The 144,179-nt window shown below is 40.4% G+C and overlaps 2 protein-coding genes across 5 annotated transcripts; one reads left to right on the forward strand and one right to left on the reverse strand.

The window, feature by feature from the left end:
- Positions 1 to 13,150: 13,150 nt before the first annotated feature.
- LOC122668876 (enhanced ethylene response protein 5) lies at positions 13,151 to 101,530 on the forward strand. 3 transcript variants are annotated; one of them, XM_043865441.1, is made up of 13 exons: positions 13,151 to 13,404; positions 13,499 to 13,635; positions 13,744 to 13,837; positions 13,921 to 14,010; positions 18,912 to 18,977; positions 19,151 to 19,240; positions 19,354 to 19,410; positions 22,121 to 22,182; positions 22,494 to 22,581; positions 100,435 to 100,511; positions 100,583 to 100,657; positions 100,785 to 100,890; positions 101,288 to 101,530. In XM_043865441.1, exons 1-13 carry the CDS (start codon positions 13,237 to 13,239, stop codon positions 101,513 to 101,515), a joined length of 1,338 nt encoding a protein of 445 aa, XP_043721376.1. In that variant the 5' UTR covers positions 13,151 to 13,236; the 3' UTR covers positions 101,516 to 101,530. The 3 variants fall into 3 exon arrangements, with proteins under 3 accessions (XP_043721376.1, XP_043721378.1, XP_043721377.1); XM_043865443.1 differs by lacking the exons at positions 100,435 to 100,511; positions 100,583 to 100,657; positions 100,785 to 100,890; positions 101,288 to 101,530 and adding exons at positions 29,418 to 29,494; positions 29,569 to 29,643; positions 29,776 to 29,881; positions 59,297 to 59,436; XM_043865442.1 differs by lacking the exons at positions 100,435 to 100,511; positions 100,583 to 100,657; positions 100,785 to 100,890; positions 101,288 to 101,530 and adding exons at positions 29,418 to 29,494; positions 29,569 to 29,643; positions 29,776 to 29,881; positions 30,287 to 30,426.
- On the reverse strand, positions 96,671 to 99,152 carry LOC122668878 (calcineurin B-like protein 9). 2 transcript variants are annotated; one of them, XR_006333928.1, is made up of 3 exons: positions 99,075 to 99,107; positions 98,874 to 98,976; positions 96,671 to 97,072 (listed from the first exon to the last, which is right to left on the reverse strand). XR_006333928.1 is itself a non-coding variant. In XM_043865444.1 (3 exons), exons 1-3 carry the CDS (start codon positions 99,144 to 99,146, stop codon positions 97,018 to 97,020), a joined length of 240 nt encoding a protein of 79 aa, XP_043721379.1. In that variant the 5' UTR covers positions 99,147 to 99,152; the 3' UTR covers positions 96,671 to 97,017. The 2 variants fall into 2 exon arrangements, 1 of the variants encoding a protein (XP_043721379.1); XM_043865444.1 differs by having other exon boundaries at positions 98,874 to 98,986; positions 99,075 to 99,152.
- Positions 101,531 to 144,179: the final 42,649 nt, after the last annotated feature.

The raw sequence follows: 144,179 nt of genomic DNA on the forward strand, positions 1-144,179 counted from the left end.
AACCTCTAAGTCGTGGGTTTTAAAATTTTAATTTTTGGGCCATGCGGTTTCACCCGTGGATTCAATTTTGTGAAATCGACTGAGAATCCATGAATTTCTGAGAACAAAATTTGATTCTGTAAAAGCTCGGATTTACCTGTGGTTGCAACTTACTGAAACCACACCTAAAACCGCCCAAGCCAGAAAGGATTTTCTTGCCCTGTCTTGATGAACCAACCTATGTTAGGCTTTTATTACCTCTATTTGATGTTTCCCTCGCCCCTCTTGTGGCATATCTTACCCCGGTAACTTAAGCTTTATCTTGGCAAATAAAAGTATAGAAGTGAAATGTCTACAAGATGTGAAAATTATATTGTGACAAGAGCATATAAGGGAAAATGAGACATGATAACCATAGGAAGATGTTTGGAGTGAAGAGAAATGAATAAGATCAATGCACATGTAAAATTCATGTGACATTCCTAATGTGTGGATGTGAATAATGAGATCAATGTGAACAACATGTACTTTTGGCTACTTTACATTCCAACCAATGCCAACCAAGCAAATTGCTGGATGAAAATACCTCAACAAGAGACAAGAATTATTTATTTGAGGAAAAGAGGAAAGATTTTAAGGATTTTATCAACAATCAAGTATACAAGAGAATATGCTTGAAGATAAGACAATGTGATAATTTTCTATGAGAATTTATGGCATGTAAAAGAATTAGATTTGAACTTGGAGAGTTTTCCCAAAATATTGTGAATTGAGGATTTTACCACAACCAAAACCTGGGCATAATCCAAGTAAAATTCAACTAGACATGACAACATAGTGATAATCTCTAAAATGCTTGCAAAGACTTGAAAGTTTATAAAAGATGCAATAATCAAACAAGGATCCAACAACTTAGTGTCATCGATCAAATAGGACTTGATTTACACCCAAAAACCCTAGTCTCAATCGATTTGGTATGGATTTGGTGTACATGGCTATGGGATTACAAGCAAAATCAAGACATGATCACAACTTGAGATGATTCATCCCAAATCTAAGAAAAGAGAAAGTAGAAATGGGAAGAAAGCCATATCTTGAACAAGTGAGAGTTAAACCTTGAGACTTAAGATTACAAGAAAACCACCCGAGGGAAGCTTGAACGGAAGTCCCTAGAGAGCTTTTTCCCTGCGGTTATGTTCCTTTCTTTGGAGCCAAAAGTGAGTTTTAAAACTCGCGGCTCGTTATGTTAAATTTCGCAAATGAGCGAACGAGCGAATCCACTTATCGTGAATCCGCTCCGCATAAAACTTGAAATTATCATTATAAATCTGTGCGGATCAACGAACGGATCCACACTCATGCATCCGTCCGTAAATCCGTTTGACTTAAACCCTCTCGGTCATTGAGACTTTTGAGATTGGACAAACGAACGGATTCGCATTCCACATCCGCCCGTTAGTCTGCTCTCCCTATTTTTGCGGAGGGGCCATGAATGCACCCGGAGTGCTGACGTCGCTCGTGAGTCCACCCGATTTCTTTTAGGATTTTTAGCTTGTTTTGGAGACCTTTGACTACACTTATATGTGATGATTATGTGCCTATACCCTAGATCGGACACCCCGTTGTGTGACCCATTTGTGGGAACCACCTAAGTCTAGTCAATACCTTGAATTGAAAGAGGTTAGGACTTGTACCCGATTGGGCCAGCTAATAAAAAGTAGCAGGCATTGGTAACCGCTGTGACTCCTCTCTTTCATAAAGGAAGAAGAGTTACCTTTGAGGATGAAGACCTTCGATCCTATGAATTTAAGGACCCAAACCTTATGGGTAGGTACTAAGAAAGGAAAGTAATAGACTGGTTTATTTGAGTAAGCCATGAAGGTCACGTGTATTTGGAAGTCATTCATAACACCTCAAGCTAGTGACGACTCTATTTGAACTTTACTTGGTCCATCCAAACCTTGTTTAGACTCATAGAGAAAGTCCTACACCGTGATTTGACTTTCCAAAAAAAAAAAAAAAAAAAAAAAAGACTTAGTGAACCGTACCTGAGAACTTCTTGTTCTGGTGGATTGACCTAGATGACAGATATATCCATAGGGATTTGAATGTAATTATTGAATCTATGCCTACATATTGGTGTGATAAATATATATAGATATCCCTTAGAACCCTGGACTTGTGTGACTAGAGTGATTCTCTGGTACTACAAGTATGACTTACCTCGACCTTGCTGTGAAACTAGTTGGAGCCCTGACCTTGGTTGACCAAACCTTAGGGTAATGAAGAATGAATTTAATGACCGGATAGGTTAAATTATGGAGACTGCTTAAAGAGTTGACTTGGACAAAAGCTAGTAAAGGTTGTTGGTTCTCGAAAGAGGACTGATGTGGACTCTTTCCTGTGGGATAATTGTGTTATAGGTTTAAAGGTTGTGAAAGCTAAAACTGAAGGATGTAACAAAACCTTCTCCAACGACAGATATGAATGGGGTAATGGATCACCAAATGCGTTCCCTCCGTACTGGGAGTGAACAATAGGAGATTCCATCAATATTCCAAATCATTCTAAAGTTGGGTTAGGTAATGAGACAACCAGATGTGAAAGCCTTCAGAATGTGAACCCTATGTTGGGACATGGACAGGTTAAGTCCTGTAACCCAAGAATGACCAGAGTAGTGAAGGCTAGAATGGTATCACCGATCTGGAAGATTTAGGGAACTCTGTTCCTTGAGACTTAACTTAGTAGTTGGAACCCTGTTTTTCTAGGGTTATTGTGAACCACACCCCCGTGGTAATGTGACCCTGTAAGGAAAAGAGAATTGTGGAACCTGACTTGCTGTGCCACGTAGGCACTGCCTCATCTTGACCCGACCTTTGACTTAGTTCAAGATGTGGGTGACTTGGGATGTTGTTATCCAACAGCCCTTCTCACTTAAGACCCTAGTTGCCTCAAATTTCGGGGACGAAATTTCTTGTAAGGTGGGGAGGATGTTACACCCGCACCCCGGATCATAATTAATTATTATTTCTTCCCCGTGACGTGTGGTTATCACTGCCACGTGCTGGTGAGCTGTTCTCACTGATGGTCAAACCCAGTTACAAATTATTGACCATGATACGGGCTTACCATTGACAAACCATGACAAGGAAATAGTAAGTTCTAGCCCTTAAGTTTATTTATTTACCCTTTCCTCGATGCCCTCGAAGTGCGGGTCAAGATTTGGACAGCCGGCTATTTTAGTTGAGTTGGGAATATTCCATTTGTGGGTCCCACTTATTTAAGGGAGCGTGTGATGGGCTTATAATCCCATGGTGGATGGACCCATCCCCAAGTGGGTTCTTTTCTATTTGAAACCTGTGGGCATGCCCATTTAGTTAAGAGGCCCATTTGACTCTATTTGACCCATCTAACTTAGAGTACCCATTTAACTTAAACTACCCATTTAGCCTAATGACCCATTTAACTTGGATCCACCCATTTAACTCTTGACCCATTTAACTTAAACTATCCATTTAGCTATTTGACCCATTTAACTTAGAGGATCCAAGGTCCATTTTCTTTAAATAAGACAAAGGGGGGGGGAGAAGCATTCATTTCATTTCTTCTCCCATCTAACCTAAATCGTTGGGGAGAGAAAGAGGAGAGAAAGGAGAAAGAAGAAAGAAGAAAGAAGGAAGAAGGAAGGAGAGAAGGAGGAAGAAGGGTGGAGAAAACTTGGTTGGAGGTTGGAAGAGCACTTCTTGGAGCCTCAACATGGAGCCTTCTATATTGGGGGTAGGTAAGTCATTCAAACCCACATCTCTTCATCTATTTTGATTTTTGAGGTTTGGGAAATGGGAGAAATTCAACCTAGGGTTCTCTTGGAACCCAAGGAATCGATGGAACCTCTAAACCTAGACTATGGTGGAGTTATTTCACTCCATTACAAGCCCTAAGCCTAAGTAATCTCTTTCCATTTAAGAAATTTAAGGTTTCTACCATATTATGTCCTAATTTAGGTTCTCTTTGTTTTCTCTTAAATCCATGGGATTACATGGACCTAATGAGGTCTTAGAACCCTAATGGACCTAGGAGGAAGCTTTCTTGAAGCCTCCCTACCTTTAAACCCCTTGGAAAATGAATCCCTAGTGAGAAACCCTTCAATTTTCGGTTCTGCAGGTATGTGGTTTTACACTCGGATTCAGTTTTCTGAAACCACACCTGCAACCGACCTTGACTAAAACTATCCTAAGCCCCTGGTTAGCTAGGATTTACATGTGGTTTCAGACCTGCAAGAAACCACCCTGAAATTACCTTCCCGAGAAGGATTCTGTGAAGGTCGGATTTACACTCGGATTCAGTTTTTCTGAAACCACATCTGCATCCGACCTTGACAAAAATTGTCCTGAGCCCCTGTGAAGCTCGGATTTACACTCGGATTCAGTTTTCTGAAACCACATCTGCATCCGACCTTGACTAAAACTGTCCCGAACCCCCGGTTTCCTAGGATTTACATGTGGTTGCAGAATTTGGGCATGAAACCACTCCTGCAACCACTTCGTCTCTGAAACCTTATACTTAAGTGTTTATGGGAGACCTTTTGGGGATCCGTTCCTTTCGCTCGTGTAACCTTATTCCACTCTTTGTGTAGGTTAATATATTCACTTTTGTGGCTTATTGCTTGATCGAGGCGACAACTGATAATCTTGGTGCTTGGCGTATACGTTGTGAGTGGGTTTGGTTGTTTGGGCTTGTTATTATTATTGCATTATATATTATGTAATCATTATAATTAATAAGCATGTTTGTGCATATTGCATACTCTTATATACAATTGTTATAATGTTGATTGGTAATGTGATACCTTGATGGGTCTCGGTGCGGTGGGTCGGTGCGGAACCCCGAACACTATATACATTTATGAAGAAATTTTGTTGAATGTCATGTTGAATCGTATGCGCGTGCGTGCGTGGTAACCGGGCACTAAACCGGATGAAAAGTTGATGCGCCCGGATTACCTCTCGGGACGATAGGACTTGCATGTAGTATATTGTGGCTAGGATTTCACACCCTTATGCTACGACCCTTACCAACAGGGGTTTAGGTGTTGGGTAATCAGTACACCGGATTCTGTGGAGGTGGGAGAGGCCAGTCATGGTAGTATTGGTTATCAGGGGTCTGCCACTGAGTGGTCTTGGAGGCTTCGATCGGCGTAGGTCCCACGTGACAATTGAGGTTTCATTGTGGCGATAAGTTAAGTGACCCACAGTGTCTCCCGAGTTGTCACAGTAGCATATGCCATTGACTTAGTTGTGATGTTAGGTGGAAAATTTACTTAACATATGCATGCATCATTGGACTATGTGAATTGTGTGTTTGTGCATCCCCATCCCCTCACTGGCTCAGTGGAGAGCTAACCCCCTCGTGTACACAATTTTTAGATTATGATGCAGTGCGGAGGAGCCGGAAGTCGTGTTAGAGGAACATGGCAACGGGTGTCCTTGTGACGATTGTGCCTACGGGCCGTGAGAATTCTAGGGACTTGTTCCCCTTTTGTTTATTTTAGGGCGTAGGCCCATGTAAAAACATTTACTGTTATACCCTTGTTAATCATTATTAGGTGGTAATGAAAAATGGATTAACTACAGTATTTATCATCTAGGCTTTGATCATCTTGTAACTATTGATTTTATACGCTTCCGCAAAACTACTGATCATTTGGAATGTAATATTTCCCTTTCCGCACTCTGATATTATATTGTTTTAATATTAGTTATGACTGTGCGTTGGGACACTGTGTCAGTGATCCTGGCAGCTTAGTAGGATGACAAGCGTCGTCCTAGTCACCCCTTATAATGTATTTTATCCCTTGTTGGGATGGGGGCGTGACATAAATGATGATGAGACTGTCATCCACACCTTCGAGCTCACCTGGCTATAATAGAACTTAATTATCAAGGCTTTGACATTGAGACGTCTTTGTCCTGAACTATGTTCGATCTGATCCTTATTTGGGGTACGTAAGCAACTTGATGAAGTAACAATCCAGTTCGGTCCTCCCACATGTACAATTTTTCATTCATCCATGTATAACTTTTTCATTTTTGCTCGCTGGAAGCATATCTACCATTTCTACTTTTCCCCTTTCCTACTGGTATCCCCCTCTCCTTGATGCGACCCGATGGTGTAAAGGAAAAGAAGCATGTCCGCCAAGATCGCAAAGACTTATGGCTTATGAAAAAGTGATTAGGGGACTAAATGCCAGCAGCTTTGTACTCACCCTCTCAACCAGTAAGATGGCCAAAAGAATCAACTTGTCGTTGGGGCAATCTCTATCCAAAGTAAGAAGGATAAAGGAGCATGAGGAAAAAGATTTGTTTCCTTAGAGCAATCCACCGGGCAAGAGCATGTTGTTTATGAGGATCGACTCCCGATCATTGAATAGGCTCAACTTAAAAGGCGAAATGACCGTATAAGCGGAGAAAGATGATATTGTCTAGGATAAAATGTCATGACTCTCCATGGAGGAAGGGAAGAGTGACCTATCCACCCATCTTGTTCATACACATTCCTCCAATTTACCCCTTTGACTCGCTTTGTCAAAAATTCACCCCACACCCATTTGATGTTGGCCAATTGGTGTTTGTCGAGCCTACGTGTGTAACAGGGTGTGAATAATATGCCTATGTGGAATTGTGCATTATTGACTCAGAATGTGAATAACCATAGGTTTTCAAAATAAATTTCTTTAACAAATAAAGTTTAAAAAAATAAATAAATAAAAATAAAAATAAAGATAAAGATAAAATTGTTTGAGTAAATCCCAGAATTCTCTAGCTAGGTTTTTTTTTTTTTGGTGATGTTGTAACATATAATTATTCACTAAGCTTTTGTGAAGGATAGGTGTTATGCAACACAAAAATGGAGAATATTGGTAAGTATCTATAGTTGTATGTGATTGCTTTATTTGTGTCATAAATATTTGCATAAAATTGATTACTTGCATGAGATTATGTTTTCCTTTTTCATGGTATAATTTGCATTAGGATTGTGATTCCCTTTGCATGCAAAAAAATAAAATAAAATAATAAAAAATTAAAAATAAAAAATATATATAAAAATATGAAAAATTGCTTGCATAAGACTGTTTTTTTGCATTCTTGGATCATAATGCAACTACCTGAATTAATGGTAGACTCCCTTTCCATTGTCATCGTGGATCCATGTGCATAGGATTGCATTTTTCTTTAAGCATTTCAGTACCCTGATTATGACAGCCCTCATGTACTATCTGATTTTCATCATCATAGTGCCCATGCACTACCTGGCATCTAATGGTATACATGTTGGATTGCTTTTCCATTTTAATCATGGCTACACATGCATAGGATTGCATTTTCCTAACCAATGCCTTGATCATACCATATGAATTCTTATTTCCGTTGTACGCATGTACAACCTACTCATCCGATAATGGCTGAATTCATATACAGCCTGGTCTCTGATCATTTGGTTCCATTGGACTTGTATACAGTTTAACCAAGTCCTTAATCGCTTCTGCACTCATGTGCATTTTTTTTTTTGGATCACTGTTGATTTGATCTTTTTATCATACCAGACTCATGTATGATTCGACCGTACCTTCTAAATGAATCAAATCATTGACTCTTCTGATCCTCATTACACTCGCGTGTAGTTCAAGGATCCCATGAATCTTTCGGTATCCACTGTACTCGCGTACAGATTGAGCTAAACCTATGAATAGTTTATCATCCAAATCATTGTTGTATCCAACTACTACCAGACTCATGTACAGTCTGATCCCCATGATCTCTTGATCACTTCTACATTCGCGTGTAATTTTGTCATCCAACCATTGCCAAAACTCGTGAATGGCTCATTCCCCAGTAAACCTTTCAGATGAGACCCATCCCTCACCAAAACTATATCTTTCCCTCGGAAAGACTAGAGTGTGTCAGTCCACAGATCAGCCAAATTGGCTATAAATACACTATGTCCATGTCTTGGGGTGTCTTTCCATGTACCATTGTCTTGGATTGACCAAAGAGTAAATTTTCACAGAAGAGTGTCATTTCAACAGTCGTCCAAATCGGAGGAAACCAGATCATTCTTCATGATCGGCCGAAGGGTGTCGTATCATTCCTAAGTTACTTAGTAATGAACCGAAGGTATAGGTGATCAGCCAAAAGGCATCGAGTAGCACCAAATTACCCTCATGCGTTTGATATCATTTTCATTCCCCCATGGGGCAGTCATTCATCCATATCTCAGTGAAATAATCCGTCGTGCTCCCCTAACACAAATAATTCTCGGTCGAGCGGTGTCATATCACCCTCAAAACTTTATTTTTGGCTGAGCGGTGCCACATCACCTTCAAAACTTGATTCTCGGTCGAGCGGTGTTGTATCACCCTCAAAACTTGATTTTCAGCTGAGCGGTGCCGCATCACCCTCAAAACTTGATTCTCGATCGAGCGGTGCCATAGCACCCTTAAAACTTGATTTTTGGCCGAGTGGTGCCGTATTACCCTCAAAACTTGATTCTCCGTCGAGTGGTGCCGTATTACCCTCAAAACTTGATTTTCAATCGAGCGGTGCCGTATCACCCTTAAAACTTGATTCTCGATCGAGCAGTGGGTGATACAAAACTTGATTCTCAGTTGAGCGGTGCCGCATTATCCTCAAAACTTGATTTTCGATCAAGCGGTGCCATATCACCATCATGCATTCTCTATCGGTTAAGTGGAGTCATTTCCTCATTAACTTCTAGCTCGTCTAAATCTTTTTTTAGATTTAGCGAATGATTCCAACCCATCTGAATCTTCTTCAAGATTTAACGGATGATTCTTCACAATTTAGCAAAAGATTCCTAACCATCTGAGTCTTTGATTCCTGACCATTCGGGTCAACTGTTACTCTCAGGTAAAAGATCGAAAGGGCACTTGCCAGAAGAGTATAGAATGAAGATCGTTACCCTTAGACGTGTGACCGAATGGGTCACCCGATAATAGAGTGCGGAATGATAGGATGAAGACCGTTACTCTTAGATGTGTGACCAGATGGGTCACCCGATAATAGAGTGCGGAATGACAGAATGAAGACCGTTACTCTTAGACGTGTGACCGGATGGGTCACCCGATAATAGAGTGCGAAATGACAGAATGAAGACCGTTACTCTTAGACGTGTGACTGGATGGGTCACCCGATAATAGAGTGCAGAATGACAGAATGAAGACCGTTACTCTTAGACGTGTGACCAGATGGGTCACCTGATAAAAGAGTACGGAATGAAATTACTTTGAGTTTTCGAATGATCGGTATTGTCATGAAGATTTGGTTATTCTCGAATTTTTTTCTATTATCAAAAGATTTCATCGCTATTAACCGCCTGTTTGGCAACTCCGGTTGAGTGGTACCATATTACCCTCATATAATAGATATTTAGTTTTTCTCGAGTTTTTCTTTTGAGGTTTATCAAAGGATTTCATCGTGATTAACCGTTTATTTTGGCAACTCTGCCGCCTTTGAGCAAAGCTTCAGTAGTACATGCTCTTGGTGACAAAATTAGTTCGTCTTTTGTCTTTACCCTTCGGCTGTTGGCAAAGGCCTCGGCCAAAGAGGGACAAACTATAGACATTGAATTTTGTCACCCCCTCGACGATGATGACAACAGGACACAGACAGACATCGGTATCTCTCTCAAGAAGGACTCTTATCCCTACATCTAAACCAAATCACCCTAACATTCCTAAAATGACTTATAAGACCCTTTTACCAAATGCTGAAGGAGGTACTGCTCACCTTGCCCAACCACGGCGATCTCGCTGAAAAGTCAAAAGGGAGAAAAGAAACCCAAAAAGACCAAGCCCATGGGCCCAGACACACACTGAACCCCTAAAATGGCCCATTTGGGCCCAAAGGATGAAATGAGGGGGACCACACTGTCCATGGCGCCGTGGACAGTGTCCCACGACACCGTGGAGGTCCCCCACGACAATGGTGTACGGAGCCATGCCGCCGTGGTGGTTTTTGACTTCAGCAGGATGACGTCATCCATGGTGCCGTGGAAAAGTCCCCCACGGCGCCGTGGAGGACCTATCCAGGGCTATAAATAGGAGGGTCCCCTTCCCCCCATTTCACGGATTTTTAGGGTAGGGAGACCCTCTAGAAGTGAGGATCACCCCTCTTTTGCCCGATTTTCTCTCTTGAAAGCGTCCGATAAAGTGAGGTTCTCAAGCAACGGGTAGATCCTTCGATTACCCATCCGACAAGAGAGTAATCTCCTTTTCATCAAGTTTATCATCCTGTCTGTGCACGGATAGCAAACGGAATCCCCTATTACAGCTGCCATTTTGTCTGATTTCGGACAACCAAGCCATCCAGAAGAGTCGTTATTCTGTCTGTATACAGATAACGAGAATCCCTTGTACAACCGTTACTCTGTCCGAAGTCTGAGTAACGAAAACCATCTCATATAGTCCTTACTCTGTCTAACAATAAAGAGGCAAGCCGATTGTCCGTCTCCACCTGAGCCGTAGGACATCACATATTTCATACTTGGTGCATTTTCATCATTTTCTTGTTTTTCTCGATAGGTATCTGTCTCTTTCCTTCTTATTATTTTTGGTATAATGTAGACAATTAAAGTAATTCGCTTTAGTGTACATAGTAAATGATTTTTCTTTCTTTATCATGATTAATGTATCATAACTTAGCTTTGCATGTTAGTATATGATATATTATTAAGGAAGAATATTCAAAAACACGCATCTAGTAGAAAGACCGGTTTGTCTGGGTGAGGTGGGTGCCTAACACCTTCCCACTTTCGTAACCTGACTACTTACTCTGAATCTCTGACTAGACCATATGGAATCACGTAGCCCTTTCCGTTAATCCCGGATGGGGCTACTACACCCATTGGGTCCTAGGCCCTAATCCTAGGTGGCGACTCCATTTCTTTATAAAGTATGATTCCAATCCCCATGATGATATGTCAGAACGATATGCTGTTATTCATCAAAGTCAAATCTTTGTTGCCATAAGGCTGAGGAACCCTCGTCCTGAGGACCACGGTACTTACAGACTCCAATGGCAGGCTTGACAAGTCCCTCTCGAAGACTTAAAAAACTCAAATAAGCTCACATCCATTTTTTTATAGAATAGGAAACAAACGTGATAAGATACACAACTAAATCACACCAAGAGTCTCCAAAACCTAAGAATTCAAAAACAGTCCTAACCAAACCTCATTATAGCCTATCGCATGCCTTAGACAGTTAGACATGTCTAATTTGAACCTAACATAGCCTAACTTACCATTTTTCTTCTTAAGATAATGAGATAATGAAAGATTTCCTAGACAAGTATAACATTGTACAAAATTTCACTGCCCGAAGTAAAGGCAGTCTAAAAGGGGGAAATGAAAGAATGAACTGAAGTAACCCTTTAACCTATTAGCAAAAAGCTTGGCAATACTTTTATAGGCCACATTACAAAGGCTAATAGGCTGGAAATCCTTCACCTTTGACGCATCTTCTTTCTTAGGAATAAGAACAAGCAGAGTATGATTAACTCCAAAGGAAAGAATGAAATTTTGAAAGAATTGATAAACAAAATGATAAACGTCCCTGCCAACCATATCCCAAAATTTGTAGTAAAAGTAAGCCAGAAAACTATCCATGCCAGAAGCTTTATAAGATCCCAAAGAAAACACAACAGATCAGACCTCCTAAAACCTTGGAACAACACACAAGAAATCAGATGTTTCAGGGGAACAACACCATCAAATAAACACTGCACAAAAGATGGGTCAAGAGGTTTGAGGTAGTATACATCTCCCTAAGGTGAGAAGCAAACTCCCTAACTATAGATATACTATCAACAATTCTAATTCATTCAGAATTTAGTCACGCACTCAATCCTTCTTCTCCTAAGATTATGTTTTGCCATGACATGATAAAATATGGTATTCCTCTCATCAGCAGTTATACAAAGATGTCAAGATTTTTGTAACCAAAATGATTCTTCCTCATAAAAATCCATTTAAGATGCTTATAAGTATTAAACAACTCATACTCATCCCAAGAAACCTGATTTGAAGGTTAAAAAAAAAAAAAAAAAGAAGAAGGTTATAAAACAATTAAAATATTGCATCTTCAAGACCTAGTACTTCTTGGTTGCATCTTTGCCTTCTAATTTTCTTTTTTCCCCTATTCCTTTGGGGTTTAAAATATTTATTTAATCACAAAAAAAAAAATACCTGCCACATTGCAATTAAAAAATTGGGTACAAAGACCTCAAGGTCCTCTACTCACCTATCAAATATCAATCCATTTGAATTTGCCAAGTGGCAAAATAAGGTATTGAAAATTTACTACTAAGGTACTAAAATGAGGTGCATGGACATACTCTAGGGGTATGCTTGCATATGATAGGATCCATTAAATCCCGATTTGAAATTTGATGTGGTAGACGCACATCATTTCCTAAACATCCAACAATTAAAATTTCTGAATCACCATTTCACATAGCGAAAGAAAAAAAAAAAAACAAAAACAAAAAACTAGGTATCTTTTTCAAAAAGATTTTTTTTTTTTTTCCTCAAAAGAACTAGAAGTATCTGACCTCTTGGGAGTCTATGCACTACTAACGAAGAACCACAGCCAACCCACTGAGCAAGCATTTGGTTTCTACAAGAAGAGATAAGAATACGAGATTGGACATTGTGGGACTGCAGCTTCACGAGTATCATTCCCAACTTTGTTTGGTTCAGCCAGTTATTTCGCTTAAATAGAACCAAATTAGTGTAATAATTACCAAATATTGCGGTTTTGATGGCACTGTTTTAGATTTGGGAGTCGGAGTTAATAACCTTTGAGCAGAATCGAATGAATTTACTACAAAATTACCTGGTGAGGATATTTCTCCATTCTAGATTATGGCGTTCTATTGGGACCAGGGTCTCAAAAATTGAAATCGGATTGGTCGAATTGGAATCGACCATGAACGATCCAAGGACGATTCGATTAGCGATTCCGAGATTTGAAACCCTGATTTTTTTCTGCGTTCGCCACTTCCGGCGCAGGAGATTTTATATCTCTATCTATCCACATCCACCTAGGGGTCTTGACTACACTGTAAACAAAATTTTTGGTCGTAAAGAGGATTTCCGAACTCAAATCCAACTGAACGAACTTGCAGGATAAGCCGAAGCAGTTCGAGAGGTGTTGTAGTTGAGCTAATTTTTCTCGCAGCCATGGCATATCTGAGCATGGGAGAAGCACACAGACGAATCTCCGACTACTTGAATCGCTTCTACGACTCTGTTTCTTCTCAGGATGGTTCCTCACTGAGGCAGCTACTCTCCGTCTCTTCCGATTCTCCTCATCTTTTATCACTCGCCGACGCTCTGAATGTCTTCCAGGTTATCTATCTAATTCACTCCAGTAACTGTTTCTTACGTTGCTTTCGAGGCATAGGGTTTCGAGACATAAACCCTTTCTGTTGTTTTGCTTCAGGACGCAAATAGATTGATAAAACAGGCTGATAGATATTCTCAGCTCGGTGAAATCATCGCTCCTCTCTTTAGGTGTTTGCAGAATTATCGCATTGGGCACTTGGTTGATGCCTATAACGCTTTCGAAAAATCTGCCAAGTACTTCCTTATTCTATATCTCAGTTCCTTTTCCAATCTGCCAACCATTTTCTTGTTAATTTTTTTCAAGAAAAAGAAAGTTAAAAGTTTTCTATGATGGAATTTCAGTGCGTTTCTTTTAGAGTTCCGGAATTGGGAATCTGCATGGGCCATGGAACCATTATATGTGATCGCCTACGAAATTAGAGTCCTCGCTGAGAAGGCAAGAGTTTCAAATTTCATTTATCCTTCCTTTTAATCTTATTCGCTCTAACTTGTAAGAAGATATTTCCAATGCGTTTGCAGGCTGACAGGGAACTAGCTTCGTATGGAAAGAACCCAGAGAAACTGAAGGGGGCTGGCTCATTCCTAATGAAAGTTTTTGGGGCTCTCGCTGTATGCTTCCCTATCCCAAATCCCCAATCCTCACATTCATTGTATTGTTGGGAAGTCACTTTCATTTGTTTAGAGCTAAACTTGGTTGGTTTTGAGAGTCTTAGCTAATAGTTGCTAATTTTTACAATTCGACTGATGGAGGGTCGAAGATATCCTTCCAGACCAGATCCCAAGACAAACCCAATTCAGATACAGAACCCAAAATTAACAGAAAACTCAACTATCTCGGATGATAGCCAAACTCTGGAAGCAATAACTAATATTAAGGATAAGAACTCTTCAAAAGATGGGGAAGATCCAATGTTTAGATTTAAAGAAATTTGAAAAATAAGGAAATCTGAACCCGAAAACCAGAACTCTATAGAACTTAAATCAACAAAGATCAGACCACTGATATGGACTGAAACTTGGATTGAACCTCTATTTCAGTAACCTAATCCAATTTTCAAAGTAGTAGTGTGGGTTTAAATCTAATTTTAAAAACTCTAATTCTGATATATGGGATTTGCAGCAAAAGAAAATTTTTAAGTGGCATAAGACTCAAAGTTCAGAATAGGTCCAAACCTGGATCGAGTTTAGGTCGTATGGCCCTCTTGAAATCCCTAAAGGTTCACCTCAATCTGATTACAGGACTGGGGTGCGGTTGTCTTTCCATGGTTGCTGAAACAGCACACAAAACAGGGGCATCGCAGGTATGATTAAGTAAGTGTTATAGCAGTTTAAACTATCATATTTTTATACCTAGCTCACACCTCAGATCCGAGACTATGGATGAATCAAACAGTGATAAAATCTAAAGAACAGAAGTGATAATCAAATCAGTACCTGATTCACAGAAAACAGAGTATAGAAACTAACACAGACCCAGGTTTCCCACCTCCCAAGGATCAGATTCCCTCTGTCCGATTGGGACCTTTATCTGCTGCTGTGCGCATCGTGCGGCGCAGCAGTGGCCATGTGTGCACAGTGGGGCCTGCTGTGTGCACATGGCCGCTGCTGTGCTGCACGATGCGCACAGCAGCGCTCCAGTTACAGCAGCGGATAAAAATTTGTCCCATTGGCTTCTCATCCATTGGTTCTCTCAGAGTTGCAGAGCAAATAGCTTCTTCAATTTATCAAAATATAATGAACTCTTGGCTCCACAATAGCTTAAATAGAAAATGAAAGAAGCAACTCATAATCAAAATAGGAAACATGAATCCTAATTGAACTATGACAAGTCTTAGTTGTTAACTACAACCATAATTGAAATAAATTCTATTTAAACTAGGAATCAAAACAGCTAAATTAATTAATTAACTAGCCCAGATGGGCTGGAGCAGGCCCACGATTGGGCTGGGAGCCTGTTGCTCCTTTTCTTCTTTGCGGACGTAAGTCCCTGCATCAGCAACCGTTCTACTGTTATAACTTCTTATTTACTTTCGTTTTGGGATGTCAATAACAGCCATTTGTGATGCAGATTTATCACCAAACGGGGCTTCTTTGTTTAGGAATAAGTCTAGGGTTGGGTTATATACATGTTGGGCCTTTGATCCCAAAGGTAATGTAGTCTTAGATGGAGGATAGATCCACTAGGAGCCAAATGTCCAGGACCTGCTAATTGGCTAACTTGATGGGGCAGACTTGATGTAAAGTAGGGCAATTCTAGGGTTATGGTTAGGGTCATGGGGTAGCTCTTATATGATAATAATAGGCAGGTTTCTAGGAGTCTAGTGAACTAGGTTTGCTTATGTTTAGATGAAGATTTGAAATTTCAGAAATTAGGGTTAGGGTTTCGGGTTTTGGGTTTCATTTTGGCTGAAACTAGGGTTTTAAATGGGATTTTAGGGCTGGGGTTCTGGTCGAGTATCACTGGCAGGGAGGAGAGGGAGATTCGACTGTAATTTGGGCTGAATTGGATGGCTAGTTAGGTCTGGACAGGTTTAGGGATTTTTTGGGATTTACAGAGACAAGGTAAATTAGGGTTGGAGTGGGAGAATGGGGCTGCAAGTTGGATCGAATGGAGGGGCTGTAGTATGGCGGCTGTGGTTTGAATTTGAAATAATTCTGATGGTCAAATATGGCTGGGCAGCAAGATCTAGGGTTTAATGGAATTCAAACAAAAATAAAGGGGATCCATTGGGTGGGGGATTGAAGGATTAGGAGAAGAATTTGGGTGTCAAACTTACTGGAGATTCCACTGGCAGCAAGCTTCGAAAGGGTTGAAGGATAGAACCACCTTCGGATAGGGATCCTCCCGGCCGTCACGGCGCAAGGAGTCATAGGAGATCCACCTGCCCTTCTTCCTTGATAGAACCACAAGGCAAACACTCTAATGAGCAGCAGCAGCAACAATGGCAGCACTATTCACACACGATTTTGGGAGACTTCAAAACTATCTCTTCTGTTTTTCTTTATTCATATATATAATAATATCCAGATTCAGCCTTGGAATATGATTCCTTGGCTGAATCAAATTACAATTCTGAAGCCCTTTAAAAATCGTGGAAGGGAAGAAATCCTAATTTAAAACAAAAACTTAAAAGATTCCTAAACTACCCTTCTAAAATCGTAGAAGGGAGAATTCTAAGTTAAAAAAGCTGATTTAAAAGAAGATTCCTTACTAGCCAATAGGATTTAAAAACCTATTAGCCAATAAGAGCACTTCACTTAAATTAGACCAATTGAACCAATTGGATGCAACCAATTTAAACCGGTTCAATTTAAAAAACAGAAAATAAAACTAAGTATAGAAAATCTAGGTAAACTACTAAGTAATTAACTAAGGGGGCCAAGGGCCAATCCTAACTAACTACTCAATGGGCCCCACAGCTAAGTATAGTTTTATTTTGGTTTTTTGGTTCATAAATTGAATTGGTTCGATTAATGGTTCAATTTAAGTGATTTAGTAGTTTTCTTTTAAGTGTTTAGTGTATGGGATTAGTTGTTTTAGGTCCATACTTAGTTTTATTTTGGTTTTTTGGTTCATAAATTGAATTGGTTCGATTAATGGTTCAATTTAAGTGATTTAGTAGTTTTCTTTTAAGTGTTTAGTGGGGCTCGATTAGGACTCTGTTTTGAATCTATTTCAGTTTCCTAGTCAGTTTAAGTTACCTAATAGGTTAAGGATTGGGTTAGGCCTTTCCTTTTTAGTGTAGGAATCTTTTTTTGAGTCTTTTATATAAAGTTGTAAGGGGGCAAGTATTGAACACGAATTTTGATTAATGAAAAGCTTTTTGCTGCTCTTCTTCTCCATTGAAGATTTTTGTCTCCTGTTTGATCAAGGCTAGTGGGATTGGTGTTTGATCCGATTGACACCTTGCAGTGGGAAGCCCGAGTGGTTTGTTGGTGGGATTGGTGTTTGATCCAATCGACACCTTGCGGTGTTAAGCCCGGGTGGTTCTTTGAAGCTTTCTTTCAATTCTTTGAAGATCTCCTTCAAGTTCAAGATCAAGATTCATTATTTATTCAACATCCTCTAACCAACTGAGCTGCTCTTGCAACAACAGTAAGTTTGAATCATCCAATCAATACCCATTCTTCTCCTAGTCCTCCAAACCACTCCAAAACCCTAATTTTCCCACCCATCTCCCAAAATTCTTAACAAATCATTTAGCTAACAACACCTTCATATAATTGGATCGAGTATTCTCCTGCCCAATTAGAATACTCGAACCAATCTGTTTTTCCATTACCCCATTCAAACCACAACCTCCCACCTATTTCTAGAGATCATCCCATTACCCAAATTCTTCACGACCAATCCAACCATCAGAAAAACACCATACCTGAATCGAAGTTCATTCCCTACGCTACGAATAGTTGATCCAAACCCTAGCCCCAAATTCCCATGCTAAACCCTAGATCCCCCTCTTTTCCTCTTTTCTAAAAATCCGAAACCCATAAACCTAACCTGCCGCCATTCTAGTTTACATACTTCCGGCCATCAAAACATTCTCAGGACCTTCACTGATAGACTCTCCTACACCTGCCTAGCATAACCAACACCTTAAACCCTAACCCTAATTTCACCAAAAACTCTATTTTGACCTAGCCGATTCACCTGTTCATAACAGATCCTGGTTTACTGGCTCCTAGTTGGTCCTCTACCGATCTAGGACTACATTAATTAATTTGTAAAAGGTTCTATTACCTTTTCACATGGGACCATCATATTTGTGAATCCAACCTGATTGCGAAACTTTTTGCCAGAATATATAGGTTGTTAGTCTTTGGAAACAAATTTTGTTGGAGTGTTTCTTTTTCAGGGTATTGTTGGGGATTATCTTTCTAGGATTTGTATTAGGCTTTTGTGTGTGATAGAATAGATTTTATGGTGCTCTACAGAACTGATTTTGAGTAAAAGTTATTTGGAAATTGTCATTTCTCTTAGAGCATTGACATATGAGTTTTTAGTATCCAGTGTGAAATTAGCATGGAGAATAGAAGTATCTCGAAGTGATATGGCATTCATTTGAAGTATTTGTGGTAGCATATCTCATGCCGACCCCATTTAGTTGGGATAAGGCTGAGTTGTGGTGGTAGCATGTCTCATAGGTGAAATTTATGAGCAGAAAATCTGATCAATGAGCTTATTTGATTAAAAACACATTTTGAACTTTTTTTCTCCCCTCCCTCTTCTCCCCCCCCCCCCCCTTTAATAGGCTTTGGGTTTGGTTCTTTTTCTTTTTTGGTTTTCTTGCTCAGGAGACCAGGAGTTGGTTGCTTTTCCTGCTTAATATAATTTTTGCTCACTTTCCCAAGAAAAGCAAGGAAAATACTATGATTCACTTGCAAGGGACCTTCTAATCATGTAGAGGGAAGGTTCATTTGCAAACATTGTTTCTCAGGATATAAGTTCCAACATTTGCTTTACTCTTTCGCTTCTACTAATTACTTACCAATTGATTTGTATTTTGTAGGGTAAAGGCCCGAAACGTGTTGGAGCCTTACATGTAACTTGCCAACTGTTCAAAATTTATTTTAAGGTAATGTTTATTTCCTTATTGCACAGTTTATTGACATGGTATGGAGAATAGTATCTTTTATTCAACCTCTGTTGGCTTACTGGTGGATTATTTTCTGAATTTGTAAGTTGAGGTACTAGGAAAACATGAATGGGATTAGGGTCATATTGAATCTAAGTTTTGCTGCTTTGCAGCTTGGTACAGTCAACCTTTGCCGAAGTGCGATTAGAAGCATTGAAACAGCTCGAATTTTCGACTTTGAGGAATTTCCAGTGAGAGACAAAGTAAGAATGGGGTTAAGTACTCACCAGATAAAATGATCATTATGCATTTTCTTTGTTCTGTTATGAGGAGTCTCTTAGATTATTTGACTCCCCATCCCTTCTTTTTGTTACAGGTCACCTACATGTATTATACAGGCCGTTTGGAAGTATTTAATGAAAATTTTATCGCCGTAAGTAATCTGAACCTTTCGAAGTCTATGTTAATTTTTTTGGAGGTTTTTATGCTAGAATTTAGTGTCTTTTTGGTATCATTTTTCATTTTGTTTTTCTGACACAAAAACATTTTTGCAGGTGTTTGGTATCATTTTTTGACCCTATTTTTATTTAAAATAAACCAGAATAATAGAAAAACCATAATAGAGTCAAGACCCTATTATGTATTTTGCCCAAAAACCATTTTTGATCATTTTTTCGGAGACTTCAATGACACATGCTCATAAGTCCTAAAAGTGGGGTAAAATAGTCAATTACTTTTATAATTAGAAACACATCTTCCTATCCCCCTCCTCCTCCTTCTTCTTCCTGCAATCCCAGCCGCCATATGAGCTCCCAAGCTTGCCAGTGACTCTGCAGTTAGTGCCGATATGCCTCTATGCAACACCTTCCATCTCTGAAAATAATTTACGTAATTACAAAAAAGAAATTAAAATTAAGATCCTCAGAGAAATGATCAAATGAGACAAAAAGGTTAGGGTTTTTGGTTTTGAATTTCAAATTTCAATCAGAAGATTGAAAAGAAAGAGGAGTCAGGGTAATCTGATCAGCGATGACTCACCTGACAACACTCAACACAATCGTGTTGTGCTGTGCACATAGAAGGCAGGATATGAAATTCAAAAGATAAAAGTGAAGGAGAAAAATTAAAATCAGAACCACTATTACTCACCAAAGATGATATTGATTGGGTTCATTGCGACCTGAATTTAATAGTTCATAGAAGAAACTGCGAGAATTGCAGACCGGCGAGGAAAAGGCTTGCCTCGAAGGTGGGCTTCTTGAGGCTGCGTTAGACAAATTTGAAACAGAGTTCCGATGGCTTCTTACGGAAAACAGTGTTCCTCTACCAATGTTGCCGACCTCTTCCCTTGGAGAGCAGAAAGCCTGCATTGCTCCTTTGCCATTGCGAGTCCCTGTTATCCAGAAGTTACAGGCAGTTATTGAGAGATTAAGTGCTAATAAGTGACTTGACAAATGCTTCTCAATCTATGTTGAGATATGGAGTTCGAATGTTAGGGCAAGCTTGCAAGCTCTCAATTTGGACTACCTTGAAATATCCGTCTCTGAGTTCAATGACGTGCAGAGCATAGAGGGTTACATAGCTCAGTGGAGCAAGCATTTGGAATTTGCTGTGAAGGACCTTTTTGAAGCTGAGTACAACCTCTGCAATGATGTGTTTGGGAAGATTGGAAAGGATAAATGGAAAGACTGCTTTGTGAAGATAGCTGCCCAGGCTGGTATTCTCGTTTTCCTCCAATTTGGGAAGACAGTTACCGAGATTAACCATCACTTGAGATGGAAGATGGGTGAAGGGGGAATCTCTTCATCCACCACTTAAATTATTCTATACATAGCATACCAAACCCATTTTTCATTCTACAATCAATTATGTTAGTAGTTACCAACAGTTTTCATTTTTTGATCGAAAATGGTTTTCAGTAATGATTTTTTTTTTAAATAGGCCAAAAACAAAATGAAAAAATGATACCAAAAAGACCCTTAGTGCAGGATTCAGGTTATCCATGTCCAGTCAAAATACCTCTTTCAACATATTGCATTTACAAAAAGTAAACTGTTGGATGTCTAGTTTGTATGTTTTTAAAGACACTAATTCCCATTGCAGTAATCGTCTTCTCACTGTGATTTGATGTGTATTTGTTTCATTCCCTTGGTAAAAAAAAGAAGTGGACCAATTCTGGCTCAAGTATCTGTTTGCTTGAGTGATGAGTGAGATCACTCTCTTATGTGTATGCAAATATGTACTGTTGTTGTCAAGGTGACCAGGAGACCCAAGGCATTGGAGGGGCCTGGATGCCTAGGCGACCCAAAAAACGTCTACGTTGCGCCTAGGTGAGCCAATAAGGTGTCCAGCAAGGGGCTCCTGGATGCCTAGGCGATTGACAACTATGGTATGTACAATGGAGGTCAATTATCACTAACAATGGTGGGTAAAGAACAAAGAAATAAGTGGATGACTGGGGATCAATTAGTTTTGTGGGTTTCCTTGTTTTTATTTTATATAAATTTTGTTCAAGGTCCATAGGGTGTTTTGTAAAATTTCAGGTTTTTGGTTTTTCTGGTTAGTTTTGAGTTTGGGTTTGTTTATATTGCAGCATGTTTATAGTTTTGTACACAAGTTTAGATACTTAATGAATACTGATCCTAGGGTTGCATTTGGTACTTTGAGTCATTAATTCCAAAATTAGTGTCAACATAGGGTATTTTAAGTCATTTAACTGATTTATTTACTTTTTCCTCTGATGAGGTAATATTTTATTAAGGGGACAAAAATCCTACAAAAGCAAAACAGCTGAGAGTACCATTCTGTACATTTGACTTCAAGATGTTAAGCTACTACGTTTTCTAAGTTTTGGGATTTTTTTTAATTTCTCTTCAATTTAAATCCTAGGCTTACCCCAGTTTTCTTAAGAGCTTGCTGGATTGTTTCCGAGTCAATTAGCTATTTGATAAAATTCACAAACTAGAACTCTGTAGGTTTTAGGCTTCTACAACCTTTACATCTTTATCACCTCTGCCCCTACATCAGGATCACTTGAAACTCCATGAACTTGCCATGTGAATGATGATGAATATCGCACACAGAGCAATATAAGGGTTCCATCTGTTTTGACATTTACAAACTCTGCTTTTGTGATATGACAGGCTGATAAAAAACTCACGTATGCCTTAATGCATTGTAATCCTCGGCGAGAAGAAAACATAAGGTTTGGTTCAGGTGTGCTTGCTGCATAAATATTTTAGTTTGTATTATTAATGTCCAGGAGAGACCTCTTCTCTTGCTACTGTTTGCAATGATGCAACAATTATTTCATGGCTTAATGCAAGTCTATCCATGAAAAGTGTTTTGTAGTTGTTCTATTAAAAAAAGAAAGGAAAATGATTAGTGGGGAAAAAGAAGAGAATTTCTCTCTGTTCTATGGGAAAAAAAAAAAGAGAATTTCAATCTGTTATATCTTCTGTGATTTTTCTGCATGACATCAATGTTAACATGCCTGTTTGCTTTTATTGGGAACAGGATGATCCTGAAATATCTCATACCTGTGAAGCTTTCCATAGGCATTTTACCAAAAAGTTGGCTCCTGGACAAATATAATCTGATTGAGGTATGGCCTAATCTTAAAATGCTTTCCTTTACGGCTGCATAGCACATTGTCTGCGACAAAAAAAAATAATACTTAAATTGGTTTTGTAATAATAAAAATTACCCTAAAAATTATACTGCCTGATGTAGTTCATGTTTACAAACTTGTTATTGGGAGGTTGCTTGAAAATGTGAATAAGAACCATGTCTGATATTAGAAGAATCATTCATTCAATAGTCATCATGATACCAGGTGCAAACAGAGCATGGTTAGGGCGAGAAAGGGACAAGTTCTATGTGAGCGCTTAGGAGATTAACTGGTCCAGGTAATCTAACCAACCCATAGGGGGGGCGAATATCAGTTTGTTGGCTGCTGTAGCTGATGCAGTTAAGAGTCAACAATTGGGCCAATTGGGCTTTAAAGTACTTTATTCTAGCCCATTGTTGGGTTCTATGGGCCTTGGGCTTGTTATTTTAAAGTTTTTTTTTAACTGTAATGGGTCACACTTATAAGCCCAAAAGTTGGGGATTTAAAAGAGTAAATGGGAATAGGTTACTTTTATAAGCCCAAAAGTTGGGGATTTAAAAGAGTAAATGGGAATAAGTAATATATAAGATTATGTGGGGTCCATTAGTAGATTATTTTAGGTCTAGGGAGTCTTTTATTACTTTTAAAAGTCTTTAGTCTTATTTACTTGTTAGGAAGTCTACCTTAGGTAGAAGTCTAGGTTTTTTTTTAAAAAGAAATTTATTTAAAGAGCTGTATCCCCCCTCCCCAAACGATTGATAGAATGAAATCAGTTCTTTTATTTTTAAATTTTTTTTACGTTTGAAGATTTGGGTGGAGTCTCTCCCCTCCCCACATTTCTTCTCCTTTCTCTCTCCCTGCTATCCATTTTCATCTCTTTTTTTCCTGCAGCATCCTGTCAGCAGGTTTTCTTCTATTTTCTCTCTCTTCTAACCTCCCACCAATCTCTCTTGCTTCCTTTCCGTTCTTTTTCTTCAGCCTCTGTTTCTGCTGGGAGTTAAAACTGCCCAGATCATAATTGCCACAAGCATTAAGGAGCATTGATGCGGAACCCAGGTCACAAAATAACTTACTGGGTTCGGTATGAGCCCACCCAAGTAACACATGGCTCAACAATTGAAAGGAATGGCATAACTGTAAATATTTAAATGTTGCAAGGGGAATGGCAGGGCCATAATTTACCAAATAGAGGAAGGTCACTTGATAGACTAAAAGGCAAGGACACGAGCTGAATTAGTATTTATTATGTAGGCGTACACTTGGAAGGAGGAACAAAATAATGGGACAAAGAGGAGGGTAATATGTAAGTGGTCCTCAAGAGTTATTTCATGAAAGGGAAAAGGAAGAGGTGTCGTCTTCCGCCTCAAGAAGATACAACCAAGAGGCGGAACCAGCAATCTACAAGAAGAGAATTCCTCCTGATATTCTTGGTTGGATCTGAAACTTCAAGTGGAGAATCGCTGGTCACAACCTACTTGAATGCCACTAATGATCTTCCAAAACAACAAGTGAAGAAGGAGCATCCATTGTCTGATATAAAAATCTATCGCAAGTTGCAGGTCTGAAACTAATATGCCCAAGAATATGTAATGGTAAATGAGTTGATGGAAGGCAAGGGGACCGGGGTCTGAATCGCTACAGGGGTGCGACCTAACCTTTGAAGTTCAATCCCAATTGACGGGATATTAGGGAGTGTGAACTCCAATCTCAGGCTGCTGCTACCGATTGGAACAGAGAGGGTAAACTATAATAGCAGATAATGGTAGGGAAGAAGAAGAGACGTCTGGTGGGAGGATGATAGTACTTGTAGCCTTTCTGAGTCGCAAAATAACCCAGAAAGATACACTTGACCTCATGAGGATCCAACTTCCCATAGGAGTGATGATTGCCAGCATAGCAAACGCAACCGAAAACCTTTGGGGGGAAAAAGAAAAGCGGATGAACCTTAGAGAACATCAATCGGAGCATGAGAACCCAGAACACGTGTAGGCAGACGGTTGATCAGGTAGGTAGCGATAAGAACAACATCACTCTAGTACTGGGAAGGAACATTGCGGTCTAACATCAGAGCACTAGCCATTTCTAGTAGGTGGCAATTTTTTCTCTTAGCTAGACCATTTTGAGGTGTATCGACACAGCCTGGTTTAATGAAGAATCCCATGATCAACCATATAATTTTGAAATTGACCCTCCATGTATTCTCTGCCATTGTCACTGCGGAGAATTTTCAGAGTGGCATCATAGTCATCTAGGCGGCGGGGCGTCTAGGCGGATCTAGGGGTCTAGGCGATTGTCGCCTTAGTGCATGGTGCCTTACAATGGTTTAATTGGTATCAGAATAAGTAAATGTTTTTATATTTATTATTTCATTTACTTACGAAATTATTCATAACTAAGAAAATACCCCCTATTTGAATCCTATAAACATAGTTAAAACATCAAATTCCAAAAGGATAAAAAGTCAAACCCCCTAAAAACAACAACAACAAACTCTGCCTTATCCTAAGTTAATGGGGTTGGCTACATGGATCCAAACACAACAAAGGGAAACTAAGTTCTAACAAAAAGAATGGGGAAAGAGAAGAGAAATGGAAAATAGCAAATGACAAATGAAAGACTCAATAAGAAAGAAGACAGATAATAAGAGGGAAGAAGCCCAACCCAGCACGACAGGAGAAACACTGCTAAACGGGGTCCGCTATATGGATCCTTGTCCTCCAATAGGCCCTATCCGAAGTCATACTTGGTACAATTCCTAGGCTATGCATGTCCTTCCTCACCACTTCTCCTATGGTCATTTTAGGCCTATCCCTAGCTCTTTTAGTTTCGTCAATCGTGACCATATTACTCCTCCTTATTGGAGCGTCCCTAGGCCTCCGAAGAATATGACCATACGACCTTAAACGACTCTCTCGAAGTTTGTCGCTGATTGGGAAGACTCCCACGTCCGCTCTAATATGAAACGTTGAGAGAACAAAAAACATTGCTAAAAACCCAAAGTGCAAGAACAAAAAACTAGATTTTTGGCGGTAGGTGAAATTTTCAACGTTCTAATGTTGGGGTTTTTCTCAATTCTAAAAATTCCAGAAATCTTAATATGGTAAAACATTGCTAAAAACCCAAAGTGCGGTAAAATATTCATTTTGTTTTGATATCTAAAAAACTATTTTCATTCAAAGCGATTTTGACAGTATTCGCACACACCAAATAAGGTTGACCTGAACATAACTCCCTCAATATAAATCAGATTTAAGTTGGTTTTGTGTTCTGCCTAACACAAAAAGTCTCATGTAAAAATAAAATCATTTGATCAATCAAAATTCTTAGAGAACAAAAAAATTTCACTAAATTGAGAGTAGTTTAATTACTTATTGATAAGATCATATTTTCCAAGAACAATCTAAACCAAATGTATGTTTTGATTGTTTCGAACTTCCAATAGCTTGCTTCTTCAGTTTTGCTGTCTTTTAGTTCTATGTTGATTTTTGATGACTTTATATGGCTTAAATTTGATTTTTGATTACTTGATGTGACTTAATGTTGATTTTTGATGATTTGATGTTGCTTAATGTTGATTTTTGATGATATAAGGTACATCTTATAGCATACTAAATAATGTTAGAAAAAAGGGGAAATAAAAAAAAATAACAATTGGGCGTCTTGGCTGCCTAGGCTATGCCTAGGTGGGCGCCTTATTGTCCTCTGCCCTTAGGCATCCCTCCACCGCCTTAGGTTGCCTTGCCGCCTTGACAACTACCGGTGGCATTAAATTGAGTCTGAACTAACTTGTGGAAAAGCTGAAACATTAAACACCTCACTCTTGTGCAACATCATATACACCCATGTAGTGCGACTTTGACAATCAATGAAAGTGAAAAACCATCTATGACCAGAAATGGAAGCTCGATGAGTAGGACCCCATACATCAGAATAAAAAATAGTAAAAGGGGAAGGACTTCTTTTATTTAATGGTGAATAACTAGAACGAGTCTGTTTAGCCAGAACATAGGCTTCATAAAAAAAAAAAAATCATCCTTATTACAAATTTTGACTAACTGGGAAACAAATGAGATAAAGTCCCAATGGAGGGGGATGTCCTAGTCTACGATGCCACTGATATAGGTCAGAAGAGGTAGAATATAACTGATGAGCTTGAGAGGGAACGACAATAGAAGACTGTGAACCACTATCAAGCAAGGACGGACCACCATGCACTTTGCCAAACCCAATCGTCTTCCCTGTCAGTAGATTCTGTAAGACACAATGGGATGGAAGAAAATGTTACTTTGCAATTTAGATCCTTAGTGAGGCTGCTAATAGACAATAGAATGGTAGAAAAAGAAGGGACATGCAAAACAGAGGATAAAGTAAGACTAGAAGAGCAACGAATAAAACCCTTTCCAGATATAGAAGAAAGAGAACCATTAGCCACTCAGATTGTGTCTTTCCCGGATGAGGGAGAATATTGATGAAAAGGAGTGGAAGAACATGTCATATGGTCAGTGGCATCGGAGTCAATGATCCAAGGACTGGAGATTGCCGATGCATAATGACCCCCAATATGAATTCCTGAAGCAAAGTGGGAACCAGTACCAGAAGGGGCAGCAGCTGTAGAAGATTGTGCAGTGGAGGCAGATGAAGCCTTTTAACATATGACGGAAAGCTTGAAGTTTTTCCAGAGAGAGGCCAGTGTCTGTAGGAGGGGCTGTAGTTGTTTCGGTTTGATTTGCCTTAGGAGTAGGCTGACTACGACCCTTGCCACCACATTTGCGATTGGCTTCAAAATCAACAGGTTTGTCATGTAGCTTCCAACAAGTGGCTTTAGTGTGCCACAACTTGCCATAATGTTCACACTTGACAAGCTCCTTAACAGAGTTGGAGGTGTCAGCAGTGGTGGTACTCGAACCAGACCCAGTATGTAAAGCAGATCGGTCTGCAGGTTAAGGATGGAGCATAGCTGAACGGCGGCTGTCCTCAATATGAACCATTGCATAAGACTGCTCCAGGGTAGGAAAAGGATCTCTGCTGAGAATCTGTACTCGAATCTGATCATATTCAATGTTGAGACCAGCCAAAAAATCAGACTCGAAATTTGTCAACATGTTTGCGGTAGGCAGCAATATCAGTGGCATTGGTGGGCTGACAATCTGTGTAGTGATCAAGCTCTTGCCAGCAACTATGGAGCTCTGCATAATATTGAGAGAGAGAGAACTCTTTTTGTTTTGTATCATGAACCTTCCTCCGCAGTTCATACACTTGAGCATCATTCTCAACTTGGGAGTAAGTTTCCTTGGCAGCCTTCCTTATATGGGTAGCAGTGTCCAATAAAAAATAACCATGTGCCACAGTAGGATGCATGGAGTTAAGAAGAAAATACATTACCAAGGAGGCATGGGAGAGCCAACAATCTTGATCAGTACCTTCAGCAACGGGTTTAACAATGGTACCTGTAAGATGCCCTGTGAAACCGCGACCCGCAACAGTTAGGTAAGTAGATCGAGACCACATAAGGTAATTGGTCCCATTTAACTTGATGGTAGTTGCTGCAAAAGGGAGGTACTCATTACGACTAGGTCCATCAGGTCCAGACAAAGCTGTAGGAATATCAGACATAGTGACAAGAGGAAGTGGAGTAAACGAAAAGCCCAACCAGTGAAGAAATCGAGCCTAGAGAGTGATTCATGAATTTCCACAAATTTGACCGTCAGAATGAGCTAGAAATTGGATCAAATCTACCTCTGGTAGTGGCAAATATTTCCTTGAAAAACCAGCAATTTCTGATGAGCCAATAAAAAACTCTTTTTTTGGGGTCAAAATTAGGTCAAAAAAAAAACCTGCTCTTGAGAAAATCGCAAGTCTGAATCTGGTTCCTTCTTGAATCAAATCTGCAGCCTTCAAATAGGAACAGATGCTGACCAAAAGAAGCAGAAAATAGGTCTCCGAAAGGGCAAAAATCGATCTTCAATGAGAGGAAGAAATCTATCTTCAAGAAATGCAAAATCTGGGCAGCATCTGTAATCTTCAATCAAAGCATCATTCTGAATGAGGTAAGGTGGAGGGCAGAAACTAGATCTTGAAGAGATCACCTCATAGTGCTGCCCTTATGTGATGAGGAAGACCGAGAGAGAGAGAGGGGAAAATCGTGGACTGCAACCTAGATCAGAACTTTGGCTTTGATATCATGTTAGCATCCAATTAAGTCTTAATGCGTGAGTGAATGCAATCACCAAGCTCCTTTATTTATAATAAAAGAGGAGAGAGCAAAAATACAATAATGGCCCCCTCATAGCCGACTCTAACTAATGAGTCAGCTATGGGGGGGGGGGGACCCCAAACTGCCCTTGCGGCTACATAACTCAACACACATCTTAAAACTTGGGCCTGTCAGCAACCTAATTAGCCTTAAATTCTGAATTGGAATTTAAGATATAAGGACTCCATTAGTGGAAATATGGCCCACTCTTATTTCTCTTTGTCTGAGAGGAATTTGATGTCTCTTTCGGTTAGGCATACAAAAATATAATCATACTATTTCTTTGTAAATTGGTTGGGTCCAGATCTATTTTGGTGGAAATATGTTTATGTTATGCTGGAAAAGGGGAAGAATTTTGTCTCAACTTCCATGTACCGGAACTGTTCTTCAGTATAGCTTGTATGTTTATTGTTTGCCAATGTCTTAAAGGATCTGTTGGACTTTCTACCTTTTTTCTTAGATTAGTTAATGGTTGGATCATTCAGACCATAAACCGGTGTCTGAACAATCCAATGTGGTGTTCATTTTATTCAATTTCAGTTCTCTATTTGAAGAGTGATTGGTTCTACTTGTGCAGTACAATGACGTTGTGCAAGCACTAAAAAGAGGTGACCTCCGACTTCTACGGCATGCTCTCCAAGAACATGAAGACCGGTATGCTTACCTGTCACTGTTATTCATCTGGACTAACTAATGAGATTCCCATTTCTGAGCGTCTGTATCTTCAGATTCTTAAGATCAGGTGTATATCTTGTCCTGGAGAAGCTAGAGCTCCAAGTTTACCAACGATTGGTAAAGAAGATGTGAGTTTCTTTAGTATGCTTATGCCATTTTTTTCCCCCTTTCTCTTGTTTTTTTTTTTTGGGGGGGGGGGGGGGGGGGGGTTGGTGTTGTGGAAGGAATGCTTACTCACACAGCTCACTCTCTTGTTGCAGCTATATCATCCAGAAGCAGAGGGACCCCAGCAAAGCACACCAGATAAAGTTGGATGTGATTGTAAAGGCTTTGAAATGGCTCGAGATCGACATGGATGTTGACGAGGTATTCATCTTTTCGATGCCCCTCTTTCTCTAGCCTTGTTTGGAAGTGAAGCTGGGGGATCACCGTATCAGACTCAATTACTTCCCATGCCCTCACTTCCCCCCCCCCCCCGCGGCCTGGGATCCGGCTCCTCTCCACGGAGCTCAGTGCCCAGGGAGTGCCAGGAGGCATCCAAGGGTTGGCCTGTGCCACACACATCTCGGCGCACGCTTAGGGATGTGTGTGGCACAGCCCAACGGCTGGATGCTCCCTTGAGAGGAGTTCAATCCCTCCATCTCCCCACCCCCCCCCCCCCAAAAAAAAAAAATTGGGAAAAAGAAGTTGCTTCTATAGGCCGTACTTGTTGAGTTGCTAGATGTCTAATATCCAAGTTGTTGATGTGAGATTTGTCACAATACTTTGCAGGTGGAATGTATCATGGCTATTCTAATATACAAGAACCTTGTGAAAGGATATTTCGCTCACAAGAGCAAAGTGGCTGTTTTAAGCAAGCAAGATCCTTTCCCCAAGTTAAATGGAAAGCCCGTCAATTCATAGGGTACTCATAAAAATAAAAAAGTTCCAAGTGTTCTAGGACTTATTATACCTTTTTTTTAAAATTTTTTTGTGTCTGTGGGGGGTGGGGGTTGGGGTGTGGTGTTGTTTCGGTGAATGTTGTTGCATAAATCTACAGATGATGATGAATGATTTTCCTTGTAATATCATGTTACGCAAGCAGTTCTTCTATTCATGTAGCTTCTTTTATTGCTGGATCAGACGTATTGACTTTACCAGCTATGGATTATCTCATGCTTTGCTGAACTACAATCGTCGAATGGAAACAGGATTTTTTTTTGGGGGGGGGGGTGTGGGTTTGTTTGTGTTGAACTGTGAACATGAACACTGCAAACAACTGATTCAGGTGAAAGAGGTGTGGAATAACATGTATCCTACATCTAACCAAATCTGCTCCTCCTTGGTATGGTGGTAAAAGCGTGAGCAGCTTTATAAGAAGCTCCAGGAGAGTAGGTATTCACTTATTAACTCTTCATCTGAATATTACAGTCAAGCTTTCAATTAACAAAAAAAAAAAAAAAAAAGAGACTTAAAATCAAGCGGCATGCACTGAAGTTGGGACACAACTCTTAACACCTGAGGGGTGAGAACTCTAATATAGAGCAAGCAAGAGAATTTCAGTCTTCGACAATGTCTTCTTCTGATTGGAGCTACCTGACCCGACCATAGCTCCATTAGAAATGGGCAATGGACATAGGTGAGTGAAGGAAGCGGAGCTCCACTTCCTACTGCTAGAAAAGCTTGGGTGATTGATTCCTTGGCAACTCATTATATTTGCCTTCCTGAAAATATGACCTTTGCATTCCTTATAATCCATTTGGTCATATGGGGTCTACAATTTGCAGGATGACTTTGTTAATCATAGATATGCGTGAGACAGGATCAAAGATCCATCCCTCCCCTCTTGTATCCTATGCTCATTTGCAGCAGAATTCTGTGGCTACGTCTCTTACGCCGGCTTTGGTGGCGCTGGAACATCATTCAGCGCAGAGCAGTTAGACTTGGCTGTTGAGTGGTATTCTCCAAAACAAGGAGAGGCTACCAACCATTCCCACCTCTAGAGAGAACAAGAAAATTCCTTGGCTCAAATCAACTTCAGATTGAGCGTTTCCAGAGAACCCATTTGCTAGAGCCATCAATGGCGTAGGAGAATTCCCCCTTAGCCCCAGAAACGAGGCTTCAGCACGCCAAGCAAGTAATCACTCTTATCCTCAACCCTCCTAATAAGGAGAAACCCCACTTTTGGAATTCCCGACATTGTTCAATAGTCATCTAGCTCGGTAGAAACAGTAGAGGAGGGTGTTGCTTGATTTCGATTCCTAGTGGATCATAACTGGAGAATACTCTCTAAGGATTTTTAAACCCACTTGTCTAGTGTGAATTGAGAAATCAATAACCAATGTAAAATAGCTGAATAAATTTAACCAAACAAATAAGTGAAATAAAATTGTAAGAGAACAATCATACAATCAACACCAAGAATTTTTACGTGAAGAACCCTATTCACTACCAAAAAAACATAAGAGAACATTGGTTTTCTCAAGTTTTTACCCAATCTTAAGATTTACAAGCAATTGGAGACAATATAAAAGGAATTACCTCACAAGAAGTCAAATCAAATTCTCACCACAAATACCACATCTTACAAAGTCTCATTGTTTGGTAGAGATCTAGAGTTGTAGTAATAGAAACATCAAGACTTAAAATTCGGTCCCAAGCTCCTTGCTCTTTGCTTCTCGTTCTTTCCTTTTTCTTTCTCTTGATTTTCTGTTGTGACTTGTGAGTTGAGTTCTTCACCTCCCTGAGAACAAACAACTCATATACACCCAAAGACACCAATGCTTAAAGCAAAAAAGAGAAAATGCCAAAAAGGCTCTTCAAATTCCAACGCCGAAAAAACCCCTTACACCATTCACATTCTGCTTTTGGACTTGGGCATGGGTTGGACATTAATTGGACTTGCCCCACCAACAATCGCCCTCTCCTAAAAGTAGAACAACCTTGGTCAATGGCGTAAGAGGATTCACCTCTTAGCCACAGAGATACGACGGTTGAGCACGCCAAGCAGGTAATTTTTTTTTTTTTTTGATAAAGATATTCATTAACGCTGGAACAAAGTACCAGACGAATCAGAATACAAAAAAGAGTGAAATACAGTCAGGGGTTAAAAAACCAAGAAGAATCCTACTGAGCATTGGCTCCAAGTGAGGTCAGGCAATCTGCCACTGAGTTAGTTTCTCTTAGAGTGTAACACTCCAGAACCCACCCTAAGAGTATGGGTCAACACGATAACCAAAATTAAAATACGGGTTATGATCGTAAACAATGATAAACCATCAATCATCTCAAAAGATCATCTCACATTTTCAAGTCTTGGAATAAAAACTCCCATAAAAAAAAAAGTCTTAGAATAGAGACAACGGAAGTCTTAATTAATAATAAATCTCATTAGGATCTGAGAATCTATGGTGCAATGTGCTGGTGGCACCACAAAGTAAAGATAAAAATAACTACTAAATCTCTATTACAACCCTTGAAAATTCAAAGCTAAAAATTAGTATCATCTTAAAACTCCAAATACTATCAAATTTCAATCTATGCAAACTAAAATAAATGAAATCATCAATGCTAAATCAAAGTCTTCAGAGATCCTCTTCTTTTTTTGCTAAAGATCAGCAAGGTATATATTTGATACATCCAATATTCACCGGGCCAATCAACGACCGTCACGTGTCACGCAGGCGACCCGCTCCATAGCTAAGGGGAACGAACGGGGTCCCAGCACCACTCGGGCGCGGCCACCACTCGGCGCGGCCCCGCGAAGGAACGGCCTCACCCAGGCCGCGGCCTCCTCACCAAGGCGCGGCCTCACTCGGCGCGCCACCACTTGGCGCGGCCTCGCGCAGCCACACATCCAGCGCGGCCACCACTTGGCGCGGCCTCGGCGTAGCCACACATCCGAGCGCGGCCACCACTTGGCGCGGCCTCACAGCAGCCACACATCCGGCGCGGCCTCACCCAGCGGCTGCACCCAAGCAAGCATCGTGGGCACGTGAGGTGGGGACCACCCATCTACGACCCTTCGTATCGCTAAGACTCACGTCACTACCAGACTCTAGACCGCCGCTTAGAGGTCACGTCATCTAGACGGATTCAAGCACCGAGGACGTTATCACCACACGCGGGTATCTATCCACCAAGGATCCTCGATGCCACCAGGACACTCCCTCTCACGGGAGATGGCCAATCGGATAGAGTCCCGCTACCCAGGGCCTCTATCCACTCAACAAGACAATCGCCCTCAAACGGGGACTCTCCACACCGCCATACACCGCCATATGCTACTATAAAAGGCAAGGTACGCAACCCCATCGGGGACATCTAAACTCATCGAATAATCACTATTCATCTATTTGCGCCAGAGATCTAACTTTGGCATCGGAGAGCCCTAGGCGGGAACACACCGGTTCTCTCGTTGACCCCTTTGGTCCACTTGCGGTGACGACACTCGCAGGACGCTGGACGATTTCTTGACGCAGCATTGGCGCCGTGCGTGGGAACGACGCTAGCCATTACTACTAGCTCGCTTCCATACTCATTCAATGGCACGAAGGAAGACTACCACCACCAACAACGGAGCAAGGAATGGATCACCACCCCGCAGTGCTCTCGCGCCGTAGAGCCAACGACCAGGACCATGTCCCTCCGGAGGAGGAGATCCCCCTTAATGACCGATTCGTGATCGCGAGCCCAACAATGACGAGGCCAACGATGTGGTGGTGGAGGTGACACCGACCCCAATGCTCCAGCCACGTGGGTCGAGATCAACGACTCGCAACGACGATCCTCGATGAACAACGACTCTTTCGAGAATACCGACGCAGCATGCGTGCGACATCTCACCGTCGGAGGACTTCACGGCGCAAGGGTGGAGTCCATACCTCCACAAGAGCCAAACCCTAGGAGATCATCTCCGGGGCGCGAGATCGAGAGACTTGCGCGACAGCAACCCCACTCCGCGGCGGGGAGCCTTCCCAAGATCCCAGGAGAACAAGAGACCTCTCGCCACGGTCGAACGTGGGAGGACGCCAACACCCAAGGCGAGGGTGTCTAGCCCGCAGAGATCGGTCCGAGGTCCATGTTCGACAGACGACCGGAAGAAAGTCACATACCACGACGGCCGGACCACAGAGAAGAAAGCCCCTCACCTTCACGACAGGGTTCATCACGGCATGACCATTCACCATCCCGCCAACACTCAAGGCGGGAGGGGACATCCGAGAAAGAACGTGAACGGGTCGCAGCGAACGTCCGGCTAGGCGTGGGGGCGACACGGGACGAGGAGCTCGATCAAAGACTCGCGACCTGAATGAGAAGCTAGAAGGGTTGAAGAAGCGACCAAAGGCGAGACACATTCCATACCGGACAACACCCCTTCTCGGCAGAGATCATGTCGCCCACACTACCTTCCGTGTTCGACTACCCACCTTTGAACTCTACAAGGGTACCACCGACCCTAATGACCACATCAACTACTTTAATGGCATGATGACGCTGTATGGGGGTCGACGTGGTCTCCTGTCGGGCATTCCCGGCGTCCCTCAAGGGGAGCACCACATCATGGTTCTCCAGGCTACGCCGAGATCTATAGGCTCGTTCGCGAGCTATGCGGCGATTCGTCACCCGCTTCCAAAGCAGCGTCAAGCGTAAGAAGACCACCGTCAATCTACTAAACGTGGTACAGAACCCCGGGAATCTCTCGGGAATACGTTACCAGGTTCACCAAGGAGTCCCTGGAGGTTCGAGACTTGGATGACCAGACAAAGATGCAGCCCTAGCAGGAGGTATTAGGGACTGGACTTGATCAAGGACTGCACGTCATGAGACCAGGACTATGAAAGAGCTCCTGGAGCGGTGCAACGAGTTTGCAAATATGGCCGAGGTACTACAAGCTAGAACAAAAATAATCGAGGCCAAGCCACGGGACAACAAGAGGCCAGCACTGATGACCGCAAAGAGGGTAAGAGGTCGAGGCAGGCGCCGACAAGAGCAGAGCGACCACCCATCCAGGAGGACAGACCGCCCGAGAGAGAAGTGAGAGGGCAAGCACCCCTGAGTTCACACCACCGAACACCACCAGGTCCCGGATACTCATGCAGATCCGGACCGTGACCTACTCCATTGGCCACGACCCATGCTAGCGGCCAGAGAAGCGAAACCCTAACAAATATTGTCTCTTCCACAAAGAGAATGGGCACGACGGAGGAGTGCTATCAATTGAAGAGAGAGATAGAACAACTGGTAAAAGCGGAAGCTTGAACAAATATGTGAAGGGGAGACGTGACAACCGCTCGAGGCCAAGGAGATAGAGGTCGCGACGAGACGAGTGGAGCCGAGACGAGAAGAAAGAAGAACGGATCGAGAGAGAGACCGCCGTAAGAAGCGGAGAGATGCCACGAACCTAGTGGCACCAAGGGACCTCCCATCCTCACCATACTTGGAGGACCAGGGCAAGAGTCCACCGGAAAAGCTAAAGCTCATGCCAGGTTCGTGGGAGTGGCGGAGAAGCCCAAGCAAGATAACCAAGATCGAGGCGGTGATCTCCTTCTCGAGATGAAGACTTGGAAGGACTAAACTTCCCGCATGAAGATGCCCTGGTAGTACAGGTGGAGGTAGCCAATCGACTGCACACGGGGTATTGATAGACACGGGCGTCCGTTGACGTACTCTCCTTGGACGCCTATCGACGGTTCGGGTTCGGGGCGCCAGCTCAAACCGAGCCCACTTATCTCCATGGATTCTCGGTGCCACCGCCTCCATCGAGGTACCATAGAGCTACCCGTCACCTTCGGGTACACCCTCAACAAGTACCCATCATGGTAAACTTCATGGTAGTCAAGTCCGTGGTGTCCTTCAACGGCCTCTTAGGGCGACCATCACCTGACAGCCCTTAGAGGAGTCATATCTCCACTTCACGAAGATGAAGTTCCCCACCGAGAATGGGGTAGGCGAAGTCCGAGGAGATCAGAAGAAAGTAAGGAGTGCTACGCCACCTTCATGAAAAAGAATAATGGCAACACCCGTGGAATGGCACTCGCCTAGAGAGCATGATCGGTGACCGAGAGAGATGAACGCGACAGAGAGAAGGGGAAGGCCATGGAAGACCTCATCCCATGGCCCCTCAGCCAGGATGACCCCTCCAAGGTCGTTCAGTCGGCTCATTGCTAAGCAAGGAACAAAGAAGGGCTTGGACACCTCCTCCAAGCGAACATGGATGTCTTCGCATGGTTGACCTCCGACATGCCAGAATACCACGTTCCATAGTGGAACACCGACTACATGTCGACCCAACCGGGAAGCCCATTCAACGAGCGGCGTAACTCGCCCTTGACCGACAAGCGGCAATCAAGGAGGAGGTCGAGAAGTTAAGCCGATCGGGTTCATCGAAGGAGAAGTTCCCAACATGGCTCGCCAACGTGGTCATGGTACCAAAGCCAAGTGGGAAGTGGAGGATGTGTGTCGACTACACCGACCTGAACAAGGCATGCCCAAAAGATGAGTACCCACGCCTGGATCGACCCATCGATCGACGCCACCGCCGGCCATGAGATCTTTGAGTTTCATGGACGCCTACTCCGGATACAACCAGATCCTCATGTATGAGGATGACGAGTCTTACACCGCATTCGGACGGACAAAGAGAACTACGCTACAACGTCATGCCGTTCGGGTTAAAGAATGCAGGGGCCACCTACCGTGAGAATGGTCAACAAGATGTTCGAGGAGCAGATCGGGCGCAACATGGAGGTATATGTGGATGACATGCTTGTGAAAAGCGTCCACACCAACCAACACCGACCGACCTAGAGGAAGCCTTCGCGATGCGAGGAGGAACCGGATGAAGCTAAACCCCGCAAAGTGCGCCTTGTGTAACGTCAGGAAAATTCTGGGGTTCATGGTCTCGGTCCGTGGAATAGAAGCTAACCCATCCAAGATCAAGGCCATCCAAGAGATGGCACCTCCTCGAAGGTCGGGGAAGTGCGGAGGTTGAATGGGAGGGTCGCCGCCCTTTCCAGGTTCGTGTCACGATCGGGTGATAAGTGCTTACCATTCTTCAAAACATTGAAGAACCTCCGAAGCCCTAAGGACTTCACATGGACGGAAGAGTGCCAAAAGGCGTTCGGAGAATTGAAGGAGTACCTAGAGAGCCCACCTGCTTGGGCGACCGAACCTAACGAAGAGTTGCAGCTATACCGGCCGCTACCCTGTGCGCGGTCGGTATGATCTTGAAGGAAGAAGACAAAGTCCAGAGGCCCATCTACTACGTCAGCCATGTCCGATCGATGCGAGACCAGGTACACTAGGATCGAGAAGGTAGCCTATGCATTGGTAATGGCAGCCAGGAAGCTACGACCATACTTCCAAGCCCATACCATCGCAGATCCTCGCAGACCTACCCTTGAAGAAGATATTGCACAAGCGGACGCCTCCGGACGAGTGATAGCATGGGCGGTGGAGTTAAGTGAGCATGACATCAAGTTCCAACCAAGGACGGCCATCAAAGGCCAAGCCTTGGCGATTCGTCGTTGAATGCACCTTACGAGACAGAGCGAAAAAAAAAAAAAAAAAAGAGGAAGAGAGAGAGAGGCCAAGTAGCTATGTAGCCAAGAGGCCACGGCCAAAAGACCACGACCAAGGGGCCACGGGCAAAGGGCTATGGTCGTCATCAATGGATGTCACCTATCAAAAGAGAGAGGCCAAGTGGCTACGGCCAAGAGGCCATGGCCAAAAGAACACGACCAAGAGGCCACGGCCAAAGGGCTATGGTCGTCACCTATCAAGAGAAAAAAAAAAAAAAATAAATAAAAAATAAATTTTGGATGCCATTCGTCAAAGGCCGCTGCCCAAAAGCAAAGAAGAAAAGAGAGAAGAAAGAAAAATAAAAAGGGGGTCTTTGGCCATGGCCAAGGGCCACAATCGACAAACCATGGTAGAAGTTCAAGGTTCAAGGTTCGAGGTTCGAGGTCCGAGGTCGGAAGTTCGAGATGGTTCGAGTTCTAAGGATCGAGAATGCAACTGTTGATGCCCGTCCGAGCTAGCCAATGATGAACTCGAAACTGGCCAATGCAAAGGTACGTGGAAATATTACATGAGCTAACATGCCGGGAGAAGCAAGTTAATGAGATTGAGGAGGGGCCTAGCTAGATGGACCCTATACTCAACTACCTACGGGACGACGTCTTACCGGAAGACAAGGCCGAGGCAAGGAAGATCGGGACGAGAGCTGCAAAGTACACCGTCCTAGACGGGAGTCATAGCTGGGGGCAACAGCACCACTACTCCGGTGCCTAGGACCTAAGGGGGCGAGTACGCCCAGCCGAAGTCCATGAGGGGATATGTGGAAGCCACATGGGGGACGAGCCCTAGCCTACAAAATCCTCCGCGGGACTATATCGCTACGAAGGCAAGAGGAGGCCATCCAATATGCCAAGAAGTGCGAGCAATGTCGGTTGTTCGCCCAGTACCCCATCTACCCGCCACCAAGTGACATCAATCCTCAACCCCATACCTTTTGCCATGTGGGGACTAGACATCTTGGGCAACTTCACCGCAGCACCAGGAAATAGAAAGTACCGGTCGTCGCGATCGACTACTTCACCAAGTAGGTTGAAGCTAAACCCTTGGCCAAGATAACAGAGAGAGATGGAGAAGTTCGTCCGCGCGACGCGTCATCTGAGTTCGGGTGCCACGGATCCTCGTCTTAGATAATGGAAAACAATTCAACAACCCTAAATTCCAAGCATTCTCATCACAGCTACAACATCGACTATCGGCTGTGTCGGTAGCATACCCACAGTGCCAATGGTCGGTGGAGGTCACCAATGAACGCTACTCGGAAGGAGTCAAGAAAAGGCTAGAAGGAGCTAAAGGCAAGTGGGTAGAAGAGCTACCAAGCGCCCGTGGGCATACCGAACTACGACGGACGCCCACAGGAGAGAGCCCATTCCGCCTAGCATATGGCTCAAGCATTGGCGCCGGTAGAGGTCTGCGCTATGTCCCATAGGGTTCGCACTTTAATGAATGCACCTATGCCGACGGATCGGGCGAACCTAGACTTTATAGATGAGGTCCGCGGAAGAGCACTACTAAGGAACGTCGCTACCGCAGCTCAGTCTTGCCAGTGCTATAACGCCGAGGTCAAGGAAAGGCTATTCCACCAGGGAGATTTAGTACTACGGAGGGCAAGTGCATCACGACCACAAAAGCAGGGAAGTCGTCACCCAACCGGAAGGACCCTACATAGTCTCCAAGCAGATCACGCCCAGGGGACCTACCGCTTGAAGACTCCGGGGGCAAGAAGGTAGACCGTGCACGGAACTCACTATACTTGAAGAAGTACTATCAGAAGTAACAACAAAGAGTTTGGCACCACCAACATGATAGCAGAGATGGCATTACGTTTCAAAGATGAATTGAAAAAATTCGGGAATACTCGGCTTCTTCTACTACTCAAGCGAGGCTTCGTGCCTAAGGCGACATGCCAATATTGAGGCTTTATGCCTAAGGCGGTATGCCAACATCGAGGCTTCGTGCCTAAGGCGATATGCCAACACCGAGGCTTCATGCCTAAGGCGATATGCCAACACGAGGCTTCGTGCCTAAGGCGATATGCCAACACCGAGGCTTCGTGCCTAAGGCGATATGCCAACACCGAGGCTTCGTGCCTAAGGCGATATGCCAACACCGAGGCTTCGTGCCTAAGGCGACATGCCAACATTGAGGCTTTATGCCTAAGGCGATATGCCAACACCGAGGCTTCGTGCCTAAGGCGATATGCCAACACCGAGGCTTCGTGCCTAAGGCGACATACCAACACCGAGGCTTCGTGCCTAAGGCGACATGCCAATATTGAGGCTTTATGCCTAAGGCGATATGCCAACACCGAGGCTTCGTGCCTAAGGCGACATGCCAACATTGAGGCTTTATGCCTAAGGCAAACATGCCAACACCGAGGCTTCATGCCTAAGGCAACATGCCAACACCGAGGCTTCATGCCTAAGGCGCCATGCCACCGCCGAGGCTCTACGCCTAAGGCGTTAACCCCAAGGTCGGAGGATCACCAAGGCACGACGTCACTACCAAAACCCGAGGACTATCAAGGGTCGAGAGCATCAACGCGCAAGCGATCACCAGGAGACAATGCAATCAATATCAAAGCGACAAGGATCAAATCATATCAACATCTAAAGAAAGAGTCAAGTACATACAAAAGCAAGCATCACAATCCAAAAGTTATCATCCAAAAGTCAACACCCGGAAAGAACATCTATAAAATCGGGGGCATCTAGTGGAGGAGCACCTCGATCCGGAAGGAGACATCATATCACCTCAAGACAAGCAACACTCTCCTCCGGTAAGACCGCACCCTCCTCTGTCACCACAACATCATCCTCGGGAGAGACACGAGCCTCTATAGCGCTCTCGGTGTAGCGCGTAGTGACCTCGGGAAACCTTGAGAAGTCATAATCACGGGTCTTCTCCAGGATGCGAACCGCCAAGTCTGAAGAAATCAAGACGCTAGGAATGAAAGCCAACTTACTCCTAAGGTCACCAACGAAATAGAAGCTCGGAGGCCCTACGACCCCTACTAGGGGTGGAATCTCCAGAAACCTCCTCCTCCCCTTCACTACCAACGGGGAAGGCAAAGAAGAAAAAATATCCGCGGGGAACGCTCCTCGAAGATCCAACCCCGAGCGGGCCAAGGTCACCCGGGAAGCGACATGAAGGACAAGAGGGGAACGAACTACTTACTCGAGAAAGCAATCTCCCGAAGTTGGCAAGAAAAAGGAAAGGAATGTCACCCGCAAAATATAAACAAGCAGCTCCATCACATACAAGAGGAGGAATAGGGAAGAAGAGCGAGGGTCCATCACGTCCACGCCCGCGGTCACCTAGGCGCGGCATCATCGGCAAGGCGTGGACCACACCCGGCATGGCCACCAGCGCCGCCAGCGGCCACACCCCCCCGGGCGCGGCCTCACCCCGGCGCGCCCAGCCACGGGGCGCCGGCCTCGGGAGCGGCCCACCCCCGCCCTCGGGCGCGGCCCCCTTGTGGCGCGGCCACGGCCTCGGGCGCGGCCCCCCCCCCCCCCTACAGCCTTGGCGCGGCCTCACCGCGGCGCGGTCCCGGCCTCGCGCGGCCTCACCATGCGCGGCCCGGCCCGGCGGCGCGCCTCCTCGGGCGCGGCCTCACGCGGGACGTGGCCTCACGCGCGCGGCGCGGCCCAGGGCGCGGCCACGCCTCGGCGCGACCGACCGTGGCCACACCCGCGGGCGCGGCCTCACCGTGGCCACACCCAAGCCGGCCTCGAGGAGACACCCTACAAAAAAAAAAAAAAAAAAAAAAAAAAAGAAAAAGAAAAAGGGGTTGGAATCGATGTACCTCGAAAAAGGTGATCGCGCAGAAGGACAAGCACATGGCAATGACGTAGCCACACCACGAGGCACAACCAAGGAATAGAGGTCACAAGAGGCAAGGCACTCAAGCTTTCCAAGCAAACCAAGGCACCAAGAGAACACCACCCAAGCACAAGGACCCAAAAATCAAGCAAAGTGGATACTAGTGGAGGTGACCCAAAAATAAACACATGGTGGGCACCAAAAAGAGGACAAAAGACAAAAAGAAGAAAGGAGAGCAAAAGGGAAGACAAAAAGTAAGAAAGAGAAATGAGAAGTGAAAGAAGAAGGAGAGGAAGGAACATATACCTACAAAAACAAAAAGAAAAAGTGTAGGAGGTAAGGTTTGAACCCCCAACCTCTCCCTACCTCATCGTGGATTTGAGTGCAAACCCCACGGGGAAAGTTTATTCGCAGCGGACCCCTCACTATGCAAAGACACCTACTCTCTTGGACATCCTATCCCAAGAGAGTGGGGGCAAATGATACATCCAATATTCACGGGCCAATCAATCACCGTCACGTGTCACGAGACGACCCGCTCCATAGCTAAGGGGAACGAACCGGGGTCCCAAAGCACCACTCGGGCGCGGCCACCACTCGGGCGCGGCCCCGCACAGGAGCGGCCTCACCCAGCCGCGGCCTCACTCACGGCGCGGCCTCACTCAGCGCGGCCACCACTTGGGAGCGGCCTCGCCGCAGCCACACATCCAGCGCGCCTCACCCAGCGCGCCTGCACCCAAGCAAGCATCGTGGGCACGTGAGGTGGGGGCCACCCATCTACGACCCTTCGTATCGCTAAGACTCACGTCACTACCAGGACTCTAGACCGCCGCAGAGGTCACGTCATCTAGACGGATTCAAGCACCGAGGACGTTATCACCACACGCGGGTATCTATCCACCAAGGGTCCCGATGCCACCAGGACACTCCCTCTCACGGGAGATGGCCAATCGGATAGAGTCCTGCTACCCAGGGCCTCTATCCACTCAAAAGCACAATCGCCCTCAAACGGGGACTCTCCACACCGCCATACACCGCCATATGCTACTATAAAAGGCAAGGTACGCAACCCCATCGGGGACATCTAAACTCATATCTGAATAATCACTATTCATCTATTTGCGCCAGGAGATCTAACTTTGGCATCGGAGAGCCCTAGGTGGACCACACTGGTTCTCTCTGTTGACCCCTTTGGTCCACTTGCGGTGTGACGGCACTCGCAGACCGCTCGACGATTTCTTGACGCAACAATATTAATGGTAAAAATGAGAAATTTACAAGAACTCAGTGACTTTCCCTTCTTCAAAGAGAAAGGGTGCAGTCACAAACATCAACCATCCTGAACTGTCTAAAATCTGTAATATGGACGGCACTGTCTAAATCTGTAATCTGGCAGAGATCCTCTTCAATTGGTTCAATATAATCATTTTCAACAGTATCACCATCATCCTCAATATTCACCAAACACTCATTGCATTGGTATGATTCCTACTCAACAACATCATGTGAAAAATACTATGGGGTAAGCTCGAGAAAACTTAGCGAATGAGGGGAATACTATCCACATAATAGCGATAAAACACATACTTTTCAAGATAAAAGAAGTATTTCAAATCATGCAATTTATCAAAAATAGATTTTAAATCATGCCTTTAGAACATTAAAAGTCTATGTAATACAATCCATATTCCATAGTTAATTTTCTCACTCATAAGAGTCTCAAAGTGGTACTGCTATCTCATACAATATATCAAATCAAACACTGGGAAGGAACTCAGGCTCTTGGCTCACAGAATCGGATATCGTGTTCCTATGGCTGAAAAAACACGTTCCTTAATGTATACTCTTGCATCATCCCCCGGTTCACATACCCACAAAAATGAAAATGCGAGCGTCAAACTCTTGGCTCCCGGAACCGGAACAAAGTCCTTAACATCACGCTCTTACCTCACTCCTGTGCTCAACATTCCATCCCAACAACACAACCCCCTGTTGGAAGGGTCACAGTCCAACAACAATATTCTGTCCATAGTTCATAACACCATAAAACCATAGGTCTCATCATACTTTAAATATCATGCTTAAATCACCATGCTTTAATGATAATAAATCAAATCATAAAGGAAAAACATTCATGCATTGTCTCAACTTAAAATATATTTAGAAACATCATGCATACCATTCAAATCATAATTTTCTCATAAAACAGTAAATCAAGAAGATTTATAGAAAATAATATATAAGGGAATTCTGTAGTCTCATTCACCTTGATGACTCCTAAATTAACGATCTCGTCAGCGCCAATATAATTCGATGGCCACCTTGATTCCCCGATGATCCTCCCCAAACAAGTCACGTCTCTTTAAACATTCAACATTAGTATTACTCTTTATTTAACCCTATCTTATCACGTATATGTCCCTTTTCTCTCCATTCTATATTATACCATTAGATCTCAAAATTCTGCTGTAATACTGTTTTGTACATAGCGAAAGAAAAATACAAAAGAAATACTTCTGAAACTCGAAAGTGACTTTTATTGATTTCCTTTGAAAGACAACACACATATCTCAATACCATAAAGAAATCTCATCACAAAACACTTACCAAGTCAACTCTCCAATCACTTTAACATAGTGTTTCTGACTGAGACAGAATCTGAGTCATTAAATTGTAAAATTTATATCTTCCCTTTCTCGAATTCAATTAAGGTCAAATCGGTAAGCATAGTTAGAAGACGCCTAAATGTTGTTACAGTAAAAATTTAAGACCAAAATAAAATTTCTAAATATGTCTTCTCTCATTGTCAAATTTGGGTATAGAAAACTGCCCTGGGAGCAACCTATCCTAGTACATGAATTATTTGATATATCAATTAAATTTTAAAGTTAATGAAATTTTTAGGAGATCATCTATACTCATATATGAATCCCCAATAAATTTTTTCAGACCTTGAAACAACTTCAAAATATGGTCAATAACACGAAAGATTTTGGATTACTATTCTGTCCAACACAAAAAATACCTTTCACATGCAAAAATCTTATCTCTCATCACTTCCTAAATCCGAATTTGAATATTTTGAAATCACGATCTAAATTATGAGGCTACAATTATACTTATAAAATCATGATGTATTCATCCATGAGAAGTTCTTAATACATCCTTAAGCACTAACCTTAGTCTACCCCCATGTTGCATATAGAAAATTTAATTGGAACATGGTGTAGTTCAACATACCTCTTTTGGAAGATTCAACTCCACTCCTACTCTTCTTGCTCTTTTATATTATTTCTTCAAGACAAATCCGTGGAACAAACTCGTAATAGCATCAACAAAGTCTCCTCTTTCTCTCTTCTCAAATCTCCAAATAATATGCAAGGATAAAACTCCAAGGAAGAAGATGTGGCAATATGATGAATCTCTTTTCTTCTTTTATTTTTTTTTTTTGTTCTTCTCTACACATTTTTTTTTAAGTAGGGAGAATCCTTCCCAACAAACTTCTCTTATCCCTCTCTCTCCTCCACGATTTGGGTAGGATGCAAACTCTAACTTCTCTCTCTTTCTCTTTATTTTACACTTGTTGCCCACGGATTTCCTATTAATCTTCTCATGCGTGGAACCTCCCGTCTTTCTAGCCTAAATTCTCTCCTCCCTATATTCCTTCTTTCACTCCAATTCCCCCTCTTTCGTATATCTTCTTTGACTTCATGATTCTTCTCTCCTTATTTTCTTTTTTCTCTCTAATTCTCTATGGTCTCTCTCCTACTCACCACAATCTTTTTTTTTTTTTCTCTTCTTAGATTCTAGGTTTCACTCTATCTTTTACGTGGTTGAGTTCTTCCCCCACGGTTTTCTTTTTCTTTTGTTTTTTTTGTAAATCAATTGGGCCCACCTATAAAGCCCAAAAATAAAAATAAATATCCCTTTAATGGCTTCTTTCTAGAATTGATCCAATTGATCCTTAAACCTCTTTTATTATTTATAAGATCCTAACCACTAGGCTAACCAACTTACAGATTAAGAGGTTTATAAATAAATATATTTAAATAACAATTACATATAATCATGCACGGAGAAATAACTAAACAAGCATATGCTACAATAATAAAATACTAGTATGGTATATACCTCTAGTGTGTTAATCAATAAAAAATTCCACCCTTCATTGGTCCACCACTGGTACAGATTCTACACACAAGGTGAAAACTCCAAATTACCCCTGTTTTTTGGGCACGGGTATTATATCCCTCCTTCCTTATAAAAATTTCGTCCTCAAAATTTACATACCTGGATCGGTGAATAGTTGCAGATACTTGTACCATATATCATCTTCCATTTCCCACGAAATCTCTTGAATATCATGATTCCTCCAAAAATTTGTTATAAATAAAATGGTACGATTTCGTAGAACTTGCTCCTTACAATCCAAAATCCAAATAGATGTTTCCTAAAAAATCTGAATCACTCTCTGATTGTCCATCTGTCTGTAGGTGAAATATTGTACGCAGTTCTCCCATTTTTTTTAACTATAAAGTAATATTGCCAACTTTATCTCTATTGACTAAATTCTTCTTCTATTATATTTTCTTTTTTTTTTTTTTCCTTCTTAAAATTCTCCTCATCCAATGTTCTTTATGGTTGATCGAAACTCCATCTCCTCTGCCAACTAGATCATATCAAAACCTGATGGAATTTCTTAAGCTAACTCAACACATGCCAACACTACTTACTAGCACAAACTATTATCAATAAGCTTACCTAGCCAAGACATTATGTCCATAATCCTGGCCTATATACTAATCAGAACTTCTGAATTCATCTTTGATCATACTAATTCTATTGACCGAATTAAATAATATCCAATGTAGTACATTTTAATAGACCAGAAATTAACTTGGTTCTTAGTTAAAGCATTGATTTGCTAAGCTGAACAAAAACCAATCTATTATTCTTGAACCACTCAAATAACATGCAAACTTGGCCAAATAAATCTGTAAAATTTTCTGAATCATTATCTCCATATTTCTGGCCGATTGTTTATTCAATCGTGACCTATATCAAAGTATCAAAGTAGGCTTGGCTAAAATTGAACCACTCATGCTTGAGCTGGACTACCTAATAAGTTGAACCAGAATTGTCTTGGTACACAACCATTTAACTTCTATATCACTACAAGAAAAAACATTTTTGGCGACGGTTAAAAATTTGACCGTAGCCAAATATATATTTATAGCAACGGTAGTTTACCATTCGTCGCCTTATTTAATTTATAGCAACGGTAATATATAATCCGTCGCCCAATATGATTTACAGCTACATGCACCAATATAGAGTCGCCAAATTTCATTTAGGGCGACGAAAAATATATTGGCTTCGTAAAAAAATATTTAATACAATGGTTATTCTATAACCGTTACGAAAAATACGATTTGTAGCAACAACATAATACAAACCGTTGTGTTATATTATTTTGACCAACGGTTTTATAAGAACCGTCGCCTTATATCACTTAAGGTGTAAGAGATTGTATTTATTTTGGCCAACGGTTTTACAAGAACCGTCACCTTATATCAATTTTAGCCAACGGTTGTACAAGAACCGTCGCCTTATATCACTTAGGGCAACGGATTATTTTTTACTGTAAGAGATTGTATTTATTTTTTTGGTCTTTCAACATTCCCGCTCTTCTACCAAAAAAAAAAAAAACATTCCCGCTCGCGGTTTCTCTTCTCTATCTGTCCCTCTCGATCTATCTGGCTTTTCTTCTCTTACTCTCCCTCTCGCTTTTGGAAACCCTCTATCTTACTCTGTTCAACCTTAACCCTATCCTCCAAGGATCTACATCTCGCCTCTCTGAGCTACCCACGCACCCCATTCTTTGTGGAATCATCGCAAGCCCGTCGGGGAGGCTGGCTGACTCCTACCTTATGTAGTCCTCTCAGCATTCTTCGACGCCTTTGCAAGGTATGATTTCTGTCTTTATCTTTTATTCTTTACCAGTATTGATTTCTCTCTCTATCTCTCTCTTTATCCTTTTTCTTTTAACCAGTATAGATTTCTCTCTATCTCTCTATCGATTTTCTCTTTTGGCTGTTATCCAGGGAATTAATCAGTCGGTTCATGAAGGAAGCCGGGTTAGGTATTCTTATCCTCTTGATGATCTTCTTCTATTTCTGTGTTTGATTTTCTAGTTGCTTCTCTTAGTATCATATGTCTTCTTCTTCTATTTCTATGTTCTTACCTCTTGATAGGAATGAAGAAATGGTGAAATTGAAATTAACGGCCTCCACTTGTGTATCTCACTTGTCTCCTCTACTACTCTTCTCCCATTCTTGAAGGCTAGCTCTGTGTTTATTTTCTGGTAATGTCGTTTTTATTTTTCTTATAAATATATAAATGTGATTAGAAATAAAGATGATTACTGATTCTTGTTTCACTCATTATTGTCTTTTGATTTCTCCTACCAGTTCTTGTTATAGTTAGGATCTCCTTTAGAAAGATGGAAATATAATTGAAGAAATCTGCTTCACTTTTACGTTTTCCCTTTATCCTTTATTTAATGTGTGTAAAACTTAATCTGCAATTCACTACTTTACTTTTACTTTGTTCATCACCTTTCTTCTTTTTGATAATGCCTTTTTTCCCCAACTGGGGAGATGAGGTGCAAGTTGCAAAAGTGGCTTATGAATTCTTGTTTTTTATGGGGGTGGAAAAAGCCATGTTTGGGAAAGATTGGGAGAGCCTGAAGGTCACTTGCAATCCAATCCACTGGCCACCCAAAGCTGTAAAAAATGGATTTTTATAGGTGGAACAGCAGAGGAGATATTCTCTTCTTCGTTCTTAGTTGCATGTGAGTCCAGCTCTGTTTTATGATCCAGCCATTAATTTTAGTGATCAAATGCTTTGAGTAATTCATTTTTAAAGAACAGTAAATTGAGGAAGAAGGTGCCAAATTCATAGTTGGTTATTAAATGAAGGGTTTCTACTGCAAATCAGTTGGGGCACCCCAACCAACAATTTATTCTTCAACGGCTCTAGTAATTAGATGTCATGGAACAAGCAGGGAAATGGTTGGGGTTGAGTTGGATTGGATTGGATGGTGGAGAATTTCATGGTGATGGGAACATGTGGGTATGGTGAGTGTGTGAGTGTGTAGGGGCAGCAAGGGCTGGGGTGAGTGTGTGAGTGTGTAGGGGCAGCAAGGGGTTGGGGTGAGTGTGTATAGAGGCACCAAGGGGTGGGGTGTGTGTGTGTGTAGGGCGCAGGGTGGGGGTGATGTGTGTAGGGCAGCAAGGGCTGGGTGAGTGTGTGAGTGTGTATAGGGGCAGCAAGGGGTGGGGGTGAGTGTGTGAGTGTGTGACTGTATGTAGGGGCAGCAAAGGCTGGGGTGAGTGTGTGAGTGTAGGGGCAGCAAGGGCTGGGGGTGAGTGTGTGGGTTCATAAATACCCCTCCTAAAGATGATTAACAGACTCGGTACACAATGTGTACTTGATTAGCAGAGAGCACAATGTGTACTTGATCAGCAAGGGGGCTGCATTATATGTGCTTGTGATGTCTTTTATGGAAAAGAGGTCTGCATTATATGTGCTTGAGATTAGGAAGTAAAGGTGAGTAAATAGGGGGTGGGTTTGGGAGCTGGGAAATAGATCATAGATGGGGTCAGAGACTTTAGAAAGGAAATAAAAGCAATTCTGTCCTCCACTCTTCTTCGCAGAGTTTCTAGGTTATTTAACTTGTAACTCAGTTACAAGATCCATGAAGCTATATATTAGACTGGGAGCCTGGTCCAAGTTAATTGATTTTGCAAGTCAAATCCATTTCATGGGTTGGCATGCTTTATCGCCCACACCCTTGCTGTTGAAGGTGGACACCTCCATATTAATCTCTTGTGTATGATTTTATTTCCAAAGGACCCATCTAGTTCAACTTGTATTTCCCCCTCTCTCACTGAGTCACTGCAGCTTGCCCTCTTAAATTTTCAAAGAAGAAAACAAAGGCCCATATAACCTGCAGCAATGTTTGAACAGTCATCACAAAGGCTACAGTTGATTTTGTACAGTTTCATACTATAGCCTTCACAAGAGGACACAAGTCACACAACCAATGCATTTACTGAACCTGTGATAGTGAAAACTCTTTCAAAGGGACCAATGAAGTTAGAGAGAGAGAGAGAGAGGCCTGAGTTCCTGACTTAACCTTTAATAAGCCTGCTCTAGCACCAGAAAGAGTTAAGAAGGACAGTGAATGAGGTAAGGTATAGACTAGAAGAGAATATCAAATTTGTCTGGCCAGGGTACACAGCATTCAACCCTTGCACTTGTCCCATTATTTTAATTAACTCTTCTTCTCTTTCTCCTCCTACAGTAATACTGAGCATGGAAGTCAAAAGTAGGTGAAATTTTTAAAGTGATTGAACACCAATATATGGTTGACAAGTTTGTGCCCTTTTCCTTGACAATGATCTACTTTATAAGGATTCTTAAAGAGTCATAACAATTCTCCAAAACATTTATATTTGACAAAAGACAACCTTTAAGGGAAAGGAATTTTCTGCAATTGAATAGACTTGGATGATGACTTGACAACATGGACCATGATTATTTGTTGAGGTTCCAAACATGCTAGAGGTAGTCCTAAGCAAGTTCAAGAATGCAAAAGGATGGGTTCCTTGTAGATTCCAAATTGAAGTGGCAAAGAAGAATCAAAATATGTGATAGGGTGGTAATGAAGAAAAGTGGAATTTTATAGTACTACCAAAAAAAAAATTCAAAATTCAAAACTATAACTTGTAAACACTTTTTCTTTTTTCTCCCTTTTAGGGCTTGCAGATTACCACGAAGCAAGAGAGAAGAGCTCTAGGGCTGAGTAAGTATATCTCCTTGTTGTTTGTATTGGAAATTGTGCTTGAACTTACTATATTCGTGCTTGTCACTATATGCCGCATGGTTCTATAACTTCATCTAGCAATTTTATCCATGATAAACTTAGAGAGAATCGTTTGAGATGGTATGGCCATGTCCAACGGAGGCCTTCCGGGGCTCCAGTCCGGAGGGGAGCGACATGATCCTGATTGAGGGAACCAAAAGAACTAGAGACAGGCCTAAGATAACCTTAGGAGAAGTAGTGAAGAAAGACATGCTTAGCTTAGGCCTTGCCCCGAGTATGACCTCTAATAGAGCTGATTGGAGATCAAAGATCCATGCGGTCAGTTGGTCTTTGTTGTGTGTTGCTGTTGTTTGTATCCACCCCTCTTAGAGACCTAGTGCAGAGTGTTGGGCAGTTAAGAAGCAGTACGTAGTTAAGAAGGTTCGATACCTTAGAGATTTGTGTCGATGTTGTTTGCCCCTCGCTCTCCTTTTTTACTTCTGTTTACCTTTTTTTCTCTTATAGGATCCATGTAGCCGACCCTATTAAGTTGGGATAATGCTTGGATGTTGTTGTTGTTCCTATTGCGATTATTGCGTCTTCGGTACCATCTTTAATTGCTTTTGATTTCTAAATAGAGTCACTGTTGAAGGAAATGCCTTGCTGAGGACTTGATTCTTCTGTTATTTGTGGTTAACTGGTCATTTCCAAATAGATGTGAAAGTGAACAGAATGCTTAATTTTACGAAGTTTAAGAGTCTAGTATATTACAGGTGCATTTGAAAAAGAGCTTAGCAATATCCACAGTAGTAGTTGTAGAAATTAGTTGAATACATAAAGCAGTTGGGCTATGATGCCCTCAAGATGGGTAGTTAATGGCTCTGATTACATCAAATGTTTGTTCAAAACTGGCTTCTTCTGTGTTTCTTCTTTCCTTTTTCTCCTCTTTTCTTTTTTTTAGTTGGAATGGTTGAGGTGGGATATTCAGCTTGCTTATGAAAGCAAAGTTAATCCTTGATCCTTCTATTTGTAAGTAGTCGGATACTTGGGAGTGGTTTTTGTCATTGGTGCAGAGTTAGTTGGAATGTTGGCAGCCAAACTTGTCTTGGATGGAAATGGATCGATTTTGAAGTGGATATGCTAATATCTGGAATTAGCATATCCAATATTTGAATTTGTCTTGTATCTGATGTATATTTACGTCAAGTATACGGATTTGATTATGGATATTCAAATCCTAATGTGCTACTCTCTGTTTTCTTGTTTGCGAATATAAGTTGTTCGGTAGAAATATATGAAGTAATGAAGGCTAGTGTGATAGAATAAGAGACAGATGAATCTGAGTGCACTTGGGAGCAGCACCAACAAGTCAAAAGATGATGGAAGCCAGAAGGTCAATTGGATGCTTTTGTTAGTGAACAAAGACAACTTATGGTAACTTTAAATAATTGATATAGCTAAAGTTGGTAATGGTAGATGTACAAGGGAAGAGCTGGAAAAGAATTGGGTTGACTTGTGAGGAAACATTAGTAATTATGAGTTAACCTGTGATATAGAATGGAAAAGTGGTATTGCAAGACATTGTCTTGCTAAGAGCTTACATTCAAAATTTTGTCATCTTCCAAGTTCAATTGGATAAGCTATCATATATTGGATTTTACTGTTTTCATATTTTGATTCATCCTAGCTGTCCTATGTAGTTACATTGAATAAGCTATCATTGGATCTTTTACTGTTTTTCATCTTTTGATTCATCCTTGCTGTCCTATGGTAGTTACATTGGATAAGGTATCATTGGATCTTTTACTGTTTTCATCTTTTGATATGATTTTGAATCATATTACCTATTAGATTTTTTGCACACAAGTCAATGACAAGGAGGCTGCTTGTTGAGTTGTAATGAATTTGGAGTATCAAGACTAGTCTAAGCTATAAGAGATTAAAGCTAGTCATACAAAGCTTTCAATTTTCAGTGCAGATAGATAGATGAAACTTTGTCATTTTATTCTGAAATTTAGTTTTAATGGTACACTGACTCTTAATTGGTACAGTGATACAATCAGATTGGCTTAGAACTGAAGATGGATTTCTCATATTGATGGGTTCCCACACCAGAGATTGCCATGACCAAACCTTTCTTGGATGGCCGGTCTAGGAGATCTCTTGAGAGTTGATTCCCAAGCTGGTGATGCTGTCTTGAAACTACTGTATGTCGCACCATTTTGATCCATTGAATGAGTTTTGCAAAATAAACCCAGCTGATGTCTGATGAGGAGTGCAAAGTCTATGAAGGTAATACAGTGTAATTAGAGTCATGAGTTCTTTTAATTATGATTGTATTACTTTTTTGAAGTGAAGTGTAAGAAATGTATTCTTATTTGGATGTATGGTTAATTTTATTTTTTTCATATGGACTAGTATATTAATGTAATTGCAGGAAATATACTGATTTTAAAATTTTTTTTTTTTTGTTATCTCAGTTTTGGCAACGGTTTTTTTTATACCATTGCCAAAAAGCCTTACCATATCGCCCTTAGCCACGGTTTTTTTTTTTTTTTTTACAACGGTTAGTATCGTTGTTAAAAATATGGTTTTCTGCAACGGTATGTTTTATTTTGTCGCCACACTATTATCTTCGGCCACGGTTTATTATTAACCGTTGCTAAAGAATGGTAACTGTCGCCAATTACATTTTTCCCAACGGAACCCCTTATTCCGTCGCTTAATTTTGGCTGCGCCATTTATGCCAACGGTGATTGCAACGGCTCAGAAAACCGTCGCCAACATATTTAGCAACGGATTTGGATTTTTGGCAACGGAAAAAAACCGTCGCCAAAAATGAGTTTTCTTGTAATGTATCCATCTTGAACCATTAAAATTCTTTTGTATGTACCATGCATAGTCATGTATCTCATAATCAAGCATATATGCACCTCAGATTGTAAATTAAATCGGTTTTACCTTTGCTTGTACCACCAGTAGGGTTTTCCAAAACTTTTAGTGTATTACATAGAGTGTGCTGGAAAAGGATGCTCTCGAAAGCCTGACAAGGAGAAGCCCCACTTTCGTACTTCCTCTCAAGGGATTCAGAACCAGGCAACAACACAAGCCTAAGCTCTGTCTCCTTGAACTTAAAGGAAGAACATTGTTCAATTGTTGTCATCTAGCTGGGTAGAAACAGTAGAGAGGATGTTGCTTGATTTCAATTCATGGTGGACGATCACTGATGGAGAGTAATCATGGTGTAGCAGCTATGAGATCCCTTTTGCAGCCTCCAATACAATCATGGTATTTGAAACCTGTTTTCCATTGGCCTTCTTGAAAGCTCTAGCTTTGATGATGATAAAAATCGACACGTACTGAAATGTTTGGATAATCCAACGTTTCAAATTTAGCATGACTTCATCTTCTTCGATCTTCCCTTCTTTCTCTCTCCCCAAACCCTATCCTTATTCCTTACTCTAATACCCAGAGAGCCCTTCCGCCACTTTGTTCTCCGGCCGTGTCTCCCTAATTTCTTTTTCTACCAAATGTAGCAACAGGCCTACTAGGATTTCCTTCTCATTTCCCTCTCGTACTAAGAGGTGACATAGCCTTTCCCTTCCTGTTTTTCTCCTCCTTAATTAGTGACTACTAGTCTTTGGAGATTTTCGGGGTTGCGACTGAAGGAGTTGAAGCAGGAAAGGAAATCGAACGGAGGAGAAGCGTTGGTCGAGGAGACTATGGAGCTTTGTGAAGAGGGAAGTAGTGAAATCATCTTAATGAGGTTTTAGGCAAGCAATGTAGGGTGACGCCGCAGCTTGCGGCAATCGCTTGTTGCAGTTGAAAAGAAGAGATAGAGAGGGAGGGTATCGCGACAGAGGTGGAGAAGCGAGTATAGGGGCGGTGAAGTAGGTTTAGGTGAAAATGTCTCTTCTCTATACAAGGCAATCCAATCCCATTGAATTTTTTTAAGTACTTTATTGTTTTTTCCTTTAATGTGCTAATCATGTCTTTCTAAGTATGGGTATTTTAGGTAAATTAAAAATAGGTTACAAGACTTTTGTAACGTGTCAATTAGCTTTTTCCTTAGAATAAAAGCCATAAAAAGTAAGAAAAAGATATAATCGCATGATTAGTTAACTCGGTGTTAGGTAAAAATGTTACCTGGTCTTCACTATTTCAGATTTTGAATCGTGCCAAAGAAGATTCTTGGCATGAAAAAGATTCTGTCAATCCGGGCAGCATGCATTCGTGTGCAGCGTCTGAGATGAGGTGGACGCTTTGATTGCCTTATCCCTATTCGGGCAAGATATTGGGCAGCGGGTAAGGCGGTAAATGCGCACCACCTCATCTCAAATGCTGCACATGCAGCACTGCTGCCCGGATTGACAGGAGCCGAGTCCGGCAGATCCCTCTTTCACATTTCCAAACCCTACTTTATTAAAGATCTTTTTCATAAAAAAAACAAACTATGATGATTGACAGGATCTTTTTCATATAGAAAGCGGTTCAGATAGAATATTCTTATAAAATATAGATGGGAACATTTAACTTCTACGTACAAGCAAAAATTTTAATAGGTTCAGATAGCAGCTGAATTTTTCTCTTCATCCTCCTCTAACTCCTTCAAGATTTCCACCACCCTGTTCGAAACTTTTTTTAGCAGATCGGACCAATCCCTGCTGGAAGAACCATCGGAGAAGCAGTGAGTGATTAAAATGTTTCAAAACAAACCTCAAGAAATCATCATAGTTACCTACTTACGTACGTACCCTTTGCACGAATCAAACGAGATGCCGACCCTGCGCTTGGCCATCTCAAGCGCCCATCCAAACCTATGGAGTTGCTTGGTCGTAAAGCTTCCATCGTCCGCAAGCACAAGATCAGAGATGTTGACATCATAGAATATGGGAATAACCATCTTCTGGTATTCCATCATGGAAGCCAATTCATGGAGACAGTTATCAGAATTGCAAAAATTGGGAGAGAAGATGACCACCCCAACCTTACAGTCTCGTAAAGCAGTTTCAATGACTTCATTGAGCTCTTCGCCTGGCTTCATGCTCTTGTAGTCCAAGAAGGGAATGACTTTTTGGTCTACCAAATCTTGGTAAAGCAAGCCACAGAAGTTGGGCTTCGTATCCACCCCACGGTGGCATATGAAGACGTCAAACGGGGGCGGCGGGGAGGACCTGCGAGCAGTTATCCTGCTGAAGGGGGAGATTCTTTGCCTTCTGCTATTGCACTTCTTCTTCTTTAGAACCAAATTAGTAGAGGGAATGGAAGTAGACGAAGTTAAGATGGTATACATCATTGATGAGAGTCAATCAATGGTGATTCCTACTCTCTCTCCTTCACCCGATCATCGACGACAGTATGCCCAAACGCTACGCCACTCTCTGTGGCCGAGGGAAGACGGTATTTCTCCGGCCCGAGCCCTTCCCACTTGTTTCTAAATTGATTTGATCAAACATATCTCATACTGGAAGGGGAAAGTGTGTTTAAATAGAAAGAGAGAGAGACCACTTGCAAAATTTTTTCCATACAGCGGACGAAGGGGACATGCAGGGTTAAGGTGGTAAATACGCATCACCTCATCTCAGGTGCTGCACATGCAGCACTGCTGTCCGGATAGACAGGAGCCCGGTCCCCAAGGGGAAGGTGTTTTTGAATAGACACCAGAGAGAGAGAGAGAGACAGAGAGAGAGAGAGACTTTAGAAGACTAAACTTACTAATATACCTTTTAACTCATAGCACAACATTTTCAATTCCTTTTTGCCCTTTTCACGGGACGTAAGTGTGCGTAAATGATTCACAACCGTTCAGATGAAATATTTTCACAGATTGCTCTTATCAAACAAATCTGCGCCTCTTATTAGGCTCACTAGTGACGTATGAGGTATGACACATCTATCATTGCATCAGCCATACAACCAACAAAGTAATGAGCATTCCTCCGCAACCACAGGGAGGCAGGATCTTTATCGCCCCCAATACTGGGGGCGCTGCTGTGCGCATTTACAGCAGTGCCCCCAGTACAGGGGGCGATAATTTTCCGAGGGAGGCAACCTTCTCCATTTGGAAAAAAAAAATAATTTTGAAATCGGTTATTTTAGAAAATGTCTCTGTTCCGCTAGGCCATATTTCAATTATGAAACTCCAAATTCAATCATTCAAAAAAGGTCCTGTTCAATTAATATATTTTTCCTTTCTCACCACCAAAAAAAAAAAATCATTGAAAAAAGGTTTAATTTTTTGAAATGACTTTACCTCACTTAGCTCCACACGTGTCTTAATCATTTTACCGGCCATACTTTCGTGCAATTTGTTTGTTTGGAAGAACTCTTCTTGAGGATGGAATGTTAGAATAGTTTGATTCAAATAGGGACAAAATTAAATCATAAAAACCAGGATCTCTATAGAGCATTCAGGAATATAATCAAACAAATAATAAAGAATCAGAGATAAAACCACTAACCTTGTTTCAAGTCCATAGTGATGATAATCGCAACGAAAAATAAAGAACAAAGATCTAGGTGTTTTCCTTATATTCCAAAAGATAACTGGTTTGATGAGAATACCGTATACACATGGATGATGAATACTGAATATCTCATTCTCTTTCAAGAATGCACTCCTCAACAGAGATTGAGAATAATTAGTTGTGATGGGTAGAGGGGGGACCTAACTCTCTTTATATAGTAATTCCTATAGGGTATCTCTCATCATAGTCCCAGTAGGAATCTACCTAATCCACACTAAAACCAGTCCACATAAGACTCCTAATATAACTCAATGATCCCCTTTATTAGACTAATAATTAATTAACATGAGTTTTAGGATATTTAATATTAATCCACATAAAATATATTAATCCCAATAGAATTAAAATTCTAACATGGGATGGACTCATATGGTCTGCTATTGATGGTTGAAGAGGATTGCTCACATACCGCACGGGGTGAGGAAGCAATTTGGTCAGATATTATTGCACTCAATATATGCAAATGCTATTGTGATTAGCCATATAACTTGTAGAAAAGAGAGGAGATGCCAAGTGATCGATCTATATACATAATGTGGAATTGCATATGGAACAGTTGAACATGCTTCTTCACTATAAATAATTTTACAAAATGAAGCAGATCGATTAGTAATCAATTTTGTTTTAGTTTTAAGTTCTGCATTTATTTTCGATTTTCAATTTAGCAATATTATTGGTTTTGTATATATATGGTCTATAATCGGTTTCAGTTCAAGTTTGGGCCAATTGAGAACCTAGATTTGAATATACTTCTAAACATGTACGCCCACTAAATAATCACATTTTAATCAGTTTATTCTATTAAATCGATTTTGCAGTTTATCGGTTTAGAACTATAGACACCACATTTCTTTAACACCTTGGAAGTATGTTTTGGCAATGATGATCGATTAGGGCTCAGTTCCCTTTTGTGGCGACCAAATGGCAAAAATTATCGTTTCACTCTTAGCCTAGTTCTCATACCCAAATCTTACCAAATAGAGTCTAAAACCCCTAGGACAATGTTATTTAATTGTTTCAATCCCCCGTGCAAGATTTCACCCAAATCCGACAATCTTTTGCGAAATGACCATTTTGCTCCTAGTACTTTCCTCAATTTTTAAACCACCTTAGTTTGAACCAAAACTTTATATTTAGCCTCATATGGCTATTTTGAGCATTTATGTGAAATTTCGTTCAAATTCGATGTCATTTGATACTTTTTCTAATAAGAAAAAAAATTGTTTTGACCTTGGTATTTTTCTCGATATCCAAACCACCCGATTTATTCTAAAACCCGTCGGATGACCTTATTTGGCCATTTTAAGCGTGCACATAAAATTTCATTTGAATCCGATAACTTTTGAGTTTAGATGGGTGTGAAATGTTGTTTTCGAGTGTTTATCGATATCCATGCCAATTTTTAGTAAATTATAATCGAATTATCTGTACAAAAGAAAAGATATCGTCGAATGCTAACTCACACAGCTCACTCTCTTGTTGCAGCTACATCATCCAGAAGCAGAGGGACCCCAGCAAAGCACACCAGAAGATATCGTTGAATGCTAACTCACACAGCTCACTCTCTTGAAATGGCTTGAGATTGACATGGATGTTGACGAGGTATTCATCTTTTCGATGCCCCTCTTTCTCTAGCCTTGCTTGGATGTGAAGCTGGGGGATCACCGTATCAGACTCAATTACTTTCCATGCCCTCACTTCCCCCCTGGGCCCCGGGATCCGGCTCCTCTCCACGGAGATCAGCTCCCACGGAGTGTCAGGAGGCATCCAAGGGTTGGCCTATGCTGCACACATCTCGACGCACGCCTAGGAAGGTGTGTGGACAGCCCAACGGCTGGATGCTCCCTGGAGAGGAGTTCAATCCCTCCATCCCCGCCCCCCACAAAAAAAAAAAAAAAAAAAAAAAAAGGAAAAAAGAAGTTGCTTCTATAGGCCGTACTTGTTGAGTTGCTAGATGTCTAATATCCAAGTTGTTGATGTGAGATTTGTCACAATACTTTGTAGGTGGAATGCATCATGGCTATTCTAATATACAAGAACCTTGTGAAAGGATATTTCGCTCACAAGAGCAAAGTGGCTGTTTTAAGCAAGCAAGATCCTTTCCCCAAGTTAAATGGAAAGCCCGTCAATTCATAGGGTACTCATAAAAATAAAAAAGTTCCAAGTGTTCTAGGACTTATTATACCTTTTTTTTTTTAATTTTTTTGTCTGTGGGGGTAGGGGTAGGAGTGTGTAGTTGTTTCAGTGAATGTTGTTGCATAAATCTACAGATGATGATGAATGATTTTCCTTGTAATATCATGTTACGCAAGCAGTTCCTCTATTCATGTAGCTTCTTTTATTGTTGGATCAGACGTGTTGACTTTACCAGCTATGTATTATCTCATGCTTTGCTGAACTACAATCGTCGAATGGAAACAGGATTTTTTTTTTTAGGGGGGGGGGAGGGGGGAGTTGTTTGTGTTGAACTGTGAACATGAACACTGCAAACCACTGATTCAGGTGAAAGAAGTGTGGAATAACATGTATCCTACATCTAACCAAATCTGCTCCTCCTTGGTATGATGGTAAAAGCCTGAGCAGAGCTTTACAAGAAGCTCCAGGAGAGTAGGTATTCACTTATTTTCTCTTCATCTGAATATTACAGTCAAGCTTTCAATTAACAAAAAGAAAAGGGCTTTTTATAAATGCCCCCCTGAAAATGCCCATTTGTCTAAATGCCTCTTACAGCTTTTATAATTGCAAATTCCTCTCTACTTTCAAAATTTTGCAACAATTTGGTTCTGGCCGTTAATTTGAAAGTCAATTATTAGTTTGAGAGTATCTAACGATCAAAATGCCCATCTGATAAAAATTTATCATAATTTAAAAACAAAATGACCAAAATACCCTCATCATCTCCAAATGTTTAGGGTTTGAAACTGAAAATCAAACCCTAAACCATTTGCAGATGATAAACTCTAAAATCAAACCTCCAAAACTGAAAATCAAACCCTTCAAAATTGAAGTTACAGTAAAGAAATTTGTGGATTAAGGCGTATTGATCGACATGATCCTTTCAGACTTCCACTCTTCTCTGTTCCTTAATGTGTGATTGCTAAATAGTGCAAGAGTCAAGAAAGTACGCTAGGGATTCCATAATCACAATAGAGTGACATTGTCTCCAATTTTGCAGAACCGTCATACATTTGAGAAGCCGGTAAAAATCTACAACTAGGTGAAAGCTGACGAAACTCCGCCAAAGCATTGGCTGAACCCTATATATCCTTCAGTGCCATGTGTCGGTGTGAAAATGGGGAAAGAAACCAGAAAAGAGAGGAGTCTGAAAGGAAAACAAAAATTGGAAGCCACCATTGAGGTGGTGTGTGCAGGGTTACTGATTTTGTAGCGTATGTATTCTTTATTTCCAGTTTGGGTGGGGAAGAGACTTCCCCTAAAGCGGTGTGTTTCTTCTGGCATCGGCGACAACCCCGTCAAGTTCGCTTTTGCTTTCTTTTCTCTTCTGTTCTTTTCTGAAGGCCTCTTCTCATGCGCGAAGTCAGTGGCCATCATCATTTTCAGTGTAATTTAGCAGTATCAGTGGGTTGTTGATGCCGCTGATACTGGCCTTTTAGTTTGTGTAAAAGAAACTACCTTTACCTCCAGCTCCCTCATCCTTTTTATTAAAGATTTGTCTTTCTCGTCACACTTTTCAGCAACTGGAAATTATGAATTGGGCGAGCGGTAGCAGCGCTCGAGCACTATTATTATAAATTGATAATAACAGTATTCTATCAATCTTAACCGTTAAATTATTAAAATTTAATCTGGATCATCCAATTTATTATACCACTTTACTTGCAGTTTACCCACTTACCCAACACTTAGTCGGTGAACTACATTAATAATAGCAGAATTGTGTGGCTTTCAAACTCGATCTCAAAATCTGATTTGTACCAAATAAAATAAAAAAAAAACACTCTCAAAATCTCTTTCGCTCTGTCCCTTTCAAACACGATGCACCAAATCCCTTTTCCCTTGCTCTGTCTCACGAAGGATTCACCTTCTTGTTCCTTTGCTCTGTGTTTTCACCAACGATTCATCTTCTTCCTTTTCTCTGCTGAACGAAGCTGAAAACCAACGAAGCTGAAAACCTGGTGTGAACCTCTCTCACCTGGTGTGAATCTCTCTGTCTCTCTCTCTTGTTTAACAAACATAACGATGAAGAGTAGCTCTCTCACTCGATTGCACATATCTCTCTCTCTCTCTCTCTCTCTCTCTCTCTCGTTGAACCAGCAAGATCACCTGCTCTTTTTCTTTCCTAAAAGATGAAAGACCACAAATCTGCAAATGGTCTTACCCATTCATCTTCACTGTTTTGATGTAAGTCTCTAGGACAGCCAAGTCTCTAAAAGGGTTGGGGTTCAACTGTGAGAAGATCACCTGCAATAGCTATTCACCCTCACCATTTTCGTGTAAGATTGTAAAAGGGGCAGTGAGAGTACACCTGCAACTCCATATTTTCAGCATTTGAGAGCTTTGGTGTATGTGCATTGTAAGTCCACGTTTCACTCTCTATGGTGAAGGAACCCAAGAGAGTCCACGTTATCCTCTTCAACTTTTGAAGTTGTGAACAGCTAGGTGATGAAATGAGACTTGAGAAACAAACTAGACTTCACCAAACGGGTCAATCGAACATACGTATTTACTATCCGATATCCGTATCCGAAATGAACATCATTCAGCCAAATTCAGCCAAATCCCAAGATGGGCATTTTTGTTTTAACTGATCTCTCTTTCTCTCTCCAATTCCTTAGCAAATACCAATATCGGTTCCTAGCCGAACCCCTATCGGTGGGTTGGTACAGACAAGGGTCAAAATATGAAAAAAAAATCTAATTTTTGGACCAAAAAAATAATAATTTATTTCTAACTGATAGATCGATTTAGATCGATATCGGATGAGACCAAAACCAATTTCTGGTTTGATCCTGTATCGGTGGGTCAGTATAGACAAGGGTAAAAATATATTAAAAAAAAAAAAGTAATTTTTTTAAGAACATAGGATAACCTTGTTGGTATTGGTCGATATGTATTAGATTGCATCGGTTAGGTATTAGATTGCATCCGTTAGGTATTATACTTTTTTAATATTAGATTGCATCGATCCCCCCCCCCCCCCCCCCCCCCCCCCCCCCCCCCCCCCCCCCCCCCCCCCCCCCCCCCCCCCCCCCCCCCCCCCCCCCCCCCCCCCCCCCCCCCCACCCCCCCCCACCCAAAAACCCCCCCCCCCAAACCCCCCCCCCCCCCCCCCCCCCCCCCCCCCCCCCCCCCCCCCAACAAAACCCCCCCCCCCCCACCTCGAACTTTCAGGAAAAGACTAATGGAGGTTCTAAACTAAAGCTTTTCGGATTTGCAGAGAAGCAGACGGTGTAGAGAGAGAAGATTCAACTAAATTCTGGAGAGAGAGGCGATTCAATTGGGATTTTACCACAGAAGCTTGTAGGAATAGTATGAGATATAGATGGAAAGAAGAGAGTGGATAAAGAGCAAGAAAAAGGAGAAATCCAATTTCCTTTCCTCTTTGCATTTTCCTACTCCTGTGTAAGGTTCTCTTTTGGACCTTGAAATTCAGAAGTGAAGGACTTTGATGGATTGCGGGGTTGAAAGATTTCACTAGTTAAACAGAGAATCCATTAACAAGTTCGACATTTTTTTCTTCTTTCTTTTTATCTCTTCTCCAGTTACAACTTCTGAATACTTCTCTGCTTTCACTGCTCATGTCATTGGAGGGTCATATGATGAATAAATGTCTGGATCTCTCTATGGAGCTGAGTTGGTCTCCAGTCCTTACTCTTTATAACATGATGTGACCTCATCAACAATGGTGATTATTCGACTTTTCTGGGGCCAAAACCGAAAGTATATTAGGGTGGAGCAACAAGTCAAAAAAGTATTTCATCATTCTAATCAGATTTCCAGAGATTCGTAGCCTCTATACACTGTAGCTTGGATTTTTTATTAGTACAAAAGAATTAAATTTGATCAAATTGCAAATAGTTCAGCATCTCTTCACTTCCAGTATCCTGACCCTGTGAAATTAAAAAAAAAAATGAGAAGAACGAAATGATGCAACTCGTTTTAGGGCTTTTCAATCGAAATGAAATGGGGATTTCTGAATAGGAGATGAGTTTCGTTTGATAGCATTTTTGGGAAGAAGAAGAGAAGAATGATGGATGGATGGATGAAGCACTAGGGCTTCTCGTTCGAAATGAAGAACGATGGATGGTGACAGTTGGTGAGGCAATTTAGAGTTTTAGGGCAACTCAGAGTTTTAGGTCGTCCAGTTCCTTCCGCCTCACTTCCCTCTCACGGTCTCGGCGATCTCAACTCGTTTTAGGGCTTCTCTTGCTCTGCTCTGCGTTTTTGGGAAGAAGAAGAGAAAAACAAAGGAGATATTTGGGGATTTTTGTTTGAAACGATCCAAACCCTAATGCTTGGTTTAAGGGTGGGTCGGGTTCGGTTTGAGGGAGGCCCTTTGAACCGGTTTGAGTGGGGGTTTAAGATGGTTCAATCATGACATGGATGAAATTCAAAAAAATTGAATTTGACTGATGTCAACCGTTGGATACAAGTCAGTCCAGATGGCGCTCTCATAGGGCTTAGAAGTAGGATGGAAGTACAAGTGATGGAAGTAGAGGATGTGAATCCGGGTCAAAATGTAAAAAAAAATCTAATTTTTGAACCAAAAAAAAAAAGAGTTATTGAATAACTGATAGATCGATTTAGATCGATATCGACTGAGACCAAAACCGATTTCTGGTCAATCTTGTATCGGTGGGTCAGTATAGACAAGGGTAAAAATATATTAAAAAAATAATAATAATTTTTTTAAGAACATAGGATAACCTTGTTGGTATTGGTCGATATGTATTAGATTGCATCGGTTAGGTATTAGATTGCATCCGTTAGGTATTATACTTTTTTTAATATTAGATTGCATCAGTCTCAGAGATACCCACTGATACGGGATCAACCAGGATATCCGGGGAAAAAATATGAATAATCCGAAAAAAAGAAAGAAAAATAATATTCAACCGATAATATAGTGATAATAAAAAATTAATCCTTGACCGCGATCATTAGGGGGTTTTTGATGATTCAACTAGTTCTAAGGTTCGATGAAATGAGATTTATGAGGCAATCACATCCGATTCGTATCCGATCTAAGGAATGGTGAAATGAGCATTATGAGAGTTCGATCCACTAAGAGACATGGATTGACAGTAAATCGAATTTGTCGAGTGGAGGCAGGTCTTGATTATACAAATCAGGGATGTAAGTCAAAATATTTGAAAAAATCACTATATTGGTTAATTTCTCATCCGTATCTGTTTAGGGATACCCATATTTGATCATAGAATATCCGGATCCGATCATATCCGATCCGTTTATATCTCTATATGGTATAGCAACCGTCATAAGTAGATATTTTAAGATTCGCATCCGTCATTGTTTAGGGATATCTCTATCTATTTAATAATATATGGGAAAAAAATATGAATAATCCGAAAAAAAGAAAGAAAAATAAAATTCAACCGATAATATAGTGATAATAAAAAATTAATCATTGACCGCGATCATTATGGTTTTTGATGATTCAACTAGTTCTAAGGTTTGATGAAATGAGATTTATGAGGCGATCACATCCGATTCGTATCCGATCTAAGGAATGGTGAAATGAGCATTACGAGAGTTCGATCCACTAAGAGGCATGGATTGACAGTAAATCGAATTTGTCGAGTGGAGGCAAGTCTTGGTTACACAAATCAGGGATGTAAGTCAAAATATTCGAAAAAATCACTATATTGGTTAATTTCTCATCCGTATCCGTTTACGGATACCCATATTCGATCATAGAATATCCGGATCCGATCATATCCGATCTGTTTATATCTCTATATGGTATAGCAACCGTCGTAAGTAGATATTTAAAGATTCGCATCCGTCATTGTTTAGGGATATCTCTATCTATTTAATAATATATGGGAAAAAAATATGAATAATCCGAAAAAAAGAAAGAAAAATAAAATTCAACCGATAATATAGTGATAATAAAAAATTAATCATTGACCGCGATCATTATGGTTTTTGATGATTCAACTAGTTCTAAGGTTTGATGAAATGAGATTTATGAGGTGATCACATCCGATTCGTATCCGATCTAAGGAATGGTGAAATGAGCACTATGAGAGCTCGATCCACTAAGAGACATGGATTGACAGTAAATCGTATTTGTTGAGTGGAGTCAGGTCTTGGTTACATGATGTTTATTTAGTGGCTTAATTGCATTATTTTATGATTTTTTTCTCCTGTTTTTTAATACCATCTTTCCCTTTTTATCTATTTACCACATGCAGTGGGGTCAGCTTTTAACATAAAATTTGGTTTGGTAATGATTGAATTTTTTTCATATATCAGTTCGATCCGGTTTTGGGCCGATACGAAGTTTGGTCTAAAAAAAATTAAATCAAAACCTATAGGTATCCATTATTGGCCGATTTTGATCTTCTAAAGGTTTTTTGAAAATCAAAACCAATACCGAACTGATTAGGAGTTTGATCATTTTTTCTCTTTTTGGGTAGATCAATTTCAATCGATTTAATCAGTCCGGTAATATGAAGGATGATTCTATTGAATGATTGTTTCGAAGAACTCTGAATAAACATATGTATTTTGAAAACCAAAAGAGATCTATTTGAACCACCTTAAACCCTAAAACAAACCCACCAACCGGTTCATTCACATCAAACCAAACCCATTTCAGTCACTCAGATCTCTTCTTCCCGGCAAACCCATTGGCGGTTTGCAAGTACCAGCTTTGGATCTCCATCGAATGGTTCTGGTATGCAGATAAAACCCCCAAGGTGAGAGAGGTTCACAGCAGGTTTTCAGCTTCGTTCAGCAGAGACAAGGAACAAGATGAATCGTTGGTGAAAACGCAGAGCAAAGAAACAAGAAGATGAATCCTTCGTGAGACAGAGTAAGGGAAAGGGGATTTGGGGCATCGTGTTTGAAAGAGACTTTGGGAAATTTTTTTGTTTTTTTTTTTTGGGGTAGAAATCAAGATATTGGGGATCATGTTTGAAAGAGACGGAACACTATGTGGTTCACCGGTTAGATGGGTAAACAACAGGTAAAGTGATTTAATAATTGGACGTTTCAGATCAAATTATAACAATTTAACGGTTAGGATTGATGGAGCGCTGCTATTAGTAATTTACAATAACAGTGCTCGAGCGCTGCCACCTTTTTGCCTTGTGAATTTATCTAGAAAGTTTTTAATGGGTTACGCTTTGGGTGTTGGGTTTTGCACAGAGACTCGAAGACAAAATGGCAGTGATATTTATTAATGGAGCTGGTTTTCATGCACATTCGTGCATAAAAAGAATCTTTTACACTGCTTTTTAATAATCGTCAGATTCAAGGAGTTTAATCTGAACCGTCCAAAAATAAAGTATCCTAAATACTCCTCCTATACAGTAGGAGTTTCAAATACACATTTACGGCTGCTGTTTTATTAGTCGTCAAATTCTTTTCTTTTTTTTTTTTTGTCTTTGCAACTCAAGTGAACCCTTTCTTCCGCAAAAGACTCCCTCTTCCACAAAACACTCCCTCTTCGGCAAAACAGGTATAGCTCACCTCAATCTCAAATCACAATCGAGCATTAATCTTTTTGCCCTTTTATATTAGATTTCCCGAGTACGAGATAGAGTATACAGGAGAGCTCTGAGATTTGTGTTGAACAGTGATGGCCACTGAGAGGGGGGGGTGAATCAGTGGACTATAAAAATCTTTCCCTCCAACAGGTTCACTCCCAATTCACCTGTTGAGATCTTTAACACTCACCACAACCACCCACACAGTCTTCTCAAAAGGCAAACAGTACACAACCACACTCTAACTAGCAATCTGACACAGTCACATACAACCACAATCACCGACATCACTTGCTAAGAGCTACTAAACAAAGTCTTGCCAAGAGTGCTATGTCAACTGTTGGAGATCCATCACTCAAGCACACCGACTCAATCACAACTGGAGGATCTGAATACAAACCACAAAGTCGTATACACACCCCAGCCAGACTCAAAGGCTCTACCAGGTGTGTACACCCATCCTGCATAAATGCACTTCTAACCAAAGCAATCAAGCATCCACAACACAGAGAAATACGTGCTTCGGCAAGTTGCCTACATGCACGGAGTAATGGTCACTTGGACCTCAGCATCTACTCATCACTAATTTTTCCAACATAAAACTGAGAGGCCGCACCCGCGGCAGATGATGTTTTAGTCACACCTATGACTCAAGACATCTGACCTGCTTCTATCCCTAAGTATAGAGACAAGGGTGTTACCCCCAATGGTTTTCCTAGCACCCACTGGTAACCAGCACTGTGTCCAGATGCAACTGGATAACTCAATAAAAACAATTGGGCTTATACAAATGCCCTACAATGAAATCCACATAGCATAGGTCTATGGCAGTATAACCTAGCTAGCATACGCAATGGAAATACAGTATATAAAACACAACAGGCAATAAAGTGTAGAAAATCTCACAACCATGCACTGTCTTTGATCACTGATGTCCGGTGATGGAGTCTGGCAACTCTGGTGGCTCACTGGAATCTTCAATTTCTCCCAATTTGATGGAGAACTGGAATCTTCAAGTGTGCTCTATCACTGGAGTCCTGGAGTGGTTCCTGGCAGTGTGGGAAACCACTGTTTTCTTCCTTTTCTTTCTTTTCCTTTCCTTTCTCTTATTTTCTTTTCCTTTTTCTCTTTCTTTTCTTTTCTTTTCCCTTTCCTTTCTTCTTTGTTTCCTCCACCGAATCTGAGATGGGGCTTGAGATGAGGCTTCAAACTTCTTTTTCTTCTCTTCTTCTTTCTTTCTTCCTTCCTTCCTTCATTCTTCTTCCTTTCTCCTTCTTCTTTCTTCTTCCTTTTCTCTTTTCCCTCTTCCTTCTTGGCTACAACCACCTAAAGAAGTTCTGGTTCTATGATTTCAAAATATCAATGGAATCAAGGAAGGGCTGGAGACACATGAGATAGAGAGGGAGACTCAAATCATAGATGCATACAACACCTCTTAGGGCTTAGGGCTGCAACCCCTTTTTTTTTTCTTCCTTCCTTCTCTTTTCCTCTCTTTTTCCTTCTCCCTTTTTCTTCTATATTTCTCTCCACGATTCTGTAGCTTCTTTTTCACTTGGAGAAGAAGAAGAACCATTTCTCTCTTCTTTCTACAAAAGATCAAGTAAAAGACTAAATAGCCCTTCTTAGATGGACCAATGGAATTTACATAAAAGGAATCTTCAATCAAGCATTGATTAAAGTACTTCTCTTAAGATAGAGAGAGATTGGCACAGTTTCCAAAATACTTTTTGAAGAACCAATCAAAAGCTTTTAAATGGAATCAAAGACTTTTTGAAAAACTTTTTAACTCATCCATTCACAGCCTTCACGTGGGAGAGTAATGGTTTCCTTTTTTTGAAAATCTCTTCAACTTTGATAATTTCAAAAAGAGCCCCTCTAAACTCACTTATTTATGTCATCATAGACATTAATTAAATTTATTTGCATTTAAACCCCTGAGACCAAAAAGGGATCTTAAGCTGCTGGCCGAGGGCAAAATTTGAAATCCAACTTTCCAGATTTGCTTCTAATTTGCTCATCCAAATGGAAAAAATCATAACTCCCTCATTTGACGTCGGATTGACGAACCGTTTAAACCGATGGAAAGAGGACTCGACGAACTAAAATATTCATGTAGAATACTCCACCCAGTTCTATCAATATATCCTCCAAAAATACCGATGAACACGCTGCTAGTGCAAAAACCTATAAAATCAACATTCTTAATGCACCTAGCCTTCACCCAAGGCTGTATAAGGCATCCAAACACTGCAATGAACAATCTCATGCTGCCACATAATCCCTGGATGCTCCAGTATCATTGCCAACATGCCACGACACTGTCAAATGACCAAAATACCCCTGGATGACTCCCAAACACTATGGGAGCTCTGTATACACTGCCATACCCCTGTAATGATATCACTGCCGTAGTGAACACTGTAAGAACTACTGGGGATGGTGAGGACACAATCCAGTCACTGCTTGCATTGCCATAAGCATGTCTACTCAACTAGAATGCTGCTTGACTGGCCTGAGCGTTGTAATTGCACCAAGATGCATTGTGTTGACCACAACAACACACATGCACTGTGTTGACAACAACGACAACCAACACACAGTCACTGCCATCTGCACTGTGTGTTCAATAATCTCCCCCTTTGGAATTGTTGTCAACACATCATGAGCAAAATATCATCAAAAGCCATCCATGCTCATGAGTCTCTCTCTCTCCCCCTTGACAATAATTGCAAAGGGCTGAAGTGGACTGCCTTCCACCTTCAATAGAGACTCTCTCCACCTTGGACTCCCCCTAAGTCCAATCTCTGCTCTCCTAAGAATACTCCCCCTGCCTATGATATCTCTGTGTCCAACTAGTGTTCGTATCTCCTGTATATCTGAGAACACCATCTTTGGTCTCAGTACCAAAGAAATCCATCTGACTCCATATGAGTCCAATCTGAAAGTAGCAAAAAATATAATGTCAAAAATCCATCTGCTGCCTCTATCAATCACATCACCTGAGCAATCTTTCCCAATGTGGGATACAAGCACCTATAGGAGTGCCCACCGCATCTTCCTATCCTACAGGTGTGAATTATCAAACTACATAGGAGTGCCCATACGCATCTTCCCTATCCTATGAATTGAAAATTCAATTGCTCACCTCAAACTCATATCCACCCAACACTACTCAACAGAAAGAGTGTTGTCACAAGTGGATACATACCAACAAATCCATCTACAGCTCACAACTGCAATACCATCACCAACTGTCCAACATAAACCTCTGCATCTAGTCAAACCAACATATCACTCCCCCTGTCACAAGTGCTGATACATCCAACTCTGCCCAAGTTAGACAATCACCATGTTCAACTGAAGAACTGCACTCTGACCTGCCTATGAAAGTGATACCAACTGAAACTCTGACCCATACTGATGCACATAAAACTGACTGCTGGCTGCCACACTCATCAACTACAAACCTCTGACATCACTACTACCATCTCACTAACTGCTATGTTCTCTAACTGTCCTGAATCTGCTCATCTGATGAATGCCATATCCACCAAATGCAACAACACTGTCGAGAACTGCACTGTGTGTAAACTGATGTCTCCAATCCAAGCACTATTACAGGAACTCTACTACTATAATCTGAGTCCTGTTGGGGGCACTAATGAACATCTAGTGAGCTCCCCCTCTCTTGTGCACCTAAGTGCACCTAGTGCCTAGGAGGTGTGCCCACTCCCACACCCAAGCTAGGTGGTGTGAAGGTGGTGAGTGTAGCTGCACACACCTCAGTGTGCCTCTCTCTCCAAACTCTCTGACCAACTGCCTTGGTCTTCTGTCTGGGCTTCTTCTAAAAAACTCTCCTGCTCTGTTGCTTATCTCTCTGCTCAATCACTACTCTGTATCTCTGTCTGTGCCTCTGTCTCTGCTCAACTGAACCAACTGACCTCTCTGTTGCCTGCCCAACTGATGGTCTAGTTGTACTGGTCTGTCTCACTGTTGCATGTGTCTCTGGTGAACCCTTCACTCTCCACACACAACACAAGGCCCTCACGAGGCTGGTCACTAGGCTGTGAGCGTCTTTGTCTCTCTGTCTCTGCTGCTTTGTCTACTCATCTGCTGCCTCCTAGAACCTCTTATAGGTTTCCTAGTTCTGGAGTGTAAATAATCTCTCTGTTGCTGAGCAAGATGAGGGGAGAGAACAGTCCTACAATGCTTGGCCCAATGTCCAAGCTAGTGACATATGAGACACTGCACTGACTGTCTGCCTAGTGGTGCTATGGGAGTCCTCCCTCCATAGCTAGTGGATCTTACTCTCTGAGTGCACTCTGCACTCCTGTGTCCATACCCACTGCACCTGTGACAATACCCATGAAAATGTGACTGTCTCACTAGGGGCTGCCTGTGCCAACCTGTAGGAACCATCTGCCTCTGATGGGGAAATCTACTGAACCTGCCATGCCCAGCTAATCTCTGATATAACATGCTATATCTCCCTGTGTCACCATGTCTGCCCTGCCTCTGCTGGCCTCTACCTCTGAACTCTATACCTCTCCTCTGTATCTGCTGGGTGGTACCTCTGATCTGCCTCTGCTGAGGACTACCTCCACACTGTGCCTGGTGTGCTGGAGGTCTCATCTGCCTGTGCCTCTGATCTCTCTGTCTCTGTCTCCTCTGAGCTCTCTGCTGTGTCCTCCTCTGAGCTGTGCTAGTGCTCAGTCTCTGTGGCTTGCTCAAGTCTGTCTCTGCAGCTCTCCTAGATGACTCACCTTGCTCTGTAATAGAATCAGAACTAATGATGGGTGGTCTCTGGCAATCTACAGACTGAGCTAGCTGTCTATCAATATCTACAACCACAGATGGGATGGATGTCTGACTGTTATGAAGCTCCTGCAACTGTGTCTGCAATGCTATGACCTCTGCCTGAAGTCCTCTGCATCTCTCCTTAAGCTGACTATCACATAACTCCTGTACTAATGTCTCCAGTAGTGATCTTAGGACTGTGTTGTCAGACTCTGACTATTTGCAGTACACACATCTACTACTCTCAAGCTCTGCCAACTGTGACCTCACAGCTGTAGTCTCCACCTGCAAACTGCTGTACATATCATCCCTCCTGATGACCTGAGCCTCTAGCTCCTCAACTATAACTGAGGACTCTCTCAGCTGTGCTCTCAAGGACTGGATGGTCTCTCTGGCATCTGTGAGATCTCTGGAGATCTCCTGGTGTCTATCCCTCTCCAGTCTCAACTCACTGAGAGCAGATGTCAGCTCTCCTCTCCAGTCAATCTCTGCATCATCTACCTCATCCTTAGACTCCTCATGTGAACTCTGAATCGCCATGCTCTCTCTCTCATCAGAAACCATACATACTGGCTTATCCACCTCTGTCTCTGAATGAATAGAAGAACACTCTCCTGATGATCTAGTACTTGCCTCTGATGCTGACTCATCTCCATATAAACTCTGTAATCTCACCCACATGGCTTTGGCTGACCTACAAGCACTGACTCTAGCTTTGATGTTGTCACTCAATCCATCTACTATGAGAGCTTTGGCTTTGGAATCAAATTTCATTTGTTTCTTTGACTTTCCACAGCCATTCTTGACAACCTGATGCACATCATAACCTCCTTCAGCTCCAATATATGAGTCCATCCTACATCTCCAGAAAATATAATCTACACCATAGAAGATAGGTGCTCCAGAATCAGAAAATCTGGGATGTCCAAGGCTATCAACTCCTGCCATCACAACCAAGATCATCCTAAGCTGCTGAAGCTAACTGCAGGGACCTTGCTCTGATACCAATTGTTGAACAGTGACGGCCACTGAGAGGGGGGGTGAATCAGTGGACTATAAAAATCTTTCCCTCCAACAGGTTCACTCCCAATTCACCTGTTGAGATCTTTAACATTCACCACAATCACCCACACAGTCTTCTCAAAAGGCAAACAGATACACAACCACACTCTAACTAGCAATCCTGACACAGTCACATACAACCACATTCACTGATACTGCTACCAAGAGCTACTAAACAAAGTGCTGCCAAGAGCTGCTATGTCAACTGTTGGAGATCCATCACTCAAGCACACTGACTCAATCACAACTGGAGGATCTGAATACAAACCACAAAGTCGTATACACACCCCAGCCAGACTCAAAGGCTCTACCAGGTGTGTACACCCATCCTGCATAAATACACTTCTAACCAAAGCAAGCAAGCATCCACAACACAGAGAAATACGTGTTTCGGCAAGTTGCCTACATGCACGGAGTAATGGTCACTTGGACCTCAGTATCTATTCATCACTAATTTTCCCAGCATAAAATTGAGAGGCCGCACCCACGGCAGATGATGTTTTAGTCACACCTATGACTCAGGACATCTGACCTACTTCTATCCCTAAGTATAGAGACAAGGGTATTACCCCCAATGGTTTTCCTATCACCCACTGGTAACCAGCACTGTGTCCAGATGCAACTGGACAACTCAATAAAAACAATTGGGCTTATACAAATGCCCTACAATGAAATCCACATAGCATAGGTCTATGGCAGTATAACCTAGCTAGCATATGCAATGGAAATACAGTATATCTGTTATACCCGCACCCCGGGAGTATAATTAATTATTAATTCTTCCCCGTGACGTGTAGTTATCACTACCACGTATGCCGGTGAGTTGTTCTCACTGGTGGTCAAACCCAGCTATATTGACCATAGTACGAGGTTGCCTATGGAAACTAGTCGGGACCATGGAGGTTGCCCCTTGACGTGTCAGGGGTAAGTAGTTGACCAAATTTTGTTGTGTGCTTACTGCCCTCTCAAAGCCCTCGAAGTGTGGTCCAAAGGCCCTGACCTCTTATGGTGGGAACCACCTTCCTACTCGCATCGGAGGCAAGGTTACTGGCTGCCTCCGACCCTGCATCCAATGCTGCTAACAAGGACCCTTGTGGGTGAGACCCTGTGGCTAAGGTGCTATTGGTGCCCTGCCATGTTTGACCCTACCCAAATAGACCCTAGGTTACACTTATGAGGCCTTATCCAAATAGGCCAATAAATGTGAAGTCTATATGAGAGAGAGGGGTAAGACTATTCCTTAGTCTTTCTTTTTTCTTTCTCTTTCCTAACCTAATCGTGAAAGGAGAGGAGAGCTTTGAAGAGAGGAGGAGAAGGAGGAGAAGGAAGGGAAGAAGAAGAAGGAAACGGCTGCTGGATTTGGAGCTTTAAAGAGGGCACCTCGTGTGTACCTCAAACCAGGTAAGTCAAGTGCCCTTTTCCCCCATTTTTCTCTCTTCCCCCTTGCTCGTTTGAGCTTAGGTGGTTCGTTGGTTGCAGCCCCAAGATGGGGATTTCTTTTTGGAAACCCAAAGGGTTAGCTCGAGCCATGTGTAGTTTCCCCTTGTAGGATGCTATCCCATTTTCATTACAATCCTATAAAGACCTCTATTTTGACCTCTTGCTGAATCTATTTGATTCTAAAGCTTCAACCACCAAAGAAAACCCCAAATCTGGATTTTTGAGCTTTTGATCCTTTAAACCCCCTTAAATCTTTGAATGTTGGGTGTTTCTAAGACCCAAATAGACTCCAAGACACCCCTCCCTAGTCCCTTGAGGCTTAGAGAACCAAATGGGACAACCCTGGGCTTTTAAAGACCTTGAAATCACACTTGGGTTGCATCGGAGGCAAGGCTGCGTGAGTCCGATGTTTGCCTCCGATGTGTCCCGAGCCTGCAGGGAAGGTCGGAGGCAAGGTCGGAGGAGCCTGCTGAGTCCGACGTTGCCTCCGATGCGAGTTTTAAGGCTTATAACTTATGTAAATGGTGGGGTTTCTCTATGAGGCCTCCCCTACACTCTCTCACACTCTTATTCACTTCCATAGGTGCCAACATATGTGCAATGGGGTGATTTTAAGCGGGAATCGTTGCGCTTATACAAATTCCATTTGAAGTAATTGGTGAGTGGGTTTGGGTGACTATTTGAGCTTGTTTACTATTGCTTATTCATGCATTTATGAATTATATTGTGACATTATCATTCAAGCATGATTGCATATTTGCATTTATTCTTATTCGATGATGATGATTTGGATGATATGGATTTGTGTTGGGTTACGGTCTTGGGAAATGCGGCACCGGAACCCCGAATTACGTGGAATTGTATATTGCATCTCATTCTTGTCTGTATGCGCCGTGTTGTCTTGGTACCAGGTGTTAGATGGAATGGGACGTTGACACACCCGGATGTACCTCTCAACACGATAGGATTCATGTAGTATATCTCGTGGTTAGGCTCGAGTTCCTATGCTACGACCCTTACCAACAGGGGTTTAGGTGTTGGGTAGCGAGCAGCACCTGCTGTGGAGAGTTAGAGAGGCCAGGCCAGGGGTAGTAATGGTTATCGGGTCGCCTCGGGTGGTGATGACTACTACCGGCGCGGGCTCCATAGTAATAATTGAGGTTGCATTGTGGTGAGAATGGAAGGATCCACAATGTCTTCCCGAGTTATTGCAGTAGCATATACCCATTGACTTAGCATTGTGTGTTAGGTGGTAAATGAATTAATAATAGCATGCACCATGGACTATTTGTGATTGTGTGATTGTGCATCCCCTTTTCTCTCTCACTAGCTCGGTGGAGCTAACCCCCGTGTACACATTCTTTTTAGATTTTGATGCGGATGATTCTTGTGGAGCCGAGAGACCGTGGATCGAGGATCATGGCGATGGTTGCCCATGATGATTGTGCCTACGGGCTGTATTGATACTTGGGACTTGTTCCCTTCTTTTGTTTTTTTTTTGGGCCACGTGCCTTGTATAAATATTTATTATTATACTTGTTTTGGGGTAGTTATGCTATGGTCATTCGGGATATTCATCCAAACTATTTATGTATCACTTAGCCGTGTGAACATGAGGTAACTACTGTAAACGCTTCCGCTTATTTTATGATCGTTGGAAATGTAATATTCCTTTATCTTTCGCACTCTGATATTATTGTATTGTAATATTGGTTTATGACTGTGAGTTGGCCACTGCATCGAGATCCTGGCGGTGAGGTGGGATGACGCGTGTCACCCCAATCATACCCTGATATTGTATTTTATCCCTTATCGGGATAGGGGTGTGACAATATCAAACACAACAGGCAATAAAGTGTAAAAAATCTCACAACCATGCACTGTCTTTGATCACTGATGTCCGGTGATGGAGTCTGGCAACTCTGGTGGCTCACTGGAATCTTCAATTTCTCCTAATTTGATGGAAGACTGGAATCTTCAAGTGTGCTCTGTCACTGGAGTCCTGGAGTGGTTCCTGGCAGTGTGGGAAACCACTGTTTTCTTCCTTTTCTTTCTTTTCCTTTCATTTCTCTTATTTTCTTTTCCTTTTTCTCTTTCTTTTCTTTTCTTTTCCCTTTCCTTTCTTCTTTGTTTCCTCCACCGAATCTGAGATGGGGCTTGAGATGAGGCTTCAAACTTCTTTTTCTTCTCTTCTTCTTTCTTTCTTCCTTCCTTCATTCTTCTTCCTTTCTCCTTCTTCTTTCTTCTTCCTTTTCTCTTTTCCCTCTTCCTTCTTGGCTACAACCACCTAAAGAAGTTCTGGTTTTATGATTTCAAAATATCAATGGCATCAAGGAAGGGCTGGAGACACATGAGATAGAGAGGGAGACTCAAATCATAGATGCATACAACACCTCTTAGGACTTAGGGCTGCAACCCCTTTTTTTCTTCTTCCTTCCTTCTCTTTTCCTCTCATTTTCCTTCTCCCTTTTTCTTCTATATTTCTCTCCACGATTCTGTAGCTTCTTTTTCACTTGGAGAAGAAGAAGAACCATTTCTCTCTTCTTTCTACAAAAGATCAAGTAAAAGACTAAATAGCCCTTTTTAGATGGACCAATGGAATTTACATAAAAGGAATCTTCAATCAAGCATTGATTAAAGTACTTCTCTTAAGGTAGAGAGACATTGACACAGTTTCCAAAGTACTTTTTGAAGAACCAATCAAAAGCTTTTAAATGGAATCAAAGATTTTTTGAAAAACTTTTTTACTCATCCATTCACAGCCTTCACGTGGGAGAGTAATGGTGTCCTTTTTTTGAAAATCTCTTCAACTTTGATAATTTCAAAAAGAGCCCCTCTAACCTCACTTTTTTATGTCATCATAGACATTAATTAAATTTATTTGCATTTAAACCCCTGAGACCAAAAAGTGATCTTAAGCTGATGGCCGAGAGCAAAATTTGAAATCCAACTTTCCAAATTTGCTTCTAATTTGCATATCCAAACGGAAAAAATCATAACTCCTTCATTTGACGAACCGTTTGAATCGATGGAAGGAGGACTCGGCGAACTAAAATATTCTTGTAGAATACTCCTTCCAGTTCTATCAATATATCCTCCAAAAATACCGATGAACACGCTGCTAGTGCGAAAACCTATAAAATCAACATTCGTAATGCACCTAGCCTTCACCCAAGGCTGTATAAGGCATCCAAACACTGCAATGAACAATCTCATGCTGCCACATAATCCCCGGATGCTCCAGTATCATTGCCAACATGCCACGACACTGTCAAATAACCAAAATGCCCCTGGATGACTCCCAAACACTATGGGAGCTCTGTATACACTGCCATACCCCTGTAATGATATCACTGCCGTAGTGAACACTGTAAGAACTACTGGGGATGGTGAGGACACAATCCAGTCACTGCCTGCACTGCCATAAGCATGTCTACTCAACTAGAATGCTGCTTGACTGGCCTGAGCGTTGTAATTGCACCAAGATGCATTGTGTTGACCACAACAACACACATGCACTGTGTTGACAACAATGACAACCAACACACAGTCACTGCCATCTGCACTGTGTGTTCAACAATTTGCAGAGGGAAGAGAGAGCGTCGATTGAGAGAAGAAAGCGCCCTAGAATCGATTTGCAAAGGGAAGAGAGACGCTTTGCAGAGAGAGTATATCCGATTTGCAGAGTGGAAAATAAATCCGGATTTGCAGGTCCGATAGAGAGTATACAGGAGAGCTTTGAGATGAGAGACGAAAATGCCCTAACGCTCAGGCATCGATTGAAAGGTGCAACTGTCCTAGCCTAGATTTGCAGAGGAGAGCGTCGATTGAGAGAAGAAAGCGCCCTAGTGTCGATTTGCAAAGAGGAAATAGACGGTTTAGTTGTTTGGGGGTTTTTATTTTATTTATCCGATTTGCAGAATAGAAAATATATCCGATGTGCAAGGTGGGATAGAGAGTATTCGGGGATAGAAGAAAACAAATATGCAACCTGGGAAGGGAAACGGTTCAGTTGATTGGGGGTTTTGATCTGTTTTTCTTTTTTTTTTTTTTTTTTCCATCACCGTATATTTCTATCTAAAAATTCACTACTAAATAAAATAGGTAGAACTGGGAGTTGCGGACGAAACAAAAGGAAGGTGTTTGAAGAGAGAACCTAATTCAAAGGAAGTTGCAGAGAACGAAAAAAAAGAAGAGAGAACCTAATTCAAAGGGAGTTGCAGAGAACGAAAAAAAAGAAGGAAGTTGTTTCGGTTTTTTTTTATTTTAAATTATTGTATTTTTTAATTATTGTTGATAAATATAAAAGTCTTTTATATGTATTTGAAAAAGTATTGAAAGGTAACCGTATAGGAGTTATTTACCATTATTTTATTCTTATACGATTCAGATTAAAACACTTTAATTTGACGGTTATTAAAAACTAGTGTAAAAGATTCCTCTTATACACGGCCGTGCATGAAACTTTTAGCCTTTATTAATTTCACTATAGGAGCAATTAATTTGCAGCTGAGCCCTGATTGGCCTGTTTATTCGGCGTGGGGTATTTTGGTTGGTTGTTTCCTTCTTTTATGATTGATTGGTGAGAGAAAACAGAAAGGAGAGGGCAATTTACAAGGCTTGGTTGGATCTGTTTTGTTGGGCTTTGGTGGTTTCCTTTGGTTCAGGCTGTCTGGTTGCAAGGGAAAGGAAATGAAGGGAATTGAAACCTTTTCGCTTCAAATTTGTGATCCCTGCCGGTCACTCTCTATTGAAAACAAAGAGAGGGAACATAGAAGAGTGCAAGTCCGAAAGGATGATGTCGATAAATACGCCCTCCAGTACAATTTCAATTTTGGAGGATTTGATTTTCAATTTCAAATCTTAAACCATTTGAAGAAGATGATGGTATTTTGGTCATTTTATTTTTAAATTCTAGTGAATTTTTATTAGAAGAGCATTTTGGTCATTAGATACCCTGAAACTAACATTTAACATTCCAAATTAACGGTAAGGATCAAAGTGCTACAAAGTTTTGAAAATAAGGGAGAGTTTGCAATTAGAAAGATTGTAAGGGAACATTTGGACAAATGGGCATTTTCAAGGGGGCATTTGTAAAAAACCCCAAAAAAAAGAAGAAGAAACACTCAAAAATCAAGCGGCATGCACAGAAGTTGGGACACAACTCTTAACACCTGAGGGGTCATGAGAACTCTAATATAGAGCAAGCAAGAGACTTTTAGTCTTTGACAATGTCTTCTTCTGATTGGAGCTACTTGAACCAACCGTATCTACATCAGAAATGGGCAATGGGCATAGGTGAGTGAAGGAAGCGGAGCTCCACTACTCCCTACTGCTAGAAAAGCTTGGGTGATTGATTCCTTGGCAACTCATCATACGTGCCTTCCTGAAAATGTGACCTCTGCATTCCTTATAACCCATGTGGTCATATGGGTCTACAATTTGCGGGATGGCTGTGTTAATCATAGGATATGTGTGAGACAGGATCAATCCCTCCCCTCCTGTATCCCATGCATATTTGCAGCAGAATTCTGTGGCTTCGTCTCTTGCGCTGGCTTTGGTGACGCTGGAACATCATTCAGCACGGAGCAGTTAGACCTGGCTGCTGAGTGGTATTCTCCAAAACAAGGAGAGGCTATCAACTATTCCCACCTCTAGAGAGAGAACAAGACAACTCCTTGTGGCTCAAATCCAGCGTGAAGGAGGTTGAGGTGAAAATATCTTTAATGGGTCACTCTATACAAGTCAATCCAATCCCATTGAATCTTTTTAAGCCTTTTTTGTTTTTTTAAAATGGTCCAATCACGTCTTTCTAAGTATGGGTATTTCAGGTAAATTAAAAATAAGTTACAGTACTTTTGGCAATGGGCAAAATACATCCTTCTGGTATGATAAGTGGCTACCTTCACTTTCTGGTAACCTTTCCTCTCGGGCTACAGTGCAGTTAACTACTGCTCTTAGGCCCCTTCTGGTTAGCCATTTTCTAAGTGATACTAGTTGGAATCTTGATCTTCTTAGAGACTTTATCCCACCTTCAATTTTTAACTTGAATTCTTCTGCAGATCATTGGTGGTGTGTTAAAACCAAAATGGGTAAATTTAACATCAGAATTAGGGCTACAACAGGGTGGGGTTGGGCCGGGTTTTTTAAAACCCTAGCCCAACCCTGAGTCCCCTTAGCTGGGCCCAGGCCCGCCCTGACCCTAGAGAAGATGTGAGACTGTGAGAGAAGAGGCTTGAACAAAAGACCTTTTGGTAGCAACTGATTTTTACACAACACAAACTACCAAATGCCTTAAGCCCTTGTTTATATGAATCATAGCTTCTATTTTTTAACACAAAGAAATTTCTTCAGGGTCAAAATCAGGGTCAGGCTGAGCCCGAGGTCTCAACCCTGACCCGACCCGACCCGACCCTGACTCAGGGCCAGGAATTTCTGGCCCTAACCCGCCCTTAGGGCCAGAAATCTTAGCCCAGGCCCTGTTCGGGCTCAGGGCGGGCCAGGGTGGGTTCGGGCCGACAGGGCCAAACTTGCAGCCGTAATCGATCATCGCTGTGACTTACTGATCTTTCTCTAATAATTATTCTGCATTGTTTTGGTTGGTGGAAATTCTTTTGGAAACTTCCAATACATCCTAAATTTAAACTTTTCTTCTAGCGTTTGCTTAATGCAGGACTTCCTACCAAGAATACACTTTCCAAATGGATCCGGATTGACTCCACCTGTGCTTTCTACGGAATTGGTGTTGAATCGCTATGGCACCTTTTCCTTTCTTGTGAATGGGTTAAATATGTTTGGGCGGCAAGACCGTTGGGACTAAGGCCTGACTCTTTGGGTTTTGAGGACTTCCGAACTATGTGTCGGTTTTTTTACCTTCAATTTCGGTCCAACAAAACTTTGCTTGTCTGGTTCTTTAGTATTTTTATTATTACCAGTTATTTTATTTGGGTTACTAGGAACAAGGTTGTTGTTGGTGCTGAACAACCTAACCCTATATGGATTTTAAAGGTTGTGGCACAATGGATTGTGGATCATCAATTATCTCCCTTCCCTGTGAGCTTACTGGGTGATATGGTCTTTGAGATAGAAATGCCTATTAAGTCTTCTACTTTTGTTTTACCATATTATGATTTCCCTGTCTTGATTTGTGCAAGATTCAACTAGTGGGTCGGGACTAACTATGGCTCGGTGGTCTTATCTCATTTTGGTACATGGCACGTTTAAGTTTTTTGATGCAAGGACTATACATATTAATGATGGATGGTTCAACTATTGTCTTGCACTTCGTAAAGGGTTAGATCATGGGGCCTACATTGGGTTGGAGATTAAAGAAGTTTGGTGTGATCATGACCAGCTCGCTCAATCTCTTCCATCTTCTACCAAATATCGGTGGCCTTTGACTTTGTTTCCTAGACTTCTTGCTCTCTCGACTAGAACTCAAAATGTACAGTATAGATACTTTATAGATAGTTTATGTATGGTCATAACCAAAAATTTGGCACGAAGTGCTTGTAATATGGCTACTGTTTCCTAATGTTTGTTAGTATGTTTTTCTTTTCTCATAAAAAAAAAAACACAAACAAACGTGACAATTAGCTTCGTCAAATAATGAACGTGACAATTAAGAAGTTGATACTTCGCATGATTGACTATTGTTGAAATTTGACAAAGCCCACCCCCACAAACCCCCCCCTCCCCCCAAAAAAAAAAAAAAAAAAAAAACATGAAAATAATCTTTTACGTACACCCAGGGGGTGAATGTGTACGTGAACATTTAACATTCAGGAAGAGGTTTGTTTTTCTATTGACAACGACGCTGCTGAATTTTTCTCTTCATCCTCCTCCAATTCCTTCAAGATTTCCATCACCCTGTTCGAAACTTTTTTCAGCAGATCGGACCAATCCCTGCTGGACAAATCGGAGAAGGAGTGATTAAAATGTTTCAGAAGAAACATCAAGAAATCATAGTTTTTTTAAAAAAAAAAAAAAAAAAAATACTTGAAGATTAATATTGTTACCTACATGTACATACGCTTTACACGAATCAAACGAGATGCCGACCCTGCACTTGGCCATCTCAAGCGCCCATCCAAACCTATGGAGTTGCTTGGCCGGAAAGCTTCCATGCATCATCCACAAGAACAAGATCAGAGGTGTTGACATCATAGAATATGGGAATAACCATCTTCTGGTATTCCATCATGGAAGCCAATTCATGGAGACAGTTATCAGAAGTGCAATGATTCGGAGAGAAGATGACCACCCCAACCTTACATTCCCGTATAGCAGTTTCAATGGCCTCCTCCAGCTCTTCGCCTAGCTTCATGCTCTTGTAATCCAAGAAGGGAAGGACCTTTTGCTCTACCAAATCTTCGTAAAGCAAGCCAGCGAAGTTGCGCTTCGTATCCAACCCACGGTGGGTTATGAAGACATCAAACGGCTGAGGGGACTTGCGAGCAACATTTATCCTTCTGGTGGAGAAGGAGACTGTATATAATTTGCCTTCTGCTATTGCGGCTACACCAGCAAAGGGAATAAATATTATCAGATTAGATCAATCGTATATGACACTACAGAGAGAATATACCTTTATTAGATTATTAGGGATATCTTCAAAAAAAAATAATAATAGATAGATATTGCAAACCTATAATAGTAATAATACTTCTTCTTCAGAACCAAATTAGTCGAAGGAATCGAAGTAGACGAAGTTATGGTATACATCATTGATGAGAGTGTCAAAGGTGATTCCTACTCTGCTTCACCCGATCATCGACTGCCACAGGTGATGCCCAAACGCTACGCCACCCTCTGTGGCTGAGGGAAGACTGTATTTCTCCGGCCCGAGCCCTTCCCACTTGCTTCTAAATTGATTTGATCAAACATATCTCATACTGGAAGGGGAAGGTAGGTTTAAGGAGCTAGCGAGTTAGTGACAGTATAAATAATAAGGGAAGTAGTTTTCAAAACAAGGGACCTGAGGCGTCTTTTCAAATAGAGAAAAGAGAGATAGTTCACATAGGGAGGAGAGTGATAACGCACAACCTCAACGGTCATCTAAGGATTTCAAAGAGGAGTCTTCAAACACCAAAACTCTTCAAACGTCTCTCTCCTAGTTTGTAGATAACAAACTCATGTATATCTCTATCTCTTGTAACAGTCACAAAACCGTTCAAATTGTTCTATAAATACAAACACCCAACACCACCAGAGAAGATGTGAGGGACAACTCAAATCCTATCGTTTTCAAACTCTATCATGGTATCAGCCTGCTAGTTGCTTAGCACACGATCCTCCCTTCTTTCTCTCCTTTCAAATTTAAAAAAAAAAAAAAAAAAAGAGAGAGTCGTCATGGCCACTTCGTCTTCGTTGGCTTCCTCTGCTTCGTCTTCCCTAACCTCTCTCTCTCCATCAACTCCTTTTGGTTTTGGAGGAAATATCTCTCATATTCTCCAGATCAAGCTTGATAAGAATAATTATCTGTTGTGGCGAGCTCAATTCTTACCTCTCTTTCGGCTCCATGGTTATCTCAAATACGTTGATGGAACGTATCCATGCCCACCTGCCACTATCACGGCAGCGTCAACTGCTGCTGCCGACACTACCATTGCTGCCTCCACAACCGTGGCCAATCCAGAATATGTGACATGGCAGCAACAAGACCAAATGCTCCTCTGTTGCCTCATTTCTACTCTCACCGAATCAGTCTTCTCTTTGGTGGTTGGTTTAAACACCTCTCATGAGGTTTGGAATGCTCTTGAGAAGCATTTTGCATCCCAATCACAAGCTCGGGTCATGCAACTCGAATTCCAACTTCGATCCATGAAGAAAGGAACATCTACTGTTGCTGAATATGTTCAACAGGCCAAAACGTTGGCTGCTCATCTTGCTGCCACGGCACACCCAGTTCCTAATTATCAAATGGTGCTCAATATATTAAACGGCCTAGGTCCTAAATACGATGGGTTCGTAACGTCGATCACTTCACGAATTGAACCCCTGCCGTTGGATGATTTTCTTGGCATTCTCAACAACCAAGAAGTTGTCTTGCAAAGTCGCGCAATTGAAGTAGTTCCAACAGCACCCAGTGCCAATGTTGCTGTAAAAAAGAATAATACAACTCCTTCTTCCTCCTACAGAGGACGAGGACGCAGCCGTGGAAGAGGCCGTGGTCGGTTCTACTATGATCACATGGAAAGTCGGCCCACAGTGCATTGCCAAGTGTGTAATAAACCTGGTCATACAGCGCTTCGATGCTATCAAAGGTTCAATCCAAATATCACACAACAGAATCAACTTTCTTTGCTATGTATCTTTGCTTCACCAATCTATTGCACTGATGCGCGGGTATCCAGATTCTTGCGCTACACATCATCTCACATCGACCTGGCCAATCTCTCCATCCCTTCCACCTATAATGGCACCGATCAAGTCCGGGTAGCAAATGGTTCAGGTTTGCCTATTTCTCATGTCGGTTCCTCTACTTTGCGCACTCCTTTATCTTCCTTTGCACTCAAAAATGTTTTTCATGTTCCAAATATACAAAAAAATCTACTCTCTGTGTCTCAATTTACCAAAGATAATGACTGTATATTTGAGTTTCACCCTAATTTTTGTTGTGTAAAGGATTGATACTTGGGAAACCTCCTCATGCGCGGCCAGAGTAAGAATGGTCTCTACCTTCTCAATGGTGCAACTGCTTCAAATAAATCAGCTTTCTCTGCTGTTCGGTCGTCTATTTCAAGTCCTTCCAATTCCACCACTGGCTATGTTGGTGAAAGAGTTCCTACAACAGTATGGCATGATCGTTTTGGGCACCCTGCTCAACGTATAGTGTCCTCAATTATCTCAAAGCATGCCTTACCTATGGACTCTTCTTCTTTCTCTTCTAAGTTTTGTGAACCTTGCCAGTTGAGCAAGTCTAGTCGTTTGCCTTTCAGTAATTCATTTTCTCATTGTAATGCACCATTGGAATTGATTTATTCAGATTTATGGGGTCCATCTCCACTGCCTTCTCTCACTGGTTTTAAATATTATATCTCTTTTGAGGATGATTATAGCTGTTACACATGGTCGTTCCCACTAACTGCCAAATCAGAAGCTCTCTCTACTTTTCTTATTTTTAAAGCACAGGTGGAGAACTATTTTGGAGTTAAAATCAAAAGCTTTCAATCCGATGGTGGAGGTGAATTCAGGAAATTCAAAGATTATTTGGCAGCAAATGGCATTTTGCATCGATATTCTTGTCCACACACACAAGAACAGAATGGAATTGTTGAAAGAAAGCATAGGCACATTGTTGATTCTGGACTTGCGCTCTTGACAAGAGCCGATATTCCCAAAACCTATTGGGATCATGCGTTTAGCACGGCAGTTTATTTACTCAATAGAATGCCCACACCAGTATTGAAGAATATTTCTCCATATGAGAAACTCTTTAAGAAGGCACCAGATTATAGCATTATGCGGGTTTTTGGATCTGCGTGTTACCCTTGGCTACGCCCATATCAACAGCACAAGTTGGATAATCGATTGTTGCCATGTGTGTTCCTTGGTTATTCCACTCAACACAAGGGATATAAGTGCCTTCATCGTCCCACAGACTGCATATACATTTTGCGCCATGTGGTGTTTAATGAGAACATGTACCCATTTGTGGATCCTTTACCTGTACAAAATTTCGTTCCCAAGTCATATCTACCCGTCATTTTACCATTACCCATACCCAATGTGACTCAGGGGGTGCAAACAAGAATCAATGCACCAATTTTACCTAACCCAGCTCCTACCACCATACCACCATCAATCCAATCAACTCAATCGCCAATTGTTCCCTCCCCACCACCACCTCAAGTTGAACCCCCTACCTCCATAATAGGTCCACCATCACCACCACTTGGAAACATTCCACCCAATCAGCCCAATCCTATCTCCACTCATCCGATGCAAACTCGGTCCAAAAATAATATTAGAAAACCGAGAGCCTTCAACTCTGATTTACAAACCATCTGTCAACCCACATCACCCAATACCGCACCCTCTGAACCGTCATGTTTCACCACAGCCAATAAGGATCCGCAATGGCGAGAAGCCATGGCCGCAGAATTCAATGCATTGGTCAGAAATGGGATGTGGGAGCTAGTACCATATCAACCTTCAATGAATGTAGTTGGGTGCAAGTGGATTTATCGGGTCAAGACCAAGTCTGATGGTACTATTGACCGATACAAAGCACGTTTGGTTGCTAAAGGTTTCACTCAAGAGCCTGGCTTTGACTACGATGAGACATTCAGTCCTGTGGTTAAACCCACTACGATACGCCTTGTTCTCTCCCTTGCAGTCACATACAGTTGGGGCATTCGGCAATTAGATGTTCAGAATGCCTTTTTAAATGGCAACCTAACTGAGAAGGTGTTTATGGTACAACCACAAGGGTTCGTTGATAGCAGACACCCTAATCATGTTTGTTACTTGCGCAAGGCGCTATATGGGCTTAAACAGGCACCTAGGGCTTGGTATCATCGCTTAAGCACATATCTTATGTCCATTGGCTTTAAAGCATCACAGGCCGACTCATCACTATTTGTTCAACGAGCGGCAGGATACCTACTCTTGGTACTCGTCTATGTTGACGATATAATAGTCACAGGCACCGATTCCATCAGCATCTCTTCTCTCATTTCGAAATTGGGGGTTGAATTTGCTATCAAAGATCTTGGACGGTTGAATTATTTTCTTGGCATTGAAGCAAGTCACTCTAGCACTAGGGTTCACTTGACCCAAGCAAAGTATGCCACAGACTTGCTCAACCGAACCAGCATGATGGACTCGAAGCCATGCTCTACGCCTATGGCTCCGTCAGGTTCAAAGCTCACGAAGGACACAGGGTCTGAATTCTCTGATGCAACCCTATACAGAAGCACGGTTGGTGCCCTACAATACCTTACCTTGACATGGCTAGACCTGTCATTTTCAGTCAACAAAGTGCGCCAATTTATGCATAGTCCAACAACGGACCATTGGATGGCAGTCAAACGTATTCTTCGGTATATCAAAGGCACAATCAATTATGGACTCTCACTTAGAGCCGTTCCACAGATGGACATCACTGCATACACTGATGCTGACTGGGCAGGGTGTCTCGATGACCGCAGATCTACCAGTGGTTTCTGTGTCTATTTTGGTCCAAATCTGATTTCATGGAGTTCCAAAAAGCAACCGACTGTTGCACGCTCCAGCACTGAGTCCGAATACAAGGGTATTGCAAATGCGGCTTCTGAACTGATATGGATACAATTCCTTCTTCGTGATATGGGCTATACGCTACCAAATCCACCGTTAATTTGGTGCGACAATATTGGAGCGACCTATTTAGCTGCCAATCCGGTTCTTCATGCCTGGACAAAACACGTCGAAATCGATTATCATTTCGTTCGTGATCAAGTCTCCAAAAAGTCACTAGATGTTCGGTACCTGTGCGCCCAAGATCAAACGGCTGATATAATGACGAAGCCATTATCACATTCAAGGTTCAGATTTCTCAGGGACAAGCTTACTGTTCAAGAGTCCCAGTTGCGCTTGAGGGGTTGTGATAACGCACAACCTCAACGGTCATCTAAGGATTTCAAAGAGGAGTCTTCAAACACCAAAACTCTTCAAACGTCTCTCTCCTAGTTTGTAGATAACAAACTCATGTATATCTCTATCTCTTGTAACAGTCACAAAAACGTTCAAATTGTTCTATAAATACAAACACCCAACACCACCAGAGAAGGTGTGAGGGACAACTCAAATCCTATCGTTTTCAAACTCTATCAGAGAGAGATAGACTCATGAAAGTGTGGTAGACGGCTTGGTAGACCTTGGACAAAAATTTTCCCAAATAATAAATAGAGCTGGTGATCCTGAGAGAGAGAGAGAGAGAGAGAAGTCTACCCCTTCGACCCCTTTTTTATTATTTTTATTATTATGAAATGACTTTACTGACCTCTTATGGAGGATGTAGAAAATCACTTAGGTCCACTTGTGTTAAGGGTGTTAAATGGTCAGGTTTCGGTTAAACTGTTCGGTTCAATTCGGTTTTGACTGCTTGAGGGTAGAAACCGTAACCAGAGACCGTTTAACTAAACGGTCTCATAATCAAAACCTGAACCGTTTGGTAAACGGTTTTGGTTAAACGATTTTTAAACGGTTTTGGTTAAATGGTTTTTAAATGGTTTTACCCAGTTTCGGTTAGATGGTTACTAGATGGTTTCATATACCATTTACTAAGTCCAATTTACACTGATTACCTGCTGCATTTTTTAATAGAAAATGGGAGTCTTTGGCAGTGCACATAACTATTAAGGAAGATGCATATAAAAACTAAGAATGAATTAGGAACAATAGAAGTCATGGTTAAAGCTTCAAAATACAGAGACCCATAAGCACATAACAATATGAATCAATAATTACCCTGAAACTGAGGTTTTTAAACGGTTAGACGGTTTGGTTATAATCGATTTTAATTGAATTACATGGTTTGAAACCGTTGGATTATTCGGTCTAAACCGAATCAAACCGATTAAATAAACGGTGTCATTTCTAAAACCATAATCGGACCATTTAACTAAACGCCCTGCCAGTTTCGATTTAAATGGTTTGGTTTGATTTCGGTAGACGGTTTCGGTTTGATTTTGACACCCTTAACTTGTGCCTTAACCATTTTATAGGTCGTACTGTCGTGCAATTTTGTTTTAGTTTTAAGTTCTGCAGTTATTTTCGGTTTTCAATTTAGGAATATTATTGGTTTTGTATATATATGGTCTGTAATAGGTTTCAGTTCAAGTTTGGGCCAATTGAGAACCTACGGTTGAATATACTTCTAAACATGTAAGTCCGCTAAATAATCACATTTTAATCAATTTATTCTATTAAATCGATTTTTGCAGTTTATCGATTTAGAATCATAAACACCACATTTCTTTAACATCTTGGAAGTATGTTTTGGCAATGATTATCGATCAGGGCTCAGTTCCCTTTTGTGGCAACCAAATGGCAAAAATTATCGTTTCACTCTTAGCCTATTTCTCATACCCAAACCTTACCAAATAGAGTCTAAAACCCCTAGGATAATGTTGTTTAATTGTTTCAATCCCTAGTGCAAGATTTCACCCAAATCCGACAATCTTTTGCAAAATGACCATTTTGCTCCTGGTACGTACTTTCCTCGATTTTAAACCACCTCAGTTTGAACCAAACCTTTGTATTTAACCTCATATGGCTATTTTGAGCATTTACGTGAAATTTCGTTCAAATCCGATGTCATTTGATACTTTTTTGAATAAGAAAAAAAATGTTTTGACCTTGGTATTTGTCTCGATATCCAAACCACCTGATTTATCCTAAAACCCGTAGGATGATCTTATTTGGCCATTTTAAGCATGCACATAAAATTTCATTTGAATCCAATAACTTTTGAGTTTAGATCGGTGTGAAATGTTGTTTTCAAGAGTTTATCAATATCCGTGCCAATTTTTTGTAAATTATAATCGAATTATCCATATAAAAGAAAAGATATCGCTGAATGCTTCACAGAGATATATATTTATTTATTTATTTTTGGTAGGAATGAGGTCTATTGATTAAAATGGAAAAGGCTCCTGTGGTCTGATACAACCTCACCAGCTATACACGGATCAAAATTAGGCCAAAGTTTCCTTTCCATAATAAACAGTCTGCTACACCATTCGTGGCCCTTGGAACATAAATAAAAGAGCAATCATCAGGTAAGTAATCAGATGTTGAATATCCTCTAAAATTGGTTGAACAGATAGAGGAGCAGAGGTAGGCGCTGATTGCAAGAATGTAACCACGCTTTGGTTATCACTTTCAACCTGCAGCTTGTATATATGTGCCTTCAGAAATAGCCTCTAGGAGTCCTTCATGAATGTCACCAAAGCATACAGGATTGGACACCGCTATTCTTGCACTACCCAAATGGTGGTGGTGACCAAACCGGACTGCTGGGCTGTACTGGCTGTTTTGTTCCTTCTCCAGCTGTGATCCCTGCCGACAGGAACTCATCCATAGCCTCATGTGTTGCCCTCATTACCTCGTCTGGGCTCCATTCTCGTCTACAAAAAATAAGGCCGTTGCTAGCTCTCCAGAGAAACCAGCACACAAAAGAGCATAGTGATGACAACTTCCTTGATTCACTCTTTCCTTTCTCTGCGAAAGAAGTCCAGCCTTGAACCCATCGATGTAGTTTTGCATCCTCACCTCCTGGCATTTTATAAAAAAGTGCAAACCCAAACCCAAACCAAACCGCTCTTGCAAAAGAGCAGTTTAATTAAGAAGATATGATTAGTTGACTCCTCAGCCATTCCACACTGTTGGCATTGGATATCTACTGGAATCCTTCGGTGGTTTAATGCTACAGCAGAGGTTAGCCCATCGGCACATGCTCTCCATGGTAAGTGTCTGACCTTTGGAAGAGAATTGCAATGCCATATTGACTTCCACACTTCAGATGGGGTCTCTAGCTAGCCAGCTACTATAAGATGGATGTGTATTCCTTGCCATTTTCTCTGCCTTCCAACCACTGGATAACACATGACACATACTCGATCTTCACTGAGAACTGGCCATGTTTATCTGCTCCCCAAACTCTTTTATCCACCTATGCAAACACACCAAGTTGGATTTGATAAATCAAAGTGGCATCAGAGGGGTGGAAGTACCGCTCAATAAGATCTCTCCTCCAAACACGGTTCGGTTGATCAATCAAATCCGAAACCAGGGTGAAAGGGCAAAGCTCCAGTGGTGGGTGTTGAATTCTGAGAGTAGGCGAGGATGGCACCCAATTATCGGACCAGATGCTGATATTTTCGCCCGTACCAACCCTCCATAGCAGGCCCAACCTGAGAGCGTCACAGCCTTCCAGTACACTCCTCTAGGCCCATGATGGGTTCACTCCAACAATTGCATCCAGGAAATCCCTGTTCGGAAAATAGATGGATTTAATGAATTTACCCCACATGGATTCTGGTTCCTTCTATGATCTCCACGCAATCTTGGCCAGCAGAGCTTTGTTATGAAGAGAGGGGTCCCTTCTTACCAAAAAAACAGAAAAAAGAGAGGGGTCCCTACAACCCAGACCACCCTGTTCCTTTAATTGGCACAGGTGAAATCAAGAGATCCAATGCATCTTCCTGTTATCCGACTCGTCACCCCTAAGAAGTTTGTGGCTTCTTTCCTCAACTGGTGGTGCAATGACCCAGCTTAATTTGTGAGAGCAAAGGCCACAGATTTTAACATAACTTCTTTTCCTGCATGCTTTGCAGAGATATACGACGCATCAAAATCTGCCTCACAGTTAACATTTAAAGTTTCGGCCTTTAAATCAATTTCGAAATTAAAAAGATTCCAATCGAGCTGCTCAGTTGCTGCCACGAAAACTCGTACGACGTGCGAGCCACCCGCGCCTATGCCATGTTGCGCCACATGATCTATTCCCATGCCATGCCCCGTATCATGCCACGTGAATGGCCCAGTCCATACCTGCGACGCCCGTGGCATGACCCATCCCAGATTCCCGGGCTGGTATCCCAACCCGATTTACTCCTTAAAACCAGGATTTGATGCCCTTTTTTGGTTTTCTATAAAATCCCACCTCCATGTTAGTTCAAGAGGAGACCTGATCGGAAATTTTTTTGGAGAGAAACCCTGTGTCTGCCTTTAGCTTCTGCAACTTGAAGCACCTCAAGAAATCCTCTCCTATGATATTTTAAAATTCCTACAACATCCCTATTTTCTCACCTTTGCCATTTGGAGTATCCACCCTTCAAGGCGGTTTCTAGTGGCTTTTGACAGTGGTTTCTAACCATTCGAAGTTCAATTCTTATAAATACTTACCGATTCTAAAAATTTTGAAACAAAAATTTTCCGGAATTCCAAATGTTTTTGTTTCAATTCTGGTTGAGACTGGTAATAGGGATGCAGTGCTATTTATTGAAGGTCGAAAAGCTCCATTAACTGAAGTAGAGGATTTGGTTGTTGATGTTAATAGGATTTCACTTTCTTTCATGTCCATTTCTTTCTCCTTTATTCCACGGGTTATGAATGCTATTTTAGATGCCCCGGCTTGGATTGCCCTGTCTCTTGTGTGTGTGACAGAGTGGCCAAATTCCATTCACTGGCTTCATGATCTCTATGTAAATGAGACCACTGTTGTACACACTCCCCTCCTAAATAAAATCCCCGTTTATCAAAAAAAAAAAAGGTTTTTGTTAAAGACATTTAACCCATGTGATTGATTTAGTAACTCATAAAATCTGGAGCTTTGTAACATGTTTTAGGTTCTGTTTACCTGCTGAGGTTGAAGATTATGTTTCAATTAGTGTATTGTGCTTTGGTTTGAGCCAATTTGGCCTGAGGACCTAGGTTTTGTAATTTTATTCACTTTTCCTTGTTTTGACACTTAAATAATGAAAAATCATAGAAAATGCATAAAATTATCCAATAAAAATGGGGTGCTCCTTTTATTGTGCTTAACAATGTCAGCTCGAAATCCACTGTTTTCATAGGTATACCATGTCTTGTAATGTCCCCAATCCCCCTTAAAACACAGATGTTCATTTGTTAATTTGATTTCAAAAACCCAAAAACTAAGAATAAAAAGGGAAAGAGAATGCCATTCGGTCGCACAACGCACACCACTCCTGCGCCCTGACACAAGGGCATCCAAAATGGCCACCGCACCCCCTGGAACCCTAGAAATGACCAGGGGTGAAGTGGGCATTTCCCCTGGGACCCCGGAAATGCCCAATCGCAATTTTGCGATCTTTCGATCATGAGGCCGCGATTTTTGTGGCCCATATTTTTGCGATTTTGGGGAATTTTTTTTCTTAAATTCTGGCTTTCTTTGGGGTTGGTCCGACTTCGAGTGAGGGTCGATGATCGTCCGTGTCCTGTTATCACCGGGGAGGTGAAAAAATTTAGCATCTATACTAGCGTAACTCATACTGTTGCCCATCCTGACACCATTAACTAAGTTCATCTGATGGAGCCGCCTACGTTGGTATGTTTCCATCACCCCCGTACTCTAGTGTCCCTGAGCAAGGCACTGGTGAGATTTCACTCAAACCCCTAACGATCCGAAGTGTTCAAAGAAAGTCACTTCTTTGACCTACATCTGTTCTACAGTCTCAGTCAAAGAGGGGTATTTTGTAAACACCTCATTTTGTCATTCTCCCTCGGAGGTTTCCCATAACGATAATGAGTATCTTCCAAGGCATAGAGCTGATATGTCTGTAGATATAGTGCATTTGTGCACTTCCTGACTTTATTCACAGAGTGTTCACTTTCAATACCCCCTTCCCAGAAAACCCCGCAAATTCCTATTGGAACCAAAACCAGAGCCCCAAAGCATCCCAAAGCACCCTTGGAAAGGCTAGCCCTGACCCAAACATCTTTGGAACCAGCCTGGCCTAGCACAGAACCAGCCCAAATAGCCCTAAAATCCTTGTTAACACCCAAACTTGGAGCTGACATTGTAAGGCCCCGAGTCGACATCGGTCATAACTTCCATCGACATTCACCCATTCCCCTAATGTCGAACAAAACTTGTTTAATGTCTATCTTACTTCAACATTTAGACCATTCATGCTGACACCCGAATCATTTCTATCAATGTCGACAATTGTTCATGGACAGCAACTCGATGTCGACCTACTTTCTCCTCGATTTGGACTTGACCTTACTTCACTGTCGACTTTGTGCAAATCCGAGAGACCCAAACTTGTCATGTAAAGCTCCGATTTCACTTTCTTTTGCGCTCAAGCTCATACTTGCAACCAGAATCTGAATTTTGGCTCCCTTAGGCCCTAAAAAACTTTTCCTTTGGGAATAAACCACTTGCCCACACTCCATTGGCTATAACTTTAACTAAACACCCACCGTCAATACAAAGATAGCCATTACAATCCCTTACCGACAATCGGGATCAAACACAACACCCTAGCACGAATTTGGGAGTGCACACACCCATCTACATCTATATATACACTCCCTCTCATGTTGATGATGATCCTTGGACAATTCCCTAAGTCTTACTTTGGCCAGTTAACTCATATCGAATGATCTTCGAGTAGTGCAACGAAGTACGTCCAACAGAGATCAAGAACATCTATTTAAAAACGAAATAATCTCTGAACATCTCTCCCCTGAGTCACAAAAGGGAAGCCTTCACTTCTTCTTCATACAAGCCTCTTCAATCTAGGTAAGGTATTTCTTGATTTTGTTTTAATCATACTATTCGCACGTCATATTCCATGCTTATACACCATTTTCCCCATGCTCATGCATCCTTGTGTCTTCTTATCCTTGTTCTTCACATGCACACATATACACCTAGGACTCATCTTCTTCATTCTAATCTCTGTCACCCCTTATGTCCTTATTTTTGTACTCGTTGATATTCCTTTGTTTTCATATGCATGCTAACTTCACTTTGCTCACCCCTACCTTTTGTATCCATTATCTACATTGCATGTTCACCATAGGCTTAGCTTAGCTCTTCGCTCTTTAGATTATTATTTCTTTATTTTCATGTATACTAACAATGTAGCCAAACATCAGGTATTTTGTCTCAACTCCCCTTATATTTTAATTTCATGTATAATAATCATTGTTTACTAGCCAAACATACCTGGAGGTTTGGGTATGTTTCTAAAACTCACACTTGTACTATTTTTACCTTTTCTTGTACTTTACATTCATTTTCCAAAGCATATTATACCATTGCCTAGCCAAGAAATAGGAAGACCGGCAAGTCCGGACGGACTAGGGTGTCTAATACCTTCTCCTGATTGTAACTTGACTCATATCTAGACCAATGGATCGATCAATCCCCAACGGGCATTACAAAAAAATCATTTACATTATAGGTCCTAGACCCTAACGCTAACCAATGTTGTGTTTGGGAGTGTACCTACACCCAGACACAACTCAACGTGAAAAGACCGGCGCTTCCCATGGAAAGGCAGAAAGGGGCAGCGCTGATCTTTTTATTGGGTTGTGTCTGGGTGCAGGTACATGCCCAGGCACAACACCGGTTAGCCTTACTTTTCCCAAATAGTAAATACTTTATGAAAATACAAGTGAAGTGTGAAGACTGATGAGGACAACTGCCTAGTGCAGTTCGTAGAGAGTGGTGTGGTAAAGCCTATTCTACCAGGTGGTCTCGGGTTCATACCTCTTAGTACTAACCTTCCCTCCCCTCTTAGTAAGGGTGTAAATCGGTCAGGAACAGGGTATTCTTTTCAGTTCCAGCTCAGTTCTAGGGAGTGTAGGTGTGATCCAGGACCGGACCAAGTCCCGCCTTGGTCTGGAACAAGGTATTAGATTCGTACCAAACCTATTCAGTTTGGTTCTTGTACTCGGTTTATACTATATATATAGTATAGAGTAAAAGAACCTTTTCTGGCAGTGTGTCCCTACGGCCACACACAAAGGGAGGCAAGATGATCGCCCCAACCCCATAAATGTGAAAAATCCCGCTCTTGTTGATGCTCCAGCGTGCTTTGTGATTGGCCCCCATGGTGGTGAAGGGGCCCCGCTGCTAGGTAGAGACCCTCTATACTATAGAGTATTATTATACTGTAATTTAGTAGTGTTATACTAATATGAGTCTCCTATGTTACAATTTAGCGAGTCTCTAGGGAGCCCAGCACGCCCAGGGTGCTGTCAACCGTTGGGCTGTGACATCGTTCTTGTCATCTAGCTCGATAGAAACAGTAGAGGATATTGCTTGATTTCAAATCATGGTGGACGATCATTGGAGAGTAATCATGGTGTAGATATGAGATCCCTTTCTTATTTTGGGAATAGGAGCAGTGAGCTACACTAGAGTGGTAGACCCTGTTTAGAAACTATTAAACTAATACAATCGGTGATTGTTTGAATAATAAATGTAAGAACTAAAACCACTGATTGATTAGATAATAAACATGATGGAATAAAACAAATTAAGCCTGTAGACTCATCCACCCTCTTAAAATAACAACAAATGTCAATCAGCAATTTTCTTCTTTGGGTTATTATCCAGTCCACACAAAAAAAAAAAATAAATAAAACATGCATCCTTGAAGTAGTCAAATCCATCCATAGAGTTTGTAAGCCTGATTGAGCCATTCATACATTTCTCATATGCAAATCTTTGCTGCATTTTATAGACATTAAAAACTTCTGTCTGTGCAATTACATTTTCAGTGACCACCTGGACATAACTTCTCAAATTTGAGTGCTGATACCCGATTACAGTACCAGAGAGATACAAAGGGTAGCTTTTTGGGAGGAAGGGTGGTTTGAGGTAGGAAAGAGAACAAATAAGAAACATGTAGAAACTGTACAGAAGCAAGAAATCCATAATCAGCAATTCTAATCTCTGTATAACACAGAACTCGATTGAATCAATGAGTATGAAATTGGCCAGATATTTATCCTTGGCAGGACCTTCAATCACGAGGATAAGGAATTTGAGTGCGCAACAATTCTGGTTTCACCTGTATTTTGCAGAACCAATTACCACCACCAGCTGCAAAGATGATGAGTATGGCTTCAACAGACATCACAAAACCTTTACAAAGCAAAGATTCAGCTTCAATGGCAGCCCCAAGTGGTCGGTCATACATGGACCTCAAGTTCCCAGAAACTCCTTGATAGTCTTGAGCATGCAAATTCTAATTCTCAGTCCTCAACCTCCGTGTTAAAAACAAAACTTGGAAATACTGTGGTGATGTCCCTGAAAGATGATAAACATGTAAATAAAGCACAATTAACATTTGTAAGATATCAACTCTCAAGCAAGTTAACAGTAAAAATGTGAGTTCATTTGGGCTTCTATTTACGTCAAACTACCATAATCCAGTACTGTTTTGAGTTCAATATTTCATGAAACAACTCGTTTTTAACAAGCAAAGTATACCATAACTTCACAAAATCTTTATGGGAAATTTACACATACCACCCCTGAGGTTTGACGAAAGGATATTTTCACCCCCCAGTTTTGGAAAATTCTGCGTACCCCATTGAGGTTTGCAAACGGTAACAAATAAGCCCATTCCGTCAATTCATGACTAACACTGTTAAAAATTAGACTTGAACTGACGGAATTGCCCTTCTAAGAAGAACCCAAAAAAAAAAAAAGCGCAAAATCTTCCTTTGGAGTAGTATCAGATACAGAGCTCACCGGTTCTGGCTCGGGCAGCGACTCAGCTTTACTGGGTTTGCTCGACTTGGGCTTCTTCAGCTCCGGTGTTTGTGGTTGTTGATGCTGCTGTAGATTTCTTTGTTCTCCGATGAAGCTAGATTTGGGATTCCTCTTGGATCGTCTTCTAGATGGGTTCTTAGATGATTCTGTTTCACTTTCTTTGTCCTACACAACCGACCAAGCATCAACGGCTAAAGAAAACTCAGGATCTACCAAACGAAAGCTTTTCTTCGGATTCTCTCTCAACCCATAATTCAAACACTCCGAATCAGAGATTCTTCTATTAACGTCCAGAACTTTAACAAGATCACCAAGGATCAGTCCAAAAGAAGGGAAAAGGGAAAAGAACCAAAGAAAAATCCGGTTCCTCTCTGACCTTCTACCTGATCAGACAAACCCTAATTTTAGTCTGGGTTTGCGGCACTGAATCCAAGGCTAGATTCAATTCAGATACAACTCACCACATCAAAAACCCAAAAGATGAGAGAGCAAAAGATCTCACACAACAAACTCCAGGTTTCAATCCCATAGAAGAAAGGGTTTTGAAACCTGCAACTCATCTACCCCAATCGATTTGGGGAAGATGAGTTGCAGGTTTTTTTATTTTTTTATTTGCAAGGGTACGAAAATGAACTGGTTCTTCAATGCTTTCCCAAATTTCAGAATGAATTCAATACACATCCCAAGAATCAATACATATAATCCATTGTTGAATAACAGAGTACGAATTTAAAAGGGTCTATTAGCAATTAAAATGATCCATTAGTTGTGCTTTTGATGGCACATCTCACTCTGTCACAGATGGGAAAATGTGTATTCTAATGCTTTTGATGGCAATTACGACACACTAGTTGCTGCTCTTAACAGAATTGAATATGGTCAGATGCCCATTTCCAGGAGTGATGGTGAACAAATCAGAGTTTAGGGTTAAGGTTTGAGGGTGGAGCAGAGAGTGATGGTGATTATTCGATTCAGGCAAAGAGGTTGAAGAGGAGTGATTGAGTGGCAAACGTTTTAACGAATCAATGGGGCACTGGGATGGTTGCAACTCATCTTCCCCAATCGATTTTGGGGAAGATGAGTTGCAGGTTTTGGTTTTTTTTTTTTTTTTTTTGGGTTCTTCTTAGAAGGGCAATTCCGTCAGTTCAAGTCTAATTTTTAACAGTGTTAGTCATGAACTGACGGAATGGGCTTATTTGTTACCGTTTGCAAACCTCAGGGGGGTGCGCAGAATTTTCCAAAACTGGGGGGTGAAAATATCCTTTCGTCAAACCTCAGGGGTGGTATGTGTAAATTTCTCAATCTTTATTTGTAATTTCCAATAGTATCTTACTTCAAATAAGGAAGAGTCATGTTCTTCAAAAGGTTGGGGTGTCGAATAGCAAAAGCTTTCCAATCTTCTTTGCTGAGTTTGCCATCCATGTCAGCATCTGCATCTGTAAAAGTCTGGCTCAAAGAATGAAGATGCTAGGAATGATCCTCTAGAAGATTATGCAGAAAACGAAGCTTTTAAGTGAACTGTCCAAACTCATACCTTGTCAATAATTACTTCTATAATTTCATCCGACAGATGCATTTCAGACTCCAACAAGATAGCAGTTACCATCTGCTTAACCTGCAAAGGACCAATGCTTAAGTAATACTTTTCCTCGTAGAACCTCGATGGGTAAATATAAGATGCAATATATCAGAAATACAGAATCATTGCAGAATCAACATGAAAAAATTCCTCCTAAATGAGCTCGAAATTGGATCAAATCTACCTCTGGTAGTGGCAAATATTTCCTTGAAAAACCAGCAATTTCTGATGAGCCAATAAAAAACTCTACTTTTTTTTTGTCAAAATTAGGTAAAAAACCTGCTCTTGAGAAAATCGCAAGTCTGAATCTGGTTCCTTCTTGATTCAAATCTGCAGCCTTCAAATAGGAACAGATGCTGACCAAAAGAGGCAGAAAATAGGTCTCTGAAAGGGCAAAAATCGATCTTCAATGAAAGGAAGAAATCTATCTTCAAGAAATGCAAAATCTGGGCAGCATCTGTAATCTTCAATCAAAGCATCATTCTGAATGAGGTAAGGTGGAGGGCAGAAACTAGATCTTGAAGAGATCACCTCATAGTGCTGCCCTTACGTGTGAGGACCGAGAGAGAGAGAGAGAGAGGAGAGACCGAGAGAGAGAGAGAGAGAGAGAGAGAGAGAGAGAGGGGAAAATCGTGGACTGCAACCTAGATCAGAATTTTGGCTTTGATATCATGTTAGCAGGCCATTAAGTCCTAATGCATGAGTGAATGCGACCACCAAGCTCCTTTATTTATTATAATAAAAGAGGAGAGAGCAAAAATACAATAATGGCCCCCTCATAGCCGACTCTAACTAAAGAATCGGCTAGGGGGGGGGGGGGACCCCAAACTGCCCTTGCGACTACATAACTGAACACACATCTTAAAACTTGGGCCTGTCAGCAACCTAATTAGCCTTAAATTCTGAATTGGAATTTAAGATATAAGGACTCCATTAGTAGCCCACTCTTATTTCTCTTTGTCTGAGAGGAATATGATGTCTCTTTCGGTTAGTCATACAAAAATATAATCATACTATTTCTTAGTAAATTGGTTGGGTCCAGATCTAATTTGGTGGAAATATGTTTATGTTATGCTGGAAAAGGGGAAGAATTTTTTCTTAACTTCCATGTACCGGAACTGTTCTTCAGTATAGCTTGTATGTTTATTGTTTGCCAATGTCTTAAAGGATCTGTTGGACTTTCTACCTGTTTTCTGAGATTAGTTAATGGTTGGATCATTTAGACCACAAACTGCTATCTGAACCATCCAATGTGGTGTTCATTTTATTCAATTTCAGTTCTGTATTTGAAGAGTGATTGGTTCCATTTGTGCAGTACAATGATGTTGTGCAAGCACTAAAAAGAGGAGACCTTCGACTTCTACGGCATGCTCTCCAAGAACATGAAGACCGGTATGGTTACCTGTCACTGTTATTCATCTGGACTAACTAATGTTCCCATTTCTGAGCGTCTGTATCTTCAGATTCTTAAGATCAAGTGTATATCTTGTCCTGGAGAAGCTAGAGCTCCAAGTTTACCAACGATTGATAAAGAAGATGTGAGTTTCTTTAGTATGCTTATGCCATTTTTTTTCCTTGGTTTTTTTTTTTTTTTTTGTGGGGTGGGGGGGGAGGTTGGTATTGTGGAAGGAATGCTTACTCACACAGCTCACTCTCTTGTTGTAGCTATATCAGCCAGAAGCAGAGGGGCCCCAGCAAAGCACACCAGATAAAGTTGGATGTGATTGTGAAGGCTTTGAAATGGCTCGAGATCGACATGGATGTTGACGAGGTATTCATCTTTTCGATGCCCCTCTTTCTCTAGCCTTGTTTGGAATTGAAGCTGGAGGATCACCATATCAGACTCAATTACTTCCCATGCCCTCACTCCCCCCCCCCCGGGATCCGGCTCCTCTCCACGTAGCTCAGCGCCCAGGGAGTGCCAGGAGGCATCCAAGGGTTGGCCTGTGCCGCACACATCTCAGCGCATGCCTAGGGATGTGTGTGGCACAGCCCAACGGCTGGATGCTCCCTGGAGAGGAGTTCAATCCCTCCCCCCACCCCCCCCCCAAAAAAAAAAAAAAAAAAAAAATGGAAAAAAGAAGTTGCCTCTATAGGCCGTACTTGTTGAGTTGGTAGATGTCTAATATCCGAGTTGTTGATGTGAGATTTGTCACAATACTTTGCAGGTGGAATGCATCATGGCTATTCTAATATACAAGAACCTTGTGAAAGGATATTTCGCTCACAAGAGCAAAGTGGCTGCTTTAAGCAAGCAAGATCCTTTCCCCAAGTTAAATGGAAAGCCCATCAATTCAAAGGGTACTCATAAAAATAAAAATGTTCCAAGTGTTCTAGGACTTATTATACCTTTTTTTTTTTTTAATTTTTTTGTCTGTGGGGGGGGGGGGGGGTAGGGGTGTAGTTGTTTCAGTGAATATTGTTGCATAAATCTACAGATGATGATGAATGATTTTCCTTGTAATATCATGGTACACAAGCAGTTCTTCTATTCATGTAGCTTCTTTTATTGCTGGATCAGACGTATTGACTCTACCAGCTGTGGATTATCTCATGCTTTGTTGAACTACAATCGTCGAATGGAAACATGAATTTTTGTTTTTTGGGGAAGGGGGGGGGGGGGGGTTGTGTTTGTTTGTGTTGATCTGTGAACATGAACACTGCAAACCACTGATTCAGGTGAAAGAGGTGTGGAATAACATGTATCCTACATCTAAGCAAATTTGCTCCTCCTTGGTATGGTGGTAAAAGCGTGAGCAGCTTTATAAGAAGCTCCAGGAGAGTAGGTATTCACTTATTAACTCTTCATCTGAATATTACAGTCAAGCTTTCAATTAACAAAAAAAAAGAAACACATAAAATCAAGCGGCATGCACTGAAGTTGGGACACAACTCTTAACACCTGAGGGGTGAGAACTCTAATATAGAGCAAGCAAGAGACTTTCAGTCTTCGACAATGTCGTCTTCTGATTGGAGCTACCTGAACCGACCATAGCTCCATTAGAAATGGGCAATGGACATAGGTGAGTGAAGGAAGCGGAGCTCCACTCCCTACTGCAAGAAAAGCTTGGGTGATTGATTCCTCGGCAACTCATCATATTTGCCTTCCTGAAAATGTGACCTCTGCATTCCTTATAACCCATGCGGTCATATGGGGCCTACAATTTGCAGGATGACTTTGTTAATCATAGGATATGCGTGAGACAGGATCAAAGATCCATCCCTCCCCTCCTGTATCCCATGCTCATTTGCAGCAGAATTCTGTGGCTACGTTTCTTGCGCCGGCTTTGATGACGCTGGAACATCATTCAGCACAGAGCAGTTGGACTTGGCTGCTGAGTGGTATTCTCCAAAACAAGGAGAGGCTACCAACCATTCCCACCTCTAGAGAGAGAACAAGAAAATTCCTTGGCTCAAATCAACTTCAGATCGAGCGTTTCCAGAGAACCCATTTGCTAGAGCCATCAATGGCGTAAGAGAATTCCCCCTTAGCCCCAGAAACGAGGCTTGAGCACACCATGCAAGTAATCACTCTTATCCTCAACCCTCTAAGGAGAAACTGTAGGAGAATAAGTAATACTATAATTCTCAATTGAATCTTTGCCCTATACAATGAATCACTACAATACTATAAAATACAATGACATACCGTTCACCGTCGAGTCATTAGTTGTGGCGGAACTTGATGAAGTCATTGCAGCGTTTTGATGAGAAGAATATCAAAACAAAAAAGAGAAGGATTTCTTCCCTCAATCCTTCTATAAGCAATTCTTTCAATGGGTAAAGAGTTGCTTGTGCGTAGATGAGGGGAGGGACCTTCTCCTCCTTAAATAGTCATAATCTGTCAATCTCCCATAAATATTTGACAATTAGACTAGAGGATTAATACTCCCATAATGAAGCCTAGTAATGGAACATAAAGAATCAAGTTTAATGGAACCCATAACGGGAACCATTGAATGGGGATGGAGTTGGTCAATTGGCCAATCATAAATTTTCTACAATCTCCCACTTGGACCATATGACCAAACTTATAATCTCCCAATTCATAACAATAATACTTGGATCCCATCAAAATATCCCATACAAAACTTACACAACATAATACCTTGAATGAATAGTCTTATCAATGTGAATCATGGCGGTTATATGTCATTTATATCGACATATTCCCTTCCATAATCACAACACCAATAAATCCATCCAAGCAGGTCCTTAAGTAGGAAAACAAATAATAAACGGTCCAAAAAAAAAAAAAAAATATCTCACTCATATCGCAATAAATGTATACATAAAGATAGAGATGAGAAATGTTCAGGAACATCTATAAATATGATCATATTAAATAATAGAAGGTGTCTATAACAAAATGTGACCAATACATCAAACTCTAGTAACACCCATATTAGATACAAGATCTACAAAGAGCTTAGGCGCCAATGCCTTGGTCAACGGATCTGCAATCATCATACTTGTTTTTATATGAGATACAGATACCTTCTATTCCTGAACAGCTTCGTTCACAAAGTTGTACTTCACTCCAATATGTTTAGCTATGCTAGAATGCTTGTCATTCTTGGAGTAGTACACAGCAGCGAAGTTGTCACAGTAAAGTCTTAGCGGCTTCATGATGGAGTCGACAACCCGAAGCCCTGAGATATAATTCCGCAACCAAATCGCCATTGATGTGGCCTCAAAGCATGCCATGAATTCTGCTTCCATGGTGGAAGTGGAGACATAAGTCTGTTTCTTCGACTTCCAAGAAATTGCCCCACCAGCTAATAGAAAGACATAACCAGACGTAGACTTCCTACTGTCGAGGCAACCGGTAAAATCAGAGTCCGAATAACCAATCACTTCCAACTGATCAGTTGCTCTGTAAATAAGCATGTAATCTTTCGTTCCTTGTAAATAACACATCACCTTCTTGGCAACCACCCAGTGATCCATATCAGGATTACTAACGTATTTGCCTAACATCCCAACTGCATAGCTAATATCTGGACGAGTACAAGTCATGGCATACATAAGACTTCCCACAGCTGAAGAATAAGGAATGTCTTTCATCCGTTCTCGCTCCAGATCATTCTGGGGACACTGGTTCAAACTAAACTTATCACCCTTAATCACGGGAGCAACACTGGGTCTGTAGGTTTTCATACCATATCTCTCAAGAACTTTATCAATGTAGGTTCTTTGTGATAGCCCAAGTAGTCGGCGAGATCTATCTCGAAATATCTCTATGTCGATAACGTAAGATGCCAAACCCATATCCTTCATTTCAAAATTCTTAGAGAGAAATGTTTTTGTATCCTTTAACAAACCAAGATCATTACTGGCAAGCAAGAAATCATCTACATACAGGACTAAAAAAATAAACTTGCTCCCACTGACTTTCAGATATATACACTTGTCGAAAGTGTTTTCTACAAATTCGAAAGACACGATGATGTGGTTGAACTTTAAATACCATTGTCTAGAAGCTTGTTTAAGTCCATAGATTGATTTCTTTAATTTGCACACCAGACTTTCTTTTCCTTGAATACTAAACCCTTCTGGTTGGTTCATGTAGACTTCTTCCTCTAAATCCCTATTCAAGAATGCCATCTTCACATCCATCTGGTGCAGCTCCAGGTCATAATGAGCCACCAATGCAAAAATGATCCTAAGTGAGTCCTTCTTAGAAACAGGAGAGAAGGTCTCATGGTAATCAATGCCTTCCTTCTTAGTGAAATCCTTTGCGACTAATCTAGCTTTATGTCGTTCAACTTTACCCTTCGAGTCACGCTTGGTCTTAAATACCCACTTACAACCAATCGCTTTAGACCCTGAAGGTAGTTCAACAAGCTCCCAGACATCATTGTCGCTCATGGACTTCATCTCATCTTTCATGGCATCTACCCATTTACTAAAATCATTGTCATTCATAGCTTGTGAAAAACTTAAAGGGTCATGCTTGATTCCTATATCAAACTCAGACTCCTGGAAATATACTATGTAGTCATCCGAAATGGCAGACCTCCTCACTTTCTGAGGTCTACCCTATACTTCCGGCTGAGGTGGAGGTAAATCCACAGTGTTCTCAGTGACAACATCTTCATGGAGTGGTACATCCTCTGTAATTTTTTGTTCCATAGGATCATCATTAATGATGACTTGTGGAAGAACAACGCTACCATGATGTACAGGAGCTGGAAGTGTAACCCGGAGCTCCTCAAATATCACATTACATGGTTTATCACTCCCACTAATATTGCCATCCTCTAGGAATCCTGGTACTATAATTAGGTGCATAAAATCTAAATCCCTTTGACCATTGGTAGTAACCAATAAAGTAACAACTAATGGTCCGAGGGTTGAGTTTTCTTTCATATGGATTATACAATCTAGCTTCAGCTGGACAGCCCCATACGTGTACACTATAAGAAAAAGGGTCTTTCGCGGCATTTTTTGACGGGCCTTAGCGGCGTTTATTTATAAACGCAGGCATATATGAATATTCGCCGGCGTTTACCACCAAACGTCGGTGCATAAAGGATAATAGGTAGAAATCATGGCGTTTACATGTAACCGCCGCTACATATAGATATTTAGGGGCGTTTGTTTTAAAATGCCGGGGTATACAACACTACAACAACGTTTACTTATAAATGCCGTAATATCATATTAGATGTACTTCTCCCTTATGTATTTTCGGGCGTTTAGTAAGAAAACGCCATTAGATGGGAAACCATATCGCCACGTTTATTTATAATCGCCGCTTAATATAATACTTTTTTCCGGCGTTTGTTTTAAACCGCCGGGGTATGAAACAATACAACGGCGTTTATTTGTAAATGCCATAATATCATATTGTATGTATGTGTTTTTCGGGCGTTTATTAAGAAAACGCCGTTAGATGGGGATCTATATAGCCACGTTTATTGATAATCGCCGCTACTATTTTTCATGAAAGAACTCCAAACTCTATTCCTTTCCCGCCTCTTGCCGCGCGCTAACTGATCGACCCTTTCTAAAATCTCAAATCCCAATCCCTCACGTTTCTCTCTCAATCTATCACAATCGTTCTCCCTCAAATCCCAATCCTTGAGTTTCTCTCATAATCTCTCGCATTCTCCCTCAAATCGTTCTCTTTGTTATTGTTGAACAATGTCCGATTGATAGATAAAGAACCTTTATCTTGTCTCTTCAGTTATTACAAAACATATCACCCATGGATGTTGGCTTGGGTTGTTGATTAACAATGGCCATGGACGATTGATCATCCCACGCTCTTTCACTCTCGCCGCGCAAGCGAGGACGATTTGTGGCTTCAGCAAAGAACTCAAACTGTTCACTGATCACCGTCCTTGTGTCCCTCTCTAATCTTCACATTCTCTTCAAATCTATCTCAATCTCCCACATTCTCTCTCAGATTTCTCTCAAATCTCTTTCAACCTCTCCCACTGCAACCGTTGTGGACCATTTGGGGCTAAAACAACCGATTGAGGATTAAGGGGAAGATTCTAGGGTTGGTGTTGCTCGCTACATCGTCAAGAGCTCCACCTGTAGCCGACGGTGGTGTTGCTCTTGGCCTCCCTGCTTGGGGAGCATCTCCTACTCTGAGGTACGTAGTGAGCTTTTACTCTTCTTAGTCCTCTTTGATCTGTCTCTATCTCTCTCTCCTTCAATGTGAACACCATTTGACTGATTTTGTAGTCGATGATGATGAATTGTGGGTTGTCTTGCGCTCATGTTGTGCTACTGGATTTTGCATTTAACTCTTCTATTCAGCCTTTATTCTTGGATTTCTATTTATATTGTGGTTGTCTATGTGAAATCGTATCAGTGTGTTCAGGTGCAAACCAATTTGGACTTACTCAAATTGGCAGACTACACTTAAGGATAGGTTTGGTCCTGTAGGTATAATGCTCTAAGTTCCTTGTTGTTCACCCTTTGACTACGGAGTCTAGAACCCCTCCATTGCTGTTCCTGGTTTGCTTTGATATCATATTGATGTTGCATAGAGCCTGGAATATATGGTTCATGATGGCCCTCGAATTCACATAATGAAATCTCAATCTCTTTGTTGTATGAAAGTTAACCAATGATAATTGATTAATACACTTTTGCTTTGAGGGGGGAAAAAAAAGGCCGAAAGATTGTCTCTGTTTTGCAGAGAAATAGCCAAAACTTTAACCCCAATAAAAATTGGATCAGATCATGTAAAAGCCTTACAGAAGTGCATAATAAAAAGCATCCTTCACTTATATAATCTGTAATCTCTATTTGTTTAATTAGCTGGAGTTTTCTCAAACCTTTAAAGTACGTACTGCTGTAGTCTAGTTTACATTATGCCATTGATGTTCTCTAGTAAATCTAAAGTGGGTAGGAAATATGTTAAATCAACCTAAACAAAATGAGTTTGTTGTCTCTGATTCCTTTCTTCTTCTTCTTTTTTTCCAATAGTTGGACAATCTAGCTTATGAAAATAATAGAGAGACTAGTTCCTCAGTCTAATAATTACCATTTGAATCATCATTCACCCATTAACCTCAATATTTAGTTATGGTCTTCCTTGCATAAAGGTTCCTTGAGGTTTGAATCCCAAAACCATTTATTAGTTGGACTGTATGGGATTCTTGGTTTTTTATGTTTTAGTTGTTGATTGAGAACTGAGAAGTAGGGGAGATGAGAGACCTAAATCAGCCTCAGCGATTCAATGCTGGTGCCAAGTGGATTGGAAGGTCCATCTCTCAACTCATGGAAGTTTTGCTCAAGCTATTACTGCCTCACTTTAATTTAATTTTTTTTTTCAATTGAATTTAGAGAGGGGACTTTAAAATATTAATTAGTAAAAACCAAGCGAGTCTTTGTTTGATTCTGCGCATCCTATGCTTTAGTAGAAGTGAAGATCTAAAGATCTTCATCTGCATTTTCTACCACACTACATATTAGTGAAAATAATGCACACACAAACGTTTAAATAGAAGCATATGAGAGAATCATGCATATATGTGATGTTGTTTGTCTATGTACTCGTCATTGTTAGTTGTAATCTGTAGTTAAGTAAATATTGAAATCTTCTATGAACCTGATCCTGGCTGCAATTATTAATTGTAATCCGTGTATAATCTAATGATTTTACTTTATATTCTTCTTTTTTTGTGTGTATGTGTGTTGGAGGGGGGGTGTTAATTTTTTATGTATTTGTGTTCTTACTAGTTGATCAGATGTTAATTTCTTTGGAAAAACCAAATATAAAAGCATAACTACAGTTTGGTCCAAACTTTTGATTCCTTAATTAATATATATATATATATATATATATATATAGTATGGCCATGATTGAATTTTAAATTTTAATAAATTAGTTGTGTCTTGGTTTATGGTTGTGGCAAGAATTGTAGGAGTTTGGTATTCCATGAACATGGCTGAGAAGAGTAATAGAACAAGTACCTTTAATAATCCTTGTGAAAGGAGTAGTGAAAGATATCTAAAGATAACATTAATTTACCATTTCAATTCTCATTTTTGTTTTTATCAGCTAAGAAAGAATTTATTTAAAATGCAAGTGGGGTTGAGGTAACCCTAAATTACAGAATATCTGTACAAGGCTAAACCAGCTATAAGAAACTTAAAAGAAATATCTTTCATTCTTCCAAATATTCATTAATCAAAATCAATGGCATTTAATTTATTTGATTACAATTTTAAATGCAATTGAGTGGATATTGATAGCCCTAAAGCAATTTATCTTTGTTTAAACTCTCTAGATTTTGACGTTGATTGTACTTCTCACTATCTCTTCAAAATAGTGTTCAAGTCTTTTAAATGATGAAACTTGGGTGGTGCATGTGTTGATCACCAAACTAACACCTTATTCTTTGATTAGTTACCCAAGCTAATGAATAGATGTTGGGAAACTTTGGATTCTGTCTTTGCTTAAGGTGATTTAAATTGTGCTTTGCAAAAACTGCATTAATTGATAACCTAAACCGTGCTTCATATGTGTGGACAGATTGACAAATGATGAAAGCTTCTCAACTCTCTAATCTCAACACCCCCCTATACATCTTCCTCCCCTGTTTGTTACTCTCAATCTCTAACTCCCTCTCATTGTAGAGCTGGACATTGACCTAAAAAAAATATTTTAACAGGGGAAGGGACTGATATTTGATACTTCTTAGATTTGCTGTTAAATTGCTGCTTTTCTCCATATATTCATTCACCTCTCTAAGTTTCTGATATTAATGGATTTATCTCCCCTCTTCTCCTTGTTACCTCCAACTCTTGAACTTTTTCCCAAATCCCAACCATTCACAGATTCTTATTTGTTTTAAAACCAACTAAAGAAAGTTCTCCAATGGGTTTTGTCTTGATTCTGACTTTATGGGCTGTACCGGGTGACTTATTCCTACCTTTTTAATTAAGATCCATTAATAATGGTCTCTCATTATAAGGTCAAGACCATGACCCCTTTCCTTTTAGTAAATCACCCTAATGTCATATATGAACATTACAGCTTGACACCAACACCCCCAGCCCCTTAATTCTCCCCTCTTGGCCTAAGAAGATCAAGATTGGGATTGGAAGTTGGAACTAAATATCACTTGTATGTATCTTTGCGATTTCTATTCATCTTGGGTTTTAAAACATAGAGTACATAAAAACAATTCTGTATTTGTGCTAATTCATTGAATAAGTCTGCTGTAGTTTATACAGATCTGTTTGAATAAGTCTGTTTTAGTTTATACAGATCTGACAGTTATGTCTGCATGACCTGGTTCTGGTTCTGGTTCAATTCTATCTTAATCTAATGTCAAGATACTAGTCTTTGGATGGTAATCACCTAAGTGCTTGAGCTTAACTGTGGGAAGGATTGGTAGTTTTACATTTTAACCTCGAGCTTAACTCGTGAGAAAAATTGGTAGTTTTACATTTTAAGCGATGTGTTTCTTGTCTTGCTAGGGGGTGTCTGTAAGGTTTGAAGGCCTACGACTAGAATCCTTCATTGGCTCGCTTTGTTGGACCTAGCCATCCAAGTCCTAATCTCAACCTAGCTGTTGTTGGTCTTACCCCAGGGTAGGTTGGGCAGTTTATTCATTTGAGTATTTTTTTTAAAGGTAATTATGTTGCTTATTGATTCAAAATTGGAGATACAATCAGACAACAGGTGAGACTGTCTGGTTCTTCCTTAGGAGTGAAAGGTTTTGTTTTTGGCACTAGAGATGTGTTTGGAGAGAGAGATACCTTTGAGTCAAGGGCACTACAAGAATGAAAAAAAGAAAAGAAAAGATTAAATCTAATGCAAAAAAGGAATTTAAAAAAAAGAAAGAAGAATCTCTAAATTTTCCAGTCAATACAGATATGGTAAATGAATTTCATATATAGTAACTAATGCTCTGTTTTTATTTTTCTATTTATTGTGGGTACTGTATTTTATTCACATTTGGTGATTATCAAAAGAAAATTTCTTCCAGATCTATTCTAAAGAAGGGAAAGTGCAAACTCAAATGGCAAATAAACTTGTGGTTTAGCTGAAAATAAACAATTAGATCAATAAGTAAATGAACAAATAGAATGTATAAATAAAAAGATAAAATAAAGAAACCAGATCGAATTTAATAAGTGGACCCTCTTTGAGAAGGTAAAATTAGAAGATATTTGGAAAAAATAAAAAAAAATCAAAAAATCAAAACAATGAATATTAGAAACACAAATCCAAGCAAAAATTCAAGGATTTCATTATAAATCTAAAACTTAATGCATTTGAGTGAAGCTATTGATGGTTGGCTTAGTTGGAAGCATGGAGGCTCAAACCCAATCCACCCGAAGGAACAGAGACAGCTTGAAAATTCCATTGAGTCTCAAGAGAGGGTTGCTTCATCGGCACCTCATGTAGGTTTGATAATTTGCAATGGCCATTAACCATACCTTCTGTTTGAGCAGCTATAGTCCGAGAGCAACCTTCCTATCTCGCAACCGGATGATCGGTAGCATTATAACTACATACTTCTGCCGAGAATCCTCCCTCTTTCTCACCAACACCACCTTTAACTACCCATTTGAGATCTCCAGCATAGATGATTGCTCCCACCTCTTGTTACAAGAGAACCCACCTTCCTTCTCAAGTCTGCAACCTTCATCTCCATATCCTCTCTCTTCATGAACCTCAAAGAGACAGAGGATAATCGAAATTTAATAAAGTGGGCCAATCTTAATTCGTCAGTACCTCGCTTCTTTCCACTTTCCCCATGAGCTCGCAACCAGTCCTTTAGTAGTTGAAACGGAGTCCCCAACAATCATTGTATTCCTTCTTTTCTTCCTCATCGGAACCTCCAAAACCAACCTGAAATCCTCCTTTTCACTGGCTGAATCGGTGAAGATGGAACTTAAAGGCTTCTTTGGAGTAGAAAAGAGAAGTGGGTTTTGCTCAAAATAGCGAGTTCAACAAATGGGTCGCGAAACTCCTGTGGTTGCTAATCTCTCTATGAGTTTCAATAGGAGGAGAACAAGTAGAAGAGAGAATCCCCACTAGAGTTGCTATAGCATTGAAAACAGAACAAGTAAACGTCCTCTAGGTTGTTCTTCACGTTGTATCTTGGAGAATCCAGCTTCTCTCATTACCCTACTAACACTAGGGTCATCTAAAATGGATATAATGAGCTGCTCTAGTGCTACCTTAATGGCAAGGAGAGGTTGTTGTTGCTGCTGTTCTATGCAACCCTCCTCCGGTGTGCTTGAGCTCTCTTGACCATGAGAGAGCATTTGAGAGAGAAGGTTGGCCTTGAAGGAAAGGACCAGGTGTTGTTGGAAGTGTATTGAGAGCCACATTGAAGCAAAGTTCAAGATCTCTGCATTGCTTCTGATGAGAAGTTGAATGTGGATGAGACTTTGAGACAAGCCCTCTTAAGAGACTCGCACCTTGGACTCAATAAGGTGGCAGCCTCATTACACTTGACACCAGCACCCCACCCTTAATTCTCCCATCTTGGCCTAAGAAGATCAAGATTGGGATTGGAAGTTGGAACTAAATATCACTTGTATGTATCTTTGCGATTTCTATTCATCTTGGGTTTTAAAGCATAGAGTACGAGAAACAATTTCGTATTAAATCAATTATATACAAAGAAACACCAAAAACAAATATAGAATCCAGCCACTGGTTCAAACTTTGAAAATTTTCGGGTGCACAACCTTAAATAAAGAGATTCACTATTTCTTCCCCTATGCTATGTTTCGCTATATTTTACATACAGTTATTTCTCATTGGGTGTCATTTGTCCATCCGTAGTTCCATAAAACCATCCAAAACAAACAGGATAAAAATTGGAGCAGAAATCCAAAAATCCCAAACAAACAAACAAAAATGAAACCATTTAAGATTTTATGTCTATTTTTGCACTTGTTTTACGTTCTTAATGTCCAATTGTTTTACGTTCTTAATGTCTTTAATTCTCTTAAAGACAACTTGTTAAAGATTCCAAATCTTTAGAATCTGGTCATCTGGTCTCATTTAGATTTTATATGATACCATTCTCTTGTAATAGGTTTTGTGAGGTGGTTAGGCTACAATCAAATGGATAGGAGTTGGATTCATAGATCACGAGATCGTATATTCCATGCGGGTGATCAATATGAAGCTGGTGTAAATGGTTTCCTGGACTTTGCTTTTTCCACAGTACCCATAGGGGAGAAGATTTCATGCCCGTGTATAATTTGCATTAATCGACGACTGGGAACATGAGATGAAGTGTTTGAGCACTTGATAGTTGATGGAATTATGGCTGGCTATACGGTGTGGAGTTCCCATGGGGAAGTTATACCTTCAAATACCACAATAATAGAAAACATTGTGGTTGATGAAGAGATTGTTAACATAAATGACATACTTCAAGATGTGTTTCCTGGTGAAGCCTTAGAAGGAGCTGGTGGTAGTAGCACAAGTGGACACATAGAGGGAATAGGAAATGAGTCAGAAAAATTGGATAGATTGATGCAAGAAACAGAGAAGGCATTGTATCCAGAATGCAACGAGTTCACAAAATTGTCATTTACTGTTGCACTATATCACATAAAGTGCCTATGCAGTTGGAGTGACAAGTCCTTCTCTATGTTGTTGGATTTATTGAAGAAAGCACTACCACAAAATAATACCTTGCCGAATTCTTTATATGAAGCAAAGAAAATGCTTAAAGATTTGGGACTCAGTTACAACAAGATCGATGCATGCCCCAACGATTGTATGCTATATTGGAAGGATGCATCTAATGAAAAGTCTTGTCTCAAATGTGGGGCATCAAGATATACACCCAAATCCAAAGCTCCAACAAAAACATTATGCCACTTTCCTCTGATACCAAGGCTTCAAAGATTATATAAGTCATCAGTAACATCATCTGAAATGAGATGGCATAAAGATGGACGTATGGATGATGGGAAAATACGTCATCCTGCAGATGCAGAAGCATGGAAGGATTTTGACAGACTGCATCCAACTTTTAGTGCGGATCCCCGAAATGTTAGGTTGGGGCTTTCAAGTGATGGATTTAATCCTTTTAATGATCTTAAGAATTCATATAGCATTTGGCCTGTTATTGTGGTGCCATATAATCTGCCACCATGGAAGTGCATGAAACAAACATCGTTCATATTGACATTACTAATTCCAGGTAAAAATCAGCCTGGAAATGATATAGATGTTTATTTATAGCCTTTAATTGATGAATTAAAATTATTGTGGGATGGTGTTGATACCTATGATTCATTGAAGAAAGAATCATTCCATTTACGTGTCTGCCTCTTATGGACAATCAACGACTTTCCTGCATATGCCAATCTTTCAGGCTGGAGCACCAAGGGTGCATTGGCGTGCCCTTGTTGCAACAAAGAGACCATGTCAACTTGGTTGAAACACAGCCATAAGCAATGTTACCTAGGCCATCGTCGATTCCTAGAAGGAAATCATAAATTTCGATTGGATAAGAGAGGTTTCAATGGTTGTGTTGAGTTTGGGGTAGCACCACAGCCCCTTTCAGGCATTGCTTCGCTATCTCAAATGGAAGGTGTAGAATTTCCTGCATTTGGTAAGGGATCTGATAAGAATGATACCGGTAAACGAAAGAGAGTTGGAAGTCGAACTGAACTACCTTTTAATTGGAAGAAGAGAAGTGTATTCTTTGAGTTGCCATATTGGAAGCATAATCTACTCCGTCATAATCTGGATGTCATGCATATAGAAAAGAATGTGTGTGACAACATCATTGGTACACTGTTGGAATTAAAAGATAGATCAAAGGATAAGTTGGAGGGCCGACTAGATTTGCAAGACATGAACATTAGACCATCTTTGCATCCGCAGAGGATAGAGGGGAGCACTAAAGTGATTATACCTCCAGCAAGCTATACAATGTCTAAGGTAGAAAAAGAACAGTTTTGCAAAGCTTTAGATGGTTTGAAGGTGCCTGATGGGTATTCTGAAAATCTATCACGTTGTGTGAAAGTTACTGAAAGGGATATGTCTGGAATGAAGAGCCATGATTGTCATGTTTTAATGCAACAACTCCTTCCTCTATCAATACGGGTACATCCAACGAAGAATGTTAAGTTGGTGTTGTTGTCATTGTGCGCTTTCTTTCGATGTGTATGTGCGAAAGTTGCTAAAACCGAAGATTTGAACCAACTTGAAGCCAGTATTGCAGAAACCCTATGCAATCTAGAGAGGATCTTCCCTCCTACATTCTTTGATGTTATGGTTCATCTAATGGTTCATTTACCACGGGAGATATTATTGGGTGGACCCGTCCACTATAGGTGGATGTATCCTTTTGAAAGGTTAGTCATTAATATCCTTGCTGCAAGTTCACATGTTTGTTTTATCTTTTACATTTTTGTTCCCATGTACTAATTATGCGTATCAATAGGTTCAACAAGACCCTCAAGGATTACATGCGTAATGCAAGGCACCCAGAAGGGTCTATTGCAGAGGGATACATTGCAAATGAATGTTTGCAATTTTGTGCTCCGCATATCAAAGGACTCGAGACCCGATTAACCCGTCCAAAGAGGAATGTTGATAACGAACATCTACAGGTAGAGCAACAACATTGGGTATTCTCATGCAAAGGTAGACCATTAGGGCGTGCTGCGATGGTACGATTAGAGTGGAAAGAGATTGTACAAGCGCATCGATATGTTCTATTGCATTACGAACCCATTAATACATATCGAAAGTAAGTGTCATGATTAATGTTACTTCACTTCAAGTCTTTATTCCAACTTTAATAAGACTTCTCTAATTGTAGGCTCCATTTGGAAGAGCTAAAAGAGAACCTAGGCCATAGGGTTCGACAAGAACAAAGAGATAAGGTGCATGCAGAGCAATTCACAAAATGGTTTAGAAGTCATGTAAGCAATATTAAATTTTTTTGCTTTAATCTATTTAATATTGAAAAAACATACATTTGATTATCTCCATAACAACTAATGTTGAATCAAATAGGTGGACAAGCTACGCGAAAGTGGAGAAATCATACCTCCCATTATTCAAAGGCTAGCCCAGGGTCCCAATCAGGAAGTAAAAAAGTATAAGGGGTACATATTGAATGGTATACGTTTCCACACCAAGGATCGTGAAGCTAATCGACGAACCCAAAATAGCGGGGTCTTAGTAACCGCAATAACATCAAGCAACCCTCGTCGTAGAGATACTCGACCTTGTGATGGAAATGTGCATTACTATGGTGTGTTGAAGGAAGTTGTTGAGATGGAATATTCAGCGGACCTAAAAGTAATGCTATTCCGTTGTGATTGGGTTGAAACAAGCGATAGGGCAGTGTTCAAAGAACCTATTGGCTTTACACGGGTGAACTTCAATCATTTAATGCATACCGGTCGACATTTATCTGATGACCCATTTGTCTTTCCTAGCTAAGCAGAGCAAGTATTTTATGTGTCAGACCCCCTCAACAAAGGCTGGGCTATTGCTCTCAGTGCATCAGTGCGTGATGTGTTTGACACGAATGTTGTTGTGGAAGAATACTTTACTCAAGATTATCAACATATGAACATGCAGACTAGGGATCTGAGACGAGTAAATATTGGTGGTGTTGATCTTAGTTGGGAAAGGACAGACTTAGAAGGAACAACAGTTGATGCAACTCTCCAATAATTATTTGATAATTATTTTGTGGATTGTATATCTTTTTATTATTATGACTTTTCAAGGCAAGGTGTTTATTGTGCTAAACTTTTATTTATTTATGTAAGTTCACAATTGATATATCTGATATACTTACTGTGATTGTGATCTTGTTCTAATGCAGGTTTAGGAGATGAATGAGCACCAGAGTTCCGGGGGCCCTAATACTAGCTCTGAGGGCCCTAGTATTAATTCTGAGGGCCATAGTTCATCATCATTATCTAGAAGTATAACTTTCAGTTTCTAATTTTAAAAATATAATAATTATGCTAATTACTAAATGAATACCATTTTCCTTACTAATAATGTCATATTTTTTTTATTGTAGGGCGTAAGAGAGGCCATACAAGAGCCTTCCATGTCTATAATAGGTCAAGAACTGATAAAAAAGATATGCGGATAAATGATTTTGATGTTATAGTTGGTGATTACGGAGCTGAATTTGCCACATTCTGTGGTACTCTTGCTAGGACCCCAACACTACTACAGCTAGATTATCATGATTGGAGAGTGATTCCGAAGCATTACAAAGAAAATACATGGGATAGGATTAAGGTATGGTGATATCACATCTTATATGTATGTATAAAGGAACTAAGAATGCATAGATATATATGTTGTTATTGTTGATGAGTTTATACTTCTATCTACTAATTCAATATGTTTAATAGGAAAAGTATAATGTGTCGGACTCAGCCCAACATGTTGTGTTAATGAGAATTGGCCACTCATGGCGGGATTACAAGGGATAACTGAAAAAAATGACAGAGGAAAAATATCCTAATTTATTGATTGCCCCTCGCCCTATGAATCCTGTAGAAATTCCACAAACTCAGTGGGAGTACCTCCTTGGGAGGTGGACATCTTCACAATGGCAGGTAATATGATTTTTTTTAATGAATGTATTAACATAATTTCATTTGATTGAAATAATTATGATACATATTTTGCTTATAGGTTTTATGTATGATAGGATAAATCTAAAAAGAATAAAGACAGTAGATCGAAACAAACTATGTCTCATACAGTCGGCAGGAGGAGCTTTGCACAGGTGGCTGAAGACATGCGGGTTGAAGACCCAGATGGCGAGGGACCTTCCAGAGTACAATTATTTAAGAGAACCCATACAAGGAGAGATGGCAGCATCATAGATCAGGCTGCGAGAGAAATCATAGTAAGTATTCCAAAGCTGTTGTTTGATAGTAATCTCAACCCCTTTCATTCACTGTTGCTGTATTTTTTTAAAGCAATTCATTATCAAATTTTGGGGACCCTATATTTTTCCTTTTTCTCTTCTCAATTTGTGATGCTTGAGATTTTTCCGAGTGAGTCATCTATGTTCCTTTTTTGTGCATGTTTTTTTCCTCCCTCTCTCTGTAGGTTCTTCCTTTCGGAGTTCTTTCTTGTCTCATATTTGTATGTCTTCAAGATCAATGAAATTTTTATGATTATTTAATAAAAAGAGAAGGAGAAATAGAGAAAGAGGGAGAGGAATGAGTACTAAGTATGGAATGTATGTTCTTTTCTATTCTGATGTTAACCTATTTTACATTGGTTTGTAGAACAAGATTGATGAGAAATTGGAGGAACAACCCCCAGAAATGAGAGAAATGAAACCTGTCCAAGACAAAGCGTTTGTGGCAGTGGTCGTCCCAGATTCAAGTGGCCGAGTGTTTGGTCAAGGCTTAGGTGTAAAGCCGATTACTTTTGGCACCACACCCAGAAATATTGAGGCAAGACGACAGCAAGAAGAAGCGCAAAGAGAAGTACGAGAATTGAGGGAAGAGCTTAGAACTGTGAGAGAAGAATTGACAGAAATGGGCACTTTGAAAGAAAAGTTGGTAGAAATAGATACTTTGAAAGAAAGGTTGACAGAAATGGATGCAATGAAGCGCCAAATAGAAATTATCACCCAAGGGCTCTTGGGTAGAGGTAGTTCACAGTGTTCAGTTAACTTATGTAAGTTACAAATTATTAAATTTTATTGGTTTGTTTATCTTAAGTATTATATATATTAATCTTGATCACATATTAATTTGAACAGCTGACAATTGAGGCCGTTGCATAAGCTGGCTTAGATTTTGACAGTCTATTTGTACAGGTAAACTTCCAGGCCCTCTTTCTTACATCCATCAATTCTATGTTAGGTTGAGACTAAAAATATGTCACAAGTAAAGATTGCAGGACAAATCCTTAGGAACCAGAATAGAGAGATCTGAAATAACTTGAAACTGAGGAATCTGATGGGGTTGTAATCTAGGTTGGAGGACAATATGGAATAGGGAAATAAACCGTCAAAATATGGTTCCAATCCAATGGTTGGATCTGAAGTTGTAGCACTGCCTAGAAAATAGAGACTTTTTCAAAAACAAATTTAGAAACCTTGGAGAAAATAGAAAGTAAGGATCAAAATTAGAACATAGGACAATTTTAGTAACAATGAAGGACAAATTAGTTAGTGAGACTGGAAAATAGTAACTAGATAGCAGAAAATAAATTTAGAATAAGTAATACTGCTGCAACAGAACTAATGAATAGGCAGTGTACTGCCAACAAAATGTGAAATCAATGCAAGGAAGTGGTGTCTTCAAGACCATGGCTGCATTGTTTCTGGCATTATATGTTTCAAACAAATTTAACCTCAAAATTTTTCTTTTTCGGGGTTTTTACTTGGAACAAATGGAGTCTAAATGGAATAAAGGAACTAACAATTTAGGGATAAAGGCAATAAGCAGAAATTTAAGGTATGGTAAGACTCAACCCGGATTGCTTTATTTTCTTCCATTCAGTTTCTGAGAAAATTATTTCTGTATTCATTTATTGAGATTTAAGCAGATTTATTTGGTCTTATTTTTTGGTTCCATGCTTTAATCCTATTCATTCGCTTGAAGAGAGTTTTATATATTTCTGTAACATTATTTTTATTTTTAAATGTTTTCTTTCTTGATTCCCTGGTTCTTCTTTTATGAACTTAATCATTCCTGCTGCGTTTCCAGTTTCGTTTCAGATTTGAGTGTTCTTCTTCGTTTTGGAACTGGTTCCTTCTTCTTCCCTGCATATTTCTCTCAGTAATGGGGCTTTGCTTCGTTCCTGCTTTCTTGAGTGTTCTGTTGCGTTTCAGATCTGAATGTCTAGCTTCATTTTTTATCTAAATGTTCTTTTTAGGATCAGAACCCCATCATCGTTCTGGCATTCTTCTCTATTTGTTTGATCACCGCTGCTCTCCTTCTCGTTGCTTCTGAGTTGACTCTCTGCTGCTAGCTCCTTCCTTCGCTGGTTTCAGACCTGAGCTTCTACTTGTTCAGATATGTTCGGCTGTGTTTTAGTTATATGGTGAAAGCACCATTGTAGGAGATGGTGGTGTTGCGACAGAATCGAGGGCGAGGGAGTCGGGAGTGGGGACCGGATAAAGTTGTGTTTTTTCTTTTGACGGAAGTGTTCATAAACAGTAAAAGCAATAAATTTTTGCCCTGCCAAATGTGCTCACTGAGCAGTTTTTGACCCAGAACTACTCTCTCCGAGTAGAAAAACAGACCAGCTTGCCAAATGCAATTCTGCTCACAATCTGCTTTTGTGAGCTAGAAAACAATAAAATTACTTTCAGTGAGTGTAACCAAACACGGCCTTGGAGTAAGAGAGTGATAAGGGGTATGAGTGGAATGAATTGGCTTGGTTAAGATATTTCTCTCTCAACCACAATAGCTCTCTTCATCCTTTTTTCTCTAAGTTGGTATCTCCCTCTCATTAACTTCTCTATTCCCCTCCTACAGCTATTACTCTTTTCCCCTTCTTTGCTCCTACTATTTCTCTTTAAACTAATCTTCTTTTCTTCTCCATCCTATCCATTGGTTTAAAGCTCAAATCCCATTTCAGGAAAGACTTGTCTCTCTCTCTCTCTCTCCAATCAACTTCACCCATCAACTCTCTCCAATCAACTTAATCCATCAATTTCAAATACTTAGTTTTTTTATGTCTGATTTCTTGTTGTAAGAATTATTTATATCAGACAATTATTGCTTAAATTCTGAACCATTAGACCTAGATTCAGATCTGGCCATATCAACATAAAAAATTGACCGTTAGATTTAAGATCAGCAGTATGTATGGGAAAGAGGTGAGCATCCAAGTGATGTTAATTAGCTTCTTCCTCAAGAAGAAATGTGAGTTGCATGAATCATATTATATTCTCTTCATTTCCTGTGTACCAGAAACCGTAGTTTCATTGGAGGATGAAACAGTATTTGTCAGCTATTGGACTCCTTGATCTCATGAAGAGTAGCTTGTAGCAGAGACTAATAAAAAGCAATCTAGAATGTTGATTGTGAGTGAATTGGTTAATGAGTTGTTTCAAAAAGCCCTTCCTCTGGAGCTTACTAGGGGATGATTGCTAATACAATTGCTATTTATTGCCAAGAGATTCCTTGGTTATGGAAACAATATGGGTTGAATGACAACAATCCACCATCAGATTAAAATGTTTTCTTTTTAATCTGATTGCTTATAGGGGTTATGACTTTAAAATCCTTTTTCATTTTGATTTGATGACATTGAACCCTTCACTATATTATGATGATAATTCACCTGCCATGGTAGGCAATCTATTTCTCTGTCCTTATCCATTCTAAGTCTCTCCAAAACGCAGAGCATGAATGATATGAGACTCTCCAAGATGGCAAAAATTGGAAGTATCAAGTTCTTGTTAATTGGTTCTCTAGATATAGATTCTTTAAATCTGTGCTTTCTGCTCATTTTGTTTATTAGCTTTTTCCTATCATAGTTCAATATGCTTCCGTCCTTCCCCTTCTGAACTTTTTTACCTTGATATTCTCAAGGGCCTTTCTTGGTTGCTTGTTAGTAGCTGAAGATGGGTTTTGATGGCTCGTTTCATACTTCTACTAGAAAACTAGAAATCCTCACCCAAAAACCAAAAGAATGGGATGCTTGACAATAGATTTTCCATTCTCAACTCAGTTCCCTCCCCCCCACCCTTCTGTTTATATACTGCCTTTTTTTGCTTTTCTTTATAAGCCATCATGTCTCTTTCATAACCACTCTTGATTCCCATAAGTAGTAGGTGAGAGCTTTAAGAGTCAAAATCTCAACCTTATGTGAAGAAGGCAGATCGATGTGGTACTGGGTATGTAGTCTGTTCTAAAACTCCCGGATTCGACATATTCTATTCCATAAAGTGGTAGTTACTAGAAATTCAGAATTTGGTATCATTCGACACTTATACAACTCAGACTATATGGTTACCTCTTTCTACACTTCTTAAGTTTCCTATGCTGTGCAACGGGGTTTTGGAAATGTCTGCAGTTTCTGCTTTCCTTATTGTACATCTTGACAAGCTACTATTTATATTCAGTTTAAAGACAACCAGCTGTTATCAAAAAAAGAAGATAGGACCACACGTAGGACCAGGATCTGATTGAAGGATTTGAAGAAAACTGAGAAACTAAATAGATTCAAAAAATTTAATGCAGTTTTTAAAAAAATGGTTTTTCTGTTTTTACTAAACACTACCCAATGATTGTATTCATGAGGGAATAATTTACTGATTTTAGAAATTAGAGAGGGGAAGAAGAGACGTAAATAAACAGGGTTCTAAAAGATGTCCGAACTTAGGAAACTCTAATTAAGTTGGATCAGAACTTCAACAATAGAATTGCTTGGGTCTACTTATGATTTCAGGCGGAAAATAATATCTTAATAAGGCTAGAGGAGGTATCGTAGGTGGTTGCTTGTAATTCATATATCTTGAAAAAATATTAGACTATTGTTAGGATTCAAGAGAGATTAGCAACATAAACACCAAATCTAAGAAGAGACCAACCTAATATGAATAAGATATTGTCAAATGATGCAGGTTGGAAATTGACAGAAAAATAGGGTATGTGCTTGGTTTGGAATCAGATAAGCCAAGAAGTAAAGAGGAAGAAGTACAAGAAGAAGGCAAGAAGGAGGACAGAAGAAATTAGAATGGAGAAGAATAGCAGGTTCACACATGTGATGAATAGCTCATACCTGAGTTGAGCAGGGACATGCACCATAGATACTAAACAAACAATTGATTCAATCCATTCAACTCAAGTATGTTCAATGGGTTACAATTTTATATAAAGAAGAACAAAAAAAAAAGACTCATAATCATATCCTAAAACAGAAGTTAAGAACTACTTGAACTCTATTCCCTTAAAGAGAGGATTTTTATGCCCTTTTCTGCTTGTCCTTTTTCTCCCCCATCTTCAAAGTAGTTGAGTGACCTTGATTGTGGTTCTAACTAGTTTTTAAAATGCATTGAATGGCATTGTAACATCACCTTTCACTAACAGATTGTTTCTTTTGTGTTTCTCTTTTTCTTATGCCGTTGCGTAAGATTGACTTAGTGGGCAAGGTCAGAGAGGTGGTTGGTTGCTCCTGCTGTGTCGTTGTAAAGGTGAGTAAAAACTACAATGAAGTTTATGTTAACCCATTTTCTAGTTTAACATAAATCTGATTTCTTTCTCTTATGGTTTCCCATCTTCCTACTGATGTGCAGGACTATAGGGAAGAATTTGAGGGTCTTAATATCGTCCAGGAGTATGTGAAATCATATTATGTTAATGCACTAAGAATTGAAAGATATATTGTTTGAGGTTTTTGACCTGGAGTCGATCAATGGGAACCTTTCTTTTTATTTTTTCCTTTAGTTATTTGTAGTTGATAATTAGAATGGACTAAATACAGTTATTTTTTGTTGGTGGTTGTGAACCAAGAGGGTTTTATCATTTTTTCTTGTTAAGTTGAGATTGAATTAATACTTTTTTAATGTTTGGTATTTCATATTAGTGGATGTTGGGCATTAGTAAAATTACTGCTTTGTGGATTAATGTGTATTTTTATGGTCTGAAATGAATATATATTATATATGAAACAGGGGGGGTAGGGTGGTCATGCAGGCTGTGCTGCAACACAGAGAACAGATTCTTAAAAAAAAAAATATTACTTTTGACGGCGTTATCTAACAAACGTCGCAATAAGAAAAGCCACCATATCTGACGGCGTTTAAGAAACGCCGCTGCCATATGTTTTACCGGCGTTTATAAACAACTGTCGCAAACAACATATATTCAGCAACATATACCGACGTTTAAGACATGCCGCCATAGGGTATTTTCCCGGCGTTTATGTAAACATGCCGCAAATAAATAATATTATACCAACGTTTACCAATCTATAGCGGCGTATCCCAAAACGCCGTGATAAAGTATGTATGGCGACATTTACTAACAAACGTCGGTGAAAGTATACCTACACGGGCATATCTCATAAACGCCATGATACATTTTCGGCGGTACATTTGACGACATATGTGCGGCGTTTATTACAAACGCCGCTAAATCATATAGCGGCGTTTTTATAAGCTATGGCGGCACTTACAAAACGCCGCAAAAGACGCATTTTCTTGTAGTGGTAAGTGTCTCAAATTAGGCTTCTTTTCCATCCATAACTCATAAGGAGTTTTAGGAACTGACTTACTGGGAACCCGATTAGAGATATACACAGCTGTTTTCAAAGCTTCACCCCACATAAACTCAGACATCGATGAGTTGCTTATCATACTACGAATCATATCCTTAAGGGTACGATCACGTCTTTTCGCAACTCCATTTTGTTCAGGTGTACCAGGAAGTGTATATTGGGGAGTGATTCCCTTCGATTTAAGGAACCGGGCAAATGGTCCCTCAACTTGCCCTAGGTCAGTATGTCTACCGTAATACTCACCCCCTCTATCAGATCTAACAGTCTTGATCTTTCTGTCCAACTTGTTTTCGACTTCAGCACAAAATGTCTCAAAGACATTTATGCTTTCAGACTTTTCCTTCAACAAGTAGACGTAACAATACCGTGAGTAATCATCAATAAAGGTGATGAAATACGTCTCACCAGTAATGCAGGGGTTAAATGGCCCATAAATAACTGTGTGAATTAATTCTAACAGTGCATCACTTCTTGTGGCAGCAACTTTATTTGTCCTAGATTGTTTACCTTTTATGCAATCTATACAAATTCTGAAGTTAGTGAAGTCTAAATTAGGCAGTACACCTTCCTTCACTAATCTCTCCATCCTAGGTCTGGAGATATGACCTAGACGTTTGTGCCACAAGGTTGAGGAAACATTATAGTTGGATTTAAGTTTAGTTCCAACATTCACATGCAGGGTAAGCAAAGAGCTTTCATAATCGGAGTCCAAATTAAATCTATAAAGACCATCGCATAAATATCCAGTAAATACTAGATTATCTTTATAAACTTTTAAAATATTGTTCCCAAATATAAAGTCAAAACCCTCAACATCAAGTTTAGACAAAGAAATAAGATTTTTGGAAATAGAGGGGACATAAAGGGTGTTCGATAAGTCGAGCTGGTATCCGGTATCCATAATGAGTCTGTAAGTGCTGATTGCTCGAACTTCAAACTCCATCCGGTTTCCCATGTAGATGACACTCTCACTGGGACTTGGGCTCCGGGTTGAAAGGAATCCCTGTACAGAAGTCGTAATATGCACAGTTGCACCAGAATCAATCCACCATGTATTACAAGGAACATCAACGAGATTGGTTTGAAAACAAACTAGGATAGAATCATTACCCTTCTTTTCAAATCATGCTCGACGCTTCTGACAGTCCTTTCGAAGCTGTCCGACCTTCTTGCAGAAGAAGCACTTCATCTTGTTAGACTTTTCCTTGTTCCGCTCCTGTGGATTGTAGGTCTTCTTCTTTGTTGCACTATTGCTCTTCTTTCCTCTCTTACGCTTATGTGACACCAAGTTCGCCACTTGCCCTCCTACTTGCTTCAATCTCTACTCCTCCTGAACACACTTGCTCTGAAGCTCATTCAGATCCCACTCATCTTTGTTAGTGTTGTAATGGATCTTGAATGGTTCAAACTTAGAAGGAAGAGATTGAAGGATCAACCAAACAAGGAAAGGTTCATTCAGTTTCTGGTCCAACTTGTCCAGCTGTGCAGCTAAGTTTGTCATCTCACAGATGTGATCCCCTATGCCATTACAGCCATTGTATTTCACGTTGACTAATTTGGACATAAGAGTGCTTGCAAGAGATTTGTCTGCTGAAGAAAATCGCCTTTCAACAGAGGCCAAATAGGTCTTTGCATCATCAGAGGCAGGGATTGAACCTTTGATTGTCTTTCCAATAGTCTTCTTAATGAACAAGAGGCACAAATGGTTTGATCGGGTCCACTTCTCATGAAGAGTTATCTCAGTCGGTGTACTCTTATCAATAAGATCAGCTGGCTTCTCAGTGCGGAAGCAATAATCATGATTAACGACAGTCAGGTAGTATATCAACTCCTCGTGCCAATCCGAATAGTTTGAGCCGGTGAGGATAGGGACAGAATTAGGTACAACCATAGGGGATGGTCCTATTAAAAGAAAACAGAAATACATGCTTACTTATCTATAATGCTTTGAATTTGAATAATACTAGAACTATAATTCTAGAGGGAGCAACCTATTGCATCATTACAATCTATCTTTCGGAATTGAGAATGTAACAGGCTATTGGTTCACTCGATGGGTGTTGGAAGTCACCTCTTAGGGCTAAAAATCTATCTACACAGTCAAGCAGAGATGTGTGCCTTTGGACACTCCCATTCCAACCCAACTATGAGACTAATGATTTATCATAATGCCCTATTTTACCTTTAATTTGATGTTGTTACATTTATGTCTAGGGTTAATAGTTATGGTCATCACAACCATGATGAAGCGTGTACCTTTGGATACTCCCGTTCAATCTAAATTGCATGACCTAATGCCCTAAACTAGTTGCATTATATTTGGGATGATTTTTCATTTATATCTAGGGTGAATCAAATTAGGCAAGTAAAGATGTGTGTTTGTAGAAAGTAGTGCAGGGGGCAACCATCATACTACCCCAGAGTGATTAGTATGATGCACATGGTGAGATGCAACAGGGATCACCCTCGTAGTATGATTACACTTTGCACAACATAATAACACTTCCATCCAACTCGACTATGTGATAAACACTTATATCCTAAATTGGCTTATTATGATGTCTTTTCATTAATGATGGTTGGTTCAGTTATTTCAAGTTCAATTACCTTGAATTTTCATTACCGATCCGCTTCGGCGGCAATCAAATCATAATTGTTTTTTTAATTCTTGAAAATCCCAACATCTAGTCACATATGACATCAATAATTTATTAATTTATTTTTTCAAAACTAATACAACTAAGTTCATCAATAATTTTTATCTTAAGGTTCTCCTAAAATAACAAACATAAGAGAAGACGAAATTATAATCGGGTTTAAAATGAAGACAGAATGACAGCGGAAACGGTTATGTAACAATTCTGTCATACATTAATTTTCGTCGCTAAAGGTTTTGTTCCTGTTACTAATAACAAGTTTCTGATGCTAATAATTTCTGTTACTAATAATTAAAAATAAACAGAAACTAATAGAAATAGAACATGTTTGTTTTTGAGAAATATAAATAAACAATAATAGAATTCATAATACACATAATAGAATTCATAAACAGAAACAAACCAATTTCTATTTATAACATAAACAAAAAAGAAACAGAAAAAAATTTAAACAAAACATTTTCTATTTATAAACATAAACAAAAAAACAAAAATAACTATAAGTAGAAATTAATTCTAGAAACTTAAACAAATTAATTTCTGATTTCTGTTTTGTTTGATTGGTTCAATTATCGGACCATGTGGTCCATTCATGGGCAATCTTAATGGATCAATACACAATAAATTAGGGTCCATTTCTTCAATTAAAACCATCACATGGGGCTTAAGCCCACGACTTCTTTTATTAAAGAAATGTCCAACAGAGATATTGAAAAAAATAATAATAATATAATTGTATAATACCCATTATGACCATTTCTTCAACCTTAGGACAGCTAAGAACAAAACAGAACCGTCATGGCAGCCACATGACACGACGGTTAGGCTCCAAATCTCTAACGAACACCCAAAATGGTATTGATAAGATGCACATGGTTACACAGGATAAATCCTAACACCTGTGTTTATCTAACAAACTCTTGATTACCAAGTTATCTCTTAACTGTAACCGTGTACAGCTATCTCTTTATCTCTTTATCTTCTTATCCTCTTATCGTGTAAACCATCTCATTGTAAGTGGGACTCTTCCCTAATTCTTTATTATTTATACAACATAACTCTCACCGTATCACAACACGGTGAATACCACTTCAATTCAATATCTTTCATGGTATCCATTGCCGGTAGAATCGAGCCTAAATTCCATTTATAGAAGCTGATATAAAACTCAAAACCCCTCTTTAATGGTTGATTCAAATGTCCCAACCCCCTTTTATTTAATGAATCAAATAACATACATCAAACCATCATTAATCTGATGCTTTATTCTGGAGTTCCCTTTTTCATTAATTGATTTCAAATCCAAAAAAACAAGCTACAAAACCCTTCGGTATTTAAAAAAAAAAAAGGTTCAGCATCCTCTTTAATAATATATATATTTTTAAAACAATTATTTGGCAAAAGGAGTTCCATAGAAAGGAAATCAATAATGTGATTTAAAGCATGAGGGCTACAACCTTGGCTCTGATGCCACTTTTAGAGAATAAGTAGTATTATAATTTTCAATTGAATCTTTGCCCTATACAATGAATCACTACAATACTATAAAATACAATGACATACCGTTCACCGTCGAGTCATTAGTTACGGCAGAACTTGATGAAGTCATTGCAGCGTTTTGATGAGAAGAATATCAAAACAAAAAAGAGAAGGACTTCTTCCCTCAATCCTTCTATATGCAATTCTTTCAATAGATAAAGAGTTGCTTGTGCGTAGATGAGGGGAGGGACCTTCTCCTCCTTAAATAATCATAATCTGTCAATCTCCCATAAAGATTTAACAGTTAGACTAGAGGATTAATACTCCCATAATGAAGCCTAGTAATGGAACATACAGGATCAAGTTTAATGGAACCCATAACGGGAACCATTGAATGGGGATGGAGTTGGTCAATTGGCCAATCAAAAATTTCTTACAGAAACCCCACTTTCGGAATTGCCGACGTTGTTCTTGTCATCTAGCTCGGTAGAAACAGTAGAGGAGGGGGTTTGCTTGATTTCAATTCATGGTGGACCATAACTGGAGAGTAATCTGTAAGGATTTTCAAGCCCACTTGTCTAGTGTGAATTGAGAAATCAATAACTAATGTAAAATAGCCGAGCAAATTTAACCAAACAAATGAGTGAAATAAAATTGTAAGAGAACAATCATACAATCAACACCAAGAATTTTTATGTGGAAAACCTTATTCACTATGGAAAAAAAAAAAAATAACAGAACACTGGTTCTCTCAAGTTTTACCCAAACTTGAGATTTACAGGCAATTGAAGACAATATAAAAGGAATTACCTCACAAGAAGTCAAATCAAGTTCTCACCACAAATACCACATCTCACAAAGTCTCCTTGATTTGAAGAGATCTAAAATTGTAGTAGAAACACCAAGACTTAAAATCCGATCCCAAGCTCCTTGCTCTTTTCTTCTCCTTCTTCTTATATTTCTTTCTTTCCTTTTCTTTCTCTTGATTTTCTGTTGTGACTTGTAAATATTTTTTTTTGGAATTGGAGAGCTTTAATAAGAGAGGCGGGGGGGGGGGAATAGGGGATGGGAATAGACCCCAAGGTGGTTTGAACTCATGACTTCTTATTTGAGGAGTTGGTCTTTTACCAATTGAGCTGACCCCTTGGGGTTGTACGATGTTGTGACTTGTAAGTTGCGTTCTTCACCCTGAGAACAACTCATATACACCATACACCCAAAGACACCAATGCTTAAAGCAAAAAGAGAAAATGCCAAAAAGGCTCTTCAAATTCCAACACCGAAAAACCCCTTAAACCATTCACATTCTGTTTTTTTTGTTGTTGTATAGGCTATCTAATACAAATCTTTTCTTTTCCCATGAAAAAAAAAAAAAAACTTGTCAATTAGTTTTTTCCTTCAAATAAAAACCATAAAAAATAAAGGGTACAATCACATGATTGATTAATTCGGGGCAAATATAGACTCTTGTACTTCGCAAATTTTCATCTAATATAAATCTTTTCTTTTCAAGTACCCAAAAAAAAAAAAATTAAATCTTTTCTTTTCCCATCAAAACAAAAGAAAAAAAAAGGTGTCAATTAGCTTTTTCCTTACAATAAAAGCCATAAAAAGTAAAGGGTCCAATGGCATGATTGACTAATTCGGGGTCAACGATGTCTCTTTCAAAACTTGCCTATCCTTTTAATATATATAAATTTTTCTATTCATTAAAAAAAAAAAAAAAAAGATCAACGATGTCTCTTTCAAAACTTGCCTATCCTTTTAATATATATAAATTTTCCTATTCATTAAAAAAAAAAAAACGTATAGATCGGACCATCGTGTCATTTAACAATTTGGATCCACTAATGTTTAGTTGTCCGGCAGGTTCGTGCTGCCTAGACACGGCGAAGCGTGCTGCTGAATTTTTCTCTTCATTCTCCAACTCCTTCAAGATTTCCACCACCCTGTTTGAAACTTTTTCCATTAGATCGGACCAATCCCTGCTGGAAGAAGCATCGGAGAAGCAGTGAGTGATTAAAATGTTTCAAAACAAACCTCAAGAAATCATCATAGTTTTTTTTTTTTGTTTAAAAAAAAAATAAAAAAATTGAAGATTAATATTGTTACCTACACGTACCCTTCGCACGAATCAAACGATATGCCGACCCTGCGCTTTGCCATCTCAAGCGCCCATCCAAACCTATGGAGCTGCTTGGTCGTCAAGCTTCCATCGTCCGCAAGCACAAGATCAGAGGTGTTGACATCATAGAATATGGGAATGACCATCTTCTGGTATTCCATCATGGAAGCCAATTCATGGAGACAGTTATCAGAATTGCAAAAATTGGGAGAGAAGATGACCACCCCAACCTTACAGTCCCGTATAGCAGTTTCAATGGCCTCCTCCAGCTCTTCGCCTGGCTTCATGCTCTTGTAGTCCAAGAAGGGAATGACTTTTTGGTCTACCAAATCTTGGTAAAGCAAGCCACAGAAGTTGCGCTTCGTATCCACCCCACGGTGGCATATGAAGACGTCAAACGGGGGCGGCCGAGAGGACCTGCGAGCAGTTATCCTGCTGTAGGGGGAGATTGTTTGCCTTTCTGCTATTGCACTTCTTCTTCTTCAGAACCAAATTAGTAGAAGGAATGGAAGTAGACGACGTTATGATGGTATACATCATTGATGAGAGTCAATCAATGCGAAGGTATGTTTAAATAGAAAGAGAGAGAGAGAAAGAGAAAGAACTTAGAAGATAAACTTACTAAAATACCCTTTGACTCATACAGAGCAATTCCTTCACAACCACGCGGAGGCAACCTTCCCCACTTGGAAAAAAAAAAAATTTGATATCGATTATTTTAGAAAAAGTCTTTGGTCCCGCTAGGCCATATTTCAATTCTGAAACTTTTCACATTTTTTTTTACTCCAAATATTATCTGGACCCGGGGAGGCTCCTACGATTTTATTAACATAAAAGCAATTAAAAGAGATACTCGCGGGGGGGGGGACATAACTCGCCTTACCCCACACCCAAGGTACATTGAATGCACTCTCATAGTCGCTCCAACAGGAAACCTAACCCAGCACAGGAAACAAAAATACACAATACCCAAACTAGAAACGAAATATCGGGAGGCCCGCCTTGTCCTCTCTAATAATGCGAGAGCGGACAGGAGGAATCTCTGAAACTTCAAGTACTATATGTGTATCTCTTTTTTTATTATTATTATTATGAAATGTCTTTACCGACCTCTTATGTAGGATGTAGAAAATCACTTAGCTCCACACGTGTCTTAATCATTTTATAGACCAGACTTTCATGCCATTTGTTTGTTTGGAAGAATTCTTCTTAAGGATGGCATGTTAGAATAGTTTGATTCAAATAGGGACAAAATCATAAAAGCCAAGATCTCCATAGAGCATTCAAGAATATAATCAAACAAATAAAAGAGAATCAGAGATAAAACCACTAATCTTGTTTCAAGTCCATAGTGATGATAATCACACGAAAAATAAAGAACAAAGATCTAGGTGCTTTCCTTCCTTATATTTCCAAAGATAACTGGCTTGATGAGAATACTGTATGAACATGGATGATGAATACTGAATATCTCCCTCTCTTTCAAGAATGCACTCCTCAACAGAGATTGAGAATAATTAGTTGTGATGGGTAGAGGGGGGACCTAACTTTCTTTATATAGTAATTCCTATAGGGTTTCTCTCATCATAGTCCCAGTACGAATCTCCCTGACCCACACTAAAGTCAATCCACATAGGACTCCTAATATAACTCAATGACCCTCTTTATTAGACTAATAATTAATTAGCATGAGTTTTAGGATATTTAATATTAGTCCACATAAAATATCTTAATCCCATTAGGATTAAAATTCTAACATGAGATGGACTCATATGGTCTATTGTTGATGGTCGAAGAGGATTGCTCACAAACCGCACGGGGTGAGGAAGTAATTTGGTCTAATATTATTGCACTCAATATATGCAAATGCTATTGTGATTAGCCATATAACTTGTGGAAAAGAGAGGTGATGCCAAGTGATCGATCTATATACATAATATGGAATTGCATATGGAACAGTTGAACATGCTTCTTCACTATAAATAATTTCACAAAATGAAGCAGATCGATTAGTAATCAATTTTGTTTTAGTTTTAAGTTCTGCAGTTATTTTCGGTTTTCGATTTAGGAATATTATTGGTTTCATATATATATGGTTTGTAATCGGTTTCAGTTCAAGTTTAGGCCAATTGAGACCCTAAGTTGAATATACTTTTTTTTTTTTTTTTTTTGGTAAATGAATATACTTCTAAACATGTAAGCCCGCTAAATAATCACATTTTAATCAGTTTATTCTATTAAATCGATTTTGCAGTTTATCGGTGTAGAGCTATAGACACCACATTTCTTTAACACCTTGGAAGTATATTTTGGCAATGATTATCGATCAGGGCTCAATTCCTTTTTGTGGCGACCAAATGGCAAAAATTATCGTTTCACTCTTAGCCTATTTCTCATACCCAAACCTTACCAAATAGAGTCTAAAACCCCTAGGACAATGTTATTTAATTGTTTCAATCCGCCGTGCAAGATTGCACCCAAATCCGGCAAGCTTTTGCGAAATGACCATTTTGCCCTTGGTATTTTCCTCGATTTTTAAACCACCTCAGTTTGAACCAAAACTTTAAATTTAGCCTCATATGGCTATTTTGAGCATTTACGTGCATTTTCGTTCAAATCCGATGTCATTTGATACTTTTTCTAATAAGAAAAAAAAATTGTTTTGACCTTGGTATTTTTCTCAATATCCGAATCACCCGATTTATCCTAAAACCCGTCGGATGACCTTATTCGGCCATTTTAAGCATGCACATAAAATTTCATTTGAATCCGATAACTTTTGAGTTTACATTGGTGTGAAATGTTGTTTTCGAGAGTTTATCGATATCCGTGCCAATTTTTAGTAAATTATAATCGAATTATCTATATAAAATAAAAGATATCGCCGAATGCTTCGTGGAGATATATATATATATATTTTTTTTTGGTAGGAATGAGGTCTATTGATTAAAACGGAAAAGGCTCTTGTGGTCTGATACAAGCTCACCAGCTACACAGGGATCGGAATTAGGCCAAACTGTCCTTTTCGTAACAGACAGTGCCCTCCTGGCAAGGGAATCCGCTACACCATTCGTGGCCCTTGGAACATAAATAAAAGAGCAATCATCTAGGTAAGTAACCAGATGTTGAATATCCTCTGAAATTGGTTGAACAGATAGAGGAGAAGAGGCAGGCGATGATTGCAATAATGTAACCAAGCTTTGGTTATCACTTTCAACCTGCAGCTTGTATGTGCCTTCAGAAATAGCCTCTAGGAGTCCTTCATGAATGTCACCAAAGCATACAGGATTGGACACCGCTATTCTTGCACTACCCAAATGGTCACGTATGAGGAAACCCACTCCGCCCGTTTGCCATCCTTGCTTAGAGACGCATCACAGTTAAGTTTTAAAATACTTTCAGGTGGTAGTGACCAAACCGGACTGCTAGGCTGTACTGGCTGTTTTGTTCCTTTTCCAGCTGTGATCCCTGCCGACAGGAACTCCTCCATAGCCTCATGTGCCGCCCTTATTACATCCTCTGGGCTCCATTCTCGTCTACCAAAAATAAGGTCGTTGCGAGCTCTCCACAGAAACCAACACACAAAAGAGCATAGTGATGACAACTTCCTTGATTCACTCTTTCCTTTCTCTACAAAAGAAGTCTATCCTTGAACCCATCGATGTAGTTTTGCATCCTCACCTGTTGGCATTTTATAAGAAAGTGCACACCCAAACCAAACCACTCTTGCAAAAGAGCAGTTTAAGAAGATATGTCCAGTTGACTCCTCAGCCATTCCACACTATTGGCATTGGATATCTACTGGAATCCTTCGGTGGTTTAACGCTACAGCAGAGGCTAGCCCATCGGCACATGCTCTCCATAGTAAGTGTCTGACCTTTGGAAGAGAATTGCAATGCCATATTGACTTCCACACTTCAGATGGGGTCTCTAGCCAGCTACTAGAAGATGGATATGTATTCCTTGCCATTTTCTCTGCCTTCCAGCCATTGGATAACACATGATACATACTCTTCACCAAGAACTGGCCATGTTTATCTGCTCCCCAAACCCTTTTATCCACCTGTGTAAACACACCAAGTTGGATTTGATAAATGAAAGTGGCATCAGAGTGGTGGAAGTACCTCTCAATAAGGTCTCTCCTCCAAACACGGTTCGGTTGATCAATCAAATCCGAAACCTAGGTGAAAGGGCAAGGTTCTAGTGGTGGGTGTTGAATTCTGAGAGTAGGCGAGGATGGCACCCAATTATCGGACCAGATGCTGATTGTTGTGACAAATTCTGACTCGAGCAGTAGTCCACCTGGTCGGGTCGTCCTGCACAGGTAAACCACAAGAAATTAAGACAAGGAAGTGCCGGCCTGAGCCGGTTAGTACACTCCGATGCCTAAGTCAGAGTTTGCAACAGATAGAAATCTCAAGCTAGAGAGCTTAAGCAAGAAGAAGTGAAGTGTCCAATACCTTAGCTTGGCATGGCTATTTATAGCTTTAAGATACTAAACGGTACCCAAGTTTTACCTGTTTATCGATGGTAACCTCGGTTTTATGTCATCCTCGGTGGCACGATCTCTGATCGACACGTGTATGACCTAGGGTCATGCGGAAAGTGTGACTAGGGTCATGCGAGAAGCATGTCCCTAACCTAACCGAAGTCCCTCACTGGGTTGAGTCAATAGTTAACTCTGGTTAATTGAGATTATCCCGAGGTCAATATCTCGACCCGAGCTCCCAACGGCCGAGCCGGGCTGACTTGTTTATCCACGTGTAACATGGGGATTGGTTCTGGTCAACTATGACCTATTGATGAGCACATTTATGTGTGAAATCTTAGGGCCATAAAGCATGCATTTTTATACTTGGAACGGAGCTACTTGAGGTTTTTATTTGTGTTTTCAGGTTTTAGGTGAATTCTTATAAAAATGGAGCAAAATATGCTAAGAAGCCGTTTTTAAGCTGTTTAGCGGTGTTTGGCAGCAACCGGAAGCGCCTAGGAGTCGAGAAAATCAAGTTTGGATTGAGCACTGAAAGAATCAAGCCAATCAGTAAAATTTGAATGTGAGTACAATGGACCCATAGCATAATTTTGAGGTGTTAATAGTATGGATGCATAGCCCGTCGAGTCAGCTTCGTAACGGTTCAAACAACACTTGATTCCGAGTTGAAACGAAGAAGTTACGGCTGTTTTCGTAACAACGCGCGAAAATGGCATGCCACTGTTTTCAATTTTATGATAGGGGTTTGTTTGTAATTATCAAAAATCGATCGGGGACAAAGTAAAGCGAAAGTTTGGATTCGAGGGGTCGTATTATAATTATCAGAAGTTACCTTTTCTGTTAGCCGAAATATTCCATTTGGAAGGCTCTGGAGCAGTCCAACTTCAACTTGAGATATCTTGGGCTCCCGAACTCCAAATTGGACGAAATTTGGGTCTATTTTGTGTGATTTTTTGCAAGGAATGCAACAGTGAGGCCTATATAAGCATCCCATGCTCCACGTTTTTTGAAGGACAGAATGGGGATTTAATTAATTCTTGAAGGGAATCTTAGTCATCACCCTTATTTAGGGATGTAAACAGATCGAATTCGGTCGAATAGTGGCATTATCATATTCGTATCCGATTATATTCGGACGGATTCGGATAATATCCTATCGATTTTCGGACAGATTCGGATAATTTTCGGATAATGATTTTTTGAATACAGGTTCTCCTAAATGGATATGAATACGGATCGAATACGATTTTTCGACTGTCCGATGACATATTTACTGTTTTTATGATGAGGGATAGGGTTGAGACTTGAGAGATCAATAACTACCCTTTCTACTACTCTTCTTAGTCTTTTATTTTCTTATGTTTTTTACTTTTGATTTTTTAATAGATATGTAATTACATGTATCACATTGCATAAAACAATATATATAAACAATAACAAATCTAGAAAAAGAATCACATTATCTTAACTTATAAATTTATAAAAATAAGATAACAAAAGCTAATAAGGTAACTTAAAAGGATAAACAAACATATAGTTATATTTCAGATATTTTATTTCCGTCGGACTGCTAAACGAATCGGATAATAATCGGTCGGATAGGGGGATTATCATATTCGTATTCGATTAGTTTCGGACGGTTTCGGATTCTCCTAAACGGATACGAACATGGATCGAATACGGATTTACGAATATCCATTTACATCCCTACCCTTATTCTCTCTCTCTCCAACTTTTCAAGGGCACTTTTGGAATTGTACTATGGATAGATTTCTTTTGAAAAGTATTCTCTCATCCATGGAAGGTTGAAAAGTCAAAGATGTCTTGATCTTTTTTTTTTTGGTAAACAAGATGTCTTGATCTCATTGCTTGGAGAAGACTCCTACAAAGAAAAGGAAGCACAAATATAGAATTAGAAAGTCACTTTTTATAAAATATAAGGTTTATGTAGCTAAGATTCTTATCTCTCCCTCTTTCTATTTTTCTCTTTTTTCTTGGGGATCAAGCTATGTCAAGGAAGGAGAAGGGAATATTTCTCCTACCTCTTCTCCCTTCTCCTTTCCTTCCCTATAAATACCCCATGGTTCTCTATTGTAAACTAGTTCAATTGCTTAGTAAAATTCTTCTTCTTCTCCTTCTAATTTGTGATTTTTGACTTTCTAGTTCTTAGTTTTGATTTCATGAATTTAATTCAATGGTTGTATGATTTTAATTCAAGCTTTAATTTATGTCTTCAATATGGTTGTAATCCTTTAATTCTAGTTCTAGTTTTAAAGCTTTCTAGTCTAAGCTTCTAATTCTAGTGAGAAGATTTAGAAGACTTGGAAGAGAAAGCCATGAAAGGATTATTCAAGTGTTCAAGCTTCATCAAATTACATTCATGCAAAACCTAATTAATTCATGCACTTTTCAACTTTGGTAGAAGGGAGTATCAATTTCTTATTTTTATTTTTATGTTCTTATTCTTCTTAACCTATTAATTCTTCTAGTTTCTAATTTCTTCTTTTTATTCTCTACCTCTTTCTTCTTCTATTAGTTTTATTTTATTAGTATTCTCATCTCCATTCATCCCTCCATTCTATTAGGAATTTTCATTCTCCATTATTTTTATTTTCATTCTCATTCTCTACCTCTCTAATTCAATCATGCTTTTAGGATTTTATTTTTTTAGTTACTATTATTATCATGCATTATGTTAAGATTTTAATTTAATTATTTTTGTTTTAATTTCAGATTTGATAGCGCCGTTTCAAATGTGAGAAGCAAGCAATTTGAATCCGGTTCAAGTCCCTTCGGGTTTTACATCTCTAATCTCTTAGTCTCATTCTCCCTTTCTAATCTCTTCTTTTATTTTTTTTTTATGTAGTTGTGATGTGTGACTGCAATTTATTCCTTCAAATTCGCATTAGTTTTGATAGGTTAAATGCTTATGTGTTAGGATGCCAATTCTATTCCTTAGATGCGTAATTTCGCTAGATGCTTGTGAGTTAGGATGCTTTAATTTAATTATCATTAGTTTAGTTCATCACTTTAGTTAATTTGGTTCACTTTGCATTGCTTTAAAATAAGTAAATGGAGTGGCGTACATCTCCTTGAGTTCGACCCGTAGCTATGATTGATCCCTACGCTTGCGGTTATTATTTCTTGCAAACAAGTTTTTGGTGCCATTGCCGGGGGGAGATTATTGATCACTTTATTTTTCTGATTTTTAAGTACTTCGAAGTGCTTTAATTTCTTCTCTTTCTCCTCATCTTTTTTTGAAGAAAAAAAAGTTTTTGAAAACCTCATCTTGTTTCTCTTCTGTTTCAAAGACTGTGCGCCCAATCTAAAGTCCTTCATATGCTCAAACCCTACCTCTTTTGGTGTCCCTCATAGGATTAAGTTACCTATGACACTGCATCTTGACTTGGTTGGGTGGATTGGCATGTGACTTATCTTTGGAGGTGATCAACTTTGATAACAGGAAAGCGACATAGTGAGTGCTATTAGAAACAGAAACGTATAGTAGTCCTCCAGTCTACATCAGAATTCACTTGGAGTCGCCCGTAGGTGGCTATTGAAGACTATACAGGTTCCCTTGCTGTCAACCTATTTGGCAACCTTACAGCTTTGGAACCACTGTTTCGATTCTTGAGGGACAGATGCACCATCTATCTGGGATTCCCTCTTGTTTTTGGTGATTTTTTTTAATCTTTTACTTTTCTTTAATTTTTCTAAAGAAGACCTCATATCTGTTTATATACATGTTGGGCCTTTGATCCCAAGGATAATGTAGTCTTAGATGGAGGATAGATCCACTAGGAGCCAAATATCTAGGACCTACTAATTGGCTAACTCGATGAGGCAGACTTGATGTAAAGTAGGGCAATTCTAGGGTTATGGTTAGGGTAATGGGGTAACTCTTATATGATAATAATAGGTAGGTTTCTAGGAGTCTAATGAACTAGGTTTAATTACGTTTAGATGAAGATTTGAAATTTCAGAAATTAGGGTTAGGGTTTCGGGTTTTGGGTTTTAGAATTTAGGTTGAAACTAAGGTTTTAAATGGGATTTTAGGGCTGGGGTTTTGGTCGAGTATCACTGGCAGGGAGGAGAGGGAGATTCGACTATAATTTGGGCTGAATTGGATGGCTAGTTAGGTCTGGACAGGTTTTAGGGATTTTTTTTGTTTTACAGAGACAAGGTAAATTAGGGTTGGAGTGGGAGAGTGGGGCTGCAAGTTGGATCGAATGGAGGGGCTATAGTATGGAGGCTGTGGTTTGAACTTGAAATAATTCTGATGGTCAAATATGGCTGGGCAGCAAGATCTAGGGTTTAATGGAATTCAAACAAAAATAAAGGGGATCGATTGGGGGGGTGATTAGAGGATTAGAAGAAGAATTTGGGTGTCAAACTTACTGGAGATTCCACTGGCAGCAAGCTTTGACAGAGTTGAAGGATAGAACCATCTTTGGATGGGGATCCTCCCGGTCGTCACGGCACAAGGAGTCACAGGAGATCCACCTGCCCTTCTTCCTTGACAGAACCACAAGGCAAACACTCTAATGAGCAGCGGCAACAACAACAATGGCATCACTATTCACACACGATTTTGGGAGCCTTCAAAACTATCTCTTATGTTTTTCTTTATTCATATATATAATAATATCCACGATTCAGCCTTGGAATATGATTCCTTGGCTGAATCAAATTACAATTCTAAAGCCCTTCAAAAATCGTGGAAGGGAAGAAATCCTAATTTAAAACAAAAACTTAAAAGATTCCTAAACTACCCTTCTAAAATCGTAGAAGGGAGAATTCTAACTTAAAAAAGCTAATTTAAAAGAAGTTTCTTTACTAGCCAATAGGATTTAAGAATCAATTAGCCAATAGGAGCACTTCACGTAAATTAGACCAATTGAACCAATCGAATGCAACCAATTTAAACCGGTTCAATTTAAAAAATAAAAAATAAAGCTAATAATAGAAAATCTAAGTAAACTACTAAGTAATTAACTAAGGGGGCCAAGGGCCAACCCTAACTAACTACTCAATGGGCCCCACATGGGAGTGGGGCTTGTTCCTTTTCTTCCTCTTGATGTGGCCCTTTGATGCTGCATCAAAGGGTTTTCAATGTTTTATGGGTAATTAGGTTGCATATGGGATTAGTTGTTTTAGATCCATACTTAATTTTATTTTGGTTTTTTTATTCATAAATTGAACCGGTTCAATTAATGGTTCAATTTAAGTGATTTAGTAGTTTTCTTTTAAGTGTTTAGTGGGGCTGGATTGGGACTCTGTTTTGAATCTATTTCAGTTTTCTAGTCTGTTTAAGTTACTTAATAGGTTAAGGATTGGGTTAGGCCTTTCCTTTTTAGTGTAGGAGGAGTCTTTTTTTGAGTCTTTTATATAAAGTTGTAAGGGGGCAAGTATTGAACACGAATTTTGATTAATGAAAAGCTTTTTGCTGCTCTTCTTCTCCATTGAAGATTTTTGTCTTGTGTTTGATCAAGGCTGGTGGGATCAGTGTTTGATCCAATTGACACCTTGCAGTGAGAAGCCTGAGTGGTTCATTGGGGGGATTGGTGTTTGATCCAATTGACACTTTGCGGTGTTAAGCCCTGGTGGTTCTTTGAAACTTTCTTTCAATTCTTTGAAGATCTCCTTCAAGTTCAAGATCAAGGTTCATTATTTATTCAAGATCTTCTAACCAACTGAGCTGCCCTTGCAACAAGAGTAAGTTTGAATCGTCCAATCAATACCCATTCTTCTCCTAATCCTCCAAACCACTCCAAAACCCTAATTTTCCCACCCATCTCCCAAAATTCTTAACAAACCATTCAGCTAACAACATCTTCATATAATTGGATCGAGTATTCTCCTGCCCATTTGGAATACTCGAACCAATCTGTTTTTCCATTACCCCATTCAAACCACAACATCCTACCTATTTCTGGAGATCATCCCATTACCCAAATTCTTCACGACCAATCCAACCATCAGAAAAACACCATACATGAATCGAATTTCATTCCCTACACTACGAATAATTGATCCAAACCAACCCCAAATTCCCATGCTAAACCCTAGATCCCCCTCTTTTCCTCTTTTCCAAAAATCTAAAACCCATAAACCTAACCTGCTGCCATTCTAGTTTACATACTTCCGCCCATCACATTCTCAGAACCTTCACTGATAGACTCTCCTACACCTGCCTAGCATAACCAACACCTCAAACCCTAATCCTAATTTCACCAAAAACCCTATTTTGACCTAGCCGTTTCACCTGTTCATAACAGATCCTGGTTTACTGGCTCCTAGCTGGTTCTCTACCGATCTAGGACTACATTAATTAATTTGTAAAAGGTTCTATTACCTTTTCACATGGGACCATCAAATTTGTGAATCCAACCTGATTGCGAAACTTTTTGCCAGAATATATAGGTTGTTAGTCTCTAATGCGATCTTTGGTAACAAATTTTGTTGGAGTGTTTCTTTTTCAAGGTATTGTTGGGGATTATCTTTCTAGGATTTGTATTAGGCTTTTGTATGTGATAGAAGAGATTTTATGGTGCTCTACAGAACTGATTTTGAGTAAAAGTTATTTGGAAATTGTCATTTCTCTTAGAGCATTGAAATATGAGTTTTTAGTATCTAGTGTGAAATTAGCATGGAGAATAGAAGTATCTCGAAGTGATATGGCACTCATTTGAAGTATCTGTGGTAGCATATTTCATGCCGACCCCATTTAGTTGGAATAAGGCTAAATTGTTGTGGTAGCATATCTCATAGGTGAAATTTATGACCAGAAAATCTTATTAATGAGCTTATTTGATTAAAAACACATTTTGGACTTTTTTTCTCCCCTCCCTCGTCCCCCCCCCCCCCCCCCCCCTGCCCCTTTAATAGGCTTTGGGTTTGGTTCTTTTTCTTTTTAGGTTTTCCTGCCCAGGAGGCTAGGAGTTGTTTGCTTTTGCTGCTTAATATAATTTTTGCTCACTTTCCCAAGAAAAGCAAGGAAAATATTATAATTCACTTGCACGGGACCTTCTAAAGTTCTAATCATGTAGAGGGAAGGTTCATTTGCAAACATTGTTTCTCAGGATATAAGTTCCAACATTTGCTTTACTCTCTCCCTTCTACTAATTAATTATTAATTGATTTGTATTTTGTAGGGTAAAGGCCGGAAACGTGTTGGAGCCTTACATGTAACTTGCCAAGTGTTCAAAATTTATTTTAAGATAATGTTTAATGACATGATATGGAGAATATTATTTTCTGAATTAGTAAGTTGAGGTACTAGACACATGGGAGTGTTGGCGTAGCTTCCCTTTAAATTATACTGCCTGATGTAGTTCATGTACAAACTTGTTATTGGGAGGTTGCTTGAAAACGTGAATAAGAGCCATGTCTGATATTAGAAGAATCATTCATTCAATAGTCATCATGATACCAGGTGCAAACAGAGCATGGTTAGGGCGAGAAGGGGACAAGTTCTATGTGAGCGCTTAGGAGATTAACTTGTCCAGGTAATCTAACCAACCCATAAGAGGGAGGGCGGAGGGCGGAGGGCGGAGGGCGGAGGGCGGAGGGCGGCTGTAGCTGATGCAGTTAAGAGTCAACAATTGGGTCAATTGGGTTTTAAAGAACTTTATTTTAACCCATGGTCGGGTTTTATGGGCCTTGAACTTGTTATTTTAAAGGTTTTTTCTTTTTAAACTGTAATAGATCACTTTTATAAGTCCAAAAATTGTGAATTTAAAAGAGTGAATGGAAATAGATAGCTTTAATAGGCCCAAAAGTTGGGGATTTAAAAGAGTAAATGGGAATAAGTAATATATAAGATTATGTGGGGTCCATTAGTAGATTATTTTAGGTCTAGGGAGTCTTTTATTACTTTTAAAAGTCTTTTTTACTCGTTAGGAAGTCCACCTTAGGTAGAAGTCTAGTTTTTTTTTTTTTTTTTTTTTTTTAAATTTATTTAATTAGCTGTATCCCCATACCCAAACGATTGGTAGAATGAAATCAGTTCTTTTATTTTTAAATTTTCTTTTACGTTTGAAGATTTGGGTGGAGTCTCTCCCCTTCCCACGTTTCTTCTCCTTTCTCTCTCTCTCCCTGCGATCCATTTTCCTGTCTTTTTTTCCTGTTCCTGTGGCATCCTATTAGCAGGTTTTCTTCTATTTTCTCTCTCTTCTAACCTCCCACCAATCTCTCTTGCTTCCTTTCCGTTCTTTTTCTTCAGCCTGTGTTTCTGCTGGGAGTTAAAACTGCCCAGATCATAATTGCCACAAGCATTAAGGAGAATTGATGCGGAACCCAGGTCACAAAATAACTTATTGGGTTCGGTATGAACCCACCTAAGTAACACACGGGTCTACACTTGAAAGGAATGGCAGAACTGTAAATATTTAAATGTTGCAAGGGGAATGGCAGGGACACGAGCTGAATTAGTATTTATTATGTAGGGGTACACTTGGAAGGAGGAACAAAATAATGGGACAAAGAGGAGGGTAAATATGTAAGTGGCCCTCAAGAATTATTTCATGAAAGGGAAAAGGAAGAGGTGTCGTCTTCCGCCTCAAGAAGATACAACCAAGAGGTGGAACCAGCAATCTACGAGAAGAGAACTCCTCCTGATATTCTTGGTTGGATCTGAAACTTCAAGTGGAGAATCGCTGGTCACTACCTACTTGAATGCCACTAATGATCTTCCAAAACAACAACTGAAGAAGGAGCATCCATTGTCTGATATAAAAATCTATCGGAAGTTGCAGGTCTGAAACTAATATGCCCAAGAATATGTAATGGTAAGTGTGTTGATGGAAGGCAAGGGGACCGGGGTCTGAATCGCTACAGGGGTGCGACCTAACCTTTGAAGTTCAATCCCAATTGACAGGATATTAGGGAGTTCGAACTCCAATCTCAGGCTGCCGCTACCGATTGGAACAGATAAGGTAGACTATAATAGAAGATAATGGTAGGGAAGAAGAAGAGATGTCTGGTGGGAGGATGATAGTACTTATAGCCTTTTTGAGTCGTAAAATAACCCAGTGTTGCGTCAGGAAATCGTCTGCGATCCCTTCGAGTGTCGTAACCTGCAAAAGGACCAAAGAGTGACAACGGAGAACTGGTGTGGTTCCGGCCTAGAACTCCCGATGCCGAAGTCAGATCTCTCTGCGCAAACAGATGAGTGAATGAAACTTAAGATGGGTGTAGGGGTAGATTACCTTCCCTTATATAGTAGTGTCTGGCTGTGAGGAGAGTCCCAGTTGATGTAGAGTGGCCTTCGTGATTGATAGAGTCCCTAGGTAGCAGGGTTCCTTTCTGATTGGCCGTCTCCCTGCGGGAGGGAGTGTTCTGACAATGTTAGGATCCTTGTTGGATAGACCTTGACCCATGGTGATAGGCTTTTAGTGTTTGAGTCCGTTGTGGGTACGTTGACTGATAGGCGGTGGCCTAGAGTCCTGGAGGTAACGTACGTCTTTCAATTGGAGGCAAGGCCTAGAGCCCGTTGTGTCTGTCAATGTGCACAAGGTCCGCACCAAAAGAGGGGGGTTCGCCCAAGGGAGCTTGCTCAGGGGGAGCTCACCCAAGTGGGGGAGCTCACTTTTCCTTGCCTGGT

This window comes from Telopea speciosissima, chromosome 7 (assembly GCF_018873765.1).
Source record: "Telopea speciosissima isolate NSW1024214 ecotype Mountain lineage chromosome 7, Tspe_v1, whole genome shotgun sequence".
Lineage (NCBI taxonomy): Eukaryota > Viridiplantae > Streptophyta > Magnoliopsida > Proteales > Proteaceae > Telopea > Telopea speciosissima.

What these genes read in the sequence shown, in the direction of transcription:
- LOC122668878 (XM_043865444.1), bottom strand. Translation starts at nt 99,146, where the DNA reads ATGGTAACTGCTATCTTGTTGGAGTCTGAAATGCATCTGTCGGATGAA. An exon ending in TAGAAGTAATTATTGACAAG is followed by an intron (nt 98,987 to 99,074) that starts GTATGAGTTTGG and finishes TCTTTGAGCCAG; the next exon opens with ACTTTTACAGATGCAGATGC. An exon ending in ATGACTCTTCCTTATTTGAA is followed by an intron (nt 97,073 to 98,873) that starts GTAAGATACTAT and finishes ATCATCTTTCAG; the next exon opens with GGACATCACCACAGTATTTC.
- LOC122668876 (XM_043865441.1), top strand. Translation starts at nt 13,237, where the DNA reads ATGGCATATCTGAGCATGGGAGAAGCACACAGACGAATCTCCGACTAC. An exon ending in ACAAATATAATCTGATTGAG is followed by an intron (nt 22,582 to 100,434) that starts GTATGGCCTAAT and finishes CCATTTGTGCAG; the next exon opens with TACAATGATGTTGTGCAAGC. An exon ending in CTCCAAGAACATGAAGACCG is followed by an intron (nt 100,512 to 100,582) that starts GTATGGTTACCT and finishes CTGTATCTTCAG; the next exon opens with ATTCTTAAGATCAAGTGTAT.